At 34.7% G+C, this 127,597-nt stretch overlaps 7 protein-coding genes across 10 annotated transcripts; 1 reads left to right on the forward strand and 6 right to left on the reverse strand.

Moving 5' to 3' along the window:
• Positions 1 to 6,680: 6,680 nt before the first annotated feature.
• LOC133198205 (uncharacterized) lies at positions 6,681 to 21,805 on the reverse strand. Its single transcript, XM_061334329.1, has 10 exons — positions 21,643 to 21,805; positions 20,372 to 20,749; positions 18,458 to 18,623; positions 18,075 to 18,193; positions 17,536 to 17,627; positions 12,361 to 12,443; positions 9,644 to 10,516; positions 9,329 to 9,455; positions 8,856 to 9,146; positions 6,681 to 7,905 (listed from the first exon to the last, which is right to left on the reverse strand). Exons 1-10 carry the CDS (start codon positions 21,756 to 21,758, stop codon positions 6,950 to 6,952), a joined length of 3,201 nt encoding a protein of 1,066 aa, XP_061190313.1. The 5' UTR covers positions 21,759 to 21,805; the 3' UTR covers positions 6,681 to 6,949.
• A 1,302-nt stretch (positions 21,806 to 23,107) lies between these two features.
• Positions 23,108 to 28,845, reverse strand: LOC133198206 (uncharacterized). The gene is made up of 6 exons (XM_061334331.1): positions 28,833 to 28,845; positions 28,348 to 28,407; positions 27,997 to 28,064; positions 26,323 to 27,324; positions 25,969 to 26,122; positions 23,108 to 23,700 (listed from the first exon to the last, which is right to left on the reverse strand). The coding sequence occupies exons 1-6, from the start codon at positions 28,843 to 28,845 to the stop codon at positions 23,591 to 23,593; spliced, it is 1,407 nt and encodes a 468-aa protein (XP_061190315.1). The 3' UTR covers positions 23,108 to 23,590.
• A 943-nt stretch (positions 28,846 to 29,788) lies between these two features.
• LOC133198207 (serine-rich adhesin for platelets-like) lies at positions 29,789 to 31,969 on the reverse strand. Its single transcript, XM_061334332.1, has 3 exons — positions 31,773 to 31,969; positions 31,103 to 31,225; positions 29,789 to 30,184 (listed from the first exon to the last, which is right to left on the reverse strand). The coding sequence occupies exons 1-3, from the start codon at positions 31,967 to 31,969 to the stop codon at positions 29,791 to 29,793; spliced, it is 714 nt and encodes a 237-aa protein (XP_061190316.1). The 3' UTR covers positions 29,789 to 29,790.
• A 5,613-nt stretch (positions 31,970 to 37,582) lies between these two features.
• Positions 37,583 to 50,855, reverse strand: LOC133198711 (uncharacterized). 4 transcript variants are annotated; one of them, XM_061334730.1, is made up of 10 exons: positions 46,788 to 47,536; positions 46,612 to 46,678; positions 45,907 to 46,187; positions 42,722 to 43,358; positions 42,050 to 42,099; positions 41,500 to 41,559; positions 41,014 to 41,078; positions 39,637 to 40,716; positions 39,077 to 39,249; positions 37,583 to 37,774 (listed from the first exon to the last, which is right to left on the reverse strand). In XM_061334730.1, the coding sequence occupies exons 1-9, from the start codon at positions 47,461 to 47,463 to the stop codon at positions 39,100 to 39,102; spliced, it is 3,066 nt and encodes a 1,021-aa protein (XP_061190714.1). In that variant the 5' UTR covers positions 47,464 to 47,536; the 3' UTR covers positions 37,583 to 37,774; positions 39,077 to 39,099. The 4 variants fall into 4 exon arrangements, with proteins under 4 accessions (XP_061190714.1, XP_061190713.1, XP_061190715.1 ...); XM_061334729.1 differs by having other exon boundaries at positions 41,500 to 41,565; XM_061334731.1 differs by lacking the exons at positions 45,907 to 46,187; positions 46,612 to 46,678; positions 46,788 to 47,536 and adding exons at positions 48,389 to 48,637; positions 49,063 to 49,730 and having other exon boundaries at positions 41,500 to 41,565.
• A 3,004-nt stretch (positions 50,856 to 53,859) lies between these two features.
• Positions 53,860 to 59,127, reverse strand: LOC133198712 (high mobility group protein Z-like). Its single transcript, XM_061334733.1, has 4 exons — positions 59,114 to 59,127; positions 56,821 to 57,012; positions 55,265 to 55,398; positions 53,860 to 54,333 (listed from the first exon to the last, which is right to left on the reverse strand). Exons 2-4 carry the CDS (start codon positions 56,971 to 56,973, stop codon positions 54,153 to 54,155), a joined length of 468 nt encoding a protein of 155 aa, XP_061190717.1. The 5' UTR covers positions 56,974 to 57,012; positions 59,114 to 59,127; the 3' UTR covers positions 53,860 to 54,152.
• Positions 59,128 to 59,347: 220 nt separating this feature from the next.
• Positions 59,348 to 117,428, reverse strand: LOC133198208 (uncharacterized). Its single transcript, XM_061334333.1, has 6 exons — positions 116,741 to 117,428; positions 115,853 to 116,474; positions 65,259 to 65,308; positions 64,906 to 64,962; positions 63,057 to 63,127; positions 59,348 to 61,294 (listed from the first exon to the last, which is right to left on the reverse strand). The coding sequence occupies exons 1-6, from the start codon at positions 117,426 to 117,428 to the stop codon at positions 59,348 to 59,350; spliced, it is 3,435 nt and encodes a 1,144-aa protein (XP_061190317.1).
• Positions 117,429 to 117,680: 252 nt separating this feature from the next.
• LOC133198713 (uncharacterized protein KIAA1143 homolog) lies at positions 117,681 to 121,539 on the forward strand. The gene is made up of 3 exons (XM_061334734.1): positions 117,681 to 117,806; positions 119,937 to 120,066; positions 120,552 to 121,539. The coding sequence occupies exons 1-3, from the start codon at positions 117,702 to 117,704 to the stop codon at positions 120,734 to 120,736; spliced, it is 420 nt and encodes a 139-aa protein (XP_061190718.1). The 5' UTR covers positions 117,681 to 117,701; the 3' UTR covers positions 120,737 to 121,539.
• Positions 121,540 to 127,597: the final 6,058 nt, after the last annotated feature.

Genomic DNA, 127,597 nt, shown 5'->3' on the forward strand with positions numbered 1-127,597 from the left:
TTTTTCAAAAGCTGCCATTCGGGGGCATCACTGTTTGACAAACACATCTTGTTTTTTTTATAGTTTTGAATGTTGCTAAAGTTTCAGCATCCATACATTTGTTGGCAAATTTTAACCTTAGGAATCCAGGGGTTGATTTGGAATTATTGTTTCTGTAACAAGCTGTTAAAAAAGCTTTCTTTTCTCTATTGTAGTAGACGGATTTTATGGATACACATGGATACACATCCAAACCGCTTAAATTTCAAAATGAAATAATTCAAATCAGAATACCATCTAAGTACAAAAGAATGTAATTTTAACATTGGCACGTTTTTCCATCAGTAGTGTCTCAACAGAAAGAGTAATCTGATGAAAATAAAAAATTATTAAGAACACTTAATGCAAATAAAAACTGGATGAATTACGTGAATTTATACATATTTTTGATATATTTTGGTTTTAAGTGCTGAAAATATCAAATTCTTAAAGTATTGAGAAACAAATTTTCTATGATGTTCAGAATTCTAATTTTTTTGTCATTCCCCAAATATTTACGATATATTTTGGTTTTAAATGATGCAAACATCAAATTCTTAAAGTATTTAGAAACAAATTTTCTATGATGTCCAGAATTCTAACTTTTTGTCATTCCCCAAATATTTACGATAAAAATTATCTAATCTGGACGTTGTGTTTTCCAAAATCTTGCCTAATACCATGTAAACTTTAAGTCCGTTTCAATAATTCAATTGTTAAAAATGTTGTCTGATCGGTAATATTGTCTAATCCGGCCCATTTCTTTGGAATCAAATTTTGTCTGAATAAGACAAGATTTACTGTATATTCATTTTTATCATTTAGTAAGATGAGAAATATTTTTAGTAGTAGTAGTAATAGTAAATTTTATTTATAGTCGGATTATATAAATTAATCAGAAACAAGAACTTTGAAGCTCTTTGAAAAAAATTAACTGATTCATATTACCAACATAAACATAGATTCAATTTCTTTTTCGAGGTTTTAGAGAGAGAAAAAAAATTGTAGTATGTGGCCTTAATTTATATTTTTAACAAACTTATTCAACAGCTTTTTGGCATTGGATTGCTATCATTAAATACAGGCGGTCTTTTTGGCACATCATCAAGTCAGCGGTGCAGCATTATTACATCATTTTTAGCAGTAAATACTTATGAATTAACCAGTGATAAAAGAGTTTTCAGAAAATGTACCCCCAACTTTTAATTATACAGATTACTATTGAAGGTATTTAAATTACACAAGCAATTTTGTTCAAAACAAGGTTTAATATGCTTCTCATTAAATGACAATTTACCTCCATTCTTCTTACTGGAACTTCCTGGTTTTTAAATGAAAAAATTGTAAAAAGGCAATACAGGAATAAGATTGTAATCAATGTCAGTATTTTGACACTTATATAAACGTACTCTGCTTTCGTTGAACTTATGTTTCGTAATTCAATCTATCCTGAGCATTGCCAATATCTGTTTTGAAGTAGATTTTTTATGAAAAAAAAATCAATTTAAAGAACATTTGTATATTTGGTCCATATTTAACTTCAAACTAATCAAAAGAATATAAACTTGGTAGCCACATCAGAATGACAGATAATATTCGAATGAAAGGAAATGTTTTAAAACTTTCTGAATTTTGGTCTGAAAATCGGCCCTTTATTTGTCGACCTCAATAGTATCAAATGTGACCTCATGTCATTTTATATATTTTTATCTTACAGTACAATATTCGAATGCATTTCCGTATATTAGGAAAAAAGTAATTAGTAGCTAAACATACTTATTTTAAGCAAAACAAATTCTAGCTCTTCACAGTTAAAAAAAAACATATTAATATGGACGAGAGAGATGAAATTCAAACTTACATAAACTTACACTTTTTTCTATAATTTTTTTTAATTAGTAAAGTTCATCCTTATTTGAAAGATGAGCAGCTGGAAGAAATCATTAACATTGATTTAACTTCTTTGAATTCTCAAGTCAATATAAATCATGAAATCTTCTATAGCGAATTGGAAGCAGAGACACATATTATATTATAGTAGCATGTATACATGTAATACAGTATGTCAGCTTCAGTTAAGAACAATACAATGGACAAGAATATTAGTTACAATTCCAGTTACTACGTACGATCACACCAATAAGATATTATAATGTCAAGTAACATTTACTGAAATGTCAACACTGAATCAATTTTCCCTCTTATACTCTCTCATGTAACAGAATTGTAGTATACCATGGAAATGAAGTTGGAAGTGAACTCATTATTCTTGTAATTCTTGAAAGTCAACAACGCCCGAGGGTGACAACCCTACTCAGACCTCATAATTGGTAATATCTCCCTTCTAAACAGTCCATATTTATTTTATTACCCTGAAGAATCTTAAATTAATAAAATAGAATATAAAATATCAGGCAAACCTCTCGTGTTCTCCTACCCCACTCCTCTAATTCCATACTTTCAAAATATGTTTTCAACTTTCGAAAGACAAAATAAGAAGTTTTGTTTTAATACTACATTCAATATAAAACAAAAAGCAATAGCAAGGGCGTACAATCAGTACATTCTAAATGAATATGCTGTATACGTTCTGAACAGTTGCATGATATGCGTTCAAAAAGAAGTTCCCTATTATCTTCAATGTTATTTAATTGAACCATGTTATGAGTACAAAATGACACTATTAACATCAAGGTGTCTCATTTTCTCGCCATTTTTGCAAGGGCATACTAGTAAACTTAATAGATCTTCGCCATCTTTTTTCAGAAAATGTTCAGGAAGTGTTCTGCCCACTTAATTTTGAAGTAGGGTATGACTGTTTGATTGTATGTTGTTTAACGTCCCATTCGAGAATTTTTCACTCACATAGAGACGTCATTATATACCGGTGAAGGGCTTCAAATTTTGACCTTTACTCAGCACTCAGGGCCATTGAGCAGTGAGGGATCTTTATCGTGCCAACGCCTGCCTTGACACGGGGCCTCGGTTTTTAAGGTCTCATCCAAAGGACCCGCAACTTTCACTTCAAAGTAACGAGCGCATGGCGAAGGAACAGTTGCTACCCATTCTTTATCGACTTAGGTCAGTAGCGGCCGAGATTCGAACTCACAACCTCCCGATCACGGAGCCAGCGCTCTACCGACTCAACTACCGTGCCCGGTAAGTAGGGTATGCAGAAGTAAGGTATGAAGATATTGTACTTGATCTCAATATCATACAATTTTATTCATGCAAGCATCGTGTGCCATTCAAATCCCTCTGTAAAGCATAAGCTAAGAAAATTTTTAAGCTCTTTAAAAATAATCCTTTCTTTTCTCTATGTTAGTATAATAACTTACGGACACACAACCAAAACGCGTTTATACAAATATATATTTATAAAATAAATAATTTACTCAGAATATCATTTGTGTAGAAAAACAAATAACATTGAATTGACACGTGTTTTTAAAAAAAAAAACAGCTAAGAAGATTACTCTAAGTCTTAAGAGCAATATAGTTGCGTAAAAATTAAGTTTTATATTTTTATATCCATTATCCTTTTTGGCAAATTAACTGACAGAATATAAGAATTGAATTGTTATCACTTAATCAGACGATTTTATCGACATGTCTTGTCAGTGGAGTATTCTTTCATCATTAAAGACATCTCATGCAGAACAAAAGAATGATTGTATAAATGTCTGAGAAACGTCTGATGCAAATCAAAATGAAATATTCTTGTTCCTCGTTGATATATCGATGCCAAGAAGCATGCGTATGAAGTTTTAATATGAAGCAAGACAAAACAAGTCAAATCAGAAAGATTTTTTTCTCTCTTTATATCTATTGCATTAAGTTAATACTAGTAAGCTATCCATTTTAATCATAACCTTTACAGTTGTAGAGTAGGATTTACACACTATAGAAATTAACTTGCTTGTCGACGGATTTTCCGTTATTTCCCGATCATGACAAGGAGCACAAGGCGGGTGTGACCGGTCGGCAGGGGATGTTCACTCCTCCATGGCACCTGATCCCACCTCTGATGTTTTGGGGTCCGTGTTTGCTCTGCTCCTATTTTGTAATGTTTAATGGACTTCTGAGTTTTAATACTGTTCATTATCTCCATATATTTTATGCTATACAGACTAGCATGCGTATTGCATTATGGAATTAACAATAGATAAAACACGTCGGCAAAGGTTGAATCCACCAGGGTTGAAATACAAATATGTGCTTTTATAACATATTTTATAACATTTGTTGTAATTTGACATTACGTGAAAAGCTACATGTACTAAACTTGTCTTCTTTGATGATATTAAAGCTATATGTGGTCCAAAAGTATTGTAGTTTATATGTTACAAATTATTAGAGTGCACATTTTCTTCAGAAGTTACATCAAAAAAGATGTTGTCAATACCCAGGATCCATTGCACTATGCAAAGCCAAAGAATTATTGTATAAATGTTTGACATATCAGAATAAAGAATTCTTTATCTTGTTATTTGGGGGAACGACCAGGAAGTTCTAATAAGATAAATAAGAATGAGGCCTATTTGATTAAGCGATTACATAATGTTTTGTATAATTAAAATACCTTAACTAATTACGTAATTTTGGTCTACAATTTCAGGGTAAGTTTTCCAAAACATTGTTTATATGTTCTGTTTGGAATAAAACCGCATAATTGAGCAATACCAAACTTCCGTATTCATGAAAAGAATGCTGATATTATGTGATACTCTGTACATGTGATGAATACTTTTAAAGCTTAATTTCATTACTATTTACATGTATAAGAATTAGGAAAAAGCAGCTAAGTACCGGTTACACTAAATCTATTAACATACTAAGTTGAAACACATCTGAACACCCGCACCATTGCTTTTGTCTTGATCATTTTACAAACATCTAGGTCAAATTAAGTCTTTTATTAAGGATAACATCTATGATCCACCCCATCCTTACATTTCTAAACAAAATATTCTTTAAAATATTTAAGTACTTTTCTTCATTAAATCGTGCACGATATCAGACGATAAGCATGGCGACATTAGATGTTTATTGCGACAAACGGAATTTGGACAGAAACGTAACCATGACAACTTTTCTCATTAGCTCGTATCCATGCTAACAAGTCGACCTTTTTTGTGACCCATAACAGGAGAGTAGAGATGGTCGATTCACTTACACATATCTTTGATAAAGCGCAGTCACAGAAAGAGCTAACAATCATTTAAAAGGGCTTGGGCACAAATTTGAAGTTAATATTTTCAAAAAAAAAATTCAGTTTATCATGACTTATATGTTGCTAGAGCATTTCACGCCGAAATATAATAAAAGCTTATTTCGAAACTTCTTTTATCTGGAAATTATTTGATGTACGAAACGGAACGCGTTTGATTGACACATATCCTTGCACTTTCACAACGTAAACTTTATCCATAATATTTAAGAAAGTTAGACATTTTGTTTGTTTGTTAATGAAAAATATTAATACGGTACCATAATTCAGAAAATTCAGAGTAGAAATATAAGAAAGCAAAACCAATTCACCTTAGTATTGTCAGTCCGTGCTCAGTGATGTGTGCAGATCGAGACAACAAATTTTTATGCAATGCATCCCAAACAAAAAATGCGAAATATAATTTACTCCACTTAACTGTACTTTACTATAGTATCAAAGTTTTCAATATATCATATCAAAAGGACCCCTAGCTGATGTTATGAGGATGGCCCCACCCATGCACCAGAACCACGGTCTCAGGGGCAATTAATTTCACAATTTTATTTATAACAGAGAACTCATAATAAATATATAAATGCAAAGTATACCTACCAAATGTCCATGAAATGACCCGGGTCAGGAAATTCACAATTTTTTTTTTTTTTTTATAAAAGCTATATTCTTGCTAAAAGCTTTACTGCTTGTTGTCGAGGGGCAAAGATTTTTTTCAAATACTGCACTTATATTGATAATTTTCGCCACACCACTCAGGCTACAGGAAGACAGAAACCACCCATTTATTTTCTACGAATTATGCTAAAATTAGTAGAAATTGTTTCCAGGGCTCCGGGTTTTTGCCCAGTTCCTGATTCGTTTTTCTACTATATTTATGAAACAGATGATTGTTCATTATCTTCATCTTTTAACATTCAGACATTTCAAGTAAGGAGTTTAACACCGTTTGAAACAGGCACTAACTATCCAATATCTGAGTGATTAAGGTGACTTAAGAATTCCATTTGTAGCGATACATATGATAGGATGAATGTAACATTGCCGAAATGTTAGCTGCTTTCGCAATTGTCCTGTAATGATTTCAACTGTCATATCCTGTTTTACATACTACAGTAAAACTCAGTCATAAAGAATTCGCTTACAAGGAAATCTAGGTTATAAGGAACGTTTTACAAATCCGGTAGAGGATATTTCATTATCTTCCTTCCATGGATGAAATAAATCTCAGTTTGAAGGAAGTAAATTTGAGGTCCTAGTGAATACCTTATAAGTGAGTTTTAATACAGTAATAAAGAAACACATTTTCAGATTCTTTTGTGTTCTTTTAGGGGGTGAGAGTACGAATTCCTGTATCATCGACCTGTATATTACATGGGTGAAAGAGCCATGAAACAGTCTTACCATAATTTAAAATAAATTATTTTAATCAGTCAAAATATAAGTTGAACAATAAAGAATTTTTTTTTCAACCAAGTCCCTTGAACACATGTTGGAATAATGTTATTATAAAGTCTGTGATTTGGATTGCATTGTTTCATGATAGAAATGGACAAGAAAGAATACTGGTATCTGCGGAGTTAAGGATTTCACTTGCCGTAGCTAGACCTGTTGTAGAAGCATGGCAGCATGATAGCTTTAAAAATCAGTACATCCAGCTTCATGTGGCCGATCACGTGACTGAGAGAATTCAAATATATTTTTTATTCATTTGGTTAATGGGTTCATAATGTTAGATAAAGAGCAGCTAAGGTTTTTCTTCTGTGACGAGGAAAGCTTCCTACTGTTGGACTTCAGAGATTTTCCATTTTTATAGCCAGTCATAGACATTATGTCTTCCTCATTAAAACCTTCATCAGTAAGATGCTGAATGGCAGTTGCCCTTAAACATTGTCCTGAATAAATACGAGAAAGGTCTGCACCCTTACTGATGTCTTTCATAAAGTCAGTAATAGTTCTTCGCGTCAGGGGGGCATCCTTGTACCATTTACTAGTGCTCCTCGGTAGACACACAGCATCTTTTCTGTAATTATTAAAAAGTGCAGAGGCACAGTTGTCTGTTTTATCAATAAGTAATTTTAACATTTTTACAGGACATGTATCTTTATGTGTTGCGTACATACGCCTTTCTATGGTTACTTCTGCATTTCTAACACCTTTTTGTCGAATTTCATGATTTACATATTCACCAGTGTCATCAGCATGGAATGTGAAGGAATCCAACTTCAGCTCTTTATGGAACTGGGAAGCTTTACATATGAAATGGATGGCAAGATGAAAGTAGACACACTGTCTAAGAATGACTGGGTTAAGCAGCGCATGTTTAAAGTAGATGGATATTTTCTCCAGATCATATTTTTCTATAATTTCTTTGTGCTGCGTGGACACTGTTGTGCCCTCCCTTGCACGTTCTTTCAGCAAGCCTACTAAAACTCCATTGGATGATCTGAATTCCTTGTCTTTTACAATGTCTACACTTCTCTTTAAATCTCCCAGTCTTCTATTTATGGCAGCTCTCAGATTCTTTAATGTATTTTTTTGGTAAACTTGGCCATCTTTCTCAGGCCTGGCCTCGCAGTAGAATTTTTCCAGCAGTTTGTTGAGCTGAGTTGCTGAAATCGTTTCAAAATCGATCTCCTCCCCTCGTCTCTCTCTGCTCCAGTCTAAATAAAAGATTCAAATACTTTATCACTGTAAGAATGCATTTTTAATTTTGTCAATTTAATTCTTCTTTGTTCAGTATAAAAAGATTCACTTGTAATAATTTATTATCTACAATATCAGAGATGCAAGTGAATATTGTCTCAGAGTACCTATCCTGGCTTAAAATATTCATATGCTTGTGGTAGAAATATTGATAATGAAACAGTATATTAATCATACTTGAACCATTCATAAAACAGACAACAATGAAGGAATTGTGGATAAAATGGAAAACTTCAGCTTGGAGTAATTGAGCCAAAACAGAGAGTGGTTTGCTGAATATGTATTTTTCAGGTACATGTATATTTTAGGGTGAACTTTATATAAGTGGTTGTCTTTTTAGCAGAATTAAAGATTAGGAATGAATGATTGATTTTATGTTGTTTAATGTATCGTTCGAGAATTTTTCACTCAAAAAGAGACGTCAAAGTATGCTGTTGAATGGTTTTAAATTTAGACCTATACTCAGCATTTACGGCCATTGAGCAGTGAGGGTTCTTTATCCTGCCAACACCAACCGTAACTTCCTTACACTTTTTTTCTGAATGTAAATTTTTACTTTAATTAAGTGTGAAAATGCTGATAGAAAGGTTGGTCCCGACCTGAGAAAATGGACGAAATTTGAAGCAAGCAGATTTTTTTCAGGTAAGTTGTCAATAATTAGCGTCCTTACCCCATTAGAAAAATCAAGCAATGTATCTGACACTTATTTTTTTCTACATTGCAACTAAAGTAGATTACATTTGTAAAATATTCCAAATTAATAATACAACTGGTAATGTTTATTTAACCCTGCTTCCTCATTGCATTTGGCTAGGACTTGAGCAAATGCAAACAAGTAAGACAGCATGGATTGCTTAACGAGTCTGAATCATTTGATCATTGCCCTTGACCTAGTTATCAGGCTTACCTTGAATCATTTTACAACCCCAGGTGGTGTTTTTCTTGGTCCCTGGTGTTTGACGAGCCTCAAATAATCTCTTGATTTCTTCATCTGTGCTTTTCTTGAATCTGTTTGCCTTCTGTCGAAGAAATAAATTTAACTCTCTTTGAGAGCGCTTGCTTGTGGTCGGCTTTGATGGGATTTTTGAAATGTTTTCTCCAATTTCACTGCTGTCAGAGTGGCTCAAATTTTCAAAATCATCAGCATCCGACTGAATATCTTCCTCACCCTCATCAAGATAATCATCACATGTCGCATCTAAAACAAAGTTTCCATCTTAGTATTCTGTTCTGTTATTTCACTGAAATTCAAAAATAATTTTTTTTTTGCAGACAATTGTAAATACACTTATGATATAAAAGAAAAACACTACAGTGTTTATTTTTTCCTGATTTCATTATAGTGATCTATGTGTATAAGTCCTAAAAGAGAGATTTTACCATAATTATGTAGTGTCATGGACTGGTTCTCTTCTTGAGTTTTTTTTTCAGCAGCAAACCTTTTACTGGTGCTCGCCCCATCAGAGTTCTCCATCAGTGCCCTCTTAAGCACATTTCCCTCTGCATACTTAAATTTTATTAAACTTTATTAAATTTTAATTGATTATGTGCTTCTGATCAGAATCTGCTGACAAAATTATGTAGAAGACATCATAAACTGATCAATTTTTTCCTTCTTCTTTAAAATTTACATGTAATGTTTGAATCAGGCAGACAAGGTGATTTTGAATACATCACTTTTCAATAAAATCCAACCTTTTTGTCTTTCTCTTTTTGATCTCTATCCATTAGTTTGTCTTCAGAAGATATCATCCCAGCTGCAGCCTGCTGAAGTCCTATTGTAGGCTGTTGTCCTTCTATTGTAGGATGGTGTGCTGAAGTTTGCTGTCCTCCTGTAGATGCCTGTTGCCCTCCAGTGAGCAACTGAACATTTTTGGTTGGTGACACAATAAAAGGTTTTGATGATAAGAAACTATGCTGAACTAAATTTGGTAACACTGTAAAGTTGGCTGCCGTCGGAACAGATGAAGGGGTCTGGGAGGTTAGTTCCTGTGGACTGACTAGTGTTCCATTCTGGGGATTCATTATCAGTGTCTGAGGTAGGGAATTCTGCTGTAGATATAAAGATTGTCCAGCTCTCACCACCTTTAATGGGAAAGTCATCTTATTTCCCCCTGTCCCTGTGCTAATTGTTAGAGGTAGTGCTGAAGAGGCCACATTTGCAGTAGGTATCACTGTCTTTATAATTCGGTGTGCAAACAGCACAGCATTCTGAGGAACATTCTGTGCAAGGACTGACGGATGCACTGCTGGAGTTGGTTTCGCACTAGAAGTCCTCGGTCCACTGGTGTTCCTCTTGGGCGTACTATCTGGTTCCGTCTTTATAGTCTCTAGAACCTCCCTGGTTTTTTCACTTGTATCACTCGTTATCACAGAATCCAGACAATCAGAATAATTGTCAACAGGTTCTTGTTTCACTTTTGTAATTATGTGGGAGAGATTATCTCCCCCTGAATCAATACATTTACTTGTTATCTGGTGGACGGGGCTGCTATCAGAATGAGGTATGGATCCAGAGTTTTGTGGTGTGTAATCCTCAGAGTACGGTTCTTCTTTTATATCAATTTCCTAAAGGATTAGAATATGTGTACTTTTCAAGGTTTTTTCACCTTGCAAATTAACATTTGTAAATAATATTTGGTAAAAAAAAAAAAAAGAATACTTTCAAATAATTTACATTTTTTCATTTTGATATATAAAGAAAATTGTGCAAATTATATTTTAACATAATTTTGTCTTAACACACAAAGACCGGCAACTTATGGTTTACAGATAAATACTCGACATTAGAAAAAGTTTCTCTATAATTACATCATGAACTGACAACATCAATTTGTTTGTTTTGCTCTTTTGATAAACTTTCAGGTAAAAGAAGTTTTTGAACAAGTTTTTTATGATGTGTCTGAAACCCTTCTGCAATACTCAGGTCAATACATTAAAACATCTTATGAAGAAGCACCAGAGAGTGATAATTATGCTTCATTATAAAATTTATGTAATTTGTTACATCAGTTCAGTTCACAATTATGGTGGCATATTTATGCCATCCAAATAATTTTTTGTCAACATAAGATATCGCATCAAGTCAAGATGGCTATCTCGTCAAATCAAGAAAATTTGCTGTTTTTGTCGAGATACACCAACTTCTATCTCGTCTAGTCAAGATAATCTATCACATTTTGTTGTGGTAGCTATCTCGACATAACGAGATAATTTATCATGTATCATGACTAAAATGTTGCGTTGACAAGTACTGCCTCTTCATAATTGCAGTCATGATAACTGTATATGTACATGTACATATGCTAGTATATAAATAGATAACGTGTTACGGTCATTTTTTAATTGAAATAGGCGGATATCTTCTATCAAATTGTTACCTTAATAAGTATTGCACGCATAATTTCAAAGGAATTCAGTTCGAACCAGTGTGTGTTCATACTGTGTCCTTGTTTTCAGTGAAATAAAATACAAGTACGTACATGAATGAACCAAACCAATCAGCTTTTTACTTACTTACATGTAATACATGTATTTGAAATTATTAATTCAATAAATTTGCTATTCATTTTTTTATTTTTTGTTTATCAGAGATCAATACTTGGCTATAATAATTATCTTATTATCAGTAGTTTGTAATAAATGATTGACTTTTATTTATGCTGTGCCAGTAACTACGAAAAGACCAAAAATGGAAATTATGAATTAAGTAAATGGGTTGTTTTGTTTCATATTTAACGGAGAGAGTTTATGGAACGGTTTATATTCAAAAAATTTTATCTTTAAAAAATTAAATTCCTCCAATAGACAAATACAAAAATTAAATTGATTCAATAGCAGTGATCAATGTGAAAAATAATTTCAATAAAAGAGATCCTCATAGTTTCACTGGAAAACAACTGAGACACCTGTAACACGTCATTTATATAAATACATACATACATGTATATATTTGAGTATACAGTTATCGTGACAGCAATTATGAAGAGGCAGTACTTGTTAACGCACCAATTTTAGTCATGAAACAAGATTAATCCTGCACTGTCGAGATAGCTGTTGCAAAAAATGTGATAGCTTATCTTGACTTGATGAGATTGAAGTTAGTACATCTCGACAAAACCAGCAACTTATCTTGACTTGAAGTGATAGTTATCTTGACTTGACCAGATATCTTATGTTGAAAAAAAAAATATTTGGATGGCATAAATATGCCACCATACACAATAGATTTTAAAGTCACAGGGAACGAAAATCGCTTTGCTGTAAGCATCCATTCATTAGAAGAGTGTTCACTATGAGCGTGTTTTACTGTACATGAAATTCTACCAAAAGTTTTAAGAATATCTTTATCTGTGCCCTTTATAATAAGACAGTGAATATGTAAGTGTACTTTAAATATACTTAACACTGACACCTTCTGGGTCAAGGTCACTAATGGTACTGGAATCATCATCAACGGACTCATCATCATCAATAGACTCTGCCCCATCATCAACTGTCAAATACAAGATAACTTTACAGTTGGAGAGACTGCGCCCCATCATCAACTGTCAAATACAAGATAACTTTACAGTTATAGAGACTCCGCCCCATCATCAACTGTCAAATACAAGATAACTTTACAGTTATAGAGACTCCACCCCATCATCAACTGTCAAATACAAGATAACTTTACAGTTATAGAGACTCCGCCCCATCATCAACTGTCAAATACAAGATAGCTTTACAATTAGAGAGACTCCGCCCCATCATCAACTGTCAAATACAAGATAGCTTTACAGTTAGAGAAACTTAGCCCCATCATCAACCGTCAAATACAAGATAGCTTTACAATTATAGAGACTCCGCCCCATCATCAACTGTCAAATACAAGATAACTTTACAGTTAGAGAGACTCCGCCCCATCATCAACTGTCAAATACAAGATAACTTTACAGTTAGAGAGACTCCGCCCCATCATCAACTGTCAAATACAAGATAACTTTACAGTTAGAGAGACTTAGCCCCATCATCAACTGTCAAATACAAGATAACTTTACAGTTAGAGAGACTCCGCCCCATCATCAACTGTCAAATACATGATAACTTTACAGTTAGAGAGACTCCGCCCCATCATCAACTGTCAAATACATGATAACTTTACAGTTAGAGAGACTCCGCCCCATCATCAACTGTCAAATACAAGATTACTTTACAGTTAGAGAGACTCCGCCCCATCATCAACTGTCAAATACATGATAACTTTACAGTTAGAGAGACTCCGCCCCATCATCAACTGTCAAATACATGATAACTTTACAGTTAGAGAGACTCCGCCCCATCATCAACTGTCAAATACAAGATAGCTTTACAATTAGAGAGACTCCGCCCCATCATCAACTGTCAAATACAAGATAGCTTTACAGTTAGAGAAACTTAGCCCCATCATCAACTGTCAAATACAAGATAGCTTTACAATTATAGAGACTCCGCCCCATCATCAACTGTCAAATACAAGATAACTTTACAGTTAGAGAGACTCCGCCCCATCATCAACTGTCAAATACATGATAACTTTACAGTTAGAGAGACTCCGCCCCATCATCAACTGTCAAATACATGATAACTTTACAGTTATAGAGACTCCGCCCCATCATCAACTGTCAAATACATGATAACTTTACAGTTATAGAGACTCCGCCCCATCATCAACTGTCAAATACAAGATAACTTTACAGTAAGAGAGACTCCGTCCCATCATCAACTGTCAAATACAAGATAACTTTACAGTTAGAGAGACTCCGCCCCATCATCAACTGTCAAATACATGATAACTTTACTGTTAGAGTAAGAGATGTGGCATGTTCAAGCATGCACGTATACCTCATAACAGATTTCTTTTTAAAATAGTATTGTCCTAGCAATACTATTGCCACCTGCAGGAAAGATGCAAAAATTGGTACAAATACTTATTATAAAGATGCGTCAAGGATTTAGTATGACCAGCACATATATAGAGGATATTAAATACTTAAATTTGTAAATGGAATTTATTTCATTAGTGCCACACGAGATTTTAATGCAAGAACAAAGGAAATACTGTGAAAACGGTCTAATCTTGACACCTGCCCAATCCATTTCACTGTGAATTCCAACCCTCATTTCAGTTTTCTGTGTTCTTTACACTGTGCAACCTGACATCCTGTCTATTCTGACATAAAATTTGTCTCCCTGTGCATGTCAGATTAGACAGGTTTCATTGTATAAAACAAGAGTCCCATGGGCCACAATGATCAGCTGAGTTATTATGGCCCTGCTGTTCTTCATCAGCAGATTTCCTATTTAAAACTCTTACTGCATATTTCCTCCCAACCCTAACCCAGAGACTCATGATTTGAAATCTACACTCTCTATACATGCTTCCATATCATGGCTTTGATATTCCTAAGAAGATTTTTTCCTGTATAGTACATTATGTAAAACTTTGATCAAACATTGTGACCCCACCCTATCCCTATGTGTTATAATTTAAACAAACTTGAATTTACACCACCCAAGGATGCATCCATTTAAATATGACTACTCAGGACTTTGATGTTTTTGAGAAGAAGATTTTTAATGATTTTTCCTATTAATTTCTTTGTTAGACTTTGATTGGCCTGTCTGGTCTCACGTTTCTTTGACTCATGGTCTTGGGGCCAGGTGAGCTAAAGGTCCCGTCTCACAAGTGAAACAAATTCCATATTCTACTACATGTATGCGAGTTAAGGCTAGGTATAGGTGTTTCTATGCAAATGAGCCAATGCAAACACATAAGAGGTATATTCATTATTCAGAGAAAGTTTTAATTTATTCTCTTATGCATACTTAGTACCAACGATATGTTATAGCCAGTAAACATTATGACGTCACTGATCTTTACCTGCTGGAGGTAATAAAACACATCAGCAAACAGCTTCAGCACAAGGGATTACCCTATTTATTTTCATATAAAAATTGTATAATGCTAAGAAGAATATTCTATAGATTAATAAAAGTGCTGCACAAATCCTAGGCATTTTATCACTTGATCGGAATTTGAGGAAACTTCCACTGGACTGAAAATTTTTACCCTTATTCAACTTAAAACTTTACAAATAGAAATTATACAACTGAGCTATTGATATTTGTGCAGCAATACCAGCAATCCTTGGAATATTTTGCTTCTAAATACACGTTGTTTCAGTTTAATAAAATAGAGCATGCCCTTGAGCCAAAGCTGTTTTGTTGATGTCCATTATAATCTTGTGTAGTAAAAAACAATGACGTCATAATATTATGTCATAACTTGTACGGCGACTATCTCATGTCATGGGTACCAAGTATGTATTAGACAATAAGTTTTAACTTTCTCTGTATAATAGATATAGTCCTTAGGCATTTTAATTAGTTTATTTGCATAGAAATGCCTATACCTAGCCTTAACTCACCTGTGTATAAAACATCGAATTTTCTGTTTAATACATTTATATTGACTTTTAGTAACGTAGTGTTGTAGGCTGTGATGTCTCTAGAGCGATTGGGAAGTCATAGCTAAAGGATTGTGACAACGAAAATTGTAAACATGGATTTTAGCAATGTTGGGCAAATTACGTCTCTGAAAGGATGATTTTTTTTTACTCTCATCTTCTTGTAAGAGACTAGGAAATATTTTTTACAACACTCTCTGTGGAGGGAAAGGAAATCTTGAGTTTTGCTGCACTTTTGATAATTTACAGTACTGTATACAGAGACATTTTGGTCCGTCTTATTTTCATCCCTTTCGCCCTTCCCACAGGTGAGCAAATTTAAAACGGGACAAATTCAAAAAACACAGTATGATTTCTTAAACAGAATTGTCACTGGACAAATTTAAAATGGGCAAAATTGTTTCCAAGTGTGAAAGGGCGAAAAAAACATGGGGACAAAATAACCCCGTATACAATATTTCAATGGTGAAAATGTAATAGAGAATATTTACATTTCCAATATCTTTGTCAGAGATAAAATTTCAAATAGTAAAAATACTTTATTTCTACATAAATCTACTGGTTCATCGAAAGGCGTGGTGAAAAAAAATCACGTGCGGGGCGGGACAAATAGAGACAGAAGCAGGGCTTGTAGCACGTGACTTTGCAGAATCAAGAGCATGTAAATATAAGGAATAACTGTCAGATTTTTTGGTGTCATGACGATGATCAATCGATTGGCTTGCGTGATAATTTTATGCATAAACGCCTTCGGCGTTTATGCAAATTATCACGCAAGCCAATCTTCGGCGTTTATGCAAATTATCATGCAAGCCAATCGATTGATCACATCAAGAAACCAAAAAAATAGACAGTTATTTCTTAAGTATAATCACAGGACAGGTATAGAGTCTTAGAAGAATTTTGTATGTGACAGGTGGGGAAAAATCAATTCTGAACTGGGACTCAAACTCATGGCCTCTGGCGCACTGAGCCAGCACTCTAACCACTGAGCTATTGAGACCTAATATATTGACTGATTTTCACGCACCTGTGAACCCGGTGACATATTTCTTTGTAGAAATTCTTCCTCGAATTCTATTAGGTAAGGAAACACTGTATGGCATGTTCCTAGGGAATGTGTTGGGCCCCAAATGTCACAGGTGGTGAAAAATCAAGTCTCAGCCAGGACCCATGGCTTCTGGCGTACCTTGCCAGCGCTCTAACCACTGAGCTATTGAGACCCAATCTATTGACTGACTTTCACACACCTGTGAACCCAGTGACTTTCACACACTGTGAGCCCGGTGACTTTCACACACCTGTGAACCCGGTGACTTACACACACCTGTGAACCCGGGGACTTTCACACACCTGTGAGCCTGGTGACTTTCACACACCTGTGAACCTGGTGACTTTCACACACCTGAGAGCTCGGTGACTTTCACACACCTGTGAACCCGGTAACTTACAAACACCTGTGAGCCCGGTGACTTTCACACACCTGTGAACCCGGTGACTTTCACACACCTGTGAACCCGGTGACTTCACACACCTGTGAACCTGATGACTTTCACACACCTGTGAACTCCACATACCTGTGAGCCCGGTGACTTTCACACACCTGTGAACCCGGTGACTTACACACACCTGTGAACCCGGTGACTTTCACACACCTGTGAACCCGGTGACTTACACACACCTGTGAACCTGGTGACTTTCACACACCTGTGAACCCGGTGACTTACACACACCTGTGAACCCGGTGACTTTCACACACCTGTGAATCCGGTGACTTACACACACCTGTGAACCTGGTGACTTTCACACACTGTGAGCCTGGTGATTTCACACACCTGTGAACCCGGTGACATTCACACACCTGAGAGCTTGGTGACTTTCACACACCTGTGAACCCGGTGACTTTCACACACCTGAGAGCTTGGTGACTTTCACACACCTGTGAACCCGGTGACTTACAAACACCTGTGAACCCGGTGACTTTCACACAACTGTGAGCCTGGTGACTTTCACACACCTATGAACCCAGTGACTTTCACACATCTGTGAACCTGGTGACTTTCACACACCTGTGAACCAGGTGACATGTATATTCCCTACCTTCTAACTGCAGTGAGACATCATTGCTGAGTTCTTCAGAAGCTAATAATGAATCATCAACTGTTGGAGTAGAAAAGAATGCATTTAAAAAACTATGTCAGGAAGAATTACTCTTCAAAAATATGAATAATGTAATATCTTTTAATCACAAAATACAATATCCCTACAGTAATTTTACTACTTGACAATTCATTGACAGACTCAATATTTTTGTGCATGCATGTGTGTGTGTGGTGATTGTAGGGGGGGGGGGATGACCACCTGGAAATATTTAAACTTCAAGACGGTCTTTTCTACTTGATTTATTTTTTTAATATTTAAAATATTTACATTCCACATTTATTTTGCTTATAAAATGTGTGGAAAGCGACAGGATTCAAAACACCATAACACGGACTGGGGGTTAAAAGGTTAAAGTATGCATTTTATAGTAGCTCTGATTCAATGGAGGTTTACATGATACAGCCGAGGTTAGATGAGGTACGAATCGGCTGAGGTGTGCCGAGTGACACTCAGAACTTGATGGAGACTTAGTACACTAAGAACTTGATGGGGACTTACACTCAGAACTTGATAGGAACTTACACTCAGAACTTGATGGGAACTTACACTCAGAACTTGATGGGAACTTACACTCAGAACTTGATTGAGACTTACACTCAGAACATGATTGGGACTTACATTAAATACTTGATGGGGACTTATACTCAGAACTTGATAGAGACTTACATTCAGAACTTGATTGAGACTTACACTCAGACTTGATGGGAACTTACACTCAGAACTTGATTGAGACTTACATTCAGAACTTGATTGAGACTTACACTCAGACTTGATTGGGACTTACATTCAGAACTTGATTGAGACTTACATCATTCAGAACTTGATGGAGACTTACATTCAGAATTTGATGGAGACTTACATTCAGAACTTGACTGAGACTTACACTCAGAACTTGACTGAGACTTAAACTCAGAACTTGATGGAGACTTACACTCAGACTTGATGGGGACTTACACTCAGAACTTGAGACTTTGCCATGCTGTCTTTCTGATTTCTCGTGGCCAGCTGTCTGTCCATTGTGCCTTCTACAAAAGACAAATATACATCATGTACACATTCTTTAATTCTGCTAATTGTGCACATGTAAATACAGTCAAACCTCATCCCAAACTCAACGACACTGAGATTAACCTGTGAGATGTCTGAAATTCAAGATAACAAAATTAAAAATATGATAAAAGTGGTTTGGGCACTCAAATCATTTTAGCATTCTGTAAACGTACATTTTCCAACAGGGTAATATTTATGCAGAATCACAATACTGTAGATTCCTTATTTTTCGCAAGTACTTATTTTCGCGAAATGACTCTTTGACGTCAAATCGCGAGAACAATAATTCGCGAGTAGACGGTTGGTCAAGAGATTTTACATTGATTTCAGCACCATAAAAATAAGAGTGAGTAATTTTATATCGCGAGTGGTGTTTCTCGCGTAATTACGCAATAATTAATTCCTCGCGTATATTTAGGAATCTACAGTATCTGTTCCATCCTCGGGTAGAAAATTATGCCGATTTTTTGTATTTTTCATTATGTCTTCCTAGTGGATTTCAAGTATGCTGTGACAAACTTCATTTCTGCAGAAATACTGAGTCCGCTTACATAGCAAAAATTCAGCCTACGCTGAAAAAAGTACATCTGCAGTATCCCTGGTATTTGAGATATGGTTGTCTGTATTAATCATAAAGATTTAATAAAAGATCAATAACCCTGTAAGTGTATATCATGTAGCATATTGATTTAATAAAAGATAAATAATCCTGTTAGAGTATATCATGTATCATATTGATATAATAAAAGATGAATAACCCTGTTAGTGTATATCATGTATCATAATGATATAATAAAAGATCAATAACCCTGTTAGTGTATATCATGTATCATATTGATATAATAAAAGATCAATAACCCTGTTAGTGTATATCATGTATCATAATGATTTAATAAAAATCAATAACCCTTTTAGTGTATATCATGTATCATAATGATTTAATAAAGATCAATAACTCTGTTTACTAAGTGTATATCATGTATCATATTGACATAATAAAAGATCAGTAAGTCTGTTAGTGTATACATGTATCATGTATATCATAAAAACTTGCTGCTCTTGCTTTATGTACAAATCATGAAAAATGAACACAAGAGAAACTTGACCTTGAGCTTGCCAATTTTTGAATATTACCCTGGGTCAGAACATAACGCTTCCTTGAGCCATAATCAATCTTTGTATCCTGTATCGACTTCTTATTAGACTCCGCTTGGGATTATAGACCAGACACAAATAATACACATTTTCTGCCAGTAACCTTGGAATAACATTGTGCCAAGGTCAATACAATCTCTCAGGTTATATACTTACAATATTTGTGATGAGCATGAGGCTTTTCTTTTTCCACTGCAAGATATGGTCAGGACAGGAATTACTCATTTTCCTCAACTTAAAGTGATCTAGAACTTAATAAAATGACCTTGAGTCAAGGACAGGACACTCCTTCAGGTTCTAAGCAATCTTTTATTTGAAATATCAATTTCTAATGTTCCTCCTTTAAATTAATAAGACGTAGTCAGACCCGATGAGATACATTGCACAAATAGAGCTGGACAGCTAGATGAACAAACAGACAGACAAGACGATTCCTATGTACACAAATCTTTGTTTCAAGGGGGATGGGGAGGGTGGTTAAAAAACCTATTTGCCCAGAATTAGACATTCCTTTTATCTCACAGACCCCCCCCCCCCTTCCCTTTTTTTACAACTTGATCAAACTTACAGTTTAGAATCTGCCACTGGGTTCATATATGAAGTGTCGGAGTGTAACACTGGCTCCATAGATGAAGTGTTGGGGTGTGACACTGGCTCCGTAGATGAAGTGTTGGACTGTGACACTGGCTCCGTAGATGAAGTGTTGGCCTGTGACACTGGCTCCGTAGATGAAGTGTTGGGCTGTGACACTGGCTCCGTAGATGAAGTGTTGGACTGTGACACTGGCTCCGTAGATGAAGTGTTGGGCTGTGACACTGGCTCCGTAGATGAAGTGTTGGACTGTGACACTGGCTCCGTAGATGAAGTGTTGGGCTGTGACACTGTTTTATTTCTGAGTCTATTGTGTCTTGTAACCAGCTCCTGTGTGTGATTGTCCTTCTCATACCTGAAAAAAAAAATTATTCAGCTCAGCAAGCCAGTAAATGACACCAAGCCAGACATACTTTAGTCTGTCTTTTTAGAAGAAAGTCATTCAACAACACCAAACACATAAATATTATAAACCTTTGCCAAAGGATAATCAATAATTTTAATTATAAGTCAATAATCATTCATTTGATGAAAATTTCAGTGTCAAAAGTTCTATTTAATCTTATCAAACTATCAAATAATTTAATCGTGTGTGTATACTCTAAGAAAATTGAAGTGTGTTCATAGTTTACAGTTCATACATTCTTATAAAATTGAGTAACTGAAATATCTATACTGTGTTGAAACTGTCAATTAGGTATATATAACAAAATACAGGCCAAAGTGTCCTCAAGCCAGTCAAGGCTAATACTGGCCTCCCATTACACTGATTCTCCGGATGTGAGTTAGATTCTTCTACATGCAAATACTTTGTTAGCCTATCAAAAGTAAATTCTCTGTTTAATGTCACCCACGTAAGTTTTGGAGAAATTGTGGCTTACCAAAAAAAAAGAAAGAAAGAAAATAAAAAAAAATCTCTATTTTTTGATAGATTTCTTCTAGTTTAATTATTACTCTTAATTTTGACATGAAGTATGTTAGAGATAATTAACCGGTGCAGTAATTGCAGAAAACTTTCAAAAACCGGTTTTAACTTATAACTAGTTGAGAGTTAATCGATCGATGAAGGAAATTTAAATATTTAATTAGGCATATAAGAATTAACAACAATAGATTTAAACAATTGCTGGATTGCATAAAGTTAGACCCAAGAACAATACAAAAAATCACCCTTAAATGGGTTGACGTACATGTTTGCCTCTGTTATAGTTTAAAATTCTCGGTCGTTTTAGATGCATGTGCACACACCTGTCAAGTAGGTATCCTGCCAGTTCGTGATGATGTGTAAGACACAGGTCCTTCTTCAGACAGTTCCACCGTGTGATGTGTACTCCGATGTAGATTCTTTCCTTGTCGGTCTGCATTTGTCGCTCCTTCTTTCTTGCTTTCCTTTGTTCCGGCGTGAATCTACTGTCTACAGGTCTCCCTCGCCTTCTTTTCGGAATCGACGCCATATTTTTTGTTTATGTTCTAAATGCTCGCCGTATCACGTGATATTGTAATGAAAAGCGCGGCTTTATTCAAATGTGTTACACTGGTTAATATGAATACATTTTCTGACCAACAAATCACCACTATGAGCAGACAGTCCTAATTTAAAAGAAACTTTTGAGATGTTTATTTTTCAGATCTCGTAAAGAGATAATTTATAAATATATATATTTTTTTCATTTAATTTATTTTGACAAAAAAAAACACATGATCTGTGGCGCAAGTCATACATACAGTAAACAAATATAGTCACATAGATTTTCTTATATTACATGCATCACAAATAAAATTGTATATACGTCTTGTGATTCAAACATCTGCTGGATTAAGTATTTCATATTAGTACCAAACTCACTTATTTTCCAGCGGTACAGCAATGTAGCAATTAAGAAAATGATGGCAAGAGAAATATACTGATTAATGTTGATGCCATATTAAATACTAAACTTCATTTTTTATTTATTATTACATGATGACTTAAACTTTTCTATCGCCAATTAACTTCCCTTATTATGTAGCAATATACCATTTTAATCTGCATAACTATGGGGTTTATGTCTCAAGACTGATTCAATACACAAGTGCATGTTCTTTCAATGAAAAACATCTAAAATGAGACCGGCTACTGATAAACAAGTGGATGATACAAAGGTATATATCTTTTAAAATCTCATTTAGATTCAACATGTTCAACATTTTACAAATTCTATGGTAAACACAATTGCTTTGTTCACAATATAATTGCTTTGTTCACAATACAATTGGATCTCCTTCTTCATTTATTATCTTGACTAATAAAATAGCAACAAGGTTACAATGGTTTTTTTTTTTGTACTTTTGTGACCTAGCATTCATTAAATTCTCTTGATCGTTTTTTAACACATTAATGTATCCAAGTCAATTTTTTGAACGATCATAAAATTTTATCCCAACTGCTCCCCAAATTTACACGTGAAATTGAAAAAAAAATAATCTGTCCTTGACTGCTATGAAAATAAATAATCTGTCCTTGACTGCTATGAAAATAAATAATCTGACTCCCCCCTTCTTCGAATCAATTGGTTGCCCCCTAAAACTTCTTAATATTAACATTTCTGAGAAAATGACATTTTTACTTCAGAAATATTTCAGTCTAATATTTTTTTTATAAGTTTTAATGGTGCACACAAATAATAATAATAAAAAAAACATATCAACATATTAATATATTTATTGCAACAAACTGAATATGGCTAGAAAGATCTGTAAATATGACAACTTTTTTCATTGGCTACATGTACATCTGCTATTCACATCTATTAAAGACTACAAGCCTTTAAGAAGACCTATCACAGCTGAGAAAGGAGTGGTCAATTTGAACAATGTAAATTGAACAATGTAGAATGTAATTTGATCACATTGTTGCCAGTTAGCGCAATCTTAGCATCCTTTATCATTCCAATATATCAGGATGATTCACTAGAATTCACAATGAACGAGTTCAGGTAGTACCTGTCCACCTCTGGTAAAACACCCAATACAAGTACATGTAGTATCTGTCCAATGGGAACATGCCAATCAATAGGTACTGACATCTTCATTATCACAGTCATGTATATATAGGCTTTAGTCATGACCGCCAGTATACATAATGACGATTTTCTAAGACCGATTAATTCATAGTCGAGAGGGTGGTGGCCCTAAGACAATGAACAGTGTAGCACTTTTAGTCTGGTTTACTTCTTGGAGACTTTTGATTTCCTCCTGTGATATACTTTTGAAGTGCCCTGTAGAGGTCTCTGGGGGATGACTCTCCAGGATCCTCAAGCTTCCCACCTATAAAATTAGAATTTACATTGAAGTTAAGATGGACAAATACAAAATTTCCATTTTATTTATTTTTATTTACAGAAGAAACAGAGAGATGCATAGATGTACAATATCCAAGGGCTGAAAAGTGGGAGGAGGGGCTTACCCCATCCTCTCTTGTTTGTAATAATATAGAAACTGGATATTCCATTTACATCATAGGATTGTTGTACATTCACCATTGTGCGTTCACTTAAACATGAAGCCCATGGGCCTTAATGGTCACCTGAGTACAATACAACACTGTATTACTAAATGATCCACAGAAGTATAAAACAAAATTGATTGACACATGAAGCTATCATGCCAAAGAATTTCAAAAATCTGGTAAAAAAAAAAACAACCCTTGCCCGATGTACATGTGAGACCTTGGGATCGTACTTTGTTTGCCAAATTCTTACAAGGATGATAATGAATGCAAAATATACAAATACAATGGATAATTGCCTAATGTGTAAGGTATTCAATATATACTGGTAACTTGCCAAATTAAGTACACAAAGACAAATCTCTAATGCCTGTATATTTACTCGAGGTGATGTCTCTTGGCTACACAAACATCTTAGCTGCTTGCAACTTGGTAACACTTGGTACCAACACTTGCCTCTTGGCTATACAAATGACTTGGAAATAATTTTTATACCAGCACTCACCACTTCGCTTAACAATGTGCCTCTTTGCCATTTGTCACAAACTACAACATGTCCCCTAGTCACCCTTGCACTCTGTGATCACTTAGTCACTTTGATAAAGTGTAAAACAACTTTATGCAATCTCTTACTAACTAGACTATTGTCTCTATGACTTTACCTGAAAACAGCCATCCATTTTAAAACAGGACACCACAGGTACAGTATACACACTATGTACAATTAGCCAGTTTGCTACATAAATTATCTTTATATCAATCTTTTATATTGCTTTACAGGCAAGAATCTGATTTTGAGCAAACTTTAACTCATTTAAACCAAACATTCACTTTTATTATGTTCCTCTACAGCAAGGCACCCTTGCTCATCATAACTATGCATTTAGTTTGTTTGCTTGATTCCAAGGAGCAGAGGAGAAGATTTTTAAAGCAATAATTCATTTTCAGAACATAATGAATAAGCCCTCCCCCAAAAGAATCCCTGATCCAGGGGCCATAAAATATACAATTCTGGAAGAGGCATCTTTGCTTATCACAATCATCCACTAAGTTTGTTGGCTTAATACCCAGGAGCAGAGAAGAAGATTTTAAAATAACTAATGCATTTTCACTATATAATCAGCTATGACCCCCCCCCCCCAACATCAGAACCCCTGACACAGGGGCCATGAAATTCATAATTTTGGAAGAGGCATCCTTGCTCATCACAACAATGCATTTAGTTTTGTTTGTTTAATACCCAGGAACAGAGGAGAAAATTTCTGAATAAATAAAGCATTTTCACTATATAAGCAACAGAACCACACCCTAGCACCAGAAACCCTGACCCTGATTCCATGAATTTCACAGTTTTGGTAATGCAATGCTTATTACAATCATGACAATAGTTTGACTGCTTTATGTCCAGGAGTAAAGAAGACAGTTTTAAAGATTGCATTAATTTTGATGGTTTTAGCCCAACCCCCAAGGCCTAAGGGGCTGGGGCAGGGTCTAGGAATTTCAAAAAAAATGTTCTCCTTCACCCTTAGATTCTATATGCCAAATTTTTTTGAAATTGGTTCAGTGGTTCCAGAGAAGCTGAAAATACCTAAATGTTAAAACAGAACACATGTTGCACAGCAACAGGCAATAACAGATAGCAAAAGGTTATCAGGCAATAACAGGTTATTTAAGTTTACTCAGATACCCTGAACAGTCATATCTATGGATACTGCAAGCAAAAAAATTTTTTTTAAAAATCCATCCTGCATGCTGAGTGCAAAAACTATGCTTTACTCATATTCTATGTTCAAGAGGCCCATGGGCTACAATGCTCATCTGAGTAATCTTGACCCTGCTGTTCTTTAGAAGGTTATAAAAATTTTCCCCTTCTTAATTTCTATTAAAAACCTGACTCCATGTCCTTGCTGACATTAAATGTAAGGATCTTAGAATCAACACAACAGGGATATGCTTCTTGTTTTTACATGTATGATTCCACTGACATATTATAATTTATATCAATTTCTAAACCTGATTTGAATAATTCTGCAATATAAAATTGTAGCATAATTAAAAAAAAAAAGATATGTTTTTAATTCACTTACTAACATTATGACATGTCCTGGACTGATCACCGTCTTCTTTCTGTGTTTCCTTCATGGCAGTAAGGGCAAACCTTTTACTGGTGCCCTGCCCATCATCTTTCTCTGTCAGTGACCTCTTCAGTGATCCCCCATTGCCTAAACTTTCCTCTGCAGACTGAGAAAAAAAACAATTTGAACTGATTATACATAAAGAACGTACTACTTAACAGAATACGGTGACAGTAGTAATCTAAAGGCATCATAGACTGTTAGTGATCACTTTAACTTGCACCTTTAAAATTTACATTTAAAAGTTTGAATTGGATAGATGAAGTGAATTTATGATATCATATAGCTTTGAAGAAAAAAATCAACCTTCTTGTCTTCCTCTTTATAAATTTTATTAATAAGCTCCTCTTCTTTTGGAGAAATCATCTGTTGCAATCCCAATATAGGCTGTTGTACTTCTACTGTAAGTTGCTGTACTCCAATTGTAGGCTGCAGAGCTGCTATTGTAGGTTGCTGTCCTACTGTAGCCTGCAGAGCTCCTATTGTATGCTGATGTCCTCCTATTGTAGGCTGATGTCCTCCTATTGTAGGCTGTAGTGCTCCTATTGTACGTTGCAGAGCTCCTGTTGTAGGCTGTTGTGCTCCTGTTGACACCTGCTGTTTTCCTGTTGTAACCTGCGGACTGCCTGTCAGCAACTGAACAGTTTGTGCTGGAGAAACAATCAAAGGTTGTGGTGATATAAAACTATTCTGAACTAAATTTGGTAACACTGTAAAGTTAGCTGCCATTGCAACAGATGTTGGGGTTAGTTTCTGTGGATTGACATTCATTGTTTGAGGTAAAGAAGTGTTTTCTAGATGTAAAGAAGGTCCAGCTTCTACCACCTTTAATGGGAAAGACATCTTATTTCCACCTGAGTCTGGGTTTACTGTTAGAGGTAGTGCTGAAGATACAACATTAGCACTAGGAATCACCGACTTAAAAAACTGTTGTGCAAACATCACATTGTTTTGAGGAACTTTCTGTATACTGACAAACGGAAAAATTGATCGAGTTGGTTTAGCACTAGAAGTCCTCGGTCCCCTGGTGTCACTCTCGGACTTGCTATCTGGTTCTGTTTTTATTGTTTCTAGTACCTCCGTGGTTTTTTCAATTATATCACTTGGTATCACAGAATCCAGACAATCAGAATAACTGTCAACAGGTTCTTGTTTCACTTTTGTGATTATGTGGGAGAGATTATCTCCCCCCGACTCAATACATTTACTAGTTACAGGGTGGACGGGGCTGCTATCTGAATGAGGGACGGATCTAGAGTTTTGTGGTGTGTAATCCTCAGAGTCAGGTTCTTCTTTTATATCCATTTCCTAAAGGATTAGAAATATTGTGTACAAAGTAAATTTTGTTTATAAAAGACATGTTAAACATTTAAAATTTGTTATTTTTTTCATAATATGGTAATAATAATTTCAAATTATTTATTTGTTTATTTTTTAATGATTCTGATCAAATTTGAATAAAAAAAAATAATGAAGTTTGTGCAAATTATATATGAACATTTGTTATACTTTCATGTTAAGGCCAAATAAAAAAATATGTGTGGTTCCGGAACCACACAATTTTTTTTATTTGGCCTAAATAGTCAAATTTGATTGGTTTAAAAACATTTGTTAAAAAGTAATATTACACTATTGCATGCCCAAACCATGCCCTTTGGAGTAATGGTTGAAAATGCATGACGACGGGTAACAGTAGAAAAATTGTTAATTGCATAGAATCTGTGCGCATGGTTCACTGTGGCTTTTTTTGTTATACTGAATGCATTTCGTAAGAATACACTGTATTCTAAATAAATTCAGTATAACAAAAAAAAATATTTCAAAGCCTTTCACAATTTCACATTTTACCCTAAAAAACATGTAATATTATTATAATGTCTAAACATACAAAACCCAGAGACTTAAAGTTTACAGATAAATGTAAAATAATAAAATTTTAAAAAAGTTCTGTCATATTAAATTAATACAGTTAACACTTACATCATCAGGGTCAAGGTGACTGATGGTACTGGAATCATCATCATCTATAGACTCTGCCCCATCATCAACTGTCAAATACAAAATAACTTTAAAATTAAAGAAAGACATAGTGTAAAAAAGCATGTGTCAGTATAAAGTTATATAAACAAAAATTGTCCTAAATGTGCAGATCAACCCCCCCCCCCTTCAACCCCTGCAGAAGAGATACAAAGCTTGCTGACAATATTGCTGAATAGATACACATAACAAAGATGCATCAAGGATTCAAGTGTATATGATCAAAGTATCACAACATATTAATTAGAATCACTGGAAAGGTATAGAAATCTTGTAAAGAATAATCCCCCTTACCTTCTAATTGAAGAGTAATGTCATTGCTTATTTCTTCAGAATCTAATGATGGTTCTTCAACTGTGAAATTAAAAAACAAGACGCCCATGGGCCACACCACTCACCTGAGCATTTTGGCTAGAAAAAAGAAATCTGTTCAGCATTGAAAAATTTAAATGTGTGGTCCTGACCTATTACCCCAGGGAAGAGGGGGAATGATTCAAACAAACTTGAATTTACACTAACTGAGGATTCTTCCATATTTCTTTGACTGATGGCTTGGAAAAATTTTCAAGATTTGTTCTTTAAAGTTTTATCTTCCATTGTGGCCCAGACCTACACCTGTCGGACATGATTTGAATAAACTTGAATCTACACTAACTGAGGATGCTTCCATTTAAATATGACTAATCATGGCTTTGCTGTTCTTAAGAAGAAGGTTTTTAAAGATTTTTCCTATGTATTCCTATGTAAAACTCTGATTGCCCATTGTGATCCCACCCTACCTCTAGGGGTCATGATTTGAATAAACTTGAATCCACACTACCTGAGGATGCTTCCATATAAATATGAGCAATCATGGCTTTGCTGTTCTTGAGAAGAAGATTTCCTATGTATTCCTTTGTAAAATTTTGATTGCCCAACCTACCCCTAGGGGTCATGATTTAAACAAAATTGAATCTACACTACCTCACTGCAGACTACCTATGGATGTTTCAACGTAAGTTTCATCTTTCCTGGTCCAGCGGTTCTTGAGAAGAAGATTTCTAAAAGATGCCATAAATTTTTCACTAATTTGTAATTTTCTCCACTTTGGCTCAGGTGAGCTAAAAAAGAATATCGAGGAATTCTTCACCCAGGATAATCCTCCAAATGCATACATTCAATTTCTATACAAAACCCATATATAAATAACAATGATAATAATACAATATTCCTACGCAATTTTTTATTCCGGTTATTTACTACAGGCTGGAGGAATAGGTGGGATAACCACATGAAAATACTTCATTGTGACATTAAAGGTTCTTCAAGATTCAGAGATGTAACTACAGGTGATCAATGTTATATTTAGAGATCTTATTTTTGTACAAATACAGAAGTGTTTTATTTTTTATTCACGAGATGTAATTTTCATAAATCATAAGTTAAAGATTTTTTCCCTTAGTGCTAAGGATTTTCCAATATAGTGAGCAGTTTTCCCATTCAATATCTTTTCCATTTTCAAGCTTCGGAAGAAAAAGAGAAAAATCTTAACAAAAGTGCAGTAAGAACTATCAAAGCTGCCTCAAGTCTACATAAAACTTGATAGGGGTGTACCCTTAGAACATCCCTATCAAGTTATGTCCCTATCAAGTTCTAAGGGTACGTCTAAGAACTTGATAGGGACGTAACTTTAGAACTTGATAGGGAACTTGATAGAGACATACCCTTAGAACTTTATAGAGACGTACCTTTAGAACTTTATAGAGACGTACTGTTAGAACTTGATAGAGACATACCCTTAGAACTTGATAGAGACATACTGTTAGAACTTGATAGAGACATACCTTTAGAACTTGATAGAGACATACTGTTAGAACTTGATAGAGACATACCTTTAGAACTTGATAGAGACATACTGTTAGAACTTGATAGAGACATACCCTTAGAACTTGATAGAGACATACCCTTAGAACTTGATAAAAATGTACCTTTAGAACTTGATAGAGACGTACCTTTAGAACTTGATAGAGACATACTGCTGGAACTTGATAGAGATGTACCTTTAGAACTTGATAGGGACGTACTATTAAAACTTGTTCGGAGCTTGCCTTGTACTGAGCTCTCAAGGCCAGATGTCTGTTCATTTACTCTTCTAAAAAGATATATATGTATACATAATCTTCAAGTCTGCTAAATTTTCACATGAAAAGTATTTCAAAATCATGATGAAATATATCATATATAAAATTCTGCATGATGTGATGAATCTAGGCTTTTCCTTCTCATTCTGTTTTAATCTTTAAAAAACTCTTCTTTTTTTCTATCACAAGTTTACACGTGTGTAGGTACATGCATGTCCATGTAAGCATTTTAGCTTGGAAGAGCATACAATTCATTGAAAGATCTACATGCCAAGTTTTATCAGGATAAATGGATAATGGTGAAAAGGGTATGAGGAATAGCTTAATCATTTCGAGTTTATGGGGGTAATAACAAAGGGAAGACACTGTCACTCTACAGAAATTATCATCAGAGACTGTTATATCACACAGTAGGCACTTATACATGTATATCTTTATTACCATTATAATCACAGATAACTTGCTATATATGCTTTATAGATTAAATAAAAAAATCAGTAACCCTTAAAATGGATCTTCACAATGTCAGGGGTCATGAATCTACATGTAGTCATAAGACCCCTGACAAACTCTCTCTCCGGCAATCACATTAAGCCTTTCAGGGCAAATAACCTATAATATAGGGATTGGGGTATCAACTGCTTACTTTCTTAGTTTCTTTTACATTTTATGTCAACTTATGAAAGCCCTCATACAAACAAATGAAGTTTGTCAAAGGTCCCACAGCCACATTAAGTCAACTCACCAATCCTGACATTGTGAGGATGTTCTCAATTGTGAATTAGGTAAATTTATCCCTCAGGCTTTACCTTGTTTCATTTTTCATTATTTTACACTCTGAAAATCCCAAGGAAGGGGGGGGGTGGGGGGGGGGGGCTTTATGCGCACATGTACATGTACATCTTCAAGATGATAATGATCAGACTTACAGGTAAGAATCTGTTAGTGGCTTTGTAGATGAAGAGATAGGCTGTATATGTGACACTATTTCAGGTCTGTGACTTTGAGAGTATGTTGATGCCAATCCCTGTAAGTATTTGTCTTTCTCATATCTGTCAGAAAAATATTTTAAAAATATTAAAAACATGTCAGAATTAAATAAGATATATTCATTTTCACTTGGCAATGCAGCAAACAATGTTGATCTTGATAAATCTTGATTAATGGATTAATTATCTGTAAAAATCTTATCAAAAAACAAATAGATGTCAGGTGCAGATCCAGGAATTTATATATAATTTGCACTAGATTGAATGATTAAGTTCTACATAACTTTAATAAATTACATTTAATTTAAAATAAGTCAAAAATGGAATAATTATTTTTTCTATTATTGGAATTTTAAAATTAAAGTGACAAAAATATTAGTCAATAAATAGTGTAAAGAAAATTCAATCGGGATTGGGATGACAAAAAATATTTCACCATCTAATTTTGCATTTTCAATTTCACGTGAAAACATCATAATTTTATGAGAAGAATATGATATATAAAGTGATATCATCAGCTCAGTTATGCAAAACATTTCCTTGAATTCAACAAATATAACTGACGTTCTTTAGAGTTCACTAGGGTTCTCTGTTTACTGTTTTTACTGACCTGTCAAGAAAGTACCCCGCTAGCTCATGGTTATACATGAATTTTAACTCCCTTTTGACGCGATTCCAGCGCTGAAAGTGATGACCAATAAATATTTTCTCTCTATTTCTTTCCCTGTCTGATTTTCTTTTCCTTTCTTTAATTTCCGATTGGGTTAGACCTCCACCTACTGGTCGTCCACGCTTCCGAGTCGCCATGTTTTTGTTTACTTTCTAATTTCAGCATGAGGGGTCATGTGATCATGAATATTTCAAAAAGAGGCGTTTATTACCCGACTTGGAGAAAAAATAATTTAATATCAAATATTATACAATTATTGCTGTTTTTTGAGGTCAATACGACGATTTAGACACCTGAGGAGAATAATATTCACCTCGCCCTTCCGGCTCGGTGAATATTGTACTTTGAAGGTGTCTAAATCATCGTATTGACCTAAAAAAAAAAAATAAAAAATAAAAAAAAAATATTAAAAAAAAAAGCAATATAACTGTTTTAATTATATGATTCTATTTTTGGTCCAAAGTAGAATAAATAATTCCTTATACTGACCTGGAAATAATTCCTTATATTGACCTGGAAGGTCACTGCAGGTCAATATAACGTAGTATTTTTCTAACATTGTTGGATCTCAGCCAATCAGAGAGATGGGAATTATTCAATTATATAATAATATACAATTATTGCTGTTTTTGATGTCAATACGATGATTTAGCCACCCGAGGAGTACGTACAATATTCACCGAGCCCGAAGGGCGAGGTGAATATTGTACTTCCAAGGTGGCTAAATCATCGTATTGCCTCACTGAAAAAAAAACATTGTTTTATTATATGATTCAATAATCAATGATACGAACTCATTAAGCAGTCCATGCCATTATATATCTTACTTGTTTACATTTGCTGAAGTCCTAGCTTAATGCAATGCATTTTTTCTACACTGTTTGATCTCAGCCAATCAGAGAGATGGGAGTTATTAAGTCATATAATAAAATATAATATAATTATGTACACAATTTTTTCTATCCAGTCAAATCGCCCGTTACAACTAGAATTATATTATTTATGTTCTAAAAGTAGTTCGCCGTACCACGTAATACTGTAATAGAAAGGGCGGCCTTATTCAAATGTGTGTTGGCTACCTCATGTACATGTATGTGTAGTCTGCAAACAATACATCTATATCTAAAGTGGTGTTAAACTCTCAAAAACATATACATAGAACTACTAAAATCTGTTTTTTAAATTATATTTCTTTTAATTTCATGCAAGAGAGTATACCTTCCAAAACCCGATTTTTTTAAAAAATAGTTTTTCACCTTTATCAATATTGCTATGAAAATTACGTTTACACATACATGTACTACAATCTATACCCTGCAGTTATTTGGGTCATATGGACAGTGTCTTATCTAAATCTTCAGTAGCTTCAAGTTTTGTCAGCAATCAAAGGCTTTGATAGATCAATGTTTAGACGACCTACGACTATTTATAATAAATATTTTTTTTAAAGGATGAAAAGCGAGGATCACTGCCTCCCTTTCAATAATTTTGTCAGTATATATTTTATACTTTACTCTAGTAAACAATATAATTTACAGTAGTGCCTCTTCAATCATTTTACTATTCTATAGGTTAGAAAACAAAGCTAATTTAGAGTTGTGTCCCCTCAAACAATCATTCTTTATCCAGAGTTGTCTTCCGCTACGCTCATTACACCTCTGTCAACGCTCGTTATACAAGATTCTTGTACAAATTTTAAACGGTGAAAATTCGAAATTTAAATAGTAATTTATTATTGTATTTATCGATAAAGATTATAATTCATCATTTATTTTAGATCTATAATCCCTAGAAACGACTTATTTTTGAAGTTTTAGGGAACTTTTTTGCGGAGTAAATATTAAAATCTTAATTAAAGGACTTATCGCATGTTTCTAAATTATTTGAAATTAAAAGCGTAAAACTTTCCTTATGACCACAGTTTATAAATTTTGTGTTTTTACTGCGGATAAACCGCGGTAATTAACCAATTATTGGCAAATTTCAACATCATATTCTTTTTTAGTTAGTGCACATCCCAAGATCAATATCCATGCAAGTTTGGTTTATGTACAACTTAGAGTTACTTGGAAATAGATCTGTTCAAAAAACGTTTATCCTGTTTACTAATCAAAAAAATTTTGGTCAGTTCCAACATCCAAAGTAAATTTGGAAGTTTTCTTCCTTAGATGCATTATCTATGCAAGTTTAATCATAACAGGCCATAATGTTATATAGCTACTCCAAAAAAAATTATCCTCGTCACTCATCTGGAAAATGTAGGTCAAATTCAGAATCCAAAGCAAGTCTGGAAGTGACCATTCCTAGCTACATCATCCATGCTAATCTGGTTAAGATATGACTAAAATTCAGGTCTAGGTCGAATCCAGCATCCAAAGCAGGTGGGTTAGCGTACATCCCAAGATGCATCATCCATGAAAGTTTGGTCAAGGTAGGGCTTATAGTTACTTGGGAATGGACCTGCCCCAAAAACTTTAACATGGTCACACATCTGGAATATCTAGGTCAGATCCAGCATCCGAAGCAAGTGTGGTACATGTAGTGTCCATCACTAGATGCATCATCCATGCAAGTTTGTTCAAGGTAGAGCTAATAGTTACTTGGGAATGGACCTGCTCCAAATACTTTAACCTAGTCACTCATCTGGAAAATCAAGCTCAGATCCAGTATCGGAAGCAAGTGTGGTAGTGTCCATCCCTAGATGCATCATCCATGCAAGTTTGGTCCAGGTAGGGCTTATAGTTACTTGGGAATAGACCTGCTCCTAAAACTTTGACCGGGACGCTAACGCCGATGCCGACACCAACGCCGGGGGTATAGCATAAGCTCATCTAGAATTCTTCGAGACGAGCTAAAAATCCTTTTAAGGTGTAATAAATTAAAATAAATAATGTTTTCCGATAAGAAATATAACTAGAAAATCTCCTATTGCAAGCAATAGCGTATGTCACCCCGAACTGCATGAACCATAAGCTCCAAGATTGTTCCAAAGAGAGAAAGTATTCGTAAAAAAATCTCCTTACCCTTCTCACTCAAGTTATATAAATTATTATCTTTATTGCAGAATTTATTTGATAAACTAAAATATGTCAGAAAGGACAGTATTGTCTAGAAGAAAATAGATTTTGATAGATCTGATTGGTTTAAAATAAAATTATTAATTTTCTCTGATATCAGGAATAACAAGAATGTCTTCTGTAGAAGACGAAAGACCTTAATTTACAGAATGCCAGGTTCACGTCAAAACATGGCTGACGCAAAATAGTTCCTGAATTTTCCTCTTCAATTCAGGCATTTTTGCATAGGACATGGGCTAATTTTTTAATGAGATGATAATATGTGTAAACTTTTTTTCAGCTTAGCAGAAATATGAACATTTCCGGCATGCTGAATGTACGATAGTGATGAGGCTTAAACGCACCTGCAGGAGCGGATCCCAAGATTTTCAAATTTATAAAAAGATGGATATTAAATTGAAATAATTATAATTAATCAATGAATGAAATTATTCATATGCGAGTAATACATTCACAAGAAAACACGAAATGCTAATGAATACGGCTGACCATCACTACTTTTCAAAGATAAAGATTCTAAATAAAATAATTATCAATTCTATAGACAAAACAAGACGAAAATGAATGTTGGGAAATATCAGAACTGAATTTTATTCACGAAATTCTTAAGATCTTTCCTGTCAGTTGTAATTTTTATATCTGTGTTTCTACCTCGCAATTTCGAGGAAGGTATGGGGGGGGGGGGGGTGATCTTGAAATAGACATGTTAATTAGCCATCATTTTGTAGAATTACTAAGCCTTAGCATTTCGAGAACTTCGTGATGAAGGGTTGCTTATGATATGAAGTTGACGGTCATTTTACTTAGAATCCAAGACATAAAGGAAAACTTGCAATTAGAGAAAGATATATATGTATATATAGAAAGAGAAGGGGGTGAAAACTGTGATCTGGTCTTCTAAATTTGAAATGAAGGAAATAAAAATACGCCCGCCAAATATATACTATTCTTTTTATTCAATAGAAATTCGTTTCTACGGCAAAACGAAGTTTCCGCCACCAGAGAACTTTTTTTCTGTACACTTCGTACTATGCGTATTACTCCAGTGCAGTCTCCGTAAACTACATACTTGAAAATAAAATGAATAATTTTTAGTGTTTAAGAAACGTTGGTCCCACGTTTTTGGGGAAATGATAAGATATTTTATTTCTTCTTAATCCTATCAAAAAACTAGTAATATATCAAAGCTTCATAGATGTACCTTTATGTATTCTAGGAATATTACAGGAAAAAGAAATTAGGAAGACAAAGAAATTGAATAATTTATGGATTTAAAAAGATCAAACATAAACGTATATACAACGTTTTTTGGCCATTAGTACGAAGAAAATGCAAATAGACATCGACACATAGAAAAAATCCGCACAACTTAGGTGTTGACCTTTAATTTCTGTGAAGTTTCATAAAGATTTTTTAAACCTTCTACGAGAACGCCCAAAAACAGAAATAGGGTGACTAAAAAACAATTAGTCGTCCCTGCTTCCTTCCGCTGACTATCGATTCCATTTTATGCAGAAACCACTTTGATACATTGAAAGGATTAAACCAATAAAGTGTTGAAAAGTTTGCTTTGTGAGTTACTGAGAAAAATGAAAATTTAAAAAAATTCACCTTTTTCCTGTTTCCATGGCAACAATGGGCATTTAGAATTGTTTGAATGTTGACTGAACAAATAGAGTATCTAATCATAATTTCTGTAAATTTTCATCACAATTGTCCAAGCCACCTCGGAAAACATCGGTGTGTATGTTCACCTTTTTCTGTTTATTTCATTCCTATGGCAACTGTTTGCAAAAGATTTTAATTTTTAAAATAGAAATTATTTTGACAGAATGTAAGGAACAATCCGTACAAGTTTCAAAATAATTGCCTGAGCAGTTTGTGAGAAAATCAGTTTAGCAATTTTTACTTTTCTTCTGTTTCCATGGCAATGATGGGTGGTTTGAAAATTTTAAATGCGATTTGCAAAACTATAATTACTGGTCATCATTTCTATGAAGATTCATTACGATTGTCTAAGATATTAGTGAGAACACTTCTGGACAAAATTCTTCACTTTTCGTACGTTTCCATGGCAACGGTACCCATGTTAAAACTTAAAAATATTTTCCACACAAATACAGTTGGTCATCATCTTTTATGGAAAGATTCAGCAACATTGTCCCAGCCATATGCGAAAAAGTCCGTGAACAATGTTTTCATGCGTCCAATAGCAATATGTCCCCCGACTTCGTTCGCGGTGACACAATTAAAGAGATTATTAATACAACTTTTAATTGTTTACAATTTTCCCAAGAATCTTGTATAACAAGCTTGACAGAGGCGTAGGTGGAAGCGTGGCGGAAACGACAACTCTGGATAGAGAACGTCAAACAATGTCAAATACGTCTCTGATGACATTTTTATTTGTACCTACTGTCCTATACTGAATTCAGGAATTTGTTCAATTTAATTGTAATACAAATTTAAATGAACAAATTTTAAATTTGGTAGAGGACAAAGGCATATTGTGTTTGACGCAATATTAGAGAATCAATGCTCCCCAACCTGACATTCGCTAGAGGTCAGACCTGTGTCAGTTTGAATTTATGGCATCGTTTGAATTCTATTTTCTTCATTCAGGGGGTACTTCATGTCAATTCTGATGTAATATTTCCCCATAAAAACTTGATAATTGATCTATACTTTTATTTGACAAAAAACATCAACTCATCAAAACAAATATAACAAGAACAAAAAATAAAAATCATACTGATAAATAAATAAAATTCACTAAAAGGTTTTTCCCTCCATCTTGGCTCCATTTAACACAGAGTTTGTGATGTGACAGCTGGCAAGGATGCAAGATTCTGGAATGATCTGAATCTGAAATAATTAAATATTTATAGACAATCAAACAGTTCTACATGTTAATATTTCAAATATTTCTAAATTAAACATGTTAAATACTGAACTAAATGCTGTACTTAGTGTACTAAAACATACTTAATTTTACAAAGATAACATTTTAGTCCCGTTAGAGCTGCTTCTACTTAGCCGATTGAAAACACTAAATATTGTGTATGATGAAAATACATATACAGTTGAACTTCAGTATCTCAAACTCGATTGGACCAAGAAAATACTTTGAAATATCCAAGAATTTGAAATATCCAGGGTAAATTACTTAAAGAATAAGCGGTTTAGACTTCCAAATCACTTTGACATATCCAGGGTATTCGAGATATCAGTGTTCCAGATACCGAAGTTCAACTGCAGTTACACTCCAAACGTGTTAATTTATTATTAACCAAACAGCAGAAGAAGAATGTGTTAAATATAGAATGCACAAATCTATGCATTTTACAGAATCCATTTCTTTATCAAAATTCTTTCTAAAAATAGTCAAGTTCCTTGGTTTGGAACACAAGAGTGCTAGATATCAAAACTTTTCAAATCATGAATGCCCCTAATCTTGAGAGTAGATCATTCAGCAATATTTCCTACACAGATTATAATCATGAATGCCCCTAATCTTGAGAGTAGATCATTCAGCAACATCTACACAGATTATAATCATGAATGCCCCTAATCTTGAGAGTAGATCATTCAGCAACATTTCCTACACAGATTATAATCATGAATGCCCCTAATCTTGAGAGTAGATCATTCAGCAACATCTCCTACACAGATTATACATGTAATCATGAATGCCCCTAATCTTGAGAGTAGATCATTCAACAACATCTCCTACACAGATTATAATCATGAATGCCCCTAATCTTGAGAGTAGATCATTCAGCAATATTTCCTACACAGATTATAATCAAAGGCAAAACCTGAATGAAATACAATCCAACTCAGTAATCGAAAGAAATATTAAAAGCCCTTCATTCATGGCTGTACAAGGATCAATAAGGGTCTATACAGTGTACATTGTTATTTGTGTAAAATGTGAAGTTTGTTAATTTGAGATAGTAGCTTTTTATTTATTGTAATCAATCTAGTTCTGGAAACTTAAGAGATACTTGTGTAATCCTGGAATGACTAGGCACATGTATGGACATATCACCTTGTACTAATTGATGTCATCACTCATGAATGAATACACAAATTACATATGCAAAACAAAAGAAAAAGGGGGATAAACTGAAGTAAATGATTTGATATATAGATTATTGTTCATACCTGGAATATTTAAATTGTTTTCTTCATGCATCGGAGTCTTTTTCCTCTTTAATCGTAACAAGTCTTTTACTGGTGCCCGGCCCATCATCACTTTCAGACAGGGGCCTTTTCACGGATTCTCTGCTTGTAAAGTTTCCCTCCATGGCTAGAGCATTTCCTAGGCTTGTCTCATTCTGAAATCAGTTAAAGAAGTCCATGCTATCATAAAATCTGCTAATATAAAGAAATTATCCCCGTGATAAAGTATGCAAACCAAAGAGAAATACAAAATATGGATGACTGGGGAAAAAGTGTAAATCACATATTTCTGTGGGTCAATTTTTCGTGGTTCGAGGAAAAAATATGGGTTCATGGGAATTTCATTTTGTGGATAAAGAATTGACTAGTTATGTGTTTGAAATTTACATTTCATGGTGGACATGAATTTGTGTGTATCTTCATACCTCGAAAACAATGAAAATAATCAGTAATTTTACAACAGTAAAATACACCAATCCCATATTGACCTTGCAAAGCAAAAATATTTATGTAAATGTGAAAGTCATCCATTCCATTTTTACCTTTTTGTCTTTCTGCCCTTGCCCCCAGTCCAGTTGCTTGTCATCTTTATAACATTGCTGTTCTCCCCTTTGTAATGTTGTACCTGATGCAGTTGTGGCACACACAGGCTGAACAGAAAGTGGGTCAATACTTTGTAATGTCCCAAAATTAGGCGCAGCCACAGGTAAACCTTGTGACACCTGAGACAAAGACTGGAAGTCAACTCCCTGAGGAAGAGGTAGTGTGGCATTCTGACAACTGATAACATTTAAAAATGTCTGAGCCGGAGATTGTGAGGTGGAGGCCTGTTGAACAAAATGTGGTGTGGGGGCTTGCTGTAGAACATGTTGGGTGGGGGCTTGTTGTAGAACACGTGGGTTGGGGGCTTGCTGCAGATATAATGTATTTCCTCTTTGTATAGTATAATATGGAATACTCTGAGGTAGATTTCCAGCATTTCCAACAACAGCAGTGTTCAGTGGAGGTAATTGTGCTCTGACAATATTAGCAGATGGTGTAACTGCTACATTCTGTGTCACAGCTGAGTTTTGTGAAAAAGGTGGATGAACATCTCTAACACTAGATGTCGCTGTATTCAGCGGTGGATGAACATCTCTAACACTAGATGTCACTGTGTTCAGCAGTGGATGAACACCTCTAACACTAGGGGTCACTGTGTTCAGCGGTGGAGGTCTTACATTAGATGTAGTCCTGCCTGACTTTTGCAAAATGTTCTGTATGAGAGCTATAGGAATAACGGGATTTGTTTGAGCTGTACTCTTGAGGGCTATGTTACTTGTCACTGATGAAAGGGATGAAGAAGGGAGGTTTGAAGTATTCTCAGATCCAGTGTTTATTGCATTCTTTGGAGGCCAAGATTTGTCAGCTGTGGCAGTTTCTGGTGCAGGTTTCATGGAATATGTCTCCACGGGTTCTTGTTTTACTGCAGTGAGTGTGTGTGTGAGGTTGTCTCCTCCTGCATCACTGGCCTGGGAGCTGGTAGAGGGAGCTAATGGGTCATCTCTGGGATAGGCTGATTCAGGTGAGGTCGGCGGGGTGTCATCGTCCACAGACTCCTGTTCTTGTTTTATATCAAACTCCTGCGGGAAAAAAGTTTTATTAGTTACATAGTCATTGCCTTATTCTTCCTTCAGTTTAATTCTCAAACAAAAATTTTCATAACTTCTAAATATTGAGTTAAATATATCTGTTAAAGTATGATAATAGTCTCTCACCATGACTATTTTGTGTATTGTAAGCTTCAGCATGCTTGGCTTTTTTGTTTATCTTTGTGTTATGCTATTTATAATAGGGCAGGTGATTGACATGCCTTAGCCAGGGCTTTGCTACTATTTGCTATTTGCTATAGCAAAGCCCGGCTAAAAATTCTGACTAACCTCATCATGTTCTAGGTCACTGTCACCACTTAAGTCTTCATCAATGGACTCTGCTCCTTCATCAACTGTCAAAAGAAAAAATGAATTCCAGTCCAAAAAATAAAAGAACCTGTTTCTTCAAGCAGAAATGCATACCTTGTACATGTATATATACATCAACTCTGGAAGGAATTAAAAATACTGGGTATGCCATTCTACAGATATATTTTTCATCTTGACAAATTTTAACAAGCCTTCTCACTTATTTTTTTAAAACACAAGATGTTTACCCTGTTATGTAATACAGTAAAATCTTGTTATCAAGATTCGATGGGGACAGAAAAATTTCAGACATCTGAGGATTGGGGATATCAAATTAGAATACATCTAGAGAAACCATGGTCGGGACTTCTGACTGAACTTTGACATGTTGTGGCATTCATCATAATGAAGTTCAAAAACCCAAGTTCAACAGCACTTGATAACAATATGTATCAATAAAGCTACCTTCTAATTGGAGTAAGACGTCCCTGTTGTCTTTGTCAGTCTCTGTTGACGGAATCAAATCTATAACTGTAAAATTATACAAATTATACAAACACTTCAATTACAACACCTTCTATTGCATTCATAAAGTATCACTGTGCCAAAGCTGTATTAGATTAATACTGAGGCGAGTGGGAAAGTATATTTTATAACTCAGCTTTGCTGATTACAAAAAAATTGTGCTTCTCTCTATAGATTCAGTGAAACTCTCATTCAATGTAAACGCACTTAAATTAGCAAGCTCGGAACTAAGAGGAGTATAATTTTTTTTTTTAACCGATAGGTATAGGCTAATTTAATCATGTATCAGCATTTATATAGATTAGTAAGCAAGACATCGTGCAAAATGCAATACAATATGATAATCAATCAAATAAGTAAATTACGTTAACAATATTATAAATTTGTTTGAACTGCAGAAATGAACAACCGATTGTCAATCACATATTTTATATATGTCTATATGCTGGTCTTTTAATCATGGTAGCTTAGCAGTTTGTTACAGACTCACCATGTGTTTTACTTGAACTTTGGGGTCCTGAATTTGGTTCATCATGTGTTCTACCAAAACAAAAATGAATAATATTTCACACATTTCTTTCCCTTATTATTTGCAAATTGCTTGAAACAAGAACCTTAAATTTGAAAATGCATTGTTACGTATATTCAACAAAAATCTACAAGGTTATGGTAAAGCATGGAAGGTTGCATTTTTGAGTGCAATGTACAAATAAATCCTCCCAAAATTGATCTTTAGTTTCTTAATGGAAAAAAAATTCAAAAGTAAGGGTTATCACCTCTCTTTTTCATGTGAACAAGTCACGATTTTTACTTTTTTTGTGAATAAATGTGGCAGTGCTAACCTTAATGCAGCAAAGTGCCCTGAGGAACTGAACATTAAGGTTAATTGATATTCTAATAAGAGAGGTAACTCTTAATAACATAGATGTCTATTATTCCTTTATAATTTGCAAGGTCTAAATGTCCAATTTTGCCTTGCAAGCTATGCTATAATTGTTGGAATTTTACTTATAAAATACATTTCTTTTGGAAAATCATACGAGTTAAAGCATCATTTTATATGAGTGAGCAGAGGGTTTATGAACTTTTTTTTTCTTTTGGCCTAAAAAAATATTGTAAATAGACATTAAAAAAACACTTTTTATATTCAATATTAATATACCTCTCAAGGGGACACGAGCCACCACAATAGCAATCGTGAACTTCAATCAGATGTTTAGCAATGTCACTGTCATTGAGCCAGTAAAATCGTCCAACCAAACGCTTCCACGCACTGGCTGCATCCCCCACCAATAGATTTCTGTATTCATTCATCCCGGCAAAATGGTCCTCTTTTACAGATGCAGTACAGGAGTTAGTGTGAGACAGACTTGATGATGCTGTATCTAGACGTCCAGTCTTGGCAGAATTTGAAGGAAGATTTTGGCACAGAATATCAGACATTTCCCGTTTCTTTTGGTCGTCTAGGTTGGAATTGTAGGATTTTACTGAGCGTATGTGTTTATGTCCACTGATCCCTATGATGTCCTCAGCCTCCACTCCCTGGCTGTCTAACGTAGAGATGCTGGTAGCCCTGATACAGTGGTTTGTGTACCTCTGACTCAGGTTAGCCTCCTCACTCAGATTCGACATAAATGCATAGAGAGCATTTTTTCCGACCGACACCTTATCATACCATTCTTCATCTGTGTCCTTGACTTTGTTAAACTTCTTCTTTGGACGTTGCCAAAAGTTTGGGTTGTCTGGATGCAACTTTGAGGAATATTTCTTAAAAGATGATACTGGGCATGATGGATCACCTGAAATACATGAATAAGTTTTTATCATTTTATTTCCCTCAGACAGAATTGTTGTTTTTTTTCATTGGTTTAAACTTGACATGTGACTATGGCTTTATTTCAGTGTCTTGCAAGTGAGAATTTATATTTGGCATTAGGGCAACAATATTTAATATCTTATCAGATCTTGTGAGCATGTGTCAAGAAAAAAAAAATTATCAATTAATAAGTTTGATACAGTGTAAAATAAAGTGCCCCGCCACAGCATGATACGCCCGTCAAATATTGTTCAATTATCAAAAACAGTTTAGAGTACAAGAAAATCATGTCAACCTTGATACCGGTACAAGGACTTTCATGATTTTTCCATTCCTTATAATATTTGTTTATACATCTCCTGTGGTGTACGCATTAATTTTAACAAATATTACATTATAGATCCTCAACTGGTTGTGTTAGAGCTTGACAAATGCCCATCTGCAGCCACACCCCCCCCCCCTTCCACACACACACATCTTTCATATTTGTGAGACATGATGCTCTCGTTGATATTTTCAAAAAATATAAAAATATCATATTAAGCAATATCAATCTAGTCTTAACAACTTAATCTATACCAAATTAATTTTGAAAATAAAAAGGCTGGCAGTCAAATGACATATGCTATAAACTGACCAGCAGTTCTTCTGTCTAATTCCCAAAGAATACAGATAAGAGCTGCTTGATCAGAGATGCTCTCACAGAAATGATTGAGACAGCTAGCCTTTCTACATTGAACTCATTAATTAATCTTTAACTGGATGCATGTCCACTCATTACTCCCAAGGGATGAATGGATCTGCACTATTTGCTTTGTAGTGCAATAAAAATGCATATTTATGTCATCCTGAAGTTAAATTTGAAAACAAAGATTTTTTTTTAAATTTGTTACAAAGATTTCTAAAAAGAAAAAAAAACTTGTGTCATCTTGAAGCAACATTATTAATAAGGTTCCTGCATGACTCTAAGATTTGTAGTGGCTATCTACCATAATTAAAACATTTTTTTTAAATACTTGAATTTTTTTTAGATTTAATGTCAGACTAACTGGTTTTAAGCTGCAATCATATGGACAATGGGCATGCTGATTTCAATATTAACTCCCCCCCCCCCCCCCCCCCCCAAGTAGAATTAGTTTTACTTAATTAGTTTATTATAAAATATCAACAAATTTTATTATTATGCAATATCAAATTAGTTTTAATTACTTTTCATCAAATTCATTTTAAAAGTTAGGCTAGCCTGTGAACAAGAACTACATGTATTTAATCCAACATCTGTCCAGTCCCAAGAGATATAGATAACACCTGCTTGATCAGAGATGCTCTACGGGTTAGCTCCTCACACTAAACTCATTAATTTCTCTCTAATTTGACATGTAATTTTCTGTTATCAAAATTCTACTTGACCAGTGCTTGATAATTAAACCCACGGGAGAGGTGGAATTTCTCTTATAACATTACATTTGTTATAGATTGCTGTAAAGTATATAATGAAAAAAATAAGTATTTTCTTGATTTAACATTTTTTTAATATGGATACTGCAACACTCTTACATTTTTTGGGATTGTGTAATTTAATAGTAAAAAGACATTTTTTTTTTTAAAATTTCACTTAAATTAAAGGTCACAGTGACCTTGAAATAGGTCACGACACACCTTCTATCTAAGATGCATAAATTGGCCAAGTTTGATGATTCTAAGTCTAATAGTTTTCTAGTTATGAGCCAGACAGGATTTTTCCATATTTGGCCATAGCATCTTAATTAAAGATCAGAGCGACCTACTTTTAATGCGCGACACACCTTCTACCAAAGATGCATCAGCTGACAAAGTTTGATAACTCTAGGCCTAATAGTATTAAAGTTATGAGCGAGACACGAAAAAGCTAATGGACGGACGGACGGACAGACATGAACGCTATAACATAATACGTCCCGTCTTAAGACGGGCGTATAAAAAATATATTGGGTTGATCACCCTCTTATACAGCAAGGTGAAACGAAGCTGTCTATTGATCAACCCTATAAAAGTTACACAGTAACAAACCTAACACAGGTACATGTGTACTCTCATGCTTATGAGTGACTTTGAAATTATTTTCTTGCAGACAATAACGTGAGAGATGTATCTGCAAGAACTGATCATGAAGATCATATTGAATATAATACATGTATAATCACATTCTGTCAAAATCAAACAATATTTCAACAGTATTTGTGTAAACAGTAATTTCAACAATAGACTGTAATTTCAACCTCAAGACGGTGGGTATGACAACTCATTCAAAGTTCAATTTTTTCCTTTTTTAGTTACTTTTTAAATTATTTCATGTTTACAATGTAATTAGTAAATAATTGAACTCAGTGGTCTCTGTTCTCTTTTTCTGGTAGATCAAACTCTCTGCTGCTCCATCTCCCATTCATCAATATTCAATGTTCTCAACTTCACAAATACTGTCCCTGTGTACATGGTTAGGATGCTGAGTACCAAGCCATGAAAGCCTGCTGGCCTCACAGCAGGAGACTCACCCGTCTGAATTTCCTCTGCATCACTGACTTGTTGGAAAACGATAAGGTTCTGCATGGGCTGGTTTCCTGTGACGGGGGTTACATGTGAATGTCCAAACATACACTGAGACAGTTTGGATGCATCAGTCACTCTAATGGACTGGTTTGTATACACTTTAGACAAGTTAGTAGCTCTACTCAAAGTACTGAGAAATTTACTCAGTTTCTTCTCACCAACAGGGATGTTGCAGTACCATGTTGAATCAGAGTCGGAAAACACATCCCTTGGTCTCTGCCACAGTCTGTAAAATAAAACTTTGTCCATTAACTACATTCCATTAGCTACATTTCTATGAAATTATGAAAATTAATCTGTCTGGATTCCATCAATTCAGGGTTCTCACAGTCCTTTTTAGGGCTGGGGTCAGGGCCATAACATTTGGGAAAAATTATCTACCTTTTTTGGATAATCATTACACATGAAAATCATTATATATTGAATTCATCAAGGTCTCTGGTGTTTGTAATCAATTTAACTTAGTACAGAGAAGCAAGTTATTATAATATTCTATATATCTAACCATAGGTTCTTTAATTAGGGGGAGCGGAGGGAGTCTTTTGGGAAAACGAACACATTAAATGGGGGGAAAATCTTTATCTTTTTTTATTAATTGGGAATAGGGCCATTGAATGGCTCTAATAATAGAGATTAGCCCTGCAACTTACTTGTCACAGTCTGGATGGAGCTTGGCTAAGTACCTCTGGAATGATAGAACTGGACAGTATATGGATTCTAAAAAGATACAAAGAAGCACTACCAAGTGACACATAGAATATAAAGGAGTACAAAAGTAAAATACTTTCTTCTCTTGCTCAATTTAGAAACACAAAATAAAACATACCTTTAACTTCTGGCATCATCCTGGGTGTTGTTTCTTTGTCGTCATCATCAACTCGCCTTACAAATATTTCACCGGTTCCTTTATTTTTCACAACTTTGAACATATCCTTGGTCATTGCATGCAAGTTTTCATTCCCTCGTTGACAAAAATACATTCGGATGTCAAACTGGACTTTATTGAAGAGACCCATAGGTGTTGCTATAGACAGCTGCGTACTGGTATACAGTAATTTTAAGTCTGCATCCGAAATAACTGGGTGGTGGACAACAACCCCCGCTCCCATTCTTTTGGCTTCCGCTATCACAGACTTAAAACAAGTGTTGCTGTCTATAAATGAAGAATCCTTTAATATATCGATTTTTCTGTTGAAAGGAGGTGACTTTAAATATCTATTGAGACCATAACGTATCGTCTCCAGCGTATTATTTTTGTAAGGTGTGCCATCTTCTCTCCGTAAATCCATGTAAAATCGCCCCAACATCTCATCCAGTTTAGCACAGTCAAATTCTTCAAAATGTTCACTTTGACCTTTCTCAGTCAAATAATCTTTAAAAATCCTCGCAGCACCTTTGTTCGCTTTTAAAGTTTTCTTGTTGTTAAACTTACTAGACATGATGCTAGCTATTTTCTCTCCCCTCTCCTCTTCAGAGGTTTCAGCAAATCTTGAAGTCGGCATTACGGTTCTTTCAATATTTGTGCTGCGTGCACATAACGTAAAAGCATTAAAATACCCGTAAAGTACGTTAAATGGTTTACTAGTACTAGTAGGTTTGAAAAATTATAAACAGCCAAACGCCATAACAGGGTTTAAAATATACCGTATACCACGCCCGATCGTAATTTCAGTGTATTTTTTTTAACGTAACAATTTTTAATACAATATCTATATTGTTATTTGTTATGTTTGTATTAGTTTGAAAGAGAGAGAGAGAGAAAGAAAGAGAGAAAGAAAGAGAGATGGGGATTCAAAACCTTTGTATACATAAAATATTCCATCATTTCAAACATCATGTGTGAATCATATGGTCTCTATTCCAGGATGATGCGTACTGTGTATTGTGTGTTTATATTAAAATAAAACTCACAGTAAGAGGCCCATGGGCGGCCACAATGCTCACCTGAGTAACTCTATCCCTAGTGTTCTTCAGATTTTTAATTAAAAGGATTTATATATTCCCATGAAAAATTGCACGACTCCATATCATGGTCCATTTAAGACGTATGTACATCAACAGAACACAAGGATAAAGATAGTTCGGTAACACCTATTGATGGATATAAATTTTCATCAGCCAGACAAAGAAATATAGCTTCCAGTCACATGTCACATTTCAATGTTTAAACCAATGAAAATATCAGACTTATTTCTATTTCTGAGGTCAATATGATGATTTAGCTACCAAAGGAGTAAAATATTCACTGAGCCCCTGGGAACTAGATTAATATTGTACTTTGACAGTTTTCTTAATCATCATATTGACCAAAAAATAACCATAAAAATCTTTTATTATATGATTGAATGGTTCTAATTATTTTCAAATTGCTCTATGATGCTGCTTGACATCCATTGATACTCGTAATGAGGCCACCTGTTAACAAACCTGCTGACTCCCTGGTGTGGAGCAGGGTCGTCCTCAGAGAATGATTCGTGTACCTCTGGGATAGACCTGCTTTTTCGGATATTTTAGCCATCATGTTTCCTATGGTATTATGGCCCATAGGAACATTATCAAACCACAAATGACAGTGCTCATGATGGCGTTTTGGTCTTTGAAAAAATCGTACACAGTTTGGGTTTAGTCGCCTCTTGTACTCCAGAAATGATGTCACAGGACAGTAGAGAGGGTCGTCTAAAAATATAAATGTAAATTTTGAAGAAATTTAAGAAAAATAAGAAGCAACAATTAAATATTGAAGTAGAGAGATAATGTAAACAGAAAGGAATTGTTGACACATAAAATGCATTGTTATGCATTGTTTATCACCGAAATAGTTGAGAGATAAGAAAAACAATTAAGATATGTAATTTTTCCCAAAAGACATCGCTGCAGTCAGCCCACAAGACATCAAATGAAATTTGTGAGGAGTCCAACGGCAAAGTGTTGAAGCAGGGCCCCTGACATTGTGGGGATAAAATCAAACGTGCGTTACTTTCTCAAAAAGCATTCCCAGCCAAATATCATACATACTGAATAATGAATACATTTACAGTAACAGTTAATAAAATTTAGAAATGAAAGTACATTTCACTCTCATACTTATATATTTTACAAACCTGGCAATGCGTACATCCTTCTTTCTGCTGGGTTTGCATCCTCCTGTTGGTTTTTTGTGTCTTTCCCTTTCTCTAAATCAATGTAGAGAAGGCCCTCTGAATCACGTCTGGTGACGAAGTCCGAGGTCCTTAATTTGTGTAAATTCTCACGACCTCGACGCCCAAAATACAGCACTATATCTACAAACACTTTCTCTTGGAGTTTAACATTGTCTTGTAGATCAAAGTATTGATACATGATTTTCAAATCATTCATTTCAATGGGAGGATAGTGGGAAATTCCTCCCTTACCACTGCGCTTTAGGTCCCTTGTAGCTGCTTTAAATGCAAGTTGTGACTTTCTGAAATCCTTTCCATGGATAATGTCCATAGCAGCTGGTGAATGCACAGACAAATGTCTATTCAGACCATGTTTTATGGAAAATAAAGTACTGCGTTTATAGAGCTCACCGCCAACTTTTCTTGCTTCTGCATAAAACTTGCACAAAACAGAATCCAGGTCGCCTGGTTCATGTAACTCAAAATCGGGAGAGAGGCCTTTTTCTATCAAATAACCTCGAAATACTTTGACTGCCATTCTTGTAGCCCTCTGAGTGTTTTCTGCATCTCTGTCATTGACCAGCTTATCAAACTGGGCCTCTTCGAGTGATGCAAACCTCGCCATCTTTTGCTTTCGACTGCAGAAGCGCTATCCGAATGAAGTGAGAAACGCGGCATTTCATTGGACGACAACATAAATATAACCAATATTTTCGTCCGATCTATTTTTAGTCTAATGCAGAAATAAATAAAACGTTATATTCATCCTGGATGCTTGAGTGTGGGTGAATATAACTTTTTTGGTGATCTTTAGAATAGATTTGAACCATTCAATCATATAATAACAAACATATCATTGCACTGCATATATTCTGAGTATTAGCATGATTACATGCACTTGCAACTTTTTGTTCAAGGTCGTACATGCTAAACAACTAAAGAGAGCTAAAAATTGTAGATAACCCTAGAAAACCCTAAAGGTATTTTATTATTCATTGTATGTAACTAATAAATGGAATTTATAAATTTGAAATATTTCACAAAAGATATAAAGTTTTAAACAAAAAAACATATATTTTGCAAATCTTGTCCAAATATTAATTTTACGAACTCGATCCCGATCAAAAATAAAAGCACACGAATTTTGAATTCTGTGATGTTAACATTGCACTTACCGGGGCGGTCGTACATCCTGGCCTGTTTAGCGGTTGTGTCATCCTTTTGTCCTGGATGGTTCTTTGATCGTCTCTCCCTCACAGTCACATACTCCCTCCCCGTTGAGTCAACAGAAACTATAAAATCCTCTTTTTTCAGTTCCCTCAGACTTTCACGGCTACGATTACAAAAGTAATATAGATATTCAAACATAGTCTTATTCTGTAGTCCCTGTGGTGTATCAGTGTTAAACACTGTGTTATATAATTTTGTCATGTCCTCGGGAAGAATGGGGACTTTTTGTTTCGGTTCCCCACAGCCATCTTTCTCCAGCTTTCTTATCATCGCCTTAAACATCGCGTTACTCGATGAAAATTTTTTATCTATAATTATGTCCTCGCTTCTCAGCTTCAAGATATATTTCTGAAGGCCGTACCGAAGGGTTATCATGGACTTTTTTGCATATCTCTGACCGTCCGCCTTCTTCATTTCGGCATAGAATGTTCTTAACAAATCGTTCATTTCTTCCGTGGATATAGCACCGATCACATTTCGCTGTATTCCTTTTTGACTTAAGAACCCATCAAATGTAGTGATGGAGGTCCTAATAAGTTTTTTCGTGCTTATACAAGTAACTTCGTCGTCGAGAAATTCCTGCATATCTTGCTCGGCTGTATTGTCTATTATTCTGCACGCCATGTTGACTTAAATCAGTCAAGGTGATAGCTCCACCCACCTAGTATCTGATTGGTCGCCTTTAGAAAAGGTAATTAGTCTGTACAATAACTCACATCTTTCCGGGCTTTATTTGCTCTTCCACATTTTTAAGATTTGAAAATGATTTAAAAGAAATGACTCTCTTTTCCCATTTTTTAAAGAAAATCAGTGCAACAATGATAAGTCTTTTGTAATGATATTATAAAGGTTTCAAGGGATTAGGACAACCTCGAATTAAGAAATTTAAATCGGGATCGGGTTTATAGTGAATTTGACATTTAACAAGTTCGGTCCTCGTCATTTCGACCCATTTCCAAATCAATTACACAAAAAGTGTTTTAGGACAATTGTTACCTTGAACGATAGACAGACAATGATGATAGATATTTTGAATTTTCTTCTTTTCTCCACCCTAAATAAACTTACTGAAAGATAGTGTTCATATTAAATTAGCAAGAAAATCAGCATATGAATGACACAATCTATCTGTTCAATGCTGAAACGTAACTTCTTTCGCTTTTTTTTTTAAATTGTTTTCTTTTTTAAGTTATTTAATTCATTGTTTAATTTTGTTTAAGGAATATGTCCAGTCTTGAAATCTCAATTAAACATTATAAATTCATGAGCCAATTAATTTCACTGTAACCCATTAACCGTTTTATGTAACATCTACATTTTTATACGCTTTGTCTTTAAGACGATTTTCTTTACACTGCATGTATTTTCAGGATTTGCTACATCTGAATTTTCTATAATATTGTGACCGTGAAAAATGAACATATTTTTGAGTGACAATAATTTTCTTTGATAGTGCGTATTAATTATAACATAATATTAGACCTTGACCGCAAGACATTTGATGCCACCTGTACCTGAGTGAACATGTTAATTATTATTCAATTATTATCCAATTCTGTCAATTATGCCTTCAGTTTATGCTCAGAGTAACTCTTAATTGTAATTATTCTCTCATTTTTGTTATAAATTGGTTGTTTTATACAAGATCCTGAGTTGGAAACTGGACCTTGCACTGGATTTAGATCACTGAGTAAATGGTCATTTAATTGGTGTGGTATTTTAAATTACTTTTTTAATCTCTGCTTCAGTGTCCAGTCTGTCCACCATTTCTTTCATCAGACGTAAATTAATAATAATGAAACCCGATTGAAAATTGTAATCTGTGTATATTATGTGTATTGTGTACCAGGTCCGTAGGAAGCAATGATTTTTTTGGGGGGGGGGGGGGGAGGGCATACATTTTCAGTTTGGGGAGGGGGGTGACACCATCAACTACCAAAAATTCCTTGACAAGCAAAAAAAAAAAAAAAAGAAAAATATGTCATCGGACGTTATTATTGAGGGGGCACAAGCATATTGTAGCTATTTTTTCTAGAGTATTCTATATATCGGCAAAATTATTGGGGCGGGGTACGCACCCCTTCTCCCCCGTTCCTACGGCCATGTGTACTGCTTTCAATTTTTATCGTACCCCGTCTATTCTCTACATTTGTCAATAAAATTGTATTTTCAAACAAAAAATGTAAATTTAGTTTTTGATGTTGATGACAATGTAGATTAAAGAAACTTGGTAACCTCTGGCCCCACAACCATAAACTGAGAACAGACTTAAGTCAAAATTTAAATTCTGCATTACTTTTGAAAAAAATCAAGAAAATTAAACCAAATTTTCATTGAGCGTTTGTTTTCGAATATTTGACAAACTTGCAACTTTTCAAACATGTTTGTTGAATTCATATCAAGATATTCAAAAGCTAATAAGTCTGTCGTCAGTTTATGGTCTTGGGGCCTGGTCTACAGGGTATATTTGCGGAACTTCAGGGATAGGGAAACTTAGCGAATTTTCTTTTTAAAAAATTAAATATTTTTAGCGAGAAATATTTTTAGCGATTTCAGTAGTGCCAAGAAAGATTATTATTACTGTATTAGTAGAATTTTTTTCTACTTTAATGATTTCAACTATCTTGCATTAGGGGCCCTCTCTACACTAAACGAAAATGAGAAAATTATATTGTATAGAGGTGTAAATATTGAGCTTATTTATATAGGGTGCCTGGCTTTTACCCCCCAGGAAAAATGTTCAAAGTCAACAAAGTTTTGATGAACAGAAATCACTGTTGTTTACCTAAGTGGGGAAGAAGCATGCAGATGAGGTTTTAAATTAATTCATCTTGGCATATCAAAATGTCAAGAATGCTTGAATTGATTGATGTTATTTTAGATCTAATGGTAGATTACTCTTATTACATAAAAATACCACAGAATCAGAACTCTTTAGTGTGCATTGTATAGAGGGTTCTTGGAATTCTGATTACACGGTATATGTTGAATCTGACATTTTTCTCTCCACAAATATATCTTTTTTATGTCAATTGAAATATTTTTCTTAAAAACTGAACAACTATTTCAGCCTTATATGTATATTAACCCCACCCCCTCCACACACACAAGATTAATTATAAGATGTCTTGATTTTTCTAAGGCATACATTATCAAAATAAGATTCTTGTGAGTTTGAGCAGTGGCAAATGAAATGTAAGTAATATGGAATGAATCCTATTAAATGCAAGCCTTCATTTAAAACCATAAATCACTTACAGACAGGTGTTCATTCATAATCTTAATGTGACCAATAAAGATTAGGCTCTGGATCTTCTGCAGCAGGCATTATAATTAATCATAGGGGGCTCAATGCAAGTGTGAAATGGATGAGAAAGTGGAATTTAAAAAATATGATGAAGTGTGTATATGAAATGTTAAAGATATTTCTTCCATAACAAAATGATATTTTTATCTACCTGTCTGTAATAAATAAACATTCACTAACACACACTGTTCAAGAAATGACTTGAAAAATTTGTGCCATCTATCATTTATTAAAAACAGAAAGTTAAAAAAAATCATACGGCATAACTAATATATAACCATGTAGCTATTCATATTTTTGAATATGAGTAAAGAATTTGCTTGACAGATCCATGGAAGACTTGATTATGGTCTCCCTTGGCTTATTTGACTGGTCCTCTACATTCCATCTTCATTTCCTCTTTCACTGTTACAAATTCTTTGCTGGTGCCCAGCCCATCACATTTTTTATCTTTCTTGGATTATTTGACTGGTCCTTCTTTAGAGTCTTTTTTTATATCCTCCTTAATTTTTTTTTAATTTTCCTTTGAGTCCTCATCCTTCTTGGATTTCTTTTTGAGAGGTTTGTCTTCGCTACCAGATCCTGATGATTCCTCTGATTGAGAAGCATACTCTTTGCTCTTATAATTAGTTCCCGGCTCCGCTTGCTTCTCTGATGCCAATTCACTAGGGCTCTTCTTTGGAATTTTTCTCTTCCTACAATATATATGTTAAACTTGTGTAAAAAAAAATCCTATTGGGGAAGTGTATCTACATTATATTTTGAAGTATCACATTGATATTAGAAAATTTATTTTCTTGAATCTACAGATTCAAGACATGGACATAATCCAGCTGCCATTTCCCAAATTAACCAAGAGTGACTGAATGAGCTTTGGTGATTTCCAAGATAAACTGATTGTGACTTACGTGTACTTTGATTATTTGTCCAATTTAACTGAGAGTGACTTACTTCAGTGATTCCTAAGATTAAACAGAGAGCGATTTCCAAGATAAACTGGGAGGGACTTACTTTGGTGATTTCCAAAATTAACTGAATGATACCCCATATTAACTGAAAGTGACTTATTTTGGTGATTTCCCAAATTAACTGAGAGTGAATTGCTCTGCTGATTTCTTAGATTAACTTGGAATGTCTTCCTTCACAGATTTTCCAGATTAAGATGAACATGATTTCTAAGATTAACTGAGAGTGACTTACTTCAGTGATTTCCCAGATTAACTGAGTGTCTTAAGAGATTTCCTTGATTAACATATTTAAGTGATTTCCCAAACTAACACTGAGAGTGACTTACATTAGTGATTTCCCAGATGAACTGAGTGTCTTACATTTGTGATTTCTCAGATTAAATGAGTGACTTAAGATAGTGATTTCCCAGATTAACTGATGGTCTAACTTTAGTGATTTCCCAAATCAAATGAGTGACTTGCTTTAGTGATTTCCCAGAGATATCTGAGTGACTTACACTAGTGATTTCCCAGAATAAGTGAAAGACTTATATAAGTGATTTCCCAGATTAACTTACTTTAATGATTTCCTAGATTAAATGAGAGTAACTTATTTTGTGACTCCAGATTAACCAAGTGACTTTCTTTAGTGATTTCCCTGATTAACTGAGTAACTTACCTTAGTGATAAAACTGATTCCCAGTCCTCTGACGATTCCTTCTCTTCTTCTGTAGACCCAGCCTGCTGAGTTATGTAATCCTCCATGACCTTGTCATATGCTCTCCTTTCTTCTGCAGCTTTCTTATCCCATTCCTATTAAAATCAAATGAGTACAGTAACTCATGTTTATAGCCAACATGCCTATAATAAATGGATGCTAACAGTAGTGATCTTCATTCCCTGTGGCTTTCAAATATATTGTGAACTTAATGGATATAATGAATTACATTTATAACGAAGCAAAATCTTCCATCCCTGGTACTTTATTATGTGCATGCTTTAATGTAACATGAAAACTGTGTTCTTACAAATTCATCAGACTTATTTTTGCTATCTTTAGGATATAAGTCTGTGTCTCTATGGATGTTGCTGGACAATTCCAAGGTCAAATAATAGTATAAAGCTTTTAAGTTTCAAACAACATTCTGAGGTCAAGAAGGTTATCCTGCAACAGCCCCATTTACTTCAACTTTATTCCAATATAGGTCAGAAATGCAACTGTTTGTGTGCACTATAAGGGTACAAATTAGATTATTATTAAATCATGAGTTAATTTGTTTTTAAGATTATAAAATGAAAGACAGAGAAAACAAGATGGAAACCCCCAAGCGTAATGTATGGAAGTATGGATGGAGACCCCTATCACTGTAAATCCCCGCTGTCAAGCAGGGGGTATAATAATGACTGGAGGAAGCTTGCTGGTGACCTTTGCCCCAAATGAGGTAGCAGGCATAAGTAACTATTAGTACAGGATTGATATGTTTTTCTTCTCATAATGTTTTTAATTTACTGGAGAGTAATGTCCACTGTTTTTTTTCTCTATTTTGACAATAGCAGTAGTAGAATATTCTTTAATTTGTTTACCATCCTCTTAAATAGACAGGGTTCGACACTAACTCTTTAAGGCTTTAGTCCAGTTGGACTAGTGCTTCATTACTTTTACTAGTATGCACGCGATTTTATTAGTCCGTCAAAAAAAAGAAGCATCAATGTTTTTTAACATTAAATTAACGTGATAATTAATATACGTATTATTTTTTGAAATAAACAAAGTATTTACGTGAAATATATTATTCCACAGATTCATTGAAATCTCGCAATCAGCAAGTACGATCGTATTCCCGATCTCGTTTTTTTTTTTTTTTTTTTGTCTTTACATTACATCCAAAATGTCCAACTTCTTAAAAGTGTCATACTAAATCATGTTCGCTAAAACCTTATACTTCATATCGATCAGTCAAAAAATTAAGCGCTGAATTGACCCGGCATCGCGTAACTACCCGCCAAAAGCTAGAAATCTAAAAATGCACGCGGGGTTTTTCAGTAAAAGTTGTCGAGAATTGGACATCGGTAATTTATTCATATTGTTTTTCATAAATTTTTATTGGTCCATTCAGACTAGTTAGCCACATATTTTCTTAGTCAGAATGAAAATGTATTAGTCTGAGACTAACGGACTAACGTTAGTGTCGAACCCTGACAGATCATCTTTTAACTCGATCATTATAAACTTACCGTTTTATCTTCCAGGGCATTCCACATTTCTCCTGCTTTTTTACTGAAATCTATGAAGCCCAGTTCTGGGTTCTGCTTCTTTATTTCCTCCCTGTTGGCATTCAACCACTGCATGTAAGAACTGTGAGGCTTTTCGGGGGGAATTGTAGACATGTTTGATTTGGATTCCTTTGAACTAGGCAGATTTTCTCTCTGAAATTATGTTTACATATGTATATCCATTTAAGGCCTAAAAAAGTTTCTAATTTTAATTAGGAAAAAATAAGGTTTAAGTAGGCAATTTTTATTTCTTTTGATTTTTTTTCTGGAATTCTTTAAACAAAATTGAACAGACAGGTTTGTGACTCCTTTGGGATTGAACCCAAGACTTCTAGCATGCCAGTCCAGTGCTCTATCAATTTAGCTAAAAGGTTAACCAACTAGCCCAAGCTGGTAAGATGTTATGTACGTTGCAATACCACAAAAAAGGATCTACTGTGGAATCATCATAGTTCTTGGGGGTCCAATGTTAGTGAATTACGTGGGTCACCCTTACTCACAAATTTACATCTCCACAAACATTTATTTTGTAAACATACTAATTCATTAAATCTATCGTATAAACGAGTAGCCCAATGAAATTATCTCAGTAAAATTTTGCTTGCCAATGAATATTGACCCCCATGAATTACAAAAGGCCCATGGGCCACATTGCTCCCTGAGCACTGTGGCTAGGAAATAAATGAAAATCAGTTCAGTATTGAAAAGCTTTGATGCATAAGTGGTCCCGACCTACCCCTTAAAGGGGGATGGGGGAAATGATTTGAACAAAATTGAATCTACACTAACTAAAGATGCTTAGTACATATTTCTTTGTCTAACTGTGACTTTTTTCCAACAAGTTTGAACTTTCATTATGGTCCCACCCTACCCCCGGGGGTCATGGTTTGAACAACTCTGAATCTACACTATCTGAGGATGCTTCCATATAAATATGACCAATCATGGCTTTGCTGTTCTTGAGAAGAAGATTTAAAAAAAAATTCCTACAAACTCCTATGTAAAACTTTGATCGTCCATTGTGGCCCCACCTTACCCTCAGGGGTCATGATTTGAATCTACACCACTTGTAGATGCTTCCATATAAATATGACCAATCATGGCTTTGTTGTTCTTGAGAAGAAGGTTTTTTTTAAATTCCTACAAACTCCTATGCAAAACTTTGATCATCCATTGTAGCCCCACCCTACCCTGTGGGTCATGATTTGAACAAACCTTAATCTACACTACCTGAGGATGCTTCCATATAAATATGACCAATCACGGCTTTGCTGTTCTTGAGAAGAAGATTTCTAAAGAGTTTTCCTATATATTCCTAAGTAAAACTTTGATCATCCATTGTGGTCCCACCCTACCCCCAGGGGTCATGATTTGACAAACTTGAATCTACACTTCCTGGGGATGATTTCACATGAGTTTCATCTTTCCTGGCCCAGTGGATCTTGAGAAGAAGATTTTTAAAAGATGCCATTTATTTTTCACTAATTTGTAATAATCTCCCCTTTGAAGAGGGCATGGCCCTTCATTTGAACAAATTTGAATCCCCTTTACCCAAGAATAGTCTGTGCCAAGTTTGGTTAAAATTGGCCCAGTAGTTCTAGAGAAGAAGATGAAATTGTGAAAAGTTTACAAAGATAACAACAGACAACGGACAAATTTCCATCAGAAAATCTCATTTGAACCTTCAGCTCAGGTGAGCTAAAAATGATTCCACAGTAACACTGATAACAAAAAATAGTACTTTAGAGCATTTCTGTTAGTCAAATTTATAGTAGAAATTTTTATGATTCAGAAAAAATGGAAAAATTCAAATCATCACTGAAAAGGGTTGATAAAAAATTAGAGTGTCAGTCAGTCCTATAAATAAGTGTCAGTCAGGAGATCAGAAACAAACATATTTTTTTCCATGGCCTTCGGAACTTACTTTTGTCTGACAGAGTACTGTAAACCAACTTTTATTCGTGTGCAAATAATATCCACGAGTTTTGCAATCTTCTTAAACTCACGAATATTAATCATGTTACCGATAATTGCAACAAACCATTTATTTTGCTTTGTATTTGTAGAGAATGTTTCCTAAATCAAAAAAATTAATCATCGCAGATTGATTTCAAACTGACAAATTGCAAATAAAAGATGACGCGAATGATAGTTGGTTTATAGTACTACATGTAACACAGTATTGATGGACTGGCATGTACTAGAGTCTTGTCTACCGGTATACTGTTCTATACATTTTCTATTTGTTCTTGACCTTTTCTATTTGTTCTTGACCTTTTCTAATTGTTCTATACCCTTTCTACTTGTTCCACACCTTTTCAATTTGTTCCATACCTTTTCTACGTGTTCTATACCTTTTCTATTTGTTCTTGACCTTTTCTACATGTTCTTGACCTTTTCTACATGTTCTATACCTTTTCTATTTGTTCTTGACCTTTTCTACGTGTTCTATACCTTTTCTATTTGTTCTTGACCTTTTCTACGTGTTCTATACCTTTTCTATTTGTTCTTGACCATTTTCCACCTGCTGAAGTCCAGTTTGTGAATCCAAACCAAATGAACACGATGAAGTCTGCTCTTCTCCCTTTATTATTAGAATGCCTGGGGAAGGTGAAGCCTGCTGGTCTCCTGTTAACAATAAAAGGCATGAGGCAGGTGAAATATGCTGTCCTCCTACACCTGAGACAGGTGCAGCTTGTTGTCCTCCTTTTATCAATGTCACACCTGAAGCAGGTGAAACATGCTGTCCTCCTACACCTGAGACAGGTGCAGCTTGATGTCCTCCTACACCTGAGACAGGTGAAGCTTGTTGTCCTCCTTTTATCAATGTCACACCTGAAGCAGGTGAAATATGCTGTCCTCCTACACCTGAGACAGGTGAAGCTTGATGTCCTCCTACACCTGAGACAGGTGAAGCTTGCTGTCCTCCTTTTATCAATGTCACACCTGAAGCAGGTGAAATATGCTGTCCTCCTACACCTGAGACAGGTGAAGCTTGATGTCCTCCTACACCTGAGACAGGTGAAGCTTGCTGTCCTCCTTTTATCAATGTCACACCTGAAGCAGGTGAAATATGCTGTCCTCCTACACCTGAGACAGGTGAAGCTTGCTGTCCTCCTACACCTGAGACAGGTGAAGCTTGTTGTCCTCCTTTTATCAATGTCACACCTGAAGCAGGTGAAACATGCTGTCCTCCTACACCTGAGACAGGTGAAGCTTGCTGTCCTCCTTTTATCAATGTCACACCTGAAGCAGGTGAAACATGCTGTCCTCCTACACCTGAGACAGGTGCAGCTTGTTGTCCTCCTTTTATCAATGTCACACCTGAAGCAGGTGAAACATGCTGTCCTCCTACACCTGAGACAGGTGCAGCTTGTTGTCCTCCTTTTATCAATGTCACACCTGAAGCAGGTGAAATATGCTGTCCTCCTACACCTGAGACAGGTGAAGCTTGATGTCCTCCTTTTATCACACCTGAAGCAGGTAAAATTTGCTGCCCTCCTGTTATCAATGTCACATTTTTAGAAGGTGAAACATGCTGTCTTCCATTTACAAATATCACACCTGATGCAGGGGAAGTCTGCTGTTCTTTTTTTATTAATGTTTTACTTGATGCAGATGAAGTCTCTTGTCCTCCTTTTATCAATGAAAATGCTGAAGCAGGGGAGGTGAATACAGGTTGACAAGGAATAAAGGAAGGTTGACCTAAATTTGGTAGGACTCTGAAACCCTCTCTTCCAGGAGAACTTTGTATCTCTGATGTAGTGAGCAGATTAAGTGTCGCTGGTTGGAATAACCCAGAATTCTGGGGACGGACTAGAACTGAGTTTGGAGTGTTCCCTCTTTGTATGTACAAGGTACTTCCTCTTTGCCCTGAGCTAGATAAGTCAGTCTGTGGATTTACATTTATTACACCCTGTGCAGAGTTTAATCTGAGAGGTAGTGACCTTTGAACTTGATTTGCTTCTATTGTACCTGAGTTTAGAGTCCGTTTTGTTATCAGTGTGGATAGTAGTGGTGTTTGAGCCACATTTACACTAGTCTTTGTGTTTACAGTTTGATTTCCTATCACTTGAAGAGAACCCACTGAGTTCTGAAAATGAGTTGATGGACTTCCATCAATATTTGAAGATGTGAATGAACTTCTCATAGCTGGGTCACTTGTCACAGATGGAGGTATACTTAGGGCTCCAGAAGATGCCAGTTTGAAAGAAGCACTGGAATTCACATTTGTCACTGCAGTATTCATAACATCTGAATAACTATCAACAGGTTCTTGTTTCACTACTGTGGATGTGTGGAAGAGGTTATCTCCCCCTGAAATCACTGATTCCTGGTTTGTATGAGGGACTCTGTTTTCTGCTTGTTGGGCGGATCCAGGATTTTGTGAGTTGTTATCTATGGTGTATATTGGTTCTTCTTTGACTTCAATTTCCTGGGGGAAAAAATAATTATTTTAACACCGATAAAATACATTCAATATATACATATTTTTTAAATCTATCCATTGGAATGGATGGAATATTTGTGATGTGCTGGAAAAACAATTTGAGTAAAAAAAATTATGAAAAACTACATTATAATCAAAAACCGAGGGAAAAAAATGTCCAGAATTAAAGACAACACCCCAATATATACTGCAGACTGAAGAGTTCTAATTCTGTGGTATTCTTATGCAGTAAGAGTAATCTGCCCTTTAACATTTTATTACGCTATGGCAAGATAAATTTATATACAAATATTTTCCTCATTTAAGTAAGCAATTTAATAGCTGACATTATGTTATACAGTCTATAAACTAGAGTGTTCCAAGGAACACATGTGTCACATGCTTTATACCATCTTTAAAGATAACAATAAATTAATTATAGAATTTTTTTTTTTTTTTTTTTTTTTTTTTTTGCTACAAGCATTATTATGATTTATAATAGCAAAAAAAAAAAGAGAGAAATTCACAAATATTTAGACCTATAGAATAGCTTTATCATATAAAATCTGACATTGAAATCAAAATATGATATCTTCAAAGCTTGCTAGACTGAATAATAAAATTGAAATTACATATTAGAAATATTTATATTTCATTTTAAAACATGATAAATATGTGTTTAATCCAACTATCCTACAAATGAGATTTCAGTCTTACTTAAGTTTACGACAATATTATTAGTCTACAACGATCCTTTTGGTATTCTGATCCTGAAGTATTTTCATAGCATTTAAATTTCAGTTTGTGCCGTTACTGTATAGCATAGTTTCAAAAAACATTGTCATGACCTCATAGACATGAACTATAAACATTAATAACACTAAAACCCTGCCACACAAAATCAAAAGAGATTCACTGACAAGTTAAATCAACTGTCTTGAGTATTTTTGAAAAGTACATGTAGGTCAAAGGTCAAGATCAAATAGATTTTAACTCTGGTTATTTTCATGAAGTTTTATGTCAAACAGTACAAATGCTAAATAGCATAAATTTACCCCTTTCAAAAATGTCAAATTTATGCTACATATCTGCACAATTTTCTATTTTGGAAAGTATGTCAAAGGGTGAGTTCAAATGTCACATGGTCTGTAACCATGGTATTTTACAGAAGCCAAATACATGTATATATAAAATATATGTGCAAAATATCTAGATTTTATACAGTTCTCAAGATATAGGGTGTGACAGACGGATGGACAGACAAACAGACGCTGGATAAAGTGATTCCTAAGTGTCGCTCTGCTCTGCAGGTGACACAAAAAGATAAACTCTAGGCCATCATTAAAAATATCTTTGTTTCTCCAAACCCGACCATAAAATCTGCAGTTGGGTAGGTAGGTAGGTAAATAATTTTTTTTCCTGACAGCAGCTTTGAAAATACATTCTGATTTTCTCATAAGAATGGGTTTTGATGAAATTGTATTTTATAAAAGTTGATAAACTTTTAAAAAAAATAATATTTGAATAATCTTCTTTAAAAAAACTTTTCAGTCGGCCGGATTTAATTGGGTCGGCCGCATTAGGGGAAACAAAGGTATTTTTTATTTTGGCCCTATATTATAACCTTTACTTGACAAAATTTCCTCAATGTCCCAAAAATATGTTTCATTGGTGTTTAGATGGTCTTTTAAGTTGTAACTAACGTGTAAAGCAGATAAATTACAAAATATCCGTCCATATGGGTTTACAAACATATCTAAATACCGACCTCTTCACTTTGAAGGTCAAGGTCACTGTCACAACTGGAATCATCATCAACAGAATCAACTGCTTCTTCAACTGTCAAAAGCAAACAAGGTCATTCTTGTCAAGCAGTATCTAAAATTTGCCAAAGAAGTGCAATATCAACAATGAATGCCTCTTGTGATTATTTAAGCCCAAGAAACAATATGCTATCTTCATACATTGACCATCTTTCAGTAGCAGGGTTAGAAGAATAGAATTTTTCAGAACTTGCCCTCAGACAGGTTACCATCATAAAATTACTTGTCCTACCAAAAAATATGCTTGTCCCACCTTTTTCTTAAATAACACGAAATTAAAACATTATCATTACATTAAGGACCAACCTTGACCCGCAATCGCTTAACTCTTCCATGGAGAAATTAAGGGGAAAATTTCTAATTCTAAGGAGACTTCCTAGTATCTGTGCTGTGCATTGATTATTAAACTTAGAATTTTAAATACATGTACATGTCAATGTATATACATGAACATGTACTTATACATTTCTCTGTATTTTTTAAATGAAAACAATACACCTCTATCAACATATTTTTATTACGATAAACACTCCTGAATGTAAATTAAGGGTTTGACTGTGTGTGTTCGCCAGTCAACACCTCCAATTTAATAACAGCAACATGTGTTTGTATCATGTGTATTCATGGCATAAATTTTACATTATGACAATAAAAAGGTCCAAAATCCTCTTCAACTTTTCGACATGACATCGATACTTGCCATGCTTTACTTCTCATGTATATTTTATCAGACATGAATGGATAATTCTAGAGGAGTTCTACCAAGTATTCCATGTAGTGGTCAACTGCATCGAAAACTGATGCTAGTACTCTGCTGTGATTCATTATATTTTAACAGCGGTAAAACAAAACAACATTTGAGTATTATTTTTTGTTAACTGGAAAAGCACTTATCCGAGGGCAGGTACCAGTTATCAAATAACTTGCCCGCCAAACAAAATTGGTTGTCCCGGGTGTCGGGCAATGCAATGCTATTTGTCTAGCCATGCAGTAGAGAAGGAACACTTCCAGAGACACCTTTGGAAACCTGCAGTTGATTACATTTCATTTTTTTTATCACTGTAGGGTCCATTCATATCAATTCTCTCGTTCTCAAGAATGAAGCACTTTGATTGGTTTCTGTAGAATGACTGAAAGATATTTGTCCAATCAAAATTTTCTTTCAACACACTCTTGGTACACATTTGAACATGGCTGAGCTTGTTGGCACATGTTATGGATAAACATTTTTTAGTCTGGAAGCACATGAGCTTTAAGACATCCCCGTGTTATTCCTGACCTGTGTTTGAGGACAGGAATATGTCTGACTATCAGACATGTATTTTTGCAATATTACAACTGGAACAATTTCTGGGCAGAGTCATATTGTTTTAATAGCAAGTAACAGAACAGTTCAAACTACAATTAATTTGATCAGACAGTAAATTTAAACATTACTGTAAATCACTTTTTATTCGGGAGAACTTTATTTTTGTGTAATTATGCAAGTTGGTCTGCTGGCCAAAATTTTATTCTCGCGTATATTTTTATTAGTATACATTATATATACCTATACCAGAATTCGTGAAAATTTTGTCTCGCTTATGAACACCCAATACCTTTCTTGCAAAAATAAGGTGTCACGAAAATTTGGTGATCTACAGTATTCATTAGAATGAGAGAATTGGTACGAACTGAACAACAGGTAATTGAAAGAAAGAAATGAAGCGTAATCAACGGTGGGAATCTGATGTACTAGTGCTGAGGTTTTAATATGAAGAACAAATATATAAGAAAGTCTTATTCCACTTATACCCTCTAGCTGCAGTGACATGTCTTCTTTTTCTTCCGATTCTCTTGTTGTAATCACATCTGAAATGTTAAAACGTCAAAAGATTTTTTTTTTCTCCGATTGCTTTCATTCAAAAAGATAACAATAGTTATTGTGCCAGTTTAATTTTGTAACATTTTGGTATACATGGTCATGAGAATATTTCATAACTTTTTATGCTCATTTAGCTTTTATTTCAAACATGATAGAAAGTCTTTGTAACAGGAGTTTATTAAAGAATAGCTCAGAATGTAAACCTTTAAAAGTCACTGGACAGAAGATGTGCATCCTTCCATTGATTAACATTTTTAGTTTGACAATTTTATTTCTTGCTTACCTGATTTCCTTGTTCTGTAGATGGAACCAGAGTCCTGTGTGTCATGTTTTCTATAAGTATACAGGTACATTTATCTGACATAGGCATTGAATAAAGGAGGAATTTTGTTATATTTCATTTACTACAGTGACACAAAGGTGTAATTTTTTAATAAGAAGCAAGAATAGTATGTATGTGGATTATTTAAAACGAGAGGTCCATGGGCCACATCGCTCACCTGAGCACATTAGCTAGACACAAATCAGTTCAGTATTGAAAAGATTACTGGAGGTTGGGGGGGGGGGGGGGGGTTGAATTCTAAACTACCTGATGACACTTCCATGTCAATATAACAAATGGCTTTGTTGTACTTGAGAAGATTTTAAAAAAAAATTTCTCATACATTCCTTTGTAATATTTTGATCCCCAATTGTGGCTCCTCCCTATCCCAGAGGTCATCATTTGAACAAACTTGAATCTACACTACCCTAGGATGCTTCCATATCAATATGACTAAACATAGCTTTTCTGTTCTTGAGAAGAAATATTTTTTCTATGTGTTCTTATGTAAAACTTTTGATCCCCATTGGGCCCCTCCCTACCCCTGGGGGTTATCATTTGGAAAAAAAATTGAATTTACACTACCTGAGGATGCTTCCATATCAAAATGACTAAACATGATTTTCATTTCTTGAGAAGAAGATATTTTCCAATATGTTCCTATGTAAAAAATTTTTGATCCCCCATTGTGGCTCATCCCTATCCCCGGGGGTCATCATTTTAACAATCTAGAATCTACACTACCTGAGGATGCTTCCATATCAAAATGACTAATCATGGCTTTGCAGCTCTTCATTAGAAGATACCTTCCTATATATTTCTATTTCAGACATTGATCCTCCATTGTTGTCCCGCCCTACCCCCGGGGGTCATGATTTGAACAAACTTAAATCTACACTACCTGAGGATACTTCCACATAAATATGATCTATCAGGGCTTTGCTGTTCCTGAGAAGAAGCTTTTTAAAGATTTAACCTATATATTTCTAAGTAAAACTTTGATCCTCCATTGTGGACCCGCCCTATCCCCCGGGGTCATGATTTGAACAAACTTGAATCTACACTACCTGAGGATGTTTCCATATAAATATGACCAATTAGGGCTTTGCTGTTCTTGAGAAGAAGATTTTTAAAGGTTTTTCCTATACATTTCTATGTAAAACTTTGATCCTCCATTGTGGCCCCGCCCTACACCCGGGGGTCATGATTTGGACAAATTTGAATTTCCACTACCTGAGAATGCTTCCATATAAATATGACCAATTAGGGCTTTGCTGTTCTTGAGAAGAAGATTTTTAAAGGTTTTTCCTATATATTTCTATGTAAAACTTTGATCCTCCATTGTGGACCCGCCCTACCCCCGGGGGTCATGACTTGAACAAACTTGAATCTACACAACCTGGGAATGCTTCCATATAAATATGAGTTATCATGGCTTTGCTGTTCTTGAAAAGAAGATTTTTGAAGGTTTTTCTGATATATTTCTATGTAAAACTTTGATCCTCCATTGTGGACCCGCCCGATCCCTGGGGTCATGATTTGAACAAACTTGAATCTACACTACCTGAGGATGCTTCCATATAAATATGACCAATTAGGGCTTTGCTGTTCTTGAGAAGAAGATTTTTGAAGGTTTTTCCTATATATTCCTATGTAAAACTTTGATCCTCCATTGTGGCCCCGCCCTACCCCCGGGGTCATGATTTGGTCAAATTTGAATCTCCACTACCTGAGGATGCTTCCATATAAATATGACCAATTAGGGCTTTGCTGTTCTTGAGAAGAAGATTTTTAAAGGTTTTTCCTATATATTTCTATGTAAAACTTTGATCCTCCATTGTGGCCCCGCCCTAACCCCGGGGGTCATAATTTGAACAAACTTGAATCTACACAACCTGGGAATGCTTCCATATAAATATGACTTATCATGGCTTTGCTGTTCTTGAAAAGAAGATTTTTGAAGGTTTTTCCTATATATTTCTATGTTAAACTTTGATCCTTCATTGTGGCCCCGCCCTACCCCCGGGGGTCGTGATTTGAACAAATTTGAATCTGCACTACTTGAGGATGCTTCCACATGAGTTTCAATTTCCCTGGCTTTGTGGTTCTTGAGAAGAAGATTTTTAAAAAATGCTATTAATTTTTCACAAATTCTTTATTATCTCCCCTTGAAAGAGGGCGTGGCCCTTCATTTGAACAAACTTGAATCCCCTTCACCCAAGGATACTCTGTGCCAAGTTTGGTTGAAATTGGCCCAGTAGTTCTGGAGAAGAAGTTGAAATTGTGAAAAGTTTATGCCAACGACAACGACGACAGACAACGGACAAATTTTGATCAGAAAAGCTCACTTGAGCCTTTGGCTCAGGTGAGCTAAAAAAAAAACAAACAAAAAAAACAACAGGTTTTTGCATTGCTTAAACTGAATAAAATATGTTAAAAGGCATTGGTTTGCGGGGAATATAAACTCATTGACAGAAGCTTTTTTTCATGTATTTAGACTAGAGTAAACTAGTATTAATTGTAACGGGGACCGTTACAGATGTTCCCCAAACGCTCCCCAACTTCCTTTTGGTGTCATTCCCTGTAAGCTTCATTAAATAAGGCAATCAAGTATATTGGTTTTTTTTTTTACGCATTACATGCGCGCGCACGGGCATGCATGTACAAAATGACCATGTCAACTTGTCTACACTTTTAATACATCTTTATATTCAAATTTCATCAAAAGATAAAAAATATCGGCTATATTAAGTACATCTGTCTTTTTACGCATTGCAAGCGCGCGCACGTGCATGCATGTCCATAATGACCGTGTCATCTTATCAACACTATGAATATATTTACATATTTTGAGTATCAAAACATTTCATCAGAAAGTATAAAAGTTACAGCTATATCAAGTATATTGGTCATTTTAGCATTGCATGTGCGCGCACGTGCATGCATCTGCATGTTGACAATGACGTCTACATTTATAATATGTCTATATATTCTGAGTATCAAAGCATTACATCAAAAAATGTAAAAGTTATGGTTATATCAATTATATTGATAATTTAACTCATTGCACACTTACGCACGTGCATGCATGTGCATGCTGACCATATCATCTTGTCTACACTATAAATATATCCTTATATTCTGAGTATCAAAGTATTTCATCAAAAGATATGAAAGTTTTGGCTATATCAAGTATATTGGTCATTTTACTCATTGCACGCGCATGCACGTGCATGCAAGTGCATGCATGTGTGCGCTGATCATGTCATCTTGTGTACACTTCTAATATATATTTATGTTCTGACTTTCAAAGCAATTCATCAAAAAATGTACAAGTTAAGTCTATATTATTTGTATTGGTTATTTCAATCATTGCGCATGCGCACACGTGCATGCATGTGCATTCTGACCATGTCATCTTGTCTACACTTTTAATATATCCAGATATCCTGAGTATCAAAGCATTTCATCAAAAGATATGAAAGTTATGGCTATATCAAGTATATTGGTCATTTTACTCATTGCACGCGCACGCACGTGCACGAACGTGCATGCATGTGTGCGCTGATCAAGTCTTCTTGTCTACACTTCTTATATGTATTTATATTCAGAGTTTCAAAGCAATTCATCAAAAAATGCACATGTTAAGTCTATATCAATTTTACTGGTTATTTCAATCAATGCGCATACGCGCACGTGCATGCATGTGCATTCTGACTATGTCATCTTGTCTACACTATTAATATATCCTTATATTCTGAGTATCAAAGTATTTCATCAAAAGATATGAAAGTTATGGCTATATCAAGTATATTGGTCATTTAACTCATTGCACGCGCACGCACGTGCATGCACGTGCGCGCAAAATGACCTTCGTTCCGCAAATCTACATAACATTCCTATTAACCCTAAAAAGGTTTCACCTCAATCGGATGTGTAGTTTCGGAGATCACTCACGGACAAAAAAGTACCCAGGAAGAAAAATAATAATAACTAGATGAGATCTCGTTGCGAGCAACGAGTAGGTCTTCCATCCAATTTTTCGATAAGATGAGATATGATTTTGACTATAATCTTTCTTAAAAGATAATAATATATAGACTTACCATATTAGATTTCATTCTTTTGATTTATATATTATTAACAAAGAGCTATAGATGACAGGCTTTTGGCCCCTCTCAGCCCCTAATTAAAAGGGTCAGCCCCTTTTCCTTGATATCAAAGAAAAGGTCTTGTGATTTTAAAGATTTTTTGTTCAACAACTATTCAGAGATTTCTGTTCGTTTTGGAGATTTGCTGAATTGAAATATTTAGGGGCCACCCCTCCAAGTCCTTAATGGGGCCGTTTGACAAAAATTGAAAGGGTGCATATTGTTTAGAACATTATTCTGAACATCTTTTGTTCAGTATTGCTTATCAAAATATTCCCCCTTTTCGAAATATAAAGCATCAAAGATTTAGCATTCTGGCCCCTTTTGACCCTTTATTACGTAAATTATGATCAGAATCTTATCATATATTGTTGTAAAGATAAGCATCTTTGCTTCAGTAATGTATATCAAATTATTAATCGTTAAAGAGTTATAGATGAAATAGTTTTGGCCCCTCTGAGCCCCTAATTTGAGGAATCAACCCCTTTCTCTTGATATCAAATGAAAGGACTTGTGATTTTGAAGACTTTTTATTCAACAACTATTCAGAGATTTCTTTTCGTTGTTGAGATATGCTGAATTGAAATATTTAGGGGCCACCTCTCCAAGTCCTTAATGGGGCCGTTTGACAAAAATTGAAAGGGTGTATATTGTTTAGAACATCATTCTGACTATATTTTTGTTCAGTATTGCTTATCAAAATAATCCCCCTTTTCGAGATATAAAGCCTCAAAAATTTAGCATTCTGGCCCCTTTTGACCCCTTATTACGTAACATATGATTAGAATCTTATCATATACTGTTGTAAATCGTTAAGATAAGGATCTTTGCTTCAGTAATGTATTACAAATTATTGATCATTAAAGAGTTATAGATGAAAGACTTTTGGCCCCTCTGAACCCCTAATTTGAGGGGTCAGCCCCTTTTTCTTGATATCAAATGAAAGGTCTTGTGATTTTGAAGACTTTTTGTTCAACAACTATTCAGAGATTTCTTTTCCTTTTGGAGATATGCTGAATTGAAATATTTAGGGGCCACCCCTCCAAGTCCTTAATGGGGCCGTTTGACAAAAATTGAAAGGGTGCATATTGTTTCGAACATTATTCTGAACATCTTTTGTTCAGTATTGCTTATCAAAATATTCCCCCTTTTCGAGATATAAAGCGTCAAAGATTTAGCATTCTGGCCCCTTTTGACCCCTTATTACGTAACATATGATTAGAATCTTATCATATACTATTGTAAATCGTTAAGATAAGCATTTTTGCTTCAGTAATGTATTACAAATTATTGATCGTTAAAGAGTTATAGATGAAAGAATTTTGGCCCCCCTGAACCCCTAATTTGAGGGGTCAGCCCCTTTTTCTTGATATCAAATGAAAGGTCTTGTGATTTTGAAGAGTTTTTGTTCAACAACTATTCAGAGATTTCTTTTCGTTTTTGAGATATGCTGAATTGAAATATTTAGGGGCCACCCCTCCAAGTCCTTAATGGGGCCGTTTGACAAAAATTGAAAGGGTGCATATTGTTTCGAACATTATTCTGAACATCTTTTGTTCAGTATTGCTTATCAAAATATTCCCCCTTTTCGAGATATAAAGCGTCAAAGATTTAGCATTCTGGCCCCTTTTGACCCCTTATTACGTAACAAATGATCAGAATCTTATCATATATTGTTGTAAGTCGTTAAGATAAGCATCTTTGCTTCAGTAATGTATTACAAATTATTGATCGTTGAAGAGTTATAGATGAAGGACTTTTGGCCCCTCTGAGCCCCTAATTTGACTGGTCAGCCCCATTTTCTTGATATCACATGAAAGGTCGTATCAATCTGCTCAACTTTTCTTCTATATGTTTTAACAAATTCTTCACATTTATGAAGATATGAAAGAAAAGGTGTAAAATTTTGTGAGATGTTTCTGAGACATTTTTTGAGTCCTACCGAGCTTCGGCGCCTTTTGCGCTAGAGAGATTTGGACACCTGCCTGCAAATCTACAATCCTTCCCCTACCTTCACTGAAAATCTTGACTCAATATCTCAAGTCGTTTCGGAGGAGTTTCCAGGACAAGCCGACCCTCTGAAAATCAGAAAATCCTAAATATCTCGAGATGGAAAGTGACGTCATCAGCGAAAAAAATTTCCAATAAGGTTCAGATCAATACCTATCAGATCTGAGAGTTTCATGAAAATCGGCCAAGACGTTACCGAGAACTCGCGTGCACAAAATCGGTAAGAATAATAATAATAATAATAATAATAACTAGACTCTTGTTGCCATGGCAACAAAAAAGTCTTCCGTTCTTCTAAATCTGTAAGAATTTGCTTTTTTTCTGTGTAAAAAACATACATATCATATTTACTGTGAAAGAAAAAAATAACTGGAAAAAAGTCCTTTCAGTACTTAAGGTACTTTGATTTTCATTATCAATCTTGTATAATACATTTGGCAGCTATAAGAGATATACGTATATCATTAGCAATTTAAAAAAAAAATTGTATGCAATCATTTCTAAGACAAACAAACAGACGAACGAACACCGTACTATCATAAACTTCACTGTGTGTATATTTTAACATAATTGTGATGGTGTTATAAAAAAATATAATGAATTAAGTTAGTATCACACTAAACGTAAAGTCACTGAATTTTGTAAAGTTATAATATCAAGATTTGACAGCATACCTATAAGACAGATTATTCATTTACAGCAATTCTTCAGCAATCGATTGATTGATTGATTGATTGATTATACGTATGTTGTTTAACGTCCCTCTCCAGAATTTTTGAATTTTTCACTCACATGGAGACGCCACCACTCGCCGGTGGAGACAGCAAATTTTTGTCCTATACTTTGGCACTTATCGCAATTGAGCAGTGGGGAATCTTTTTTATGCCAGCACCTTCTGCGACAAGGGACCTCGATTTATACGATCTCATCCAAAGGACCGGTCTCCACGTCCCACAATCGAAGTTCATAATACCGAATATTTTATTTTTTATTTTATTCTATTTTTTTTTACAAGTTTGTTGCATCAGATTTACTTGAAGATCGTACTTCAAGATCATTTCAAACTCAGGCTACTTAATTGCAGTGCATACAGCGTCAAGTGATTTTGATTGACAGGTCAACACACGTGCACTTCGTGTGATACTTTTTAAGCTGAAAAATATACAGGATGTGACCATGACTGACTATGAAATCAGAAAACATTTAATAAAGAATGGGTGTGACCGATATAGAACTAATTTTTGGTCTATGTAAATGGATAGGAGGATCGGGATTAAGAGGGAATCTCTCTCTCTCTCCCTCTCTCTCTCTTTCTCTCTCTCAGACGTAAATTGAACATTTCATAATGACAAATCTACCATTATAGAATATGAAATTCTGTATACATGTAAATGGTAATTATATTCACATGTTCCAGATTTAAATCTAAAACGAATATATAATTCAAATGCCTAGCTGCACGAACGTCTCCAAATATTAATCAAGACGGGGGGGGGGGGAGGGGAGGAGGCTTCAAAGGAATTAGATAGTTTTATGTTTTATGAATTATAAGGAAAAGTACGGACGTCAGTTGCATGTACATAATTATATATCATTGCATAAAACTGTGTTCATTCCGGTATACTTATCCCACATATCAACAGACCTGGGAATTTTTTTTATCATGTTTTTTTTTTTCAAAAGAAACATATAGCGTACCATTATTTCACACAGAATCGCGTTTTCACATATTTTTTTTTTAACTCTGAGAGTATTTCACAAGAATCCAAGAATCGTCTTTTCACATCTTTTATAATTCCTTGGGTATATAGAGTATAGATCATGTCATAAATAATTTAACTTTTTATCAAATATACATGTAATAACCAAATCTAATCTATAGATTGATTTTCTTTCTTTTAAGTGGCAGATATCAATTTATTTATAAAGGCTTTAAAACAGTACTGTATTACAATTTTCTATCGCTCAATTCCTTTTTGAATGTATGTAATATTTTTTTAATATCGAAAATAAAACTCGGAAATCGGGATAATTTCGCATTCAAATCATAGAGAATAATAAATCGTCTACATTATAGAAAGTTTATAACTATCGTATTCTGAACTTACTATACGAGATAGATAAAATTGCATGCCTGTCCATCACTATAAATGTATATTCAGTGCTTATAATATATTTACTTGAATTAGGTACCTAGCATATATATTATTTTTTTTTAGATATATTCATGTGTAAATCAATTAACTGTCAATACAGGCTTACACTACATTGGCAACTTTAAACTATACATGCACTGGAAGCGGTAACCAACGTACTCTTACATTTAGAAGAGTGCATATGGAACGTCTAAATATTTTTGATATGGAGAGTATATATGTCTCTGACGTCATCGATACTATTTCCGCCTTTATCTCGAAAGTTCTATTCTCACTTACAAGTCAGAGTTATCTTTCTTTGCCCATTGTATACACACTAGGTAAATGGGGAAAATGACGGTACCTAAAATCTAGAAAATGCGCAATCCAATTTTAAAACAAATTATATATTTAGTATTTGTAGAATAACCTCTGTTAAACATAATAATATCTTGAAAAAATATCAAAAAACAAAAAAGTTGAAAATTGACCAAACACAAATTCACTTCCGGTTCGGACAGGAAGTACCGGAAGCACACGAAAACAACTTCGAAACAAAGACAATGTCATGATCTAATACTCCTGTAAATTTCACATCTTTACCTCAAACCGTTTTCGAGAAAAATTCCGGACAAAAGTCCATTTAAAAATTGGAAATTCGGCCGTAACTTCGGACCGGAAGTGAATTTTTCAAAAAACGGAATTTTATATAAACTTCATATATCAGCCTACTATCATGTGAAAAATTGTGAAAATCTATCCAACCATCTCTGAGTAATCGCGCTCACAAAATTTGGGAGGAATAATAATAATAATAATAATAATAAAAAGAAACAATACAATCACTATAAGTCTTCCGTTGTGAACGGAAGACTTAATAATAGGGAAAAAGAAACCGAACGAAAACAATAAGGTCTTCCGTTGGAGACGGAAGACCTTAACTAGAGCAAAGCTCGTTGCAAAGCAACGAGTAGGTCTTCCTTCTTAGCGATTAGCTTGTAAGTTGACGTCGTAATAAAAGGATAAATATTTGTTTAATTTCCACCTAAAGGTTACATGTTTCTGTTTAGATTGTCAACTTTGCTAGCATTCTCTTTCTTCTTTGACCCAAATATCAGGAGACCTCATCTCCGGAACTCTGAATCTGGAGTGAGCATGAGGATATATAATTCTGAATAACTGTGCTCTCTCCAACAGTACTCTTGAAATTGTATCCAAAACACTAATACTCCCAGACCCTCATTTCTCGAATTTTGACTTTTGATTTTTAATTTCTAGACTTTTTCTATTCATCTAACATCTTTGATGCAATCATGTTAGTAACACGTGTCATACTACAGAATCATCAGTGTTTTGCTACATCACTGTCATAATAATTGCTTGACAAAACATTTACTCAGCATAGCTACATAGTAAGTAATCCATATGTGTTACTGATTGAGGATATCCATTCTATGACAATCAGTAAGTAGAAAAATACTCTTACAAGAAATGCACAGGGATGATTTCAGTAAGATACGGTGTCACTTGTGGAAAATTTTAACATAACCTCTCTTTTAGCCTTTAACTTAAAAGTTAAACTTCATTATCTCAAAAACCGATATCTAAATACATGTACCATTTATATGGCAAAGTGAGCTGGTACTCCCAACCCCTTATTCTTTAAGTCTTTTACCCTGCATGGTTATCTGGAGTCATTGGATATCTTGATGTTTAATCTTGGTCCAGTTGAAATTGAGAAAAAAATGGTTTTACTATACTTCTTGCGTTCATTTATTTAAGTGTTTTACAAGGGGGGAAAAAGACACATATATTTAAATTTTTGTAACATGTTAAAATAATCTTTTACATGCACAAGTATATTACACATATATTCAAGTAAATTTTTTTAATAATAATTCATTAAAAATATTTGAATCCATTGAAGTTGATTGCAGTAGATATAATGTGAATTATGAGCCTAAGACACAACAAGCAAATTTATGGAACAGTGGTCTCATTCTGTCATTTGTCAACTGAAAAAAGTTTGATGATAATAGGCTTGAAACTGTTCAAAATATGCCTCTAAATCATTTTGAAAAAGAATGGCTGCAAATTTAAAAAGTAGGTAACCATGAACTACTTTTGAGTCAACATGATATGACGTCCTTAGATGCATCAACTGACAAGATTTGATGATCCTAGTCCTTATAGTAAGCAAAATATCAACATTTTAATAAATGTAATTTTTGGTCAACTTTGAAGTGACCTTGAGACCAAGCCCTTTGTCCCAGGGCGATTCCCCATGCAAATTTAAATCTACAATATATCCTCATCCTTTTGTGAAAGTTTGGTGATAATCTGCCCAGTGGTTCTTGAGAGGACGATTTTTTAGCAACCAGTTCTTTTGGTTTTATTTACCTAATTATCTCCCCTTGTTTATGGGTCACAACCCTAAGTTTACTAAAAACGGGAGCCCTTGGGCCATGGATACACTATGACAAATTTGACAATAATTGGCCAAGGGGTTCTTGAGTTATGGCCCATATTCTAACAGAGGCCCATGGGTCACAACGCTCACCTGAGTTTCTTTGGCCCTGCTGTTCTTCACCAGACCCTCCCTCCCTTGTAATACTTATTGAGGCCCCACCCTACCCCCAGGGGCCATGATTTAAAAAATTAGAATCTACACTACCCCAGTATGCTTCCACATATGTTTCAGTTTTTCTGGCCCAGTGGTTCTTGAGAAGAAGATTTTTGAAGATTTTGCCTATATTTCAATGTAAAACTTTAATTCCCTATTGTGGCCCCGCCCTACCCCCGGGGGCCATGATTTGAAGAATTTAGAATCTACACTACTACAGGATGATTCCACATAAGTTCCAGTTTTTCTGGCCCAGTGGTTCTTGAGAAGAAGATTTTTGAAGATTTTGCCTATATATTTTAAACTTTGATTCCCTATTGTGGCCCCGCCCTACCCCCGGGGGCCATGATTTGAAGAGAATCTACACTACCCCAGGATGCTTCCACATAAGTTTCAGCTTTTCTGGCCCACTGGTTCTTGAGAAGAAGATTTTTAAAGATTTTGCCTATATATTTCAATGTAAAACTTTGATTCCCTATTGTGGCCCCGCCCTACCCCCGGGGGCCATGATTTGAAGAATTTTGAATCTACACTACCCCAGGATGCTTCCATAGAACTTTCAGCTTTTCTGGCCCTGTGGTTCTTGAGAAGATTTTTTTAATGACCCCACCCTATTTTTGTCTTCTCTTGATTATCTCCCCTTGTAAAGGGGGTTGGTCCTTCATTTTAACAATTTAAACTCCCCTTCACCCAAGGATGCTGTGTACCAACTTTGGTTAAATTTGGCTCAGTGGTTCTTGAGAAGAAGATGAAAATATGAAAAGTTTACAGACGGACGGACAGACAGACGACGGACAACTGGTGATCAGAAAAGCTCACTTAAGCTTTCAGCTCAGGTGAGCTAAAAAGTTTACATACATCAAACAAATGGCCATAGCATTAGCTCTTTGAGCCTTTGGCTCACAAGAGCTAACAAGAGGCCCATGGGCCACATTGCTCACCTGAGCACATTGGTTAGGCAAAAGCACAAATCAGTTCAGATTGGGGGAGGGGGGGGGGGGGGGGCTTGAATTTTAAACTACCTTCAATGCCAATTTAACAAATGGCTTTGTTGTACTTGAAAAGCTTTAAAAAAAAAATTCCCATATATTCCTATGTAAAAATTTGATCCCCCATTGTGGCTCCTCCCTATCCCATGGGTCATCATTTGAACAAACTTGAATCTACACTATCTGAGGATGCTTCCATATCAATACGACTAAACATAGTTTTCTGTTCTTGAGAATATTTTTTTCTATATGTTCTTATGTAAAACTTTGGGTCCCACCCTACCCCTGCAAAGACAGATCCAGGGCCAGCGCACTGGGCATGCTCCCCCCGTTTGAATTTTTTTTATATAGAACTTATATGTCCATTATCCTAAAATCAAGGAAAAACATCTTTTCTTTGTCAGCTTCCCAGACCCCCACCAAGGCCTTGCTCTAGACCCACTGGGGGCTTCAATGGAGCCCCCAGACCCACTGCCTCTACCCCCCCCCCCCCGTTACGAAATTCCTGGATCCGCCACTGCCCCGGGGGTCATCATTTGAACAAAATTGAATTTACACTACCTGAGGATGCTTCTATATCAATATGACTAAACATGATTTTCAGTTCTTGAGAAGAAGATATTTTCCTATATGTTCCTATGTAATTTTCAATCCCCCATTGGGCCCCACCCTACCCCTGGGGGTCATCATTTGAACAAAATTGAATTTACACTACCTGAGGATGCTTCCATATCAAAATGACTTATCATGGCTTTGCACTTCTTCAGAAGAAGATATTTTCCTATATATTTCTATTTAAGACTTTGATCCTCCATTGTGGCCCAACCCTACCCCCCCGGGGGTCATCATTTGAACAAAATAGAATCTACACTACCTGAGGATGCTTCCACATAAATATGACCAATCAGGGCTTTGCCGTTCCTGAGAAGAAGATTTTTTTAAGATATTTCCTTTATATTTCAATGTAAAACTTTGATCCTCCATTGTGGCCCCGCCCTACCGCCGGGGGGTCATGATTTGAACAAACTTGAATCTACACTACCTGAGGATGCTTCCATATAAATATGACTCATCATGGCTTTGCTGTTCTTGAGAAGAAGATTTTCAAAGATTTTTCCTTTATATTTCAATGTAAAACTTTGATCCTCCATTGTGGCCCCGCCCTACCCGGGGGTCATGATTTGAACAAACTTGAATCTACACTACCTGACAATACTTCCACATAAATATGACTCATCTTGGCTTTGCTGTTCTTGAGAAGAAATTTTTAAAGATACTTCCTATATATTGCTATGAAAAACTTTGATGCTCCATTGTGGCCCCGCCCTACCCCCCAGGGGTCATGATTTGAACAAACTTGAATCTACACTACCTGAGGATGCTTCCATATAAATATGACTCATCATGGCTTTGCTGCTCTTGAGAAGAAGATTTTTAAAGCTTTTTCCTATATATTTCTATGTAAAACTTTGATCCTCCATTGTGGCCCCGCCCTACCCCCGGGGGTCATGATTTGAACAAACTTGAATCTACACTACCTGAGGATGCTTCCATATAAATATGACTCATCATGGCTTTGCTGCTCTTGAGAAGAAGATTTTTAAAGCTTTTTCCTATATATTTCTATGTAAAACTTTGATCCTCCATTGTGGCCCCGCCCTACCCCCGGGGGTCATGATTTGAACAAACTTGAATCTACACTACCTGAGGATGCTTCCATATAAATATGACTCATCATGGCTTTGCTGCTCTTGAGAAGAAGACTTTTAAATGTTTTTCCTATATATTTCTATGTAAAACTTTGGTCCTCCATTGTGGCCCCGCCCTACCCCCGGGGGTCATGGTTTGAACAAATTTGAATCTACACTACCTGGGGATGCTTCCACATGAGTTTCATCTTTCCTGGCCCTGTGGTTCTTGAGAAGAAGATGTTTAAAAGATGCTATTTATTTTTCACCAATTCTCTATTATCTCCCCTTGAAAGAGGGCGTGGCCCTTCATTTGAACAAACTTGAATCCCCTTCACATACGAATGCTTTGTGGCAAGTTTGGTTGAAATTGGCGCAGTGGTTCTGGAGAAGAAGATGAAATTGTGAAAAGTTTACAACGCCGATGACAACGCCAACGACAGACAACGGACAAATTTCGATTAGAAAAGCTCACCTGAGCCGAAGGCTCAGGTGAGCTAAAAAGATAAAAAGAATTATGTATCTTAGAGTTGTCTATTTGTAATCAAAGTTATATTGAATTCAGACCAATTTCTTGAAATAAAAAATTGCACTGTTGTAGTGCAAAAAAATTAATGATATTTTACATGTTGCTACAATATTCAAGAGAGGGCATGTTGCAAAATTTTGAATTAAATTAGAGGGGTTATGACTGTTTCATCACTAATTATAGATGATCAATGCGAAAACACAAAGTTGAGAATTGCAATGTCATTGAAAGTCTTGGAGAGCACCGAGCTATTAAAAAATTATTTCTTCAGACAGGAAAATACCCAAAAGAGACTAAAATGTTTTAAGATGCTTCAGGGATTGCCTATACATATCTATGACAAAAGTGTTCAAATAGTAGTAGCTTTGTTAATGGAAGGATTAACATTTTTGATGACCCAGTCCATGCGATATCCCAGTACACCGCTTATCGCATGGATGTTGCGCCTATGGATTTTGCATTGTTTCCATACCTATTGCTTTACTGTGTAGACATAGATTTTAAGAGCTCACTAATATTTGATATGCAACAATAGAAAAAAGTAACATGACTTGCTAGAGTTATTCAATTTTAAAGTAGAGAAAAGACATGTAAATGCTAGAAATGAAAGGTATTTATAGCTGTGAAAAGCTCAGCAGGTTTGGAATCAGGTTGTCACATCACCTAACATCAAAAAACATCAAATATTGCTTGCTCCGTGAATTCTTTGACTGCACAGTAAAAAATCGCATATTTTCAAAATTTAAGTAAATGGACCTGATTTTTTACATACTAATAAACAGATAAACAAAATATAAGAATTTAATCAGATAAATGTCATTTTTCAAAGTGCACAGTAAATTTTTCTTAAATCAATGTGTCCGCAAACTTTTCTTACAATCCTCATTCATGTACATGCCCTTAGCACTGAAGTCATTTGAAATATGCACATATGTTAACATTTGTTGTTGTATATGCCAAAATAGCAGTTCTCTCTAAATTATTTTGTAAAAATACATATATTACAAGTTCTTAATGTATTAAGGCCTGATGTGTCCATAATCCTAGATGGAAGGACTTTTATCCTTGTGTGACTGTTTAAATTTCACTATGCTGCTTATTCTTCGTCATCTCCAAACAGATGCTCTTCTGGCAAATATGGTCATGCTTGGTATCAAATTTCAGTTATCAGATGGCAGTCACACCTATCCAAAAGAAATTGAAATTTCTCATTTAAAATAAAAAAAAAAACTGTACAACTTATAAATGATAAAAAATTAACGATGTTAATTTTACTCGGACAGCTAAGTCGAACAGTCAGATGCTTTAGTCAAATGAAAGTCGAGTACTCGTTGAAATTGAAATTAATTTTTCATGTCATTTTCCTTTTTATCTTTCAGAGACCGCTAGCCTGTACAATATTTAAACTACATTATAACCATTATATAACAAATTATTGAATCATTAACATTTACGTAGTAATAAATATATGTATCAAATGTATTTGATTTCAAATATAATATTTACTGCCAGTGTTTTTTTTTCAGTACTTTGGGACTGGGGGCTGGGGCCCTCAGAATTGGGAATTTCAGCATCAATTAGGCTAAATTGGGAATCTCCCAGAAAGCCCAATCACTTAAAAAGCATTGTCAAAAAGCTTTGTTTTTGTCTTTGTATTACTTTAACAAACAATTGTTATAACTAATCAAGACTATTCTTGGTATGGATTATCTAATTACTTGCATCAAGAACAATAGTGGTATGAATTATCTAATTATGAAGAAATCCAACTTGGCTGAGGTGGCAGAGGATAGTTTTTTTAATGCCAAACATGTGCCGAGGGGGTACACATATACATGCGATCCATAAAAACATGTACATGGGGACAGTTTTTCAGGGGCTAATTAATTACACTTCATATGCCCATGGCTCACAAATTATGTCAACAAATTACATGTAATTTGCCTAGTAGAGTGCACATGTACCAAAAATGCACCTGGGGTCTCCCCAAATTTTGGCTTGTTTTTCCAAGATTTGGGCCTCAGTCGCACCCATCCAACCCACTCCCAGGCCCAAGCGAGCAGGATAAAACATCCAGTAGTCTGTAAATCAATGCATGCCCTAATGAAAATTCACCAATTGATATGGGGCCATTCACCTTCCCTCTGAGATACACACCTTCTTCTAAGGCCTACTGATTTTCAGCTGAATTTCCTCTGCAACTGACCACGTGTCTTAGGTTTGCATTTACAACTCTGTATATGATAAGCATCATAGTGACACCTACATGTTGCACATTAATTTTTTCAGCAAGCACTCTGCTACACTGCAAATGTGTCCCATAATTATTCGAATCATTTTTCTACATAAAATATCACATCAAACAGGGGATATCTCAAATTTTTAAGAAATTTGACTGGGTCTTTAGTACAAAACTATCCCCTGCCACCTTTAACTTTCAAAGTTTGCTTTTTAATTAAAATAACTTTCCATATTTAGAAAGTGCAATCAATTCTGAGTAAAAATATACTAAATATGTCTTATTTCAATGAAAAATAAAAAAGTTAGAGGCAAATACGTGACCCCACCAATTGTCGGTCAACTACCTTAACCCCATATTCTTTGTGTTACTTCAAAAATGACCAACTCCTACAATTCAAAAGAATCTATTTCTTATCAAAACAGTGTTTAATGGTAACTTTGATCAATTTCAAATGCAGCTACATATAAAAAATTCAATAAGAATTGCATGCCTTGATGAAATGTACTCACATGAAACACATACTCTCCTATTTTTGATGTTTTGAGAAATCCCATTTTACCTCTTAATTGCTTGAATTTATACATCTATAGCTTGTTTGCAAAAAGAAAACCTAATCTATTTTTCAGGATATTTATTGTAATATACAAAAACCCCTCTTCCATCAAAGGTTCAAGAAGAAGTATCCTGGAAATTGCAGTTATCTACCCTACCCCTCCAACCATTACCTGATTCTATAGAAAATATACTGTGGAAATCTGATTTTACTGACTGTCCTTTTTCTGAGTATATTTCCATTCAATTTCAATGTATCTGAGTGATCAAATACATGCATTTGATTCCCCTGAATATTTCAAGTGATCATCCTGTCCTTACTTGGCATTTGTGAGTAAATTTCAGGTGTTTAGTAGAATCCAATAATTACATGAAAATGTACATATTTCTGATATTTTGTTCATTAAATATGCAAAAAGACCATCTGTTTTGTTATAATTTAAAGAAAAATATATAATCTATATGAAAATAATGAAAAGTTTAAGTTCTATCACATTATAGAAGACAAATGAGGGGGGAAATGAAGGGGAGGGGGTATTTTTGAGCCCCTTTAATTTTAATTAATACTAAGTGATTGCATCAAAATTTGATAAAATATATGTGACAGTGCCCAAACTATTATTTTCAAACAAATAATTTTTTTTCAGACAAAAATTGCCTTACTCTGTTAAGATTTGTTATGCTGATGCTTCAAACTCTTTGAAAATGTGTACTGGGAAAGGTTTACCCCCCTTGTATTTAGGTCTCTCTACCTAAATGAATAAGAGTCAAATAAAAGAAATATGGTGAGTTTTGAAAATGGCATACATCAATAAACTTATTTAGAGAAGAATTAGACTAAATTACATAAGCATCATAGTGACACCTACATGTTGCACATCATTTTTTTCAGCAAGCACTCTGCTACACTGCAAATGTGTCCCATAATTATTCGAATCATTTTTCTACATAAAATATCACATCAAACAGGGGATTCTCAATTCTTTAAGAAATTTGACTGGGTCTTTAGTACAAAACTATCCCCTGCCACCTGAACATTAAAACCTGCTTGAACTTCACTAAAAAACATGCAATAAACAAACTGAATTTGATCACATATTTTGTAAGTTTTTCTTTGGGAAAACTTCCATTACATTTTGGGAAAATACAGGCATATCACCCTAAAAAAATCACTGACTGCACATTTTATCTATATACAGAACATCAAATGCTCCTATTTATCCTTTCTTTTCCTGCTGCTAGTACATGTGCCCGTTATTGATTTCTTACCTGAAGCCATTTGAATGTGTCTTGTCAGGGACCCGTGATTGTTAAACAATAAAAGTTAAGTGTAACTCTTATAGAAACAAAATTTTAATTATGAGATTTTTGCAATCAATCAATACAATTTAAAAATGATTGATATTAATGTCAGAAAGAAACACCTTTGAATTATGCTCATAATCATTCCCCAATTTACATGTATTTATAAAGTTTTATTATTCTTCATTAATTGGTAGTTGCATTATATGAGATCTTACGAAATTGCAGGTTGAAACTTTACAATTTGGATCCGATGTCTTTTAAAGTATGCCAATGCATGTTTGTCGAACAACAAAATTCCTTTGAACAATTAACAAAGACTGGTTAAGCCTTTCCCTGAGTTTGAACACTGATACGTTAATAAATGAACTGAGCAGATCCAATTTTTTTTTACACTGAATTTAAGAGTAGCAAATTTTAAACGAACAACCGACTTAACAAATTTTAGTTGATAGTCAATATGATTGAACGATAGTCGAGTACTCGAATATTCATTGACATCCCTAATGAAACCATCAAACAGAGTTCAAAGATACTGTCACATTTTCCGTGTATTATTTGTAAAAAGTACTCTATTAAATAGATGTTTACATGCAGTCAATTTTGAGGATGTAATTAAAAAATATAATATATATAGGGATTAATTAGGAGTTTTTTTTTCATGATTTCACATAAAGGAAATGCACGTTACTTGTACATGTAAAAAATTTATTAGGGATGGCAATGGTCAACTGGGTAACCATCTAATCATTCAGAATGTAGTAACTGGTTTAGTATGGGATGACAGGTTATGATTTTCATAACCGGTTAGTCGGTATTTTTTGTATAATATGTACTTTTTAAATAATATACCAGTATACATATTTTTTTTTTTTAAAAATTACCACTTAGATCATGTAGATAGCTTGTGTAAAACTAGTATCATTCAAGCAGATGCTCGACTGTCTCCATAAACTCCTGCTCGTTGGCGTTTACGGACACAGACAAGCATCTGCTTGAACGAGATTAGTTTAAAACTGAAAAGTTGCAATCGAATAATTAAATTATTCACAATATACAGCCACTGTGAAAACAAATCCCCATTATTTTGTCATTACAGTAAAACATGCTTATAAGTGACAGGGACAAATAATTTTGATTCATTATAAATGTATTCATTTTTCAGTTTAGTTTTCAATATGTTTTAAAACCACACGGAATGAAAATCACTTCACTATACGCTTCAATTCCTAATTTAAGTCTGTTCGCAGTAAGCGTGTTTTACTGTATAACCCAAATACCACTCTAAGTTTACATACGTATACCCCAATCAAAAAAAAATTCTATTTTCTAATTTCAAGAACTAATTTTTTACTAAACAATGTTTTACATGGTAATTAATCTAGTTCATTATCTGTAATGGTAGCCTAGTTGTAGGGCATTCATTTTGTAATCAGGAGGCTTGATTCTCATTTGCTGTGTCAAACCTAAGACATAAACATATAGGTAGTGAAGGTTCCTTCACCAAGCGCCAAGCATTAGAATGAAAGTCAAAGGTTTTTCAGATGAGACCTTAAAAACCTCACAGTAGATGTTGGGACAATAAAGAACCCTCACTGCTCAATGGGCCTTAGTGCCAAGTATTAAGGTCTATGTTTGAAGCTCTTCACCAGTATGTGGTAATGTCTCTAGACGAAAGAAAAATACTCAAGAAAGATGTAAAACAACAAACAATCAATCAAAGTGTCAGTAAGAAGCTGATCCTTACGTCGCAGGTTCGAATCCCACAGCTGGATGTGGAGATAGGTTCCTCGGATGAAACCGTATGAACCGAGGTTCTGTGTCACAGAAGGTGCTGGCACGAAAAAGATCCCTCACTTCCCAAAGGCCATAAGTGTCAAGTACAGGTTTATATTTGCAGGCCTCCACCAGCAAGTGGTGGCATAATAATATGACTAAAAAAAATTTGAAGGGGCAATAAACAAAACACAAACCAATCCTGCAGTCTTATCACAGAAATAATTCAAACTTTTATGTATAAATATATTTCCAAATTTCTTTTGCAATTTAACTGAGTGACATTTTTGAGATTTTCCAATAATAATACACATTTACTAACTGGGTTCGAGGGCAACACAAGAACCAAACTGTTTGCCTGAGGCCATTAGGCCGAAGGGAAACAGTTTGGTTCAAGGGGTCAGCAAATTGCATATTACCCCGAGAACACGCCCTAATAAATGTTTTGTTATATCTTTTATTTTATTTTCTTGCTTGACATATGCATACATATATTTTGTACTGGCTTCCGTGATGTAAATTTCCTTTACCAGCACTGAGGTAAAACTCTGTCAATTCCGTAACTTTCGAACACCAACGAATGCAAATGAGATTTAACTAATCCCGCGGATACTGTAATATGTAAGCAGTCCAATGATCTCATCGACAGGTTCAATATCTCACTTTGCGGTTCAACATAGATTTTTTTATGATTGCTCATAAAACATTGGAAATGTTAGACATTTTATGTGTACACTGGTATAGATTTATATAGAAACAAATTTTTAAAGGTATAACAAATTATAATATTAATTAAGGCCCTAGTTATAACTGCTATTCATACTTGTTGAAGAATATATAACAATAATTATCATGGTTATACATGCAGTATGTTAGATAGTGTATTGTTGAATTCTTGCATTTTTTTGTTTCAATAAAAAAAAAAGTCTTGGTGAAATTACATGCTCTCATGCATTTAAATATAAGTTAAAGCAATGGGGATTTGACAATGTCATGTCAGGGCTAACAGACAGAGACTGAACCATTAAATAGATAACATATATCAGTGTTTGTGCGTACATTTATACATTTGCTGGCATATACATGTAAACATCAGTGCTGTAAGCAGCTGTTAAATTTTAGATAAGAAAAATTCTAACCTTCATTTCCAAGGTCCACGCCAATCATATATTAAAATGTCACCGTGAACTCTTTCATCACTCGCTACATTTATCACAGAAAACTCCGACACAAGACTGTTCATCGCTGTTAATGTGATCGTCAGAATTTCCTCGTAAACAATTTGCGCAAGAATATATATATCCCTTTAAAATTAATGCTCCCTGTACGCAACCAAGGATTTATGTGCTTCGTAGATGTGGATTAAATGTGCATGTCTACATACGGCTCGTACGTTAAGAAAATGTACAACTGTCAACTTAACATATTTTCTTCTCATTTTCTGTCTGTAATTCCGACTTGCATGGCTACTTCCGGGGACGTACTAAAGACTTGATATACTAAAGACCTGATATTCGACCTGATGATTTTTCAAAAAATAAAATAATCAGAATGAGTGTTATACATGATTTATTTTTAAAAATTATTGATTATGAAGCATTATGCTATACTAAACTACACTTTTTTTTAAAATATTTGCCAACAAAGCATCAGATCAAATCACGTTTTTCGTATATCGGGTCTTTAGTGTCTTCTTCCCACAATGCCGCTCGTGATTGTTTACATCCAGGTTACAAACAAGAGGCCCCGATTAAGACTTTTTCTATACGAATGCATTAGTAAATGTTGATTTACCTTTACTTGTGTAAATAACTTGCATTTATAAACGATTTAAATAATAGAAAACAGAGAAATGGAATCAAAACAATTTATTTAAAACACAACAACTATCTAAAACCGTACAAGCATGTGTTACGATGCCCTATAAGGCGTGGCTGGTTTGTAGACAACTTGTTCCTGTACGATTCTCGAATAATTATTTTATAAAATAGAATAAAATATAGCACGGAGCTTGTTTCTCTCTATACCACATGACAAGATTTAATATGTTAGAAAGTCTGTCATTCAAACTTTTTCATAATATTTTAATATTTTTAGCTATCCAAAAAATACTTTTATGACCTGCTGTCCCCTGAATATAGGGGCCAGCCCCTTTTTCTTGATGTTATCTGAAAGCTCTCGTAATTACACACAACTTTTATTCTATATGTCTTACCAAATTTTTATCAGTTTAAAAGTTATTAAACAAAAAGCAGCAAAATTTCATGGAAAAATAATTCTTAAAACTTGCCGTCACATAGCTTCCGAACTTAAAAAAATTAGCCTACAATTTTAATGTTCTGCGCATCTGCAATGTATTAGTTACAAGTTCTCCAATTTTCATGCAAATATCATGTGTCGTTATTGATATTTCTACTGGACAAGAGACCCTCCAAATATTGATTAAAGGGCAATAACTCATGAACGGAGGTATATATCAAAAATTTGAAAAAACCGTTTTTAGGCAATAATACATTGTATCTACCCTGAAAGTTTCATAGCAATCGGACAAAAGGTCTCCGAGAAATCGCCTGCTGAAAATCGGCGGGAAAAAAAAAATAAAATAATAATAAGAAACAGTAGAATAACAGTAGGGTCTTCCGAAGGAAGCTCGGAAGACCCTAACTAGTATTAATTGTAACGGGGACCGTTACAGATGTTCCCCAAACGCTCCCCAACTCCCTTTTGGTGTCTTATTTCTTGTAAGCTTCATTAAATAAGGCAATTAAGTATATTGGTCATTTAACGCATTTCACGCGCGCGCACGTGCATGCATGTGCAGGTTGACAATGTCATTCCGTCTATACTATAAATGCATCTTTATATTCTCAGTATCAAAACATTTCATCAAAAAATATATAAGTTCCGGCTATATCAAGTATATTGGTCATCTTAGCATTGCGCGCATGCGCACCTGTATGCATGTTCATAATGACCATGCCATTTTGTCTACACTTATAATATGTCTGTTTGTTCTTAGTATCAAAGCTTTTCATCAAAAAATATAAAAGTTACGGCTATATTAAGTATATTGGTCATTAAACACATTGCACGCGCGCGCATGTGCATGCATGTGCATGATGGCCACATCATCTTGTCTACACTTTTAATATATCTGTATATTTTTAATATCAAAGCTTTTCATCAAAAAATATAAAAAGTACGGCTATATTAAGTAAATTGGTCATTTAACACATTGCACGCGCGCGCACGTGCATGCATATGCATGCATGTGCATGATGATCATGTCGTCTTGTCTACACTTTAAATACATATAAATATATTAAGAGTATCAAAGCATTTCATCAAAAAGTTTCAAAGTTACAACTATATCAAGTAAATTGGTCATTTTACGCTTTGCGCGTGCGCGCACGTGCATGCATGTGCATGTTGACCATGTCATCTTGTTCATACTTTTAATATATCCTTATATTCTGAGTATCAAAGCATTTTATCAAAAAATTTAAAAGTTACAGCTATTTCAAGTATATTGGTCATTTTACGCATTGCACGCGCACGCACGTGCATGCGCGTACGCGCAAAATGACCTTTGTTCCGCAAATCTACATAACATGCCTAGTAACCCTAAAAAGGTTTCACCTCAATCGGATGTGTAGTTTCGGAGATCACTCACGGACAAAAAAGTACCGAGGAAGAAAAATAATAATAATAATAATAACTAGTTATAATTGTAACGGGGACCGTTACAGATGTTCCCCAAACGCTCCCCAACACCCTTTTGGTGTCTTATTTCCTGTAAGCTTCATTAAATAAGGCAATGAAGTATATTGATCGTTTTTTGCATTTCACGCGTGCGCACGTGCATGCATGTGCAGGATGACCATGTCATCTCATCTATACTATAAAAGCATCTTTATATTCTCAGTATCAAAACATTCCATCAAAAAATATATAAGTTCCGGCTATATCAAGTATATTGGTCATCTTAGCATTGCACGCATGCGCACCTGCATGCATGTTCATAATGACCATGCCATTTTGTCTACACTTATAATATGTCTGTTTATTCTTAGTATCAAAACTTTTCATAAAAAATATATAAAAGTTATGGCTATATTAAGTATATTGGTCATTTAACACATTGCACGCGCGCGCATGTGCATTCATGAGCATGATGTCCACATCATCTTGTCTACACTTTTAATATATCTGTATATTCTTAATATCAAAGCTTTTCATAAAAAAATATAAAAATTACGGCTATATTAAGTATATTGGTCATTTAACACATTGCACGCGCGCGCACGTGCATGCATATGCATGCATGCATGCATGTGCATGATGACCATGTCATCTTGTCTACACTTTTAATATATATAAATATTTTGAGTATCAAAGCATTTCATCAAAAAGTATCAAAGTTACGACTATATCAAGTATATTTGTCATTTTAAGCTTTGCGCCTGCGCACACGTGCATGCATGTGCATGTTGACCATGTCATCTTGTTTTCACTTCTAATATATCCTTATATTCTGAGTATCAAAGCATTTCATCAAAAAATATAAAAGTTACAGCTATATCAAGTATATTGGTCATTTTACGCATTGCACGCGCACGCACGTGCATGCACGTGCGCGCAAAATGACCTTGATTCCGCATATCTACAAAACATGCCTATTAACCCTAAAAAGGTTTCACCTCAATCGGATGAGTAGTTGACGAGATCACTCGCGGACAAAAAAGTACCCAGGAAGAAGAAGAAGAAGAAAAATAATAATAATAACTAGAAACTCATTGCGAGCAATGAGAGGTCTTCCGTCCAATTCTGAAAATAAAAACGAAAATTCAAGCTTAAAAAGTGATAAAAGAAATTCAGACATCCTGGAGATTTAACCCTGGTCGTCAGCGTGAAAATCCAACGTGCCAACCATTAACCATTCACCTTTTTGCATCACTTCCTGTCACGATCGGAAGTAACGGCGATACAAGATTTTCTCACGATTCAAATAAACTGATGACTGACTATCAGTCCTGAAAGTTTTAGACTTCAGTCCTTTATTGTGGCCGAGCAATATTGTTAGAACAAATCCTAATTTTGAGGACAGGTAAACACGCGACCGAAAGTGAATTTTATAAAATCTCTGACTTTTCTCTAGACATTTGCAGTATCTTCAACATACATAAAATTATTTCAAGTACTTTATCGATAAGCAATATTTATGAGAATGTTAAATATCAAAATAACGTAGTTTATCTCCTAAAACCAGAAGTTGACGTTTTTATTTCCGGTGGGACCAACATCTTTCGAATCTGAGAAAAAGATGCAATAAAGTGATGCAATTTTTAATTAAAAAAAGAAAAGTTGAAATTTTCGATTTCTTTGATCACTTCCTGTTACGACCGGAAGTGACGGCTGACGCTCTTAACCCAAATGGTTTTGCCTTCATCTTAAGGTCTGTTGTTCAAATAAGTTTGGTGTCTTAATCTCTCACCGTTTCCGAGATCTTGCTCAGACAACTTCTCATTTTGAGGACAGGAAAACACGCGACCCGGAGTGAATTTTACAAAGATATTTGATGTTACTCTAGATATTTGCAGTCTAAATAACATATTTAAAATTCATTTCAAATACTTTATCTACAAAGGATATTAATGGGAAAGAAAAATATTCAAATTATGTAGTTTTTCTCTTATAACCGGAAGTTGTCGTTTTTATTTCCGGTGGGACCAACATCTTTCGAATCTGAGAAAAAGATGCAATAAAGTGATGCAATTTTTAATTAAAAAAAGAAAAGTTGAAATTTTCGATTTCTTTGATCACTTCCTGTTACGACCGGAAGTGACGGCTGACGCTCTGAACCCAAATGGTTTTGCCTACATCTTAAGGTCTGTTGCCCATATAACTTTGGTGTCTTAATCTCTCACCGTTTCCGAGATCTTGCTCAGACAACTTCTCATTTTGAGGACAGGAAAACACGCGACCGGAAGTGAATTTTACAAAGATATTTGACGTTACTCTAGATATATGCAGTCTAAATAACATATTTAAAATTCATTTCAAATACTTTATCTACAAAGGATATTAATGGGAAAGAAAAATACTCAAATTATGTAGTTTTTCTCTTATAACCGGAAGCTGACGTTTTTGTTTCCGGTGGGACCAACATATTTCGAAACTACAAAAGAGATGCAATAATGTGATGTAAGTATTGATTTAAAAAAAGAGAGTTGAAATTTTACGATTTCTTTGATCACTTCCGTAATCGACCGGAAGTGCCGACGACGAACGAAAATGCGATTCTGCAAATTTAAAAGTCACGTTCTATGCTCTCCAATAAGTCTCCAGTTCATATCATAAGCCATTCTTGAGAAAAAGGGGCGACAAAATTTCATTTTAAAATCAGGAAATTGCCCGTAACTTGGAACCAAAATGGAATTTTCCAAATTTTCCTTGTGATGAACAAAGTTCATACAATGACTGATTTTTCCTGAAAGTTTCATTGAAAACGACTGAATACTTTTCGAGAAATCGCGTGCACAAAATTTTGTCAAAAAAAAGAATAATAATAATAATAATAATAATAATAATAATAAGAAACAGTAGAATCACTATAAGGTCTTCCGTGAAGACGGAAGACCTTAATAAGAAACAGAGTAAAAACAATATGTTCCCCAACTTCGTTTGGGGAACATAACTAGAAACTCATTGCGAGCAATGAGAGGTCTTCCGTCCGATTCTGAAAAAAGAAAACTCAAGCTGAAAAAGTGATAAAAGAAATTCAGACACTCTGGAGATTTAACCCTGGTAGTCAGCCTAAAAATCCAACGTGCTAACCATTAAACATTCCCTTTTTTGCATCACTTCCTGTCACGACCAGAAGTAACGGCGATGCAAAAAAATTTTCTCACGATTCAAATAAACTGATGACTGACTATCAGTCCTGAAAGTTTTAGTCTTCAGTCGTTTACTGTTGCCGAGCAGTATTGTAAGACCAAATTCTAATTTTGAGGACAGGTAAAAACGTGACCGGAAGTGAATTTTATAAAAACTCTCACTTTTCTCTAGACATTTGCAGTATCTACAACATACATAAAATTATCTCAAGTACTTTATCGATAAGCAATATTTATGAGGAAGTTAAATATAAAAATAACGTAGTTTATCTCCTAAAACCGGAAGTTGACGTTTATGTTTCCGGTGGAATCTAACATATTTTAAAACAGTGAAAGAGATGCAATACAGTGATGCAAGTTTTAATTTAAGAAAAAAAAGTTAAAATATTTTATTTCTTTGATCAGTTTCTGTGACGACCGGAAGTAACGGCTGACGCTCTGAACCCAAATGGTTTTGCCCACATCTTATGGTCTGTTGCTCATATAAGTTTGGTGACTTAATCTCTTACCGTTTCCGAGATCTTGGTTACACAACTTCTCATTTTGAGGACAGAAATTCACGCGACCGGAAGTGAATTTTACAAAGATATTTGACATTACTCTAGACATTTGCAATCTGAATAACATTTTTAAAATTCATTTCAAATACTAGAAAAGACATTAATAACTACAAAAGATATTAATGGGGAAGAAAAATACTCAAATTACGTAGTTTTTCTCTTGTAACCGGAAGTGGACGTTTTTGTTTCCGCTGGGACTAACATATTTCGAAACTACAAAAGAGATGCAATAATGTGATGTAATTGTATTGATTTTAAAAAGGAAAGTTCAAATTTTACGATTTCTTTGATCACTTCCGTAAGCAACCGGAAGTGCCGGCGACGAACGAAAAGTAGCGACCCGGCTAGTACCTATCACGAACTATAATCCCTGAAAGTTTCACATTGATATCTCTTGTCGTTCTTGAGATTATCCACGGACAAAATGTCATTTTGAAATCAGAAAATGGTCTGTAACTTGGCACCGGAAGTGAATTTCCAAATTTTTACTCAGATAGGTCAAGTTCATTTTACAACACACCATTCCTGAAAATTTCATGTAAATCCACACAAGAGTCTTCGAGAAATCGCGTGCACAAAATTAGAAAGTGACTTAAAACGAAAAATGCGAATTTCTAGAGTATGTTTAAATCAACATTAAAACAAATTATATATTTAGTAATCCGATAAGACGCTCTAATATCCCTACTAATATCGCAGAAAAATATTTAAAAACAAAGAAGTTGAAAAAATCAATTTCTGAAAGCCACTTCCTGTAGCGACAGGAAGTGCCGACGACGTACAAAAATTAGCTTCCCGGCAAGTCTTTATCACGATCTATTATCCCTGAAAGTTTGACATTGATATCTTTAGCCGTTCTTAAGATTATCCCTGGACAAAATTTCATTTTAAAATCAGGAAATGGTCCATAACTTGGCACCGGGTGTGATTTTTGGAATTTGCTCCCGGATAAAATAACTTCAGCCTACCACACGTTTTCCTAGCAAATTTCATCCCAATCCACCCAATAGTCTCTGAGAAATCGCGTGCACAAAATTAGAAAGTCAAAAAAATAATAAGAAGAATAATAACTAGATGAGATCTCGTTGCGAGCAACGAGTAGGTCTTCCGTCCGATTTTTCGATAAGATGAGATATGATTTTGACTATGATCTTTGTTAAAAGATAATAATATATATAGACTTCCCTAATTAGATTTCAATCCTTTGATTTATATACATTATCAAAGAGCTATCGATGAATTGCTTTCGGCCCCTCTGAACCCCTAGTTTGAGGGGTCAGCCCCTTTTTCTTGATATCAATTGAAAGGTCTTGTGATTTTGAAAACGTTTTGTTCAACAACTATTCAGAGATTTCTTTTCGTTGTGGAAATATGCTGAATTGAAATATTTAGGGGCCACCCCTTCAAGTCCTTAATGGGGCCGTTTGACAGAAATTGAAAGGGTGCATATTGTTTAGAACATTATTCTGACCATATTTTGTTCAGTATTGCTTCTCAAAATAAGAGATAATAATATATAGACTTCCCTAATTAGATTTCATTTTTTTGATTTATATAACATTATCAAAGAACTATATATGGCAGGCTTTTGGCCCCTCTGAGCCCCTAATTTGAAGGGTCAGCCCCTTTTCCTTGATATCAAATGAAAGGTCTTGTGATTTTGAAGACTTTTTGTTCAACAACTATTCAGAGATTTCTTTTCGGTATGGAGATATACTGAATGGAAATATTTATTGGCCAGCCCTCCAAGTCCTTAATGGGGCTGTTTGACAAAAATTGAAAGGGTGCATATTGTTTAGAACATTATTCTGACCATATTTTGTTCAGTATTGCTTATCAAAATATTCCCCCTTTTCGAGATATAAAGCGTCAAAGATTTAGCATTCTGGCCCCTTGTGACCCCTTATTACATAACATATAATCAGAATCTTATCATATATTGTCGTAAATTGTTAAGATAAGCATCTTTGCTTCAGTAATGTATTACAAATTATTGATCGTTAAAGAGTTATAGGTGAAAAACTATTGGCCCCTCTGAGTCCCTAATTGGAGGGGTCAGCCCCTTTTTCTTGATATCAAATGAAAGGTCTTGTAATTTTGAAGACTTTTTGTTCAACAACTATTCAGAGATTTCTTTTCGTTGTGGAGATATGCTGAATGGAAATATTTAGGGGCCACCCCTCCAAGTCCTTAATGGGGCCGTTTGACAAAAATTGAAAGGGTGCATATTGTTTAGAACATTATTCTGACCATATTTTGATCAGTATTGCTTATCAAAATATTCCCCCTTTTCGAGATATAAAGCGTCAAAGATTTAGCATTCTGGCCCCTTGTGACCCCTTATTACATAACATATAATCAGAATCTTATCATATATTGTCGTAAATTATTAAGATACGCATCTTTGCTTCAGTAATGTATTACAAATTATTGATCGTTAAAGAGTTATAGGTGAAAGATTATTGGCCCCTCTGAGTCCCTAATTTGAGGGGCCAGCCCTTTTTTCTTGATATCAAATGAAAGGTCTTGTGATTTTGAAGACTTTTTGTTCAACAACTATTCAGAGATTTCTTTTCGTTGTGGAGATATGCTGAATGGAAATACTTAGGGGCCACCCCTCCAAGTCCTTAATGGGGCCGTTTGACAAAAATTGAAAGGGTGCATATTGTTTAGAACATTATTCTGACCATCTTTTGTTCAGTATTGCTTATCAAAATATTCCCCCTTTTCGAGATATAAAGTGTCAAAGATTTAGTATTCTGGCCCCTTGTGACCCCTTATTATGTAACATATGATCAAAATCTTATCATATATTGATGTAAATCGTTAAGATAAGCATCTTTGCTTCAATAATGTATTACAAATTATTGATCGTTAAAGAGTTATAGGTTGAAGACTTTTGGCCCCTCTGACACCCTAATTTGAGGGGTCAGCCCCTTTTTCTTGATATCAAATGAAAGGTCGTATCATTCTGCACAACTTTTCTTCTATATGTTTTAACAAATTCTTAACATTTATGAAGATACAAAAGAAAAGGTGTAAAATTTTGTGAGATGTTTCTGAGACATTTTTTGAGCCCTACCGAGCTTCGGCGCCTTTTGCGCTAGAGAGATTTGGACACCTGCCTGCAAATCTACAAACCTTCCCCTACCTTCACTGAAAATCTTGACTCAATATCTTAAGTCGTTTCGGAGGAGTTTCCAGGACAGGCCGACCCTCTGAAAATCAGAAAATCCTAAATATCTCGAGATGGAAAGTGACGTCATCAACGAAAAAAATTTCCAATAAGGTTCAGTTCAATACCTATCAGATCTGAAAGTTTCATGAAAATCGGCCAAGACGTTACCGAGAACTTGCGTGCACAAAATCGGTAAGAATAATAATAATAGGGAAAAAGAAACCGAACGAAAACAATAAGGTCTTCCGTTGGAGACGGAAGACCTTAATAATAATAATAATAAGAAACAGTAGAATCACTATAAGGTCTTCCGTGAAGACGGAAGACCTTAAAAATAATAATAACTAGTTATAATTGTAACGGGGACCGTTACAGATGTTCCCCAAACGCTCCCCAACACCCTTTTGGTGTCTTATTTCCTGTAAGCTTCATTAAATAAGGCAATGAAGTATATTGATCGTTTTTTGCATTTCACGCGTGCGCACGTGCATGCATGTGCAGGATGACCATGTCATCTCATCTATACTATAAAAGCATCTTTATATTCTCAGTATCAAAACATTCCATCAAAAAATATATAAGTTCCGGCTATATCAAGTATATTGGTCATCTTAGCATTGCACGCATGCGCACCTGCATGCATGTTCATAATGACCATGCCATTTTGTCTACACTTATAATATGTCTGTTTATTCTTAGTATCAAAGCTTTTCATAAAAAAATATAAAAGTTATGGCTATATTAAGTATATTGGTCATTTAACACATTGCACGCGCGCGCATGTGCATTCATGAGCATGATGTCCACATCATCTTGTCTACACTTTTAATATATCTGTATATTCTTAATATCAAAGCTTTTCATAAAAAAATATAAAAATTACGGCTATATTAAGTATATTGGTCATTTAACACATTGCACGCGCGCGCACGTGCATGCATATGCATTAATGCATGCATGTGCATGATGACCATGTCATCTTGTCTACACTTTTAATATATTTAAATATTTTGAGTATCAAAGCATTTCATCAAAAAGTATCAAAGTTACGACTATATCAAGTATATTTGTCATTTTACGCTTTGCGCCTGCGCACACGTGCATGCATGTGCATGTTGACCATGTCATCTTGTTTTCACTTCTAATATATCCTTATATTCTGAGTATCAAAGCATTTCATCAAAAAATATAAAAGTTACAGCTATATCAAGTATATTGGTCATTTTACGCATTGCACGCGCACGCACGTGCATGCACGTGCGCGCAAAATGACCTTGATTCCGCATATCTACAAAACATGCCTATTAACCCTAAAAAGGTTTCACCTCAATCGGATGAGTAGTTGACGAGATCACTCGCGGACAAAAAAGTACCCAGGAAGAAGAAGAAGAAGAAAAATAATAATAACTAGACTCTTGTTGCCATGGCAACAAAAAAGTCTTCCGTTCTTCTAAATCTGTAAGAATTTGCTTTTTTTCTGTGTAAAAAACATACATATCATATTTACTGTGAAAGAAAAAAATAACTGGAAAAAAGTCCTTTCAGTACTTAAGGTACTTTGATTTTCATTATCAATCTTGTATAATACATTTGGAACCTATAAGAGATATACGTATATCATTAGCAATTTTAAAAAAAATTGTTTGCAATCATTTCTAAGACAAACAAACAGACGAACGAACACCGTACCATCATGTATGTTTTGGCATAATTGTGTATGGTGTTATAAAAAAATATAATGAATTAAGTTAGTATCACATTAAACGTAAAGTCACTGAGTTTTGTAAAGTTATAATATCAAGATTTGACAGCATACCTATAAGACAGATTATTCAATTACAGTAATTCTTCAGCAATCGATTGATTGATTATACGTATGTTGTTTAACGTCCCTCTCCAGAATTTTTCACTCACATGGAGACGACACCACTCTGCGGTGGAGACTGCAAATTTTTGTCCTATACTTTGGCACTTATCGCAATTGAGCAGAGGGGAATCTTTTTTATGCCAGCACCTTCTGCGGCAAGGGACCTCGATTTATACGATCTCATCCAAAGGACCGGTCTCCACGTCCCACAATCGAAGTTCATAATACCGAGATATTTTATTTTTTGTTTTATTCTATTTTTTCACAAGTTTGTTGCATCAGATTTACTTAAAGATCATACTTCAAGATCATTTCAAACTCAGGCTACTTAATTGCAGTGCATACAGCGTCAAGTGATTTTGATTGACAGGTCAACACAGGTGCACTTCGTGTGATACTTTTTAAGCTGAAAAATATACAGAATGTGACCATGACTATGAAATCAGAAAACATTTAATAAAGAATGGGTGTGACCGATATAGAACTAATTTTTGGTCTATGTAAATGGATAGGAGGATCGGGATTAAGAGGGAATCTCTCTCTCTCCTCTCTCTCTCTCTCTCTCTCTCTCTCAGACGTAAATTGAACATTTCATAATGACAAATCTACCATTATAGAATATGAAATTCTGTATACATGTAAATGGTAATTATATTCACATGTTCCAGATTTAAATCTAAACCGAATATATAATTCAAATGCCTAGCTGCACGAACGTCTCCAAATATTGATCAAGACGGGGGGGGGAGGGGAGGGGGGAGGAGGCTTCAAAGGAATTAGATAGTTTTATGTTTTATGAATTATAAGGAAAAGTACGGAAGTCAGTTGCATGTACATAATTATATATCACTGCATAAAATTGTGTTCATTCAGGTATACTTATCCCACATATCAAGAGACCTGTGCAATTTTTTTTATCATGGTTTTTTTTTCAAAAGAAACATATAGCGTAGCATTATTTCACACAGAATCGCGTTTTCACATATTTTTTTTAACTCTTTGAGTATTTCACAAGAATCCAAGAATCGTCTTTTCACATCTTTTATAATTTCTTGGGTATATAGAGTATAGATCATGTGTCATAAATAATTCAACTATTTATCAAATATACATGTAATAACCAAATCTAATCTATAGATTGATTTTCTTTCTTTTAAGTGGCAGATATCAATTTATTTATAAAGGCTTTAAAACAGTACTGTATTACAATTTTCCATCGCTCAATTCCTTTTTGAGTGTATGTAATATTTTTTAATATCGAAATTAAAACTCGGAAATCGGGATAATTTCGCATTCAAATCATAGAGAATAATAAATCGTCTACATTATAGAAGGCTTATAACTATCGTATTCTGAACTTACTATACGAGATAGATAAAATTGCATGCCTGTCCATCACTATAAATGTATATTCAGTGCTTATAATATATTTACTTGAATTAGCTACCTAGCACATATATTAATTTTTTTTAGATATATTCATGTGTAAATCAATTAACTGTCAATACAGACTTACACTGCACTGGCAACTTCAAACTTTACATGCACTGGAAGCGGTAACCAACGTACTCTTAAATTTTGAAGAGTGAATATAGAACGTCTAAATATTTTGATATGGAGAGTGTATATGTCTCTGACGTCATCGATACTATTTCCGCCTTTATCTCGAAAGTTCTATTCTCACTTACAAGTCAGAGTTATCTTTCTTTGCCCATTGTCTACACACTAGGTAAATAGGGAAAATGAGGGTACCGAAAATCTACAAAATGTGGAATCTGATTTCAAAACAAATTATATATTTAGTATTTGTAGAATAACCTCTGTTATACTTAATAATATCTTGAAAAAATATTAAAAAACAAAAAAGTTGAAAATTGACCAAACACAAGTTCACTTCCGGTTCGGACAGGAAGTACCGGAAACACACGAAAACAACTTCCAAACAAAGAGAATGTCATGATCTAATACCCCTGTAAATTTCACATCTTTATCTCAAACCGTTTCCGACAAAAATTCCGGACAAAAGTCCATTTAAAAATTGGAAATTCGGCCATAACTTCGGACCGGAAGTGAATTTTTCAAAAAACGGAATTTTATATAAACTTCATATATCAGCCTACTATCATGTGAAAAATTGTGAAAATCTATCCAACCATCTCTGAGTAATCGCGCTCACAAAATTTGGGAGGAATAATAATAATAATAATAATAATAATAAAAAGAAACAATACAATCACTATAAGTCTTCCGTTGTGAACGGAAGACTTAATAACTAGAGCAAAGCTCGTTGCAAAGCAACGAGTGGGTCTTCCTTCTTAGCGATTAGCTTGTAAGTTGACGTCGTAATAAATGGATAAATATTTGTTTAATTTCCACCTAAAGGTTACATGTTTCTGTTTAGATTGTCAACTTTGCTAACATTCTCTTTCTTCTTTGACCCAAATATCAAGAGACCTCATCTCCGGAACTCTGAATCTGGAGTGAGCATGAGGATATACAGTGGCGCCTCGTTAATCCGGACGCCTCCGTCCCCAACGAAATCGTCCGGATAAATGAATCGTCCGGATAAGTGAATCACCCTCTTAAAGCATATACACATGAACATAGTGGTATCAAATGTGAAGGCAAAGAAAACACCTTTATTTTACCTTGACTTATTGATTTTATTTTTATAGTTTTAAAAGCAATAATTAATATTTTTAAAAAAAAACTTCCTTTTCTAACACAAGAAACTTTACTCGCCTTCTATTTGACGTGTAGTTACATGGGCTGACCAAATTTTGATCTGCTACTGTTTTATTTCGGCACATTTTTTTTTTATTTATTCAAGCTCATATTAAGTAGAACTGTTCATTATCACCATTGAGAATGTTCAAATGACTAACCGCATATATTCACTACATAGGGAAATAAGTAACTAAACACTGTAATCAGTGTACGTATTGCAAATATTCAACGTAAACATAAGCCATATTTAGGATTATCAATACTTTTTCTAAAAACTCTAAGTTATATACCTTGAAAAAACGTGATCGGCATTTATAACTAACGCCAGTTACGTATTTCTTAGCGCATTAAATAGAAATAATGTATCATAATAAATTGTCTTATGGAAAGGAAAAAAAAAAACGTTTCAAATGATGTGCGTTTTGAGAATTGGAAAATCGTATTTTGATATACTTACGCAACTCAATACTACAACGAAATCTCGTGATTTATTATTCAGTAAAAAAAATTATTTACAACTCTCCAAAATTCTCATAAATTTATAAACCGTTAGCAATTTATTGTATTCTGAACAGATTTATATTTAATTAATGCACAGTATAAGCTAAATTCTTCGGCCTTTATGATATAAAAGACGTGTGTTTTATCTGAGGTAAACACACGCTAATTATAGACGCTATTGTTTAGAGGTCATAGGTAACCGCCTTCAAACTGACTCCACGAACAATGTTTTTACAATAATTATCACTACTGTAAGAAAGGTGTGAAAAGTTGTTCCTCGAAAAATTACCGTCCGGATAAACGAGTCATTTTTCAATGAAATTTTACGTTTTGTAGTAGAAATTGACCGTCCGGATCCGGAACGCGAATTTCCGGATTAATGAGACAGAATAACGTGGAAAAAATCGGTTCCTAGAAAATATCGTCCGGAAGGTGAAGCGTCCGGATTATTGGCGTCCGGATTACCGCGGCGCCACTGTATAATTCAACTGTACTCTCTCCAACAGTACTCTTGAAATTGTATCCAAAACACTAATACTCCCAGACCCTCATTTCTTGAACTTTGACTTTTAATTTCTAGACTTTTCTATTCATCTAACATCTTTGATGCAATCATGTTAGTAACACGTGCCATACTACAGAATCATCAGTGTTTTGCTACATCACTGTCATAATAATTGCTTGACAAAACATTTACACAGCATAACTACATAGTAAGTAATCCAAATGTGTCACTAATTGAGGATATCCATTGTTTGACAATCAGTAAGTAGAAAAATACTCTTACAAGAAATGCACAGGGATGATTTCAGTAAGGCACGGTGTCACTTGTGGAAAATTTTAACATAACCTTTTTTTAGCCTTTAACTTAAAAGTAAAACTTCATTATCTCAAAAACCGATATCTAAATACATGTACCATTTATATGTTGAAGTGAGTTGGTACTCCCAACCCCTTATTCTTTAAGTTTTTTATCCTACATGGTTATCTGGAGTCATTGGATATCTTGATGTTTCATCTTGGTCCAGTTGAAATTAAGAAAAAATGGTTTCACTGTACTTCTTGGGTTCATTTATTTAAATGTTTTACAAGAGAGGAAAAAGACATATATTTAAATTTTTGTAACATGTTAAAATAATCTTTTACATGTACATGTATATTACACATATATTCAAGTAATTTTTTTTTAATAAGAATTCATTAAAATATTTGAATCCATTGAAGTTGATTGCAGTAGATATAATGTGAATTATGAGCTTAAGACACAACAAGCAAATTTAAAGAATAGTGGTCTCATTCTGTCATTTGTCAACTGAAAAAGTTTGATGATAATAGGCCTGAAACTGTTCAAAATATGCCTCTAAATCATTTTGAAAAAGAATGGCTGCAAAATTTAAAAAGTAGGGAACCATGAACTACTTTTGAGTCAACATGATATGAGGTCCTTAGATGCATCAACTGACAAGATTTGATGATCCTAGTCCTTATAGTAAGCAAAATATCAACATTTTAATAAATGCAATTTTTGGTCAACTTTGAAGTGACCTTGAGACCAAGCCCTTTGTCACAGGGCGATTCCCCATGCAAATTTTAATCTACAATATATCCTCATCCTTTTGTGAAAGTTTGGTGATAATCTGCCCAGTGGTTCTTGAGAAGACGAGATTTTAGCAACCAGTACTTTTGGTTTTATTTACCTAATTATCTCCCCTTGTTTAAGGGTCACAACCCTAAGTTTACTATAAACGGCGGCCCTTGGGCCATGGATACACTATGACAAATTTGACAATAATTGGCCAAGGGGTTCTTGAGTTATGGCCCATATTCTAACAAGAGGCCCATGGGCCACAACGCTCACCTGAGTTACTTTGGCCCTGCTGTTCTTCGCCAGACCCTCCCTCCCTTGTAATACTCATTGCGGCCCCACCCTACCCCTGGGGGCCTTGATTTGAACAAATTAGAATCTACACTACCCCAGGATGACTCCACATATGTTTCAGTTTTTCTGGGCCAGTGGTTCTTGAGAAGAAGATTTTTGAAGATTTTGCCTAAATATTTTAAACTTTGATTCCCTATTGTGGCCCCGCCCTACCCCTGGGGCCATGATTTGAACAATTGAGAATCTACACAACCCCAGGATGCTTCCACATAAGTTTCAGCTTTTCTGGCCTAGTGGTTCTTGAGAAGATTTTTAAAGATTTTGCCTATATATTTCAATGTAAAACTTTGATTCCCTATTGTGGCCCCGCCCTACCCCCGGGGGCCATGATTTGAACAATTTAGAATCTACACTACCCCAGGATGCTTCCACATAAGTTTCAGCTTTTCTGGCTCAGTGGTTCTTGAGAAGAAGATTTTTTAATGACCCCACCCTATTTTTGTCTTCTCTTGATTATCTCCCCTTGTAAAGGGGGTTGGTCCTTCATTTTAACAATTTAAACTCCCCTTCACCCAAGGATGCTGTGTACCAACTTTGGTTAATTGGCTCAGTGGTTCTTGAGAAGAAGATGAAAATATGAAAAGTTTACAGACGGATGGACAAACAGATAGACAGAGGGACAGACGATGGACAACTGGTGATCAGAAAAGCTCACTTAAGCTTTCAGCTCAGGTGAGCTAAAAAGTTTATGTACACCGGGCAAATGGCCATAGCATTAGCTTTTTGAGCCTTTGGCTCACAAGAGCTAGAAAGATAAAAAGAATTATGTATCTTAGAGTTGTCTATTTGTAATCAAAGTTAAATTGAAATCAGACCAATTTCTTGAAATAAAAAATTGCACTGTTGTAGTGCAAAAAAATTAATGATATTTTACATGTCGCTACAATATTCAAGAGAGGGCATGTTGCAAAATTTTGAATTAAATTAGAGGGGTTATGACTGTTTCATCGCTAATTATAGATGATCAATGCAAAAACACAAAGTTGAAAATTGCAATGTCATTGAAAGTCTTAGAGAGCACCAAGCTATTTAAAAATTATTTCTTCAGACAGGAAAATACCCAAAAGAGACTAAAATGTTTTAAGATGCTTCAGGGATTGCTTATACATATCTAGGGCAAAAGTGTTCAAATAGTAGTAGCTTTCTTAATGGAAGGATTAACATTTTTGATGACCCAGTCCATGCGATATCCCAGTACACCGCTTATCGCATGGATGTTGCGCCTGTGGATTTTGCATTGTTTCCATACCTATTGCTTTACTGTGTAGACATAGATTTTAAGATCTCACTAATATTTGATATGCAACAATACAATAAAGTAACATGACTTGCTAGAGTTATTCAATTTTAAAGTAGGGAAAAGACAGGTAAATGATAGAACTGAAAGGTATTTATAGCTGTGAAAAGCTCAGCAGGTTTGGAATCAGGTTTTCACATCACCTAACATCAAAAAACATCAAATGCTTGCTCCATGAATTCTTTGACTGCACCATGTGCACAGTAAAAATCGTATATTTTCAAAATTTTAGTAAATGAACCTGATTTTTTAAATACTAGATAAAAAAATATAAGAATTTAATCAGATAAATGTCATTTTTCAGAGTGCACAGTAAATTTTCCGTAAATCAATGTGTCCGCAAACTTTTCTAACAATCTTCGTTCATGTACATGCCCTTAGCACTGAAGTCATTTGAAATACTGTATACAGGGAAATTTTCGCCCCCGTTTTATTTTCGCCCCTTTCACCCTACCCTCATTTGGGCAAATTTAAGACGGGGCGAATTCAAAGAATACAATATAATTTCTTAAACAAAACTATGAGTGGGTGAATTTAAAACGGGGCAAAATTGTTTGCAAGTGTGAAAGGGCAAAAATAAAATGGGGCGAAAATAACCCTGTATACAGTATGCACATATGTTAACACTTGTTGTTGTATATGCCAAAATAGCAGCTCTCTCTAAATTATTTTCTAAAAATACATATATTACAAGTTCTTTATGTATTAAGGCCTGATGTGTCCATAATCCTAGATGGAAGGACTTTTATCCTTGTGTGACTGATTAAATTTCACTATGCTGCTTATTCTTTGTCACCTCCAAACAGATGCTCTTCTGGCAAATATGGTCATGCTTGGTATCAAATTTCAGTTATCAGATGGCAGTCACACCTATCCAAAAGAAATTGAAATTCTCATTTAAAATAAAAAAAAAAAAACTGTACAACTTATAAATGATAAATAGCAATGTTAATTTTACTCGGACAGCTAAGTCGAACAGTCAGAGGCTTTAGTCAAATGAAAGTCGAGTACTCGTTGAAATTTAAATTAATTTTTCATGTCATTTTCCTTTTTGTCTTTAAGAGACTGCTAGCCTGTACAATATTTAAACTATGTTATAACCATTATACAACAAATTATTGAATCATTAACATTTATGTAGTAATAAATATATGTATCAAATGTATTTGATTTCAAATATAATATTTACTGCCAGTGTTTTTTTTTCAGGACTTTGGGACTGGGGGCTGGGGCCCTCAGAATTGGGAATTTCAGCATCAATTAGGCTAAATTGGGAATCTCACAGAAAGCCCAATCACTTAAAAAGCATTGTCAAAAAACTTTGTTTTTGTCTTTGTATTACTTTAAAAAACAATTGTTATAACTAATCAAGACTATTCTTGATATGAATTATCTAATTACTTGCATCAAGAACAATAGTGGTATGAATTATCTAATTATGAAGAAATCCAACGTGGCAGAGGATAGTTTTTTTTAATGCCAAACATGTGCCGAGGGGGTACACATATACATGCAATCCATAAAAACATGTACATGGGGAAAGTTTTCCAAGGGCTAATTAATTACACTTCATATGCTCGTGGCTCACAAATTATGTCAACAAATTACATGTAATCTGTCCATTAGAGTGCACATGTACCAAAAATGCACCTGGGGACTCCCCAAATTTTGGCTTGTTTTTCCAAGATTTGGGCCTCAGTCGCACCCATACATTACCCACCCCCAGGCCCGAGCGAGCAGGATTAAACACCCAGTAGTCTGTAAATCAATGCATGTCCTAATGAAAATTCACCAATTGATATGGGGCCATTCACCTTCCCTCTGAGATACACACCTTCTTCTAAGGCCTACTGCTTTTCAGCTGAATTTCCTCTTCAACTGACCACGTGTCTTAGTTTCGCATTTACAACTCTGTATATGATAAGCGTCATAGTGACACCTACATGTTGCACATCACTTTTTTCAGCAAGCACTCTGCTACACTGCAAATGTGTCCCATAATTATTCTTATCATTTTTCTACATAAAATATCACATCAAACACGGGATATCTCAGTTTTTAAAGAAATTTGACCGGGTCTTTAGTACGAAACTATCCGCTGCCACCTTTAACTTTCAAAGTTTGCTTTTCAATTAAAACAACTTTCCATATTTAGAAAGTGCAATCAATTCTGAGTAAAAATATACTAAATATGTCTTATTTCAATGAAAAATAAAAAAGTTAGAGGCAAATAAGTGACCCCACCAATTGACGGTCAACCACCTTAACCCCATATTCTTTGTGTTACTTCAAAAATGACCAACTCCTACAATCCAAAAGAAACTATTTCTTATCAAAACAGTGTTTAATGGTAACTTTGATCAATTTCAAATGCAGCTACATATAAAAAATTCAATAAGAATTACATGCCTTGATGAAATGTACTCACTTGTACAGTCCCTGAAACGTTCTACTTTCCCACTTGAACGGTGAGCGAACGCTGAACGAACGGTGAACGAACGCTGAACGAACGCAGAGCGAACGGTGAGTGAACGATGTGTGAACGCTGAACGCAACTTGGTGAACGATGTGTGAACGGTGAACGGTGAGCGAACGCAGAACGCGAACGGAGCGCAAACGCGAACGCAAAGTGAACGGTGAACGAACGGTGAACGCAAGATGAACGATATATTCGGAATGCCTCTGATCTTTTCCTTGCATTGAAACTATTTTATTGTATTATAATGTCAGGTGCCAAAAAAAAAAAAATAAATAAATAAATAAATAAGTAAACCAATAAATGAATGAATAAATAAGTAAATAAAATAAATTCTCCAAAATTGTCCTAAGAAAGACGATTCATGCACATTAAGTTTTTAATCACACGATTTTTAACGCATTAAAACATTGCAATTGTTGCCGAACACTGAAGTATAAAAGATATTTTTTTAGTTGGAAAATAAAAATGTTTATTCTTATTTGATAACAAATCAGAGAAAACTTCTGACTTATAGAATTAATTAAAGCGATTGTAACATCCATTCATATATGTATCTCCGTGTCAAGGCGATTTAATGTAAAGTACTAAAAAAAATTAATTACAAAGGTCAGTGGACGTTTTGCATTTATACGCTCGTATTTTAAATGTTTAATACAATAATATATTATGTGTCATTTCTATTTTTCATGATGATTTATTGAGCCGACTTCTACATGTATCTGTAGATGGCCGTGATTATACTCAGACAAGATAATACAAAGATACATATTCATATTATTTGTTATAAATTCAATTTTCAGAACTTGATATTTAAGTAATATGCTGTTATAATTTTTATCAAACAGACAAATGAGAGAGAGAGAGAGAGAGAGAGAGAGAGAGAGAGAGAGAGAGAGATTCCGTTTCAGCCCCCCCTTCCTTTCAGGCTTCACTAAATGTTTGCACCTATATCAAACAATAACTCTGATATTTTTTTCTAAATATATTAGACAGTGAAAGTAACTTTTTTTTATCAACAAATCATATCCATCTGTTTGACAGTATTACTCGTTTTTATTTTCCTGCTTCAAGTTCACACGAAGTCCACGTGCTTGTCCTGTCAATCAAAATCATTCGACACTGTGCAGGTGTGAAAATTTCGTCACATCGAAGACGAAGTGCGAGTATTTCCAACAAGTTATAACATTTATTTTTATCATTTCTAGATTTGATACCAACATTTGAATAATTAGTGAATAAAATATATTGGGCATTAACACTTGAATTTGAAACATACCCTCTGCCAATTTCAAATACCACCGCCGACACGTGTACATTTTGAACTACTATTGTTTTGTGACTTTTTTAGATGCATGTTTGTTTTGAGACTGAAATTTTTGTTCTAAAAAAGACCTTAACTTTTTTTTAACAGGTTAATTAAAATTTTCTGGAAATACAGTACTGACTAAGTAACAGATTTAGGGGAAAGGGGGGGGGGGGTATTACTTATATCGAATGGCAAACATATAAAGTTACGGTGAAGAAAGATTTTTTCTCTATAACTATAGACTTTACATACATGTATTATAGTAGCGAATATTCTGTAGTGCATTACATTTTAAATAAATATTTCCTTTAAACACACTATCAATTGAATTCGCTAAAAAGATAATAAATTTACAGGATATCCTCAGTACTATGTATAACTCTCAGAACTAATTCTATCATATTTGCTGTAGGAATTGAATAAAAAAACGCGTTAGAAATAAATATTTTTGTAATTTTGCTGCGTAATTATTTGACTTGGATAATTATATCTCCATTAACGATTTGTCGTCTTTTACAAAACATCAAAATGTTGCAGTGCTTGAAGTATTTGCACATTGGCCTTAGTTAAATTTAATATTTCAGCATCGTTCTACATAGGTACAGGATGTGCTTATAACAACATTTTTTTTCCAGAGTAATTTAATAAATAACCTAATAGCTAAGTTAGAATAATAAAAATATATATCTTAGATTTTTCCCCCATGAAATAATGATTCTTCAAACACGATATGTTAGTATTAAATTAAAAAATCTGTAACTCCTTACCTACAAAAAGATAAGTCCTTTCACTTGGGAGTTCCGAATGGCAATGACAACTGAACGATAGGTGAACGCTGAACGCAAGGTGAACGCAAAGTGAACGGAACGAAGAGCGAACGCTGAACGCTTTGTGAACGGTGAACGCGAGCGCACGGTGAACGGTGAACGCAAAACTGTGAACGGAGAGCGAACGGTGAACGCACGGTGAACGAACGGTGAACGCACGCTGAACGAACGGTGAACGAACGGTGAGCGAACGGAAAAATGGGAAAGTAGAACGTTTCAGGGACTGTAACACATACTCTCCTATTTTTAATGTTGTGAGAAATCCCATTTTACCACTTAATTGCTTGAATTTATACATGTATAGCTTGTTTGCAAAAAGAAAACCTAATCTGTTTTTCAGGATATTTATTGTAATATACAAAAACCCCTCTTGCATCAAAGGTTCAAGAAGAAGTGTCCTGGAAATTGCAGTTATCTACCCTACCCCTCCAACCATTACCTGATTCTATTGAAAATTTACTGTGGAGATCTGATTTTCCTGACTGTCCTTTTTCTGAGTATAATACATTCAATTTCAACATATCTGAATGATCAAATACATGCATTTGATTCCCCTGAATATTTAAAGTGATCATACTGTCCTTACTTGGCATTTGTGAGTAAATTTCAGGTGCTTAGTAGAATCCAATAATTACATGAAAATGTAGATATTTTTTGATATTTTTTTTTTATTAAATATGCAAAAAGACCATCTGTTTTGTTTTAACTTAAAGAAAAATATATAATCAATATGAAAATAATGAAAAGTTTAAGTTCTATCACATTATGGAAGACAAATGAGGGGGAAAATGAAGGGGAGAGGGGTATTTTTTTATGTAATCATCAATAGTAAAATGGGTCTAATTTGAAAAAAAATTAAAGCACAGCAATCTTTGAATAGATGTGGTTCTGTGAACTGATATTTTTGCATACTGACTCATTCTTTCTTTCAAAATAATGATATTTAGTGAAATACATGTAAAATAGAGTAAGTTTATGTAATTTCAGTGATATCGCAATAATTAAGCCCCTTTAATTTTAATTAATACTAAGTAATTGCATCAAAATTTGATAAAATATATGTGTCAGTGCCCAAAGTATTATTTTCAAACAAATGAATTTTTCTCAGAAAAAAATTGCCTTACTCTGTTAAGATTTGTTATGCTGATGCTTCAAACTCTTTGAAAATGTGTACTGGGAAAGGTTTACCCCCCTTATGTTTAGGTCTCTCTACCTAAATGAATAAGAGTCAAATTAAAAAAATATGGTGAGTTTTGAAAATGGTATACATCAATAAACTTATTTAGAGAAGAATTAGACTAAATTACATATTTCTGAAAATTGGTGTTTTCTTGAACTTTCAAAGTTTGCTTTTCAATTAAAACAACTTTCCATATTTAGAAAGTGCAATCAATTCTGAGTAAAAATATACTAAATATGTCTTATTTCAATGAAAAATAAAAAAGTTAGAGGCAAATAAGTGACCCCACTAATTGACAGTCAACCACCTTAACCCCATATTCTTTGTGTTACTTCAAAAATGACAATCCAAAAGAAACTATTTCTTATCAAAACAGTGTTTAATGGTAACTTTGGTCAATATGATTGAATGATAGTCGAGTACTTGAATATTCATTGACATTAGTGTTGTACCGATAATCAGAAAACATCGATTGTCGACGAAAAAATGCTACCGATTCTGATGATCGATTATAATTTTTCATAATCGATCATTGGAAACATACTTCTAATACAATACATTCCGGAATCATCCATTTCTGGTTTAGAATTTATTTCTTCTTAATGAAAGAAAATGGCGTCTGCATCTGATACTTGCCAACTAGCATGAAGCAGAGGTGATTAAGAACCGAAAAGTGCATATATATGGCCTAAAAAAATTATGTGTGTTTCCTGTAACCCGACCAACCCATTCAATTTACCCCCAGGTAGATTTTTTTCTGCCAAATCTGTGTTTGCTCTTTGGTTTGATCAATCAGCTGATTCTTTTTATTCAAAAAATATTAATTGTATCTTTAATTTGAGATATAAAATATGCAACTTAGTCAACATTTACCTTAAATATAAAGAGTAATTAATTCCCCCACAACTTTTTGAGGTTCGTTTTCTGCCGCTAGTCAGCCATGTTGGGTGTCCACTGTAAATGTAACACCTGGATAATTCAGTCTTGGGATGTTTGACCCCATTATTCATAAGCAAAAACAAAAACAAACAAACAAACAAAAAAAAAAGAAAAAAAATTCCCGACCTACTGACCCTTGATTTTTTGGGAATGTTACAGGAAATGAACACAATTTTTTTAGGCCTAGAAAGTGTTTGTTTGTTTGTTTGTATGTTGTTTAACGTCCCTCTCGAGAATTTTTCACTCATATGGAGACACCACCACTTGCCGGTGGAGAGCTGCAAATTTTGTCCTATACTCGGCACTTATACGACCATTGAGCAGTGAGGGATCTTTTTCGTGCCAGCACCTAATGCAACACGGGACCTCGGTTTATATGGTCTCATCCGAAGGACCGGTCTCCACTTCCCACAGTGGGATTCGAACCCGCGACGTAAGGGTCAACACCTTACTCTGCGACTCTAGAGCAGACGCTCTAACCACTGTGCCACGCGGGTGATGCCTAGAAAGTGTAAAAGAAGCAAAACAAAGAAAATAATGTATTATATATTTTACATATTCATGTTAAAGAAATACTATGAAATAATTGTAATAGTCTGCTTTTTGTATACAAAACTATGAAATCTGATTATAATCGGTAAAATTGCATCAGAAGCAGTAACCGATTCCAATCGATGATCGGTTATGAAAATTAACCGATGTCCCATCACTAATTGACATCCCTAATGAAACCATCAAACAGAGTTCAAAGATATCACATTTTCCGTGTATTATTTGTAAAAAGTACTGACTATTAAATAGATGTTTACATGCAGTCAATTTTGAGTATGTAATTAAAAAATATAATATATACATGTACAGGGATTAAATAGGAGTTTTTTTCATGATTTCACAAAGGAAATGCACATAACTTATACATGTAAAAAAATTATTAGGAATGGCAATGGTCAACTGGGTAACCATCTAATCAGTCAGAAATATAAATAGTAACTGGTTTAGTATGGGATGACGGGTTATGATTTTCATAACCAGTTAGTCGGTATTTTCTGTATAATATGTAATTTTTAAATAATATACCAGTATACATATTTTTAAAAAAAAAAAAATTACCACTTAGATCATGTAGATAGAATGTGTAAAACTAGTCTCATTCAAGCAGATGCTCGAATGTGTTCATAAACTCCTGCTCGTTGGAGTTTATGGAGACAGACAAGCATCTGCTTGAACGAGATTTGCTTAAAGCTGAAAAGTTGCAATCGACTACTTGAATAATTCACAATATACAGCCACTGTGAAAACAAATCCCCATTATTTTGTCTTTACAGTAAAACTTGCTAATAAGTGCCAGGGACAAATAATTTTGATTCATTATAAATGTATTCATTTTTCAGTTTAGTTTTCAGTATGTTTTAAAACCACAGGGAATGAAAATCACTTAACTATACGCTTCAATTCCTTATTTAAGTCTGTTCACAGTAAGCGTGTTTTACTGTATAACCCAAATACCATTCTAAGTTTACATACCCCAATCATAAAAAAATTCTGTTTTCTAATTTCAAGAACTAATTTTTTACTAAACAATGTTTTACATGGTAATTAATCTAGTTCATTATCTGTAATGGTAGCCTAGTTGTAGGGCATTCATTTTGTAATCAGGAGGCCTGGATTTGATTCTCATTTGCTGTGTCAAACCTAAGACATAAACATATAGGTTGTGAAGGTTCCTTCACCAAGCGCCCAGCATTAGAATGAAAGTCAAAGGTTTTTCAGATGAGACCGTAAAAACCTCACAGTAGATTTTGGGACAATAAAGAACCCTCACTGCTCAATGGGTCTTAGTGCCAAGTATTAGGGTCTATGTTTGAAGCCCTTCACCAGTATGTGGTAATGTCTCAATATGAGAGAAAAATTCTCAAGTAAGATGTAAAAAAACATACAATCAATCAAGTGTCAGTAAGAAGCTGATCCTTACGTCGCAGGTTCGAATCCCACAGCTGGATGTGGAGATAGGTTCCTCGGATGAAACCGTATAAACCGAGGTTCTGTGTCACAGAAGGTGCTGGCACGAAAAAGATCCCTCACTTCCCAAAGGCCATAAGTGTCAAGTACAGGTCTATATTTGCAGGCCTCCACCAGCAAGTGGTGGCATAATAATATGACTAAAAAAATTTGAAGGGGCAATAAACAAAACACAAACCATCCTGCAGACTTATCACAGAAATAATTCAAACTTTTATGTATAAATATATTTCCAAATTTCTTTTGCAATTTAACTGAGTGACATTTTTGAGATTTTCCAATAATAATACACATTTACTAACTGGGTTCGAGGGCAACATGTGTTTTGTCAGACCCAAGAACCAGACTGTTTGCCTGAGGCCATTAGGCCGAAGGGAAACAGTTTGGTTCAAGGGGTCAGCAAATTGCATTTTACCCCGAGAACATGGTCATTAAATGTTTTGTTATATCTTTTATTTTCTTTTTTTGTTTGACATACATGTATTTTGTAGTGGCTTCCGTAATGTAAATTTCCTTTACCAGCACTGAGGTAAAACTCTGTCAATTCCGTAACTTTCGAACACCAACGAATGCAAATGAGATTTAACTAATCCCATGCATACTGTAATATGTAAGCAGTCCAATGATCTCATCGACAGGTTCAATATCTCACTTTGCAGTTCAACATAGATTTTTTATGACCGCTCATAAAACATTGGAAATGTTAGACATTTTAAGTGTACACTAGCTGGTATAGGAACAAATTTTTAAAGGTATAACAAATTATAATATTAATATAGGCCCTGGTTATAACAGCTATTCATACTTGTTGAAGAATATATAACAATAATTATCATGTTTATACATGTAGTATGTAAGATAGTGTATTGCTGAATTTTTGCATTTTTTGTTTCAATCAAAAAAGTAAGTCTTGGTGAAATTACATGCTCTCATGCATTTAAATATAAGTTAAAGCAATGGGGATTTGACAATGTCATGTCAGGGCTAACAGACAGAGACTGAACCATAAAATAGATAACATACATCAGTGTTTGTGCGTACATTTATACATTTGCTGGCATATACATGTAAACATCACTGCTGTAAGCAGCTGTTAAATTTTAGATAAGAAAAATTCTAACCTTCATTTCCAAGGTCCACGCCAATCATATATTAAAATGTCACCGTGAACTCTTTCATCACTCGCTACATTTATCACAGAAAACTCCGACACAAGACTGTTCATCGCTGTCAATGTGATCGTCAGAATTTCCTCGTAAACAATTTGCGCAGGAATATATATATCCCTTTAAAACTAAAGCTCCCTGTACGCAAACCAAGGATTTTTATGTGCTTCGTAGATGTGGATTAAATGTGCATGTCTATATACGGCTCGTACGTTAAGAAAATGTACAACTGTCAACTTCACATTTCTGTCTGTAATTCCGACTTGCATGGCTAAATGTACTTCCGGGGAGGTACTAAAGACTTGATATACTACAGACCTGATATTCGACCTGATGATTTTTCAAAAAATAAAATAATCAGATTGAGTGTTATACATGATTTATTTTTTAAAAATTATTGATTATGAAGCATTATGCTATACTAAACTACACTTTTTTGAAATATTTGCCAACAAAGCATCAGATCAAATCATGTTTTTCGTATATCGGGTCTTTAGTGTCTTCTTCCCACAATGCCGCTCGTGATTGTTTACATCCAGGTTACAAACAGGCCCCGATTAAGACTTTTTCTATACGGATGCATTAGTAAATGTTGATTTACATTTACTTGTGTAAATAACTTGCATTTATAAACGATTTAAATAAAAGAAAACAGAGAAATCGAATCAAAACAATTTATTTAAAACACAACAACTATCTAAAACGTACAAGCATGTGTTACGATGCCTTAAAAGGGCGTGGGTTTGTAGACAACTTGTTCCTGTACGATTCTCGAATAATTATTATATAAAATAGAATAAAATATAGCACGGAGCTTGTTTCTCTTTATATCACATGACAAGATTTAATATGTTAGAAATTATGTCATTCAAACTTTTTCATAATATTTTAATATTTTTAGCTATCCAAAAAATATTTTTATGACCTGCTGTCCCCTGAATATAGGGGCCAGCCCCTTTTTCTTGATGTTATCTGAAAGCTCTCGTAATTACACACAACTTTTATTCTATATGTCTTACCAAATTTCTATCAGTTTAAAAGTTATTAAACAAAAAGCAGCAAAATTTCATGGAAAAATAATTCTTAAAACTTGCCGTCACATAGCTTCCGAACTTAAAAAAAATAGCCTACAATTTTAATGTTCTGCGCATCTGCAATGTATTAGTTACAAGTTCTCCAATTTTCATGCAAATATCATGTGTCGTTATTGAGAATTCTACTGGACAAGAGACCCTCCAAATATCGATTTAAGGGCAATAACTCATGAACGGAGGTATATATCAAAAATTTGAAAAAACCGTTTTTAGGCAATAATAAATTGTATCTACCCTGAAAGTTTCATAGCAATTGGACAAAAGGTCTCCGAGAAATCGCCTGCTGAAAATCGGCGGGAAAAAAAAAATAAAATAATAATAAGAAACAGTAGAATAACAGAAGGGTCTTCCGAAGGAAGCTCGGAAGACCCTAATAAGAAACAGAGTAAAAACAATATGTTCCCCAACTTCGTTTGGGGAACATAATAAGAAACAGAGTAAAAACAATATGTTCCCAAACTTCGTTTGGGGAACATAATTACCCTCATGGAGAGTACTAGTCAGTAAAACAGAAACAACTAATTTGAGCCTCTAGCACTTATTGAGCAATAGTTGTGTGTTAGTGGAGCGTCTATCTACATACCTTTCCAGAGGACAAAAGCCCTTGCTCATACAGTAAACTTCATGCACCTCAACTAGATGTTTGGCTATCTCGCTGTCAGGAAGCCAGTTAAATCGTCCAATCAGCTGCTTCCAGGCAATAGCTGCTTCTCCAATCAAAATATTTCTATACTCATTCCTGATAGGGATACCTGTCTCATAATGACAATTCACACAAGAGTCTTGGTGACCCAGATCAGATGAAGCTGGTGCATCATTTCTGAACGTTTTCATTGGAGGGTTTTTGCACTGAATGTCTGGTTCCTCACATTTCTTGTTTGCTATTAATGTAGAACTGTTAACTGATTGGTCAATTTCACAGCCAACGATTGCTGACATTACACAAGGCTCCTCTGGCTGGATGTCAAGTGTTGGGATATAGGTGGCCCTTATACAACTATTGCTATATTTCTTGCTAAGTTTGGCTTCCGCACTCAAATTCATCATTAGTGCAGACAACGTATTTTTTCCCAATGCTGAATTTTCATACCATATCGAATCAGAATGGTAGCAGATTCTTCTTGGTCGCTGCCAAAAGTAGGGGTTTATTGGGTTCAATTTCATCAAATATTTCTTGAAAGATGCCACTGGGCACATGGGATCACCTGAAAAACCAAGGGAACATTATCATGTTACTAAAAATAGAAACTTCCCAAATCCCTAAATGCTTCTCGTTCATGAATTCCATAGATATCTTTTTTTAAAATCTCAAAAAGGTTCAGTTTAAGTTTATAGAGTGAACGTTATCAATACATTTCTTGAAAATCACTCCTATAATCTGTATGACCCTATCATATTAAAGATATAGAACATTCTATCCATCCCATTGCCCAGGATCTATTACGAATCCTAGTGTTAAACCTGCACCCACCTGGGTGGTCATACATTCTGACTGGCATGATTGTTTTCCCCTGTTTATCCCGACTTTTCTTTTTTGTGTATCTCTCTTTAACAGTCACATATTCCCTCCCAGATGCATCCCTGCAGAATGTGAAATCATCTTTTCGTACTCTCCTCAAGTGCTCGCGGCCTCTATCACAGAAATAGTAAATAAACTCAAAAATAGTCTTTTGCTGGAGCCCTTTTGGGGTATCTGCTGAGAACACTGTTTTATACAGTTTTGCTACGTCATCAGGATGAATAGAAATTCTCTGTTTAGGAAACTCCAAGCCCTCCTTCTTCAGTTTAGTTAACACCTCCTTAAACATTTTATTGGAAGTTGAATAATTTTCGTTACGGACAATATCTTCATTTCTTAACTCCAGAAAATGTTTCTGCAGACCGTAACGGATCGATATCACGGACGTCCCAGCATAATGCTGACCGTCAGCTTTCTTCATCTCCAGATAGAAATTTGTCAACAAATTGTTCAGTTGCTCTGAAGAGTAAGCCTCCTCTATGCTCTGATCCAGGTCCTTTTCGAGAAGATAGGCTCGGAATATTGAAAGCGATGTTCTGATACGTCTTTTAGTTGGAAGCATGGGGTCATTGTTGTCTACAATCAATACCTGAAACGTTTGATCGCCAGTCAGATCTACCTCTCCAGCTATAGCAGCCATATTGGTCCCTCGGTATCGTATCAATTTGTCACCCCACAAAATTGTTAACTAAATTTCTTCCCTTCAAGCATTATTTAACTCAAACTGTTGTCCAAACCTTATTCGTTTTTTTAAAGGGTTCTTTTAAAAATAAAAAAATATATATAGATAGCAATGTGCAAGTTAATTTATTCAGAGTGATGTGTGGGTCCTAACTGTTAAGGGTGTGAACTGTCTAATAACCGTTAAAATTTTATTAGCTAAGTTGTACAATAAACGTGATGATTGTTTACAATGCCGAAAGGAAAAATATCATATGTTAAAGACGATGAACCGGATTTCATTAAGAAATTTAAACAGAGGGTAGGCTACAAGGAAGGTCCAACTGTTGATACAAAGGTATGTACAATTAATTCTACAGTTCTGACTTAAAACAAAGTTGTTGTTTTTTTTTCATTTGTTGCGTCTCATTTCGAATTTCCTCAACAACAAAATTGTGTGTGTGCTTGGAGGGGGGGGGGGGGGCAAACCATGGCCAAAATGTACGATCCTCTCACATTCTGGAAAAAGCTATATGCGGACTCCGAACCGTGGCTTGAGACGAGGGGGGGGGGGGGGGTAGCGCATTGATTCCTGCAATAAATATATACTTCAACCAAAATATTTTTAAATTTATGACTCCAGTGGCCAAAATTAAATGATATCTGGGCGAGCTTGAAATCTTAAAAGTTATACCGTACATCTTCTTGCATACACTGCATATTCCAGCAGGTAAGCAGTTAAGGTACACTGATATATACAAGCTCTCATACATCTTGTATATATTAAAACCCAAGCACCCATGATTACAATGAGTCATTAGTCATCTTTTCTTCACCATTATTAAGGGCCAAGGATAGGAGTAAAAAATATTCTTTGAGCACAGGAATTTGAGAATCTGCAAACAAAATTCATGTGATGTCATTTTGATCAAGCGTTTTAGTTCAATACGGGGCTGACTTCATCACATTCAAGATTCTCAGGCAACTGAAGGTCTGTTTGCTGTGATTCATGCTATATAACAAAAAAAAGTGTACTTTTTTTTATCTGTATATGGTGTCAACTTAAGGTCAAAAGCCATAATAGTCTTCACAACTGGCCTTTCACAACGAAAGGTGTCAGTCAATGCATCAGCAAAAGAAAACAGAAAATATCAATTTCTCTCAAAAATGGTCTCAGTTAATAGCTTGAAAGTAAAATTGCATCTAATCAAGTATATCTGCAATTACTGGAGTTTCAACACTCAAATTGAGTTTACTCCATTAAGGGAAGAAGAAGAAGAATACACATACTGAGTGTGAATACTCTTACAAAAGAAAAAGTGGGGATCTTTCTGATACTTGCTGCAAATTAATTTTTAAATAGCAATACATTAAATTACATGATTTGTTGGTTTTTGGCATGAAGACACAGTAAAAAGAGAGAACAACAAAGAATAAACATAAAAGCGGTAAAAAAAACCCCAGGAAACTACTTTAATGGGTAAACAAGAAGATTAGAAACATTGACTTTTAAAGTTCAATCAATGCCTTACAATTTTACAGCCAATTGATTTTATCCTAAACATTGAAGAGCTCTATCACTGGATTTTGTAGTATAGTCTAGTTACTGTATTACAGTAACTAGTGCTAAGCTAAGGTGCAATCACTGCAGGGAATTTCCACTACATTTTGGGAATGGAGCCTGGGCCCTTGGAATTGGCAATTTAATGAAATTTTATCACTGATTAGGAAATTATGTCACATGATAATTTTCAAAAGATAAACACTAATGATGAATAAATCTGAGCTTTTATTTGATTGTTTAGAGCTTTTAATCAAAAAGTAGATAATCAACAAATCACTTCTTTAGAACAATGTGTCTTTATATTGTAGTAATTCTATTGATTTTTAACTCTGATTGTAACACATAGTTACTTCGCTGGGAAAAAGGAAGGGTTTTTGCAATTGGGAATGGGGCCTAAATTTGGCCCTACATGGGGGAGTGGAAAATCCCAGACCTGTGTCACTTAAAATAATGTGTATAAAACTAATATAATTTAAAAAGAAGCCTAATATGATCCACATCGCTCACCTGAGCACTTTGCAAGGAAAAAGCAGAAATCTGTTCTGTGTCAAAAAATTTAAATATATAGTGATTTCCCAATTTTTTTTTTTTGGGGGGGGGGGGGATTTGAACAAACGTGAATCTTCACTTACTGAGGCTAATCATAGCTTTCCTGTTCTTGAGATTTTTAAAGATATTGCTCTATATTTCAATATAAAACTTTGATCGACCATCCTATCTCCTCATTGGACTAACATTAGATATATCAAACATTCAAAAACATGAACAGGCTTCCATGTTTACTTTCGATGGATTCTGGTTAAGACCTGTGATAATAGAAATGTGAGAGAGTGATTTGATTGTGATGTACATTATGACCAGTAAAGGTTGATTATAAGTAAACATGGTAAAATCAGAGAATTTTTAAAAATATTTTCTGAACAGAGAGAGATCCCAAACTTTGATGATGATGATGAGGACAGGCCAGACAATGAAGATGAGAAGCCAGTGGTTGTACAGCTGAGAGAAGGGGATCTAAGTGCTGAGGAGGTGGAAAGACTGCAAAAGACTGAAGGTGTGTATATGATATCGTAAACCAACGTTTATTCATGTGTGAGAAATGCCTGCAACTGTAAAGCTACAGTCTCATCAGAGACTCCTATAAAGTAACCATACTGTTCCTGTGAAACATCACCATAAAAAATGAATGTAAAATGTTTACTGTCTAAATTAAATTCTGAAGCATTTAAATCTGAAGCAGGCTTGATTGATTATTCAGGTTAATGCAGTAATATACAATATACAGCAGAGCTTTTTTTTTCAAAGTCAAGACTACAAACCAAAGACTACAACACTACAATTTGGCTCAAATGAATGTTGTGGGTCAAAGGCATTTTGTTCTATTTCTTAAGTTAAGCCCTTATCATATGTGTACAATACATGTATATATGTCCATCATCTATTCCAGACCTTATTCCTGATATACATGCACAAGTCTATGTCTGCATTATCCTACATGTATATTGTTTAAGTAAATGTTGATGTGTTCTCTCTCCACAGAACCACCAGCTGATGGTAAAATCACATTTAAGAAGCCAGTGAAGAGGAGCGGGGAGGAGACAACAGAATTAAAAACTTCTACAAAGAAGAAGAAAGAAGAGAAAGGAGAGAAGAAGAAATCAGGGAAGGCTGTCAAGAACTCCACTCTGTTGTCATTTAATGAGGATGAAGAGGATGTCACATGATTTGTATGCCATAGGAGAATATCATGTGTGATGTGTGTGTCATATGGTGATGTCACATGATACATTTGTCATATATTGACTGTTCTCTTCATTATCAGTATTGTAATTCATCATATAAAAACATAACACTGCAGTAAGATCTGGTTCTGTACATTACACATCTGTAATCACATCTTGTCATATACATACATTCATTGTCTACTGTTCTTCATTAATGTTTATGGAATATATTTGTTCCGTAGAATAATATCAAATGAAACTAATCTTCATTAAATCTTATTGTTGAACCATATACAATGTAGAAATGTTTCATTGAATTGGTCTTTCTTTTAAGAGTTCTTAAGACAGAAAAAAAACAGCCATTAAAGTTATGGAATCATTCTTACACCAGGGTTGCATTGTATGTCAATTTTCTGGGGTTGCATCACTGTGTTGCTAGAGTGTGTCCAGACAGATTCTTTTTTTTTGGTACATTATTTTCTTTCCCAAAGGTCGTTTTGACGTTATTGGTTTTGGTAAACTTTTGTGATTTCAAATTTTCTAAAAGTTTCTTGGGGTTTTTAGTATCCAAATCTGATTTACATCACTTCTAAAATATATTGTTGTACAGTACTCCTGGAGTTTCTCACTCATTGCTGTTAATATTTTAGTCAGGAGAAAAGAAAGAGGCTTGGTAGAACATTTACTGGAATCCATCATGTATCTTTGTTTGTAAGGATCTTTATGAAGTTTAGGAATCCAGTATAGGTATGGTAATTCAAATTCATTTTGATTGTTGTGAATATTAAAAATATTTAAAATTGGTATATGATTTTGAAGAATTTCCTCCTTGGAAAAGGAGCTATGAGTATAAAGTTGGAATACCATTTGTAGAATTAAAACCCAGTTCTCCTAAAATTCAATTAAAATAACGAGCCTTATAAACAAAGACAATGTTGTTACCTGCTTTGTTAGCTGAGAGCAGTGCATACTGATCATGTAATCTAACTTATTCTTTTATCACTTCTGATATATTGAAGACAGAAGGATTGAGGGTTTTCATATTGCCCTTCAATCACTTAATGCGAGATTTTAACATTCATCTGATACTTTAATCCATTCTGACAAAGTGTCAAGGTACGTCTTCTTTTTCATATTTGGCCCATCGCGTGGCATAATTTTCCACAGAAGATATACGATTAATTAATCTCACCATTAAACATCTCATTATTAAACATAATTATGTTATATGAAATAAATAATCTCAAATGTATTTATCAATCACTGTTTTAGATTTAAAATGAAGAAAGGAGCACATACAAGAAATGGCCTTAAATATACTTATAAGGGGCTAATTACACCCACATTTTATTTTGGATTTCATTGCGGCACCACTTATTATGTAGATTTCAAATATCAAAATGGAGATTATGATAGGTTAAATATTTTTTAATGATTCTTTTAGCCTTTTTCTGATTTTGGTTCAATGTTTTATTACTATAGTTTCTTATTGACTGAATTGCAGAAATCGATGCAATTGAATAGCTCTCATTTACATCAGCATATGAAGTTTGATGAAAGTATCTTGAATATTTTCTTAGGAATTGAGCTAAAGATGGAATACCTTCAGGGGAACTTTTTCTATACTGTAAAGGATTGAAAACATTTTTAGTATTAATTTTCGATATTTAATGCAAATGGTTCTTGATAAAGTCAATTTAATATACAGCATTAAAATTACATACTTAAATAAAGGCATAATTGTCCTCTCTTTTGTTATTTGCGTGATTTAATGGCCGAAAACTGAGTTTTGAAATTTGTTAAGGTAGAATTCTATGCTAATGAGTAACAGCTAGAAGAAATTCCTGCTTTATTTACACACTGAATTGTCTACAGATTTCTCTGTTTTCCCGATCATGACAAGCAGCACACGGCGAGTGTGACCTGTCGACAGGGGATGCATACGCCTCCATAGCACCTGATTTCGCCTTTTATGTTTTTAGAGGTCTATGTTTGCCCTAATCCAGATTTATATTTTTTCAATGAACTTTTATTTCATTATATCTCTATTTTCTATCAGATGTGCTGCAAATGTTTATAAATGTACATGTACATGTCAAGAAATAACGTGAAAGAGATGAACATGTATTTAAATTGTAAGTGCATGTCATTAGGTCACCTGAGTCACTCAGGTGACCTATTGCTATCTGTTTTCGTCCGTCGGCTTCGTCGTGCGTCGTGCGCTGTGCGTTAACATTTGAACATTTTCAGCTTCTTCTCTGAAACCGCTCAACCAATTTCAACCAAATTTGGCATATAACATCTATGAGTGAAGGGGGACAAAATTTTTGAATTTCATGGTCCCTGCCCCCCTGGGGCCTGAGGGGTGGGGCAAAAACCACTAAAATTAATGCAATCTTTAAAAATCTTCTTCTTTACTCCTGGACATCAAGCAGTCAAACTGTTAGCATGATTGTAATAAGCATTGAGCCCTCTACCAAAATTGTGAAATTCATGGCCCCAGGGTCAGGGGTTCTGGGGCTAGGGTGGGGCTATATAGATCATATAGTAAAAGTGCATTATTTCTTCAAAAATCTTCTTCTCTGCTCCTGGGTATAAAATAAACTAACTAAGTACACAGTTATGATAAGCAAGAATGCCCCTTCCAAAATTGTGAATTTCATGGCCCCTGGGTCAGGGGTTCTGGTGAAAGGGGGGGGGGCTCTATTGATTATATAGTGAAAATGCATTATTTCTTTGAAAATCTTCTTCTCTGCTTATGGGTATGAAATAAACTAACTAAGTACATAGATATGATGAGCAAGAGTGCCTCTTCAGAAATTTTGAATTTCATTGCCCCTGGGTCAGGGGTTTTGGTGAAGGGGGGGGGGGGTATTGATTATATAGTGAAAATGCATTATTTCTTTGAATATCTTCTTCTCTGCTTATGGGTATTAAAGAAATTAACTAAAAACATAGTTATGATGAGCAAGAGTGCCTCTTCAGAAATTGTGAATTTCATGGCCCCTGAATCAGGGGTTCTGCTGTTAGGGTGGGGCTCTATTGATTATATAGTGAAAATGCATCAATTCTTTGAAAATCTTCTCTGCTCCTGGGTATTATTTAAACAAAGGAATTGCATGGTTATGATAAGCAAAAATGCCTCTTCCAAAATTGTGAAATTCATGGCCCCAGGGTCAGGGGTTCTTGTGAAAGGGGGGTGGCTCTACTGATTATATAGTGAAAATTCATAATTTCTTTCAAAATATTTTTTCTACTCCTGGTTATAAAGCAAAGAAACAAGTGTATAGTTATGATGAACAAGGATGCTTTTACAAAATTTTTAAAACTTGTGGTCCCAGGGGTTCTGCTGTTTTTCTGAGGGGGTGGGAGGGGGTGGGGGCTCTATTGATAATATAGTGAAAATGTGTGAATTCTTTGAAAATCTTCAACTAATTGCATAGTTATGATGATGAGGGTACCTCTTCTAAATTTGTAAATTTCATGACCCTCGGTCATGGTTCTGGTGTTAGGGTAGGGCTGTGTTAAATAGTAAAAGTGCATTATTTCTTTGAAAATCTTCTCTGCTCCTGGGCATATTGGAGGCAAACAGAGTAAAAGTTTTAATAAGCAAGGGTATTTTTACCAGAATTTTAAACATCTGGACCATTTGGTCAAGTGTTCTGGTCCTGGCCAGGGCTCTATTAATTTGTATTCTACTGAGTGAAGTTATTCCCCTTTGCCATTCACCTTTGATAATTAATCAGTGTAGATAATGTATTTGAAAGGTTAATAGAATAAGAGAATTATGCAAGAACATTGATTGTATAATACAAAAAGTACTTTCCTAGTTTTAATGATCAGGTAGACCTGGAAGTAATAGATGAATAAAAGTGAAACAAAAATAACTTATCTTTTTTTAGGTCACCTGAGTCACTCAGGTGACCTATTGCTATCCGTTCTCGTCCGTCGGCGTGCGTCGTGCGTCGTGCGGTGTGCGTCGTGTGTTAACATTTTAAACATTTTTAGCTTCTTCTCTGAAAACGCTTAACCAATTTCAACCAAATTTGGCATATAGCATCTATGGGTGAAGGGGAACAAAAATTTTGAATTTCATGGTCCCTGCCCCCCTGGGACCTGAGGGGTGGGGCTAAAACCACTGAAAATAATGCAATCTTTAAAAATCTTCTTCTTTACTCCTGGACATCAAGCAGTCAAACTGTTGGCATCATAGTAATAAACATTGAGCCCTCTACCAAAATTGTGAAATTCATGGCCCCAGGGTCAGGGGTTCTGGTGCTAGGGTGGGGCTATATAAATCATATAGTGAAAGTGCATTATTTCTTTGAAAATCTTCTTCTCTGCTCCTGGGTATTAAATAAAGTAACTAAGTACATAGTTATGAAGAGCAAGAGTGCCTCATCCAAAATTGTGAATTTCATGGCCCCAGGGTCAGGGGTTCTGGTGTTAGTGTGGGGCCCTATTGATTATGTAGTGAAAATGCATGAATTCTTTGTAAATCTTCTTCTCTGCTCCTGGGTATTAAATAAAGTAACTAAGTACATAGTTATGGTGAGTAAGAGTGCCTCTTCCAAAATTGTGAATTTCATGGCCCCAGGGTCAGGGGTTCTGGTGTTAGTGCGGGGCCCTATTGATTATGTAGTGAAAATGCATGAATTCTTTGTAAATCTTCTTCTCTGCTCCTGGGTATTAAATAAAGTAACTAAGTACATAGTTATGGTGAGCAAGAGTGCCTCATCCAAAATTGTGAATTTCATGGCCCCAGAGTCAGGGGTTCTGGTGTTAGTGCGGGGCTCTATTGATTATATAGTGAAATTGCATGAATTCTTTGAAAATCTTCTTCTCTGCTCCTGGGTATTAAATAAAGTAACTAAGTACATAGTTATGATGAGCAAGAGTGCCTCTTCCAAAATTGTGAATTTCATGGCCCCAGGGTCAGGGGTTCTGGTGTTAGGGTGGGGCTCTATTGATTTAATATAGGGAAAAGGCATCAATTCTTTGAAAATCTTCTTCTCTGCTCCTGGGTATTAAATAAAGTAACTAAGTACATAGTTATACTATGTACATAGTTATGATGAGCAAGAGTGCCTCTTCCAAAATTGTGAATTTCATGGCCCCAGGGTCAGGGGTTCTGGTGTTAGGGCGGGGCTCTATTGATTTAATATAGGGAAAAGGCATTAATTCTTTGAAAATCTTCTTCTCTGCTCCTGGGTATTAAATAAAGTAACTTAGTACATAGTTATGGTGAACAAGAGTGCCTCTTCCAAAATTGTGAATTTCATGGCCCCTGGGTCAGGGGTTCTGGTGTTAGGGTGGGGCTCTATTGATTATATATTGAAAATGCATTAATTATTTGAAAATCTTCTTATCTCTCCTTGATATTAAATAAAGTAACTCAGTACATAGTTATGATGAGCAAGAATGCCTCTTCCAAAATTGTGAAATTCATGGCCCCTGGGTCAGGGGTTCTGGGGGGGGGGGGGTGGAGAGAGAGCTCTATTGATTACATGTATATAGTGAAAATGCATAATTTCTTTCAAAATTTTTTATCGACTACTGGTTATAAACTAAAGAAACAAGTGCATAGTTATGATGAGAAAGGGTGCTTCTTCCAGAATTGTGAGTTCGTGGCCAATGGGTCAGATGTTGTGGTGTAAGGATGGGGCTTTATTTATTTAATAATATGGTGAAAATGCATTTCTTTGAAAATCGTCTATGCTTCTCTTGATGTTCAAGGCAAACAGAGTAAAAGTTTTAATATGCAAGGGTATTTTTACCAGAATTTTGAACACCTGGACCATTTAGTCAACTTTTCTGGTCCTGGCCAGGGCTCTATTAACTTGTATTCTACTGAGCAAAGTTATTTCCCTTTGCCATTCACCTTTGATAATTAATCAATTAACATAATGTATTTGAAAGCTTAATAGAATAAGAGAATTATGCAAGAAAATTTATTGTATAATAAAAAAAGTACTTTCATAGTTTTAATGACTTGGAAATAATAGATGAATAAAAATGAGACAAAAATAACTTATCTTTTTAAATGTTCTTCAACGGCCAAGAGAGGCCTTTGTGAGAAGGAATAATATGAGGTTAAATAATAGACATTTTGTTAATAGTCTGCATGGGAATAGTGATAAATGGGGGGGGGGGGGGGCAGATAGATACTAGACCAATTATTTTGTTGAAACTAATCATACTATTTTTCTTGCTGTTGGGCAACAAAGCTTCATTTATCAGTGTAATGAGTGCTCAAGCTTTAAATTCATGGCCCCTGGGTCCATGATTCAGGTCCTATGGCGGGGATCCTCTAAATTGTTGTATTGTACTCAGGTGACCGTTAAGGCCCTTGGGCCTCTTGTTCTGTAAAGCAATCACTTAACCCATATAGGAGATTCAGAGGTCCTTCGCCAATCCCTTCAAAGAGGGAGAGATAGTTGGAGAGATGGAGAAAGTTTCCATCAAAAGAATTTTTCCTCATGATTTTTGAGTTCCTAAATGTCAAATGTAATGCAATGAACAAAACATATATCTGCTGTAATTTTGTAATATTATTAAATTTTCTGCTGCTCATATACTTCATACTGATAATACATGTATGTTTTTTCAGTGAGACGAGAAAAATTTAAAAAGTAAACAACATCAAAGATACATATGTACATGATTATTACCCTTCACCGATGAAATATTGAATGTGGAACAAAACATTTTAAACACAATGATTTAAGTCTGAAAGTAAAAACATTATGGGTAAAAAATAAAACAAAATATTCCAATTTTAAGATAAAATAAACCCGTGTGTAACTTACCTGATTCAGTTTTCTATTGAACTACTCATACAAAGTACCTCTGTAGTTTTAC

Source organism: Saccostrea echinata, unplaced genomic scaffold, assembly GCF_033153115.1.
Source record: "Saccostrea echinata isolate AGI-Se365-2 ecotype Australia unplaced genomic scaffold, CSIRO_AGI_Sech_v1 ptg000033l, whole genome shotgun sequence".
Classification (NCBI taxonomy): Eukaryota; Metazoa; Mollusca; class Bivalvia; order Ostreida; family Ostreidae; genus Saccostrea; species Saccostrea echinata.

What these genes read in the sequence shown, in the direction of transcription:
- LOC133198205 (XM_061334329.1), bottom strand. Translation starts at nt 21,758, where the DNA reads ATGCAGACCGACAAGGAAAGAATCTACATCGGAGTACACATCACACGG. An exon ending in GCAGGATACCTACTTGACAG is followed by an intron (nt 20,750 to 21,642) that starts GTGTGTGCACAT and finishes TTTTTTTTTCAG; the next exon opens with GTATGAGAAGGACAATCACA. An exon ending in GTGACCTTGACCCAGAAGGT is followed by an intron (nt 10,517 to 12,360) that starts GTCAGTGTTAAG and finishes CTAATCCTTTAG; the next exon opens with GAAATTGATATAAAAGAAGA.
- LOC133198206 (XM_061334331.1), bottom strand. An exon ending in GTCACCTTGACCCTGATGAT is followed by an intron (nt 27,325 to 27,996) that starts GTAAGTGTTAAC and finishes CTAATCCTTTAG; the next exon opens with GAAATGGATATAAAAGAAGA. An exon ending in CAGGACATGTCATAATGTTA is followed by an intron (nt 23,701 to 25,968) that starts GTAAGTGAATTA and finishes CTAATTTTATAG; the next exon opens with GTGGGAAGCTTGAGGATCCT.
- LOC133198207 (XM_061334332.1), bottom strand. Translation starts at nt 31,969, where the DNA reads ATGGCGACTCGGAAGCGTGGACGACCAGTAGGTGGAGGTCTAACCCAA. An exon ending in GCGGGGTACTTTCTTGACAG is followed by an intron (nt 31,226 to 31,772) that starts GTCAGTAAAAAC and finishes TTTTTCTGACAG; the next exon opens with ATATGAGAAAGACAAATACT. An exon ending in CCACTAACAGATTCTTACCT is followed by an intron (nt 30,185 to 31,102) that starts GTAAGTCTGATC and finishes ATATCTTTTTAG; the next exon opens with AAGAGTAAATGAACAGACAT.
- LOC133198711 (XM_061334729.1), bottom strand. Translation starts at nt 47,463, where the DNA reads ATGCCGACTTCAAGATTTGCTGAAACCTCTGAAGAGGAGAGGGGAGAG. An exon ending in TGCAGAGGAAATTCAGACGG is followed by an intron (nt 43,359 to 45,906) that starts GTGAGTCTCCTG and finishes CATGTATTTCAG; the next exon opens with GTGATCCATCATGCCCAGTA. An exon ending in GGCTCGTGTCCCCTTGAGAG is followed by an intron (nt 42,100 to 42,721) that starts GTATATTAATAT and finishes TTGTTTTGGTAG; the next exon opens with AACACATGATGAACCAAATT.
- LOC133198712 (XM_061334733.1), bottom strand. Translation starts at nt 56,973, where the DNA reads ATGTCTACAATTCCCCCCGAAAAGCCTCACAGTTCTTACATGCAGTGG. An exon ending in ATGCCCTGGAAGATAAAACG is followed by an intron (nt 55,399 to 56,820) that starts GTAAGTTTATAA and finishes TGATTTTAATAG; the next exon opens with GAATGGGATAAGAAAGCTGC. An exon ending in GAATCAGTTTTATCACTAAG is followed by an intron (nt 54,334 to 55,264) that starts GTAAGTTACTCA and finishes TATATATTGTAG; the next exon opens with GAAGAGAAAAATTCCAAAGA.
- LOC133198208 (XM_061334333.1), bottom strand. Translation starts at nt 117,428, where the DNA reads ATGGCTGCTATAGCTGGAGAGGTAGATCTGACTGGCGATCAAACGTTT. An exon ending in GGCTTTTGTCCTCTGGAAAG is followed by an intron (nt 65,309 to 115,852) that starts GTATGTAGATAG and finishes GTATACTTATAG; the next exon opens with AAAACATGACACACAGGACT. An exon ending in CTACAGAACAAGGAAATCAG is followed by an intron (nt 64,963 to 65,258) that starts GTAAGCAAGAAA and finishes TTAACATTTCAG; the next exon opens with ATGTGATTACAACAAGAGAA.
- LOC133198713 (XM_061334734.1), top strand. Translation starts at nt 117,702, where the DNA reads ATGCCGAAAGGAAAAATATCATATGTTAAAGACGATGAACCGGATTTC. An exon ending in GTCCAACTGTTGATACAAAG is followed by an intron (nt 117,807 to 119,936) that starts GTATGTACAATT and finishes TTTTCTGAACAG; the next exon opens with AGAGAGATCCCAAACTTTGA. An exon ending in AAGACTGCAAAAGACTGAAG is followed by an intron (nt 120,067 to 120,551) that starts GTGTGTATATGA and finishes CTCTCTCCACAG; the next exon opens with AACCACCAGCTGATGGTAAA.